At 42.0% G+C, this 144,179-nt stretch overlaps 3 protein-coding genes across 6 annotated transcripts in view; all 3 read right to left on the bottom strand.

The window, feature by feature from the left end:
* LOC114659682 (rho-related GTP-binding protein RhoF-like) overlaps nucleotides 1–16,308 on the bottom strand; it is a 20,390-nt gene extending 4,082 nt beyond the window's left edge. The window contains exons 1-4 of the mRNA XM_028812287.2: nucleotides 15,823–16,308; nucleotides 9,605–9,692; nucleotides 9,214–9,323; nucleotides 5,095–5,229 (exon numbers count right to left, since the gene is read on the bottom strand). Coding sequence (XP_028668120.2) covers nucleotides 5,095–5,229; nucleotides 9,214–9,323; nucleotides 9,605–9,692; nucleotides 15,823–15,945 — 456 coding nt within the window. The 5' untranslated portion in view covers nucleotides 15,946–16,308. The remainder of the gene's footprint in view (nucleotides 1–5,094; nucleotides 5,230–9,213; nucleotides 9,324–9,604; nucleotides 9,693–15,822) is intronic.
* Nucleotides 16,309–26,953: 10,645 nt separating this feature from the next.
* stx3b (syntaxin 3b) lies at nucleotides 26,954–104,286 on the bottom strand. 4 transcript variants are annotated; one of them, XM_051932675.1, is made up of 11 exons: nucleotides 103,879–104,286; nucleotides 79,625–79,702; nucleotides 75,623–75,722; nucleotides 67,935–68,009; nucleotides 66,903–66,970; nucleotides 66,603–66,711; nucleotides 46,285–46,358; nucleotides 45,992–46,126; nucleotides 40,199–40,309; nucleotides 27,439–27,546; nucleotides 26,954–27,191 (listed from the first exon to the last, which is right to left on the bottom strand). In XM_051932675.1, the coding sequence occupies exons 1-10, from the start codon at nucleotides 103,906–103,908 to the stop codon at nucleotides 27,469–27,471; spliced, it is 858 nt and encodes a 285-aa protein (XP_051788635.1). In that variant the 5' UTR covers nucleotides 103,909–104,286; the 3' UTR covers nucleotides 26,954–27,191; nucleotides 27,439–27,468. The 4 variants fall into 4 exon arrangements, with proteins under 4 accessions (XP_051788635.1, XP_028668121.1, XP_051788634.1 ...); XM_028812288.2 differs by lacking the exons at nucleotides 26,954–27,191; nucleotides 27,439–27,546; nucleotides 40,199–40,309 and adding exons at nucleotides 32,080–33,041; nucleotides 39,251–39,365; nucleotides 40,496–40,606 and having other exon boundaries at nucleotides 103,879–104,284; XM_051932674.1 differs by lacking the exons at nucleotides 26,954–27,191; nucleotides 27,439–27,546 and adding an exon at nucleotides 32,080–33,041 and having other exon boundaries at nucleotides 103,879–104,285.
* A 27,891-nt stretch (nucleotides 104,287–132,177) lies between these two features.
* The window catches only part of ran (RAN, member RAS oncogene family), a 17,167-nt gene continuing 5,165 nt past the window's right edge, over nucleotides 132,178–144,179 (bottom strand). The window contains exons 3-7 of the mRNA XM_028812290.2: nucleotides 141,083–141,167; nucleotides 137,684–137,809; nucleotides 135,291–135,478; nucleotides 135,017–135,187; nucleotides 132,178–132,847 (exon numbers count right to left, since the gene is read on the bottom strand). Of these exons, the coding sequence (XP_028668123.1) occupies nucleotides 132,803–132,847; nucleotides 135,017–135,187; nucleotides 135,291–135,478; nucleotides 137,684–137,809; nucleotides 141,083–141,167 (615 nt within the window). The 3' untranslated portion in view covers nucleotides 132,178–132,802. The remainder of the gene's footprint in view (nucleotides 132,848–135,016; nucleotides 135,188–135,290; nucleotides 135,479–137,683; nucleotides 137,810–141,082; nucleotides 141,168–144,179) is intronic.

The raw sequence follows: 144,179 nt of genomic DNA on the forward strand, positions 1-144,179 counted from the left end.
TATGTAGATATGTATATAAACATATATACATATATATGTATATATATATTTATGTGTGTCTGTGTGTATATATATATATATATATATATATATATATATATGACAGCAACACTCATAACAATGACAACACAATTACATTGACAATCATGTTACGTTATTTTTAAAATGTTTCCTTTTCTTTTTCATAACCTCTTTAACACACTACTTCCCTGCTGCGAAGCGCGGGTATTTTGCTAGTATAGTATATCTGTCATCAAAAACTCCATCCATTTTCTACCACTTATGCAGGTCACAGGGAAAGCAGTCTAAGTAAAGATGCCCAGACGTTACTTTTCCCCTCCACCTTCTCCAACTGCTCCAAGGGGATATTGAGTCCACCTGGGAGATATAATCACTCCAACATGTCTTGGGTCTCCTTCCAGTTGGATATGCCCAAAAAAACCTGTGCAGTGAGGCATCCTAATCAGATGCCCAAACCACCTCAACTGATACCTTTCAATACAGAGGAGTAGCAGCTCTATTTTGAGCTCATCAACAAATGTCTGTGCTCCTCACCCAACTTCTAAGTCTGAGCCCAGACACCCTGCAAAGAAAGCTCATGTCCACAGCTTGTATCCACGATATAGCTCTCTCAGTCACCACCCAAAACTTGTGGCCATAGGTTATGTGAAGGAACACAAATCGAGAGCCTTCAGCTCCGCTCTCTCTTCACTATGACTGACCTGTGCAATGTCTGCATAACTTGTGATGCTGCTCCTATCCACCTGTCAATTTCTCAGTCCCCTCTTCCCTCATTTCAGAACAAGACCACATGATAGTTAAACCTCCTCTGTTTGAGCGTGCTTCTCCTCCTCAACCCTAAGTGGCCACTCCATCCTTTTTCCAGCTGAGAATCATAACCTCAGACTTGGAGGTGCTTATCCTCAAAAAAAAAAACCTCGGCCACAATCCATCCCAGTGGAATTAGTTTTGAGTGTTTATTTTGATTGTGTTGGTGACTTCATTCCAGTGTCATCTTGGATTATTAATTATCTATGAACCTCAAGATTTTGTGGAGTTTTTTTCCATAGCCACGGCCATATTGTGTAAAATGACATTACCCTCTGCAACCCACATGATCGGTGTCATCACGACATGTGATGTTGGTCTGTTTAAGATGGTTTTGCATGTATACTGGTTATATGAGTGTTTGGTAAATTAAAAAATAAATAAATAAATCTAAGCCTCATATTCTATAGATTTGGTCAGGGGCAAAAACTCCAAAGACATTGCAACATTTATTTATGATAACAATTTCTGATTAGAGTTTTGGGTTTGGTACGCGGTTTCAATTTTAAATTCAGTTTTGTCTATGATTCTGTCTCCTTAATTGTAAATCCATCTCTTGGTTGTTTTTTGTTAATAATAATAAAATGAACTCCACTAATATATTGCCAGGCTGGATGCTACTTCTGCCCATGGCCAGTGATGACACCAGAGATACTGGGATATTTGTAATCCAAGGATAGAATGTTTTAGTCTCCTTATTAAACTGCCCAGCTTGCCCTTATGATATTCCAGGAGGGGAAGGGCAGCCAGCTGGCATAGGTCATCACTGTGACTTTTTCTGATTTTTGACTATGAATTGACTGTAAAAAACCAACTGTGGGACCCTCCCGAGAGGTTTAATTTTCTCAGGAAATGTTGGTCACTAGCACTATTGCAAAGTGATTTCTACTGCCAATGGAAAGTGACACCCGAAATATTGGGAGCCTTGAAATTCTACAGAATTCAGTCTACTTCTTACTACAGTATGTTCACCCTATACTTAAAATACTGAAGAATGGGGGAGGCTGATTGGTTGGCCTAAGCCACCAGAATTGTGACATTCTATTATAACTTACCATGCATCCCACCAGAAGTATAATTCCATCAGGAACACAGCTCACCCCGGAGTTACCATTTCCTGACCTCTGTCATCAACTGATCATTTCTTAATTACTGTATAATGTTAATGGACTTGTGTTGTGATTTTGTTTTACGTTAATCTTACTGAAATTGTGATCTTTTTCTGTGTGTTCATATGTATAAATTGATTTATTTATAGGGCTCTGCACCTGTACTCCGTGAGGAGCACTATGCAAAATTAAACTAATTGTAATACTTCTGATACTGAAAAGTACTTTATATATAGAAATATAATTTATAGAGCCTAAGTGCTGACATCTCCCTTTATACACAACATTTAGATCAGCACTTTGATCTATAGGCGGATTATGCACGGGCTGTAGGGGTCCTGAAATTATTCAAAATATCCATCCATCCATCCATCCATCCATTGTCTCCCGCTTATCCGAGGACGGGTTGCGGGGGCAGCAGCTTGAGCAGAGATGCCCAGACTTCCCTCTCCCCGGCCACTTCTTCTAGCTCTTCCGGGAGAATCCCAAGGCGTTCCCAGGCCAGTCGAGAGACATAGTCCCTCCAATGTGTCCTGGGTCTTCCCCGGGGCCTCCTCCCGGTTAGACGTGCCCGGAACACCTCACCAGGGAGGCGTCCAGGAGGCATCCTGATCAGATGCCTGAGCCACCTCATCTGACTCCTCTCGATGCGGAGGAGCAGCGGCTCTACTCTGAGCCCCTCTCGGATGACTGAGCTTCTCACCCTATCTTTAAGGGAAAGCCCAGACACCCTGCGGAGGAAACTCATTTCAGCTGCTTGTATTCGCGATCTCGTTCTTTCGGTCACTACCCATAGCTCATGACCATAGGTGAGGGTAGGAACATAGATCGACTGGTAAATTGAGAGCTTCGCCTTGCGGCTCAGCTCCTTTTTCACCACGACAGACCGATGCAACGCCCGCATTACTGCGGATGCCTCACCGATCCGCCTGTCGATCTCACGCTCCATTCTTCCCTCACTCGTGAACAAGACCCCGAGATACTTGAACTCCTCCACTTGGGGCAGGATCTCGCTACCAACCCTGAGAGGGCACTCCACCCTTTTCCGGCTGAGGACCATGGTCTCGGATTTGGAGGTGCAAAACAAACCTCCAATGATGGAAAACAATTTTGGACGCCGTTTTCCCTTGCCCGGACACGGGTCACCGGGGCCCCACTCTGGAGCCAGGCCTGGAGGTGGGGCTCGATGGCGAGCGCCTGGTGGCCAGGCCTGCACCCATGGGGCTTGGCCGGGCACAGCCCGAAGAGGCAACGTGGGTCCCCCTTCCCATGGGCTCACCACCTATGGGAGGGGCCAAGGAGGTCGGGTGCAGTGTGAGTTGGGTGGTGGCTGAAGGCGGGGACCTTGGCGGTCCGATCCTCGGCTACAGAAGCTGGCTATTCAAAATATATAAAAAAAAATTCAGATGTGAGCATCAATAGGCTTTGTGCCCTAGGATCCAAGTTACCCAAACTATTCTATAACATTTCAGTAATTATTTACAGCTCTGATGCCGATTTTCTGATCATAAAATAGGTCATCTTGATAGCAATTGACAAGAAGAATTCATAATTATTTGCAGAATTACGGTATTTGATGGTTCCTCTAGAGTGCCTCTTGCTCTTGCACAATTTGGCTCAAAAACTTATCAGCACATCGCCATCTCATAACAGGTTTAAGTGTTGAGTTTGGTATTATTCCGTCCAGCCGTTTTAGCTCTAGACCGTCCTCAAGAAACTGTGACACACAGACAAGTACACACCCATCATCGTGATATCGATGTTTTCACTATCAGGGACCCTAAAACGTCAAGATCCGGTCATTGAAATTTTTGATGAATCTAAAGCTTTTGCTCCTCACCCATAGATAATAGGTTATGGTGGTGGAGGGCACAAAGCAAAACTACAGTATTTGTTGTTTGTTTTTCAGATAAATATTTCTGCCACTAGACTGGCTGATCAAGTCCCCCTTGACCCCTTGATGGTTATCCCTGTGCTAACTTGTCCACCTCTAGTCCCACCCACGCTGTCATCGACGAGTTTACATGTCTCTGGTGAACTACAGGTAGTGACAGACTGTGTCTGTTTTAACAGCATTTATGGCTGCCAGGAAAGATGGATATGGACTGTCAAGAGCATTAAGTGAACGAAACCCACAGAAATGGCCAAAGACGTCATCATAGCTACTACTGATAGTGAAGCTTACAAAGCTGTGGAAACTGGTCAGGTCAGATCAGGTTGGGGAGCATGTACTGGTACAGCATGTTGCCGCACCCACCACACGACAACATAGCTTGGGATCTTGGTTGGCAACCCTTCCCAGGCAGATACACGGCCCAGTCCCACCTTCCCAGAAATGACCATCTATCTGCTACAGCCAGGTGTTACGTGGGCTCCCCCTTGGCCTTGTCCAGCCACTCGGGTCATCAACATTGAGGATCCTGCGAGCCAGATCACCCTCGGAGAATCACGCAACATGGCTGTAGTGCCGTAACTGACGGTCCCTCTCAATGCAGGTAATGTGCCTCATTCGAAACACCATGAGCAACCACTCATTCAACACAAAGTCAAACCAGCGATACCCAAGAATTCTCCGAAGAGACACAGTACTGAAGGGGTCCAGTCTTCATTTCAGATAGTGTCCATGTTTCACAACCATATGACTAAACAGGGGGTGTGGTGCTCCTGATATCTCTGTGGCACTCCCTGTTATGGAAACAGGTGACAGTAATTCCAGTAGCTAAAAACCAAAACCCGAAAATCCTTAAATCCTAAAATGACTTCAGGCTAGTTGCTCTGACATCACTGTGTACGAAATCATTTGAAAAACTTTTAGAGAAGGAGCTGGCTACATCATCAACACTTTCCCACCCTGCTTCATTCATTGGACTGTAAATGGATCGTGCAACAAGGCAGACTTCAGATGTGATAGCCACCAAATTATATTACATTTGGATTATCTCTGTCAGAAAACAGAAAGGCAAGTGAATGCTGAAGTTCTGTATGACCACATTTTAAATAAGGCTGATGTCCCATACATCTGATGCTCACTGTTCTCTACTGTATCACAACATTTTTCCCTGTTATCCAAACTGGAACACAAATATTTTTTGAGTTTCTCCATCAGTGAGTAAGTATGAGACTCACCAGTCAGCTGGTAATATGCCGATTAGATTACCTGAGAGTAGGTAATGGGCTCAAATCCACTCTCTCGTAACTTGCGCAGGTGGATTTTATCTTTACGTAAGTCTGTCTTGCAGCCGACGAGCAAGAATGGAACCCCTCTGCAGAAATGTTTAACTTCAGGATGCCACTTTAAAAGAGAAGGGAGACGGGATGAGGGTACACAGAGATTATTGAATTCTTTTTTGAAAGAACAGAGCTGTGTCTATAAGAAGACAAATAACATTTGCATGAGAAAGAAGAAGCCAGAATAAACAACACATGGAAACAATATTTCATCTACTATTTCACATTTGTACATTGGATATCCACATTTTCAAATATTATCCCCACTTTTAAAAATGTGATGTGATTATTTAAGGTTTATAAAAATAGCTGTGAGTGGCACGATGGCACAGTGGTAGCTGCTGCCTCGCAGTAAGGAGACCATGGTTTGTGTCCCAGGTCCTCCTTGTGTGGAGTTTCCATGGTCTCCCCATGTCTGTGTGGGTTTCCTCCTGGTGCTCCAGTTTCTTCTTACTGGCCAATGACATACAGTTTAGTTGAACTGGTCACACTAGATTGGCCCTAGTGTGTGTTTGGCATATAGGTGTGTGTGTGTTCACCCTGTGATGGACTGCCGAAATGTCAACGATTTGCTCCTGCCTTGCGCCCTGTGCTAGCTGGGATAGGCTCCAGCACCCACCATGACCCTAGTCTGGATTAAGTGGGTTAGAATATGACTTGACGAGATCAGGCACATTCACACTGGTATGGCTGTACGATAATCACCTTTTTGTTCCCTCTCAAACCTACACAGTATTTAATATTTGGATAACATTCAGGATTAAAACACTTAGAGAGACTTTGCATCTTATGAACAGTTATGCTTCAAATTTAATTTCCCAGCAACACATTTTTCCACTACTTTCAAATCAGAAACTTTTTTAATAGGAACCTACTCAATTTTCCACACCTCCCACCCAATTCTATTCCAGGGACAATACTGATTAGTCTTGAAGACACAAACAGCATCTCAATAATATATAAAAACATATTTAAGTCTCTTCCTTTAAAACAGCTGAGGGTACAGCAGGGAAAGGATGCTTCACTTAGTATCTCAGAAAAGGAGTGGAAGGTAGCCATGCATAGAATATACTCCAGCTCCATACACACAAAGTATTTGATCATTCAACTTAAAATCTTTCATCAATCACTTTTATCTCGTTTAAAATTTTCCAAAATGTATCCAGGGCACAATCCATCCTGCAAACATTGCAATCGAGCTCCAGCCTCACTGGGGCCACATGTTTTGGAAGTGCACCAAATTAACATCATTTTAGATAAAAATCTCTGAATGCTCATCAGACGGCTTTGGTGTCACAATTACTTGTAATCCATTAACAGCAGTGCTTGGTGGACTCCCAGATAGGCTTAAAGTGGAGAAGGACAACTTGATTGTAATTGCCTTTAACACACTACCAGCACATAGACTTACAGTATCTTGCTCAACTGGAAGAATCCCAGCCCACCTGTTATAAGTCAATGGGTAATCGATGTTCTGTAGGATTTGAAATTGGAAAAAAACTAATTCTGGTTTAGAGAATCTATTTAAAACTCTTTTTAAATATACTAGGGGGCTCTGCCCCCGACTCGCTTTGCTCACCAACCCCCCCGGGCGGGTGCTACGCGTTAAGTCACTTCGCGGCTCTGCCGCTCGCGTATGAGGAAGCGGATGTACAATTTAAACAGATTGTTATTTTCATGGGAATTATTACATATGCATAATAGACCTAACTATTTTACATTACAGTGAGTAATTAACCATAGTAAAAAAATAGTAAAACATAATAAATTGAAAGAAAATTATGTTTCATGTTATGTTAGAGGTTTTCATTGCATTATACATTTTCATTCTGTTTGGCTTTGAAATTAACATGCAGATACTTTTTAAACTTAATTTCATTTAAAACAATATTTGGAATTAACTTTTCATCAATATTGCATTGAATTTTGATTCCGTGTTTGGTGTTGCATCATGACAACGTAACGTATAACTGCCCGTGAGTGAATATCGTTTCTTTCTCTCTAATAAATAAACCAACTTTTCGAATGTTTGTCCCTGTGATTTGTTAATTGTCGTAGCAAAAGCTATTCTAACAGGAAACTGTCAACGTTTTGGCATATCACAATCTCCTTTGGTGTCTAATATTATCCGTGGAAGATGTACTACATTAATTTCTTGTCACCTGTTAAAATTTTACATGTCAGAATTGTTCGACCAATTTTGAATACAATTAATCTTGTCCTATTGCATAGCCAATCACTCATACATAAATTACGCAATAACATTACGATACATCCTTCTTTCAACAGTAATTCGGCCGGTGGAAGACTGGACGATGTTAATGGTTGTAGATATTCTTCATGATATTGTAAATTGATATTTTCATCTTCTGCACCATCACCACCAACTGTTTCAGCATAGTCTATTGATATGCATTTAACCAATTTGTCATGTAACCGATCCAACAATTTTTGCGTTAATTTGTTTGACTTCATTGTTTCTCGGTGCTAGGAATGCCCATGTACTCATTTCTTCTGTTGATAATCCTTCGGGATGAAATTCTTCAATAAGATTTGGACATAATAAGTCTTCTTTTATTGGGAACTTAAAGTGAAGAAAACGTAAAAATTTATAAGCACTGAGAGCGCAGGAACTGTGTCTGACAAAAGCATTTGCATGAATGAGAGGTGAGAGGACTGCAGGCATGGACCGTTAACTGTAAATGATTGAGAGGAGGGCGGGACTTGAAAAAATCTCTTGGCAATAGTCTCGTCTCAAGATTTTCTTTTATAATAGAGAGATCTAATTAATACAATTATAGAATAAGCGTTTATATTGGGGAGAAGGACATTCTCCCTTGCTTGTTGTTTTTAAAGATTTGTTCTTGCTGTTGGCTCTCCTCTCTTTCTCTTGGGTGGGAGTTGAATTCTGTTTTGTTAAGTTCGACTTCATGGTATGTAATGTCATCTTCTTTCTTGCAGAAGTTAGACTTGATTGTATGGAAGGTTATTTTCTTCAAATAAAAATTTTTAAAAAAGACGACATAAATAGTTGCATGTTAATATAATGTTCTTAATGATCAACAGATATTGTTTTTAAACTTTATACAGTAAGTTGGTTAGATACTAAAAAGACTACTGTAGCCAAGCATGGAAACCTGAGCCTTTCCTGCTGCAGGTGCCATAAGAGAAGAATTAAATGCGTGTGGGGCGCTGCTCCATCACAGAATCCAGAAGGATGTGGGATGGAAACAGTTCCAGGTTCATAGACTCTCATTATCAAACTGGAGATATGTGGCAAAGAAACTCTCTATAATCAAAAGTAACTTTCTCCAAATCGCTCATTCCAACTTTGTATCTTTACACTCGCATAGGAGTAACATACAAACATCGCATAGATAGCCACCACCTCGCCCTGCCCTCTCACTGTGATGTATATTGAAATCTTAGTAAATGAGGGACAGCAGAAACCTCAGTTTTTCTTTAAAACACCTTGTACTTAACAGTATGGTTCTACTTGTGTGCCGTGGCACAGTAGTGCACCATGAGAGCTATCCAGGTGTGCCATGTAAATAATATTGTAACACAACCTGGGTCTAATTCTGAGAGTGACAAGCTCCTCAGGAGGTTGAGTATTGTCAGAGGAGGACAGAACTACCTGGAGAAGCTGGCTTAAAAGCAGCACCACGATAATGATGCTGCAGACACAGCACTTAGAGCACTTCAGACGCATCTCCTGGGTGCTACAGTCCATCTGCCTGGATGGACTCCGCGAGTCTCACAGGGCTGGTGAATAGTGGAGTGGGCATACGAGTTGCCTTTGAGGCAGAGAGGGGCGGGCAGAGGGATGAAGCAACTGGGGATGCGCCCAAAGTGCTCACTGAGCTCCGTGTCTGCAAACGCTGATGTCAGAGCTGCTTTTTAGCAGCTTTACTGCTAGTCCCGCCACTTCGGAGAATCCAGGAAGTGTATAAGATAGAATGTTTTTTGTGGTTAGTAGAACAGTGGTGTGTCTTGGGATGTTTTGGGTTAGTCCAAATGCAATTTGCCCAGCATGAGGCCGCCTCACCTTCGTCAAGACATTTTCATAGCTGTTGGGGTTGGTGACGTCATAGCAGATGAGTACCACATTGGCGCCCGTATAGGACAGGGGGCGGAGCCTATCATACTCTTCTTGGCCTATTAGAACAGAGTACAAAACATCACACGCATGACCCGACTTAACAGAATAGACAGATAGATATATAGATAGATAGATAGATAGATAGATAGATAGATAGATAGATAGATAGATAGATAGATAGATAGATAGATAGATAGAACTTTACACAAGCTTGAGAAAAAGAAAGAAATATAAATAAATTGGTTAATAATCTTAAAAACAAAAAAAATCCCATAAAAGAAGAGAGAGAGAGAGATAGCTCCTGAATGATAGGAAGTTAAGGATTTCTGAGACATACCTGCTGTGTCCCACAGGTGGACTTCAGCTTTCTGACTTCCTGAAGTGACATTAGCCGTGTACCTCTCAAAAACTGTGGGGATGTAATCCTGAGGAAATAAAAGCAGCAGGCGATTTCAGTTTGTGAGGGTGAGATGAACACGTGGGCAGAATGGGAGTACTGAACTCTTTAGAAGTATTAAGAAACAGGAGACATCTGGTGGGAGCAGTGGGTACAATTAGGCAAAAGAGCTGAATTTGACAGGACAGATTGTTAAGGTAGACTAGTAGACATGGGAGAAAAGACCAGATTTTACCTTTGTAATGGTTAGTATTGTGCCCTGCGGTGGGCTGGTGCCCTGCCCAGGATTTGTTCCTGCCTTGTGCCCTGTGCTGGCTGGAAATGGCTCCTGCAGACCCCTGTGACCCTGTGTTAGAATATAGCGGGTTGGATAATGGAGGGATGGATGGTTAGTATTGAGAGAGCAGCAGACATGGAAGACAGACGTGAACACAGAGTGTTAATAGTAGACAGACAGACAGGAAGCAGTTAATGGAGTTCAATGGAATTGTCAAAAGAGTGAGAGCAGTGAGCTACCATACCCCAGTTTAATATTGAACAGCATATTCCCTGCAAGGTAGGTGGAGATCCTGGTAGAGAAGGAAAAATCTGAGCATAAAAAGATAGATATGAAGGCAGTACACTCACTGGGCTAAACAACATCTTTTAGACTTGGGTAGACAGAATCACGGGTAGGTTGGCATCACACCCAAACAGATTTGGCCATTAAGCGTTGTAACACTCTATGTTGTGGTCATCTGAAGGAATGACAGGGTGATACACGAATACATTTTAGAGTGTTTACTCAAGGTTTTAAACAAAATTAAGGCACGATGGCGTATAAAGGAAGCACAAAATACTGCCACCAAAATAGTGTGGCTAACTCCATTACAACTATTTAGTTTGTTGTTGGGTGAGAGTGGAACTCCTTTGCTCTGGTTGCTTGGGTAAGAAGTGATTCCTCCATCCTGGAGGTCGCACTTTTATGGGCCAGGAACCAGAAGGGGCGGAGTCAGTTGCCCTTATTGGGCGGTGTCTCTGCACTGTGGAGGAAGAAGAAGACGAGACAGTTAGTGGCAGCGCCCCCTCTCAGTCCAGGATGGTATCTCACACCAGGGAGGAACTCGGAGAGTGACCCTTGGACACTCACGCATGACAATGTATATACAGTCATTGAACAAATTCTTTGGTCCACAATACCAATGCTGGGTGAAGCCTTCTTTTGTTCTCAAAACAGCCTCAATTCTTTGAGCCATGGCTTCGACAAAATGTTGGAAGCATTCGCTTGAGAATCTCATCCAGGTTGACATGATTGCATTACTCAGTTTCTGCAGATCTGTCATGCTTTGAATCTCCCGTTCTACCATATCCCCAAGGTTCAGAGTCAGATTCATTGACTGAAGGACACTGAACTCATTGTCATTTTCATGAAACCAGTTTTGAGATGGCTTTTGCTTTGTGACATGCTGCAATATCATGCAGGAAGTACCCATCAGCAGATGGTTAAATTAAGGCCATGAAGGGATGCCAATGGTCAGCAACAATACTCAAACAGGTTGTAGCATTCAAGTTATGGTTGATTGATACTAATGGGCCCAAAATGTGCCCAGATAACATTCCCCACACCATTACACCATCACCACCAGCATGAACTGTTGACACAAGGCAGGTTGAGTATGTGGATTGGATGCATGCTGTTAGTATCTACCATCTGCATGCCTTAGCTGAAATTGAGATTCTTCAGACCAGGCTACGTTTTTCTAATCGTCGGCCATCCAATTCTGGTGAGCCTGTGCCCACTGCAGCCTCAGCTTTATGCTTTTGGCTGACAGGAGTGGAATCCAAAGTGGTCTTCTGCTGTTGTAGCCCATCTGCCTCAAGGTTTGACGTGTTGTGCACTCTGAGGTGCTTGTCTGCTCACCACAGTTATACAAAGTGCTAATCTGAGTTACCGTAGCATTTCTGTCAGCTCAAACCAATCCGGCCATTCCTCTCTAACCTCTCCCATCAAGAAGGTGTTTCTCTCCATAGAACTGCTGATCACTAGGTGGTTTTTTTTTTGTTTTGTTTTGTTTTTCACACCACAAAGACACAATGCAACTCCTTCTGACCTTCTCTATACTTCTCCATCAACACCCTTAGAGCAAACATTGCATCTGTGGTGCTCTTTTTTGGGGTTTGTTATATGGGTTGGAGACGGTGACACTGACCAGAAAACAGGAGACAGAGTTGGAGGTGGCAAAGTTAAAGATGTTAAGATTTGCATTGGGGGTGACGAGGATGGACAGGATTAGAAATGAGGACTTTAGAGGGTCAGCTCAAGTTGGACGGTAGAGAGACAAAGTCAGAGAGGCGAGATTGCGTTGGTTTGAACATGTGCAGAGGAGAGATGCTGGGTATATTGGGAGAAGGGTGCTAAGGATAGAGCTGCCAGGGAAGAGGAAGGCCTAAGAGAAGGTTTATGGATGTGGAGTTAGAGGACATGCAGGTGATGGGTGTGACAGAGCAAGATGGAGAGAACAGATAGATGATCCGCTGTGGCAGTCCCTGATGGGAGTGGCCGAAAGAAGAAGAAGACACCATTCTCAGTAAGCGTTGCAGACTGTTGTTTGTGAAAATAACAGGAGATCAGCAGTTACAGAAATACTCAAACCAGCCTGTCTGGCACCATAGTCAAAATCACATTTTTTCCCCCCATTTTAGTGTTTGATGTGAATATTAACTGAAGTTCCTGACCTGCATCTGCAGGATTTGATGCATTGTGCTGCAGCCACGTGATTGGCTGATTAGAGAGTTGCATGGATAAGCAGGTACAGGTGCACAGGTGTTCTGAATTATTTGCGCTATGAGTTTTCATAATTGATAGATGTTTTTTTTTTTTACTGATCCCAATGGGTCTTTATCACAGCAGTTACAGCACACATCTTGCCTGAAGAAGGGGCCTGAGCTGCCTTGAAAGCTTGCACATTGTAATCTTGTTAGTTACCCAATAAAAGGGGTCATTTTGCTTGACTTCTCATTGAGTCCATAATGGCTAACACGGTGCAACACCCACCCTACTACTACAAGCATACAGCACACAAACTGGAGACTGTTACAGCATTTCAAACCACCTACTGTACATAGACAGACGGGGACCACTAAGTTAATAAATAATTTGAGTAAACTGTCTTGATTTAGGAGTCTGGACAGATCATCTGAATTGAATGGAAGCACTGGGTGATTTGGTATTGGAGAGAATGATATGATGGTTTATGAAGAGAGGAAAATGGAAGCAATGAGCAGGAAAATCAAATTATTTGGGTAGCACTTGGAAATAGTGATTGAAAGCCTTTAACAATGCACTGAATTAAATGAACAAGTAGTGCATGGACTGACTAAATTACTTTAAACTCACAACCTCACGAGGTCCAGGCAACCTTAACAAAGGTACTGATTATTATTGGGCACAAGGATACAGAGATGAAGTTTTCCATTTCTAAGCCCCTTATTCAGGTTCCTAAATCTACCAAACCGCAAAGCTTTTGCTAATTCCAGTCACACTGCAGTGCATTGGTTGTGCCACCTCCTCTCCATTCCAGTCCTGATCGTGAACTTTAACCATTTAGCCACTTCTGCAGAAGTCGAGGCTTTGAATCACAAGTAGTAGGCCGGGAGAACAGCAAAGCCCAGCTAAGTCACCAGCCTCCATAGAACAGGGTGGCTTTGGTCAGATCGCCAGCCACTTACTCACCTGTGCTTTTATTGATAGATAGATAGATAGATAGATAGATAGATAGATAGATAGATAGATAGATAGATAGATAGATAGATAGATAGATAGATAGATAGATACTTTATTAATCCCAATGGGAAATTCACATTCTTCAGCAACAGCATACTGATACAATAAATAATACTAAATTAAAGAATGATAATAATGCAGGTGAAAAACAGACAATAACTTTGTATAATGTTAAATGTTAACGTTTACCCCCCCGGGTGGAATTGAAGAGTCGCATAGTTTTGGGGAGGAACGATCTCCTCAGTCTGTCAGTGGAGCAGGACAGTGACAGCAGTCTGTCGCTGAAGCTGCTCCTCTGTCTGGAGATGATCCTGTTCAGTGGATGCAGTGGATTTTCCATAATTGATAGGAGCCTGCTGAGTGCCCTTCGCTCTGCCACAGATGTCAAACTGTCCAGCTCCATGCCAACAATAGAGCCTGCCTTCCTCACCAGTTTGTCCAGGCGTGAGGCGTCCCTCTTCTTAATGCTGCCTCCCCAGCACACCACCGCGTAGAAGAGGGCGCTCGCCACAACCGTCTGATAGAACATCTGCAGCATCTTATTGCAGATGTTGAAGGACGCCAGCTTTCTAAGGAAGTATAGCTGGCTCTGTCCTTTCTTACACAGAGCATCAGTATTGGCAGTCCAGTCTAATTTATCATCCAGCTGCACTCCCAGATATTTAGTCTTAGTCTTTGTATAACACTCTTCAGACTGTGACAGGTGAGTCTAAGGGGAAATGTTCTCGTTTTATTAAAGCAAAGTCTTTAGGCACTCATTAGAAAATTACATGTAGATAGATAGATAGATAGATAGATAGATAGATAGATAGATAGATAGATAGATAGATAGATAGATAGATAGATAGTGAAGGAGTGAAAGAGAAAGTTAGCTAATTAGAAATGGGACGATTAGGCGGCCAGAATGTTGACTCAATGATAGACAATTTAGCCAGGACATTGGAGTTCCCAAAAATGGTTCCCCTGGTTTTCAGAAGAACACATGTGAAAGTTAACATACTGCCCAGGGCACAGAGTCCATGTCACTCTGAAGTCAATGACTTATTTGGCTGGCAATTTATTCCCAGCTGTGCTAGTCAGTTTCACCCCAGGTGCCCACATTAGGACTCCCATTCATTAGCTATGGGAATGTGCCAATCTTCGCCAGTGACTTTCACCCAGGTACTCATGTTGGACAGGTAAAACTTAACTGTATCCTAACAAAGACATCTGTCTTGTCACAAAACTGTGAAGGTTAGGGCAGCTCATCCCCACTTAATCCTTAACAGTGTCCTTTAAATATCACAGTAAATCTGAGTCTTTAGATATGGGAATGTGCCAAATTTTCCAGTCAGTTTCACCCTGGTACCCATGTTGAGCTGAGCAAAACTCAGCTGCAGCTTAGCAAAGTCTTCTGTATTTTCTCAAATGTTTAAAGATTTGAGTGGCCAAAAGGCACCTGACTATATATGGTGCCATTAAACATCACAGTAAATCCTAATAATTTGATATGGGGATGTGTTAACTTTGCCAGTCAATTTCATCCAGGTATCCACCTTGTACAGGGCAAAAGTCAACTGCAATTTAACAAAGATGTTTATATTTTCTTAAAACTGTAAAAAGTACAGTGGCCCAAAATGAGATAACTCATGTGCATTTTTAAAATGTGGCTTTTTTAACATGAACCTCGCATAAATACAGTCATGGGCCGACTTACGGCTCCACTTTACGTCGATCACGAAGTGTTCGGGTCGTTGCAGTTGAGGCTCTGTAGGTCTGGTGCGGGTCACCATTATTCACAATTGAACTGCCGGTACAGTTTAACACAATCCGATTTGCGAGGGTCAGTGGCCGCCGGCCGGGTCCGTGTAAATTAACCCGCAGCCGGTTGGCCCCCCTAAGCCAATGTTTCTCAACCACTGGGTTGGTTCGTGGGTCGGCTAAGCTATGAGCAGAGCTGCACGATGTTTCCCCGTTTCTAAGATAGTGAGCTCGTTTCAGCAAAGGTGGACTCCCGAGCGCGCGTGCTTCACCAGGGTGGTCTCCTCGATCACGCGTGTTTCACCAATGGTGAGTCGTCAGAGAATTAAAAAAAAAATGCAAAAGTCGGTCGTGTGGAACGGGACCACAAGCATCGTGTCTTTCTATTACCGTTAAATAAGTAACTGGTTTGCACATCGCGCTGCGTGAATAAGTAGATAACTGGAAGCGAGTTAAGCCACTTGTGCATGGCATTATATGAGGAACATAATGGAGCTATTGAGAAGCGGTAGTTTAACCGTGATGTATCCTGGAACTCGTGCACTCGCTCAAACCATCCTCCCCCCTAAAAAACCCTCCATACACACCGCTGATATTTTAACAATGGTCATCAACAGTTCACTTTATGATATTTTGCTCTAATAAGTGAACATACCTCCAAAAACTCCCCGCGGGCGAATGTCACCAGGAGAGACGTCTTGCCGCTACCCCCGTCTCCCACGATGACCGTCTTAATGGAAGGACCTTCGGTGTTTCGTTCTGTTCGCTGCGCATCCATCTGTGTGTAGCTTGGAGTCACCAATAAGTGGAAATTCAGTCCATCCTCATACAGTGGACGGGCTCATTGTTTTACATTTACCTTCTGTAACTGCAGCGGCCGCTTCGGTGGAGGAAGATCTGGACTCACTCGGCTGCAAATACTTGAACAGCTCCGAAGTGTATTTGCGTGGCGCTTTCACCGGTTCATAAAACAGACACGATTCAGTTCTGGACTTCAACGTGAAGCTGTATTTTTGTAGACTTTACAGCAATGGTACGTGGAAAAAAAGTTACCTGCGATCCGTTTCCCTTTCGCCTTTATTGCTGCAAAGCCACCGGAATGAGTGAAGGAATGAAATCCCTTATGGGAGAAGGGGCGGGGATGGGGCGGGGCTAAATGTCACTCTTGCGCATCTGTGAGTTTCGCTACATTTGTAGCAATGTGGCTCACATCGCGTGGCGCTACATTGAATAAGAAGTAATCCACAAGCGAGAAGACGGATTACTGAGCAGTAAAGAATGAGCATACAAAACAACTGAAATGTTTGACAAACAAGAGGAGAACTTTCAATCCATCATGCCCGTTTGGGTAGCCAAAACATTTTAAAAGTTGTCAAGGTAACTTCAGTTTTTGATTTTTAATGCAAGTCTTTTTGAAAACATATTTTCACTTTGTCATTACGGGTTATTGAGTGGGCCAAAATAACTAATTTGTCCATTTAAAATAAAATCAAAGGGTGGTGCAGTGGTAGCACTGAGGAGACCGAGGTTTGGATGCTCTGTGTGGACTGTGCATGTGGATGGGCCAAAATGATAGCCTGACAAGCCAAAACGGCAGATTTACTCATTTAACATTGAATCTACAACAGAATTAGGTGTGAGGAATGTGCAGGGGACTGGGTGATTTTGAATCAACGGAAAATATGCAGGTATTGTAATGAATACAATACAATTTATCTTTGTATAGTCCAAAATCACACAAGAAGCGCCACAATGGGCTTTAACAGGCCCTGCCTCTTGACAGCCCCCCAGGTTTGACTCTCTAAAAAGACAAGGAAAAACTCCCAAAAAAAAACCTTGTAGGGCTAAAAAACCTTAGGAAAGGCAGTTCATAAAGAGACTCTTTTCCAGGTAGGTTGGGCGTGCAGTGGGTGTCAAAAAGAGGGGGGTCAATACAATGCAATACACAGAACAAATCCTCAATACAGAAGCGCTATATAAATGTAATGAATTATTATTATTATTACAGTATAAATATAAAAAATTATACAAGTACGGGCCAGAATTTAACAGTAGATGATAGCACATAATATGATTTTCCAGGAACTGGCATCCCAGCCGAGACTAATCAGGGATACTTACCCAGTCGGGAGACCAGTACAACAGAAGACCACCATTTATTCGGGACATTTTATTCCTCCAGTACACTAGGTGGCAGCCTCCCTGTTTTAGGATTCCCACATACACCAGAGCATACTGGGACCTGTAGTGCCGTGGGGCAGCCCTGTTGGGTTCCATGCTGGCAGCTAGGGAGAGCTAAAGGGATCCACAATCCCTACTTTTTACTTTCTTGTATACGAAGTACAGGGAAAGTATTGGAATGGTCCAATAAATTCAATTTTTGAGATTTTGATACCATTTTTGGAATTATGTCTGTGTGTATGTGAACACGATGACGATTACGCTTTCACAGTCAACCAAATTTTGCATACAAGTACTGTATTAGGTACAGAACGTAGATTTCTATCATCTATTTGAGTTATTTCCACTAACCGGAAGTGGTTCTCTTTTATTCATGCAGCTGCAGAGTCCGATTTGTTCAACTTTACTTTTATAATAACTGTTCAATATATTATTAATTTGATTTGTTGTTCATGGTTCTTTAATGTACATAGTATAAAAATATAATCATTGTATAATCAATCAGTATAATCAATATCCATCCCCATATCTGAGTATACGAGAAAGATTAACGGGAACCACTCCCGATTTTTAGGATTTCTGTTAGTCCTGGAAGTACTCCCATGTCCAAGATAAAAGGAGCTGATCGACCTCATCCAGGCGAGTCAGAGTCGGGAGGAAGCAGACAAAGTTTGCCTGGAGAAGTGGAGGAAAGGAAAAGAATCTGGAGAATTGTATGGTGTGTGCCTTTTGTTGACGGTATTTAAAGATTAAAACCTTTCAATTAAATTGTGTCTTTGCGTTTGCGTGTGGCGTTTGGGGTGCTGCAGCGCCCCCTGGTGGTCAAAATAATATAAAGTTATCAAATGTGCTTCCATGATTTATTGGAAACCTCATAATGTAAACCAGTGCTTCCCAACCTCGGACCTGTGGACCCCCCTGTGGCTGCAGATTTTTTTTCCCCACCAGCTTTTGTTTTTAATTGGGCTAATTAAGTGAAGTGTAATTTCCCAGAGTCGGTGTTTTGGGAAAAATATAGAAATTAGAAAACTAAGTTTGATAAAAAGAATATATATATATATATATATATATACAGTATCTCACAAAAGTGAGTACACCCCTCACATTTTTGTAAATATTTTATTCTATCTTTTCATGGGACAACACTGAAGATATGACACTTTGATCCAATGTCAAGTAGTCCGTGTACAGCTTGTATCACAGTGTGAATTTACTGTCCCCTCAAAATAACTCAACACACAGCCATTAATGTCTAAACCGCTGGCAACAAAAGTGAGTACACCCCTAAGTGAAAAATGTCCAAATTGTGCCCAATTAGCCATTTTCCCTCCCCGGTGCCATGTGACTTGTTAATGTTACAAGGTCTCAGGTGTGATAAATTTGGTGTCATCGCTGTCACACTCTCTCTCTCATACTGGTCACTGGAAGTTCAACATGGTACCTCACAGCAAAGAACAGCAAATTTACAATGTGATACAAGCGGTGCACTGACTACTTGACATTGGATCAAAGTGTCATATCTTCAGTGTTGTCCAAAGAAAAGATAGAATAAAATATTTACAAACATGTGAGGGGTGTACTCACTTTTGTGAGACACTGTATATTAAAATGTACCAAACAGTTATATGGGAATAATGTATTTTTTTCTTTTTAATAATATTTTCATCCTAGTTTTCTAGGTGTTCTAATTGTTTAATTAATCCATTATTTACTAATTAGTTGGTCTGACGCTAAAGTAGATAGATAGATAGATAGATAGATAGATAGATAGATAGATAGATAGATAGATAGATAGATGTGAAAGGCACTATATAATAGATAGATAGATAGATAGATAGATAGATAGATAGATAGATAGATAGACAGATAGATGTGAAAGGCACTATATAAAAGATAGATAGATAGATGTGAAAGGCACTAGATAGATAGATAGATAGATAGATAGATAGATAGATAGATAGATAGATAGATAGATAGATAGATAGATGGATGAAAGGCACTATATGATAGATAGATAGATAGATAGATGGATGAAAGGCACTATATGATAGATAGATAGATAGATGTGAAAGGCACTATATAATAGATAGATGTGAAAGGCACTATATAATAGATAGATAGATAGATAGATAGATAGATAGATAGATAGATAGATAGATGTGAAAGGCACTATATAATAGATAGATAGATAGATAGATAGATAGATAGATAGATAGATAGATAGATAGATAGATGTGAAAGGCACTATATAAAAGATAGATAGATAGATAGATAGATGTGAAAGGCACTAGATAGATAGATAGATAGATAGATAGATAGATAGATAGATAGATAGATAGATAGATAGATAGATAGATAGATGGATGAAAGGCACTATATGATAGATAGATAGATAGATGGATGAAAGGCACTATATGATAGATAGATAGATAGATAGATAGATAGATAGATAGATAGATAGATAGATAGATAGATAGATAGATAGATAGATAGATAGATACTTTATTAATCCCAATGGGAAATTCACAAGTAGTTGCAGCCTTTGATTTTTCCGTGTTGTTTGCCAGCGTGTCTGCTCTGCTTGTTTTTAATTGTCATTAATAAAATACAACAAAGGGGAAAAACTGCACAGAGAAAGGGCAAAATAGAATGAAATCAACAAAAGAGAGGTAAGCATTTAAATCAATAGCAAAACCAGAAATCTTTCTAAATGTCTTATAAATGTAAAAATCATGCTGTGATGCTTTTCTGAATGTAGAATAAAATAATACGAGCTAATGAAATGAGATCAGTGCCGTCAGGTCTTGTCACCGATTAGGAATCTGGTTGGAACAAAAACCTGCAGTCACAGCGGACCCCCCTGGGACTGAGGTTGGGAAACACTGATGTAAACGTTAAAAACACAGTATGGTTTTACTTACTTATTGAGACTGTAACAGTTCGGAAGCTTATTTCCACCAAAAAAAATGCATTGCGTTATTTCACAAAAGTTTTCTATTATTTCATAGTTATGGCTGTGCTCTTTCATACAGATTTTGCCTCCTTGTTGTTCAGTGGCGAGGTGTTCATTTTGTCCGAGTCCATCCTATCATCCATTTTTCTACCCACCTTATCCAGTTTTAGGGTCGCCCCGCAACAATATACAGGTGCTGGTCATAAACTTAGAATATCATGACAAAGTTGATTTATTTCAGTAATTCCATTCAAAAAGTGAAACTTGTATATTAGATTCATTCATTACACACACACAGATGTATTTCAAATGTTTATTTCTTTTAATGTTGATGATTATAACTGACAACTAATGAAAGTCCCAAATTCAGTATCTCGGAAAATTAGAATATCAATTAAGACCAATGCAAAAAAAGGATTTTTAGAAATGTTGGCCAACTGAAAGGTATGAACATGAAAAGTATGAGCATGTACAGCACTCAATATTTAGTTGGGGCTCCTTTGGCCTGGATTACTGCAGCAATGTGGCGTGGCATGGAGTCGATCAGTCTGTGGCACTGCTCAGGTGTTAGGAGAGCCCATGTTGCTCTGATAGTGGCCTTCAGCTCTTCTGAATTGTTGAGTCTGGCGTATTGCATCTTCCTCTTCACAATACCCCATAGATTTTCTATGTAGTTAAGGTCAGGCGAGTTTGCTGGCCAATCAACAACAGGGATACCATGGTCCTTAAACCAGGTACTGGTAGCTTTGGCGCTGTGTGCAGGTGCCAGGTCCTGTTGGAAAATGAAATCTGCATCTCCATAAAGTTCGTCAGCAGCAGGAAGCATGAAGTGCTCTAAAACTTCCTGGTAGACGGCTGCGTTGACCTTGGACCTCAGAAAACACAATGGACCAACACCAGCAGATGACATGGCACCCCAAACCATCACTGACTGTGGACACTTTACACTGGACCTCACGCAACGTGGATTCTGTGCCTCTCCTCTCTTCCTCCAGACTCTGGGACCTTGATTTCCAAAGGAAATGCAAAATTTACTTTCATCAGAAAGCAGCAGTCCAGTCCTTTTTGTCTTTAGCCCAGGCGAGACGCTTGTGACGCCGTCTCTTGTTCAACAGTGGCTTGACACAAGGAATGCGACAGCTGAAACCCATGTCTTGCATACGTCTGTGCCTGGTGGTTCTTGAAGCACTGACTCCAGCTGCAGTCCACTCTTTGTGAATCTCCCCCACATTTTTGAATGGGTTTTGTTTCACAATCCTCTCCAGGGTGCGCTTATCTCTATTGCTTGTACACTTTTTTCTACCACATCTTGTCCTTCCCTTCGCCTCTCTATTAATGTGCTTGGACACAGAGCTCTGTGGACAGCCAGCCTCTTTAGCAATGACCTTTGTGTCTTGCCCTCCTTGTGCAAGGTGTCAATGGTCATCTTTTGGACAACTGTCAAGTCAGCAGTCTTCCTTATGATTGTGTAGCCTACAGAACTCGACTGAGAGACCATTTAAAGGCTTTTGCAGGTGTTTTGAGTTAATTAGCTGATTAGAGTGTGGCACCAGGTGTCTTCAATATTGAACCTTCTCACAATATTCTAATTTTCTGAGATACTGAATTTGGGACTTTCATTAGTTGTCAGTTATAATCATCAACATTAAAAGAAATAAACATTTGAAATCCATCAGTCTGTGTGTAATGAATGAATCTAATATACAAGTTTCACTTTTTGAATGGAATTACTGAAATAAATCAATTTTGTCATGATATTCTAATTTTATGACCAGCACCTGTAGTTCTAATACCAAAAATGCGGGTCATTGACTCCAAATTGATTTTGTGTTCTCATGTGAAGCTCAAATGGAGCGAGTCGACTGTGAAAAAGAGTCAGAAGCTGGATTAGCCTCTGGAGCCAATGGATCTGCCTTTGTCCAAGTCTAACCAGTCACCCATTTTACTAACCACCTTATCCAGTTTTAGCGTCACCCCACCACAATATATTTCTAATATTAAATATGTAGAGTGAATCTCAAATGGAACAAGTAGCTTGCAAAAAAAATGGTCACCCTCGCAGTTAGAAGCCAGATTAGACATTTGAGCCAACAGATTTCTCCATTGACCAGAATAGCTGGGTGGGTTACTTTACTGGAGGTGTGGATACAAGTTCAAATCCCAGGAGTTCATTAGGAACACGTTGTGAAAGGAGCCCACCCGAGCTAAGAGAAGTTGGATACATTTTTTTTGGGTTGCCCCCATTTATGAGGCAGGCAGCGTGGCATAGTGGTTAATGTTTGGACTTCAAACACTGAGGTCGTTGATTGAAATCCCACTACTGACACCACTGTGTGACCATGAGCATCACTTCACCTGCCAATTGGAAAAAATAAAAAATTAAAGAAATGTAACTGATTGTATCTCAAATGCTGTAAGTCAACTCAGGGTCAGCCATGCAATAATAATATCCCAACCTTTCAGAGGCATAAAGGAAGATCGAGTCTTGGTCCACTTGATCCAACCTTTAATCAACATCACTGTTAATATTTTCCAGGAGAAAAACAAAGACATAGAAGAAAGTCACACAAATCAAAAGGTGTACATTCAAAAACAAATATTTGCCCATACATTTTTAAGAATTAAATATAAAACATACAGAAAATAAACCTTATCACCACTCCACTGAAAGTTTGGATTGAGCTAAGTCTCGGTCGGCTCGTCCAGAGGAATTTTAACTGAATTGAGGGGGATAGGAGAGGAGAGGACATGGAATGGGACGAGGGGAGAGGAGGTGGTGAGAAGATGGGACTGAACGCTGACAAGAAATGGCAAGGAAAGTTACTCGCTGATGGACACAAAGTGTGCTGCACTTTCATAAATCGGCCACTAGGGCGCACCAAAAACCAAGCGTTTCTGTTCGCTTCATCAAACGTAAACGCAGCGGGATTGAAGTCATTAGATGAAGGAACGGAGCTCGCACACATTTCTCTTCATCAAATCTCCGAGCTATTAATCTTTTCTCCGTGTTTACATGTTTAGAATTGAGTTTGTAGTTAAATGGCTCTTGCACGAACAACTTCCGAAACACCTAAGCCGTTTAAACCACTGTAAAGCCACTGTTGCAAGCAAATGTCACTGCGATACCTTTGTGACGTTAAACACATCTCGCTGTTTTTAGCATTTAATTATTTAAGTTCAAATCAAAAACCAATTCAAGACATCAGTAAGGCCAATTACCCCTAAGAAGATGTCACCGAGTTTAGTTTTCCGATCTTGTTTTCGTCTCTCCGCCTAGTGCGCGTAATCTTTCATTAATATCCCCGACTTTAAACTAATTAGATTGGGACTTTCAAGCGCTTTTAATAATCCTCCACTACGAACAAAGTCACTGATCACGATCTAAATTGGTTAGGCAAGGAAAGCTGTTGGCATCAGACCCTGTGCATGCGCAATTCCAATGACGGGTTCGGAGAAAAGCGACCATAAAAACTGTAGTGCGTGTTACTGCGCACGCGCACTGGCATGGTGCGCTGCACAGTCTCCCGTAGCTTGGCATTCATTCAACGTCCAAATGTGCGCAGCCGAAAGGTAAAGTGACAAGTAAAAAAGAATGAACCCTTTGGAAATAACTGAATTTATTTACAAATGAGACTGAAAATATGGCCTGATTTTCGTATAAGTTCAATTAATAAACAAGCAATCTGTTTTAACTAATAATGATTGCATCGTTCTTATACATTTTGAATACATCATTCAAATATTCACAGTGTGTGTTTGGAAAAGTCTGTGATTTGAGCGCTTTGAGTAGTGAGAAAAGCGTTATATAAATGCAAAGAATTATTACTGTTATTCTCTAGACTTCAACAAAAGGTAACGAGTCAGGAGGAAGCAAATTTAAGAGTCCAACCAATGAAAAGCGATTAGAGGCGTGGCTTGTCCAATAACAAGACTCCCAAGTAATAACAAGTAGGGCTCAATTGGAATGAAAACCAGCTAGAAAGAAAGCTGTCTTATGGCAAATAGGAAGACAGGCAATACAGTATGTTCAATAATCCTCGAGATAATGTTAAAGAGTAGCGTTTGACGTTTTTGAGAGAGAGATCAGAGCTACGTGTGTTTTAGAGGGTAGCTGCTCACTGGCAGAGATATCACGGCCACATGCTCTTCTCCCCATGCGGGAGACACTCTCCCGTCAGAGCTGAGCACAATCAGGAGGGTACCTACCTGCTGCTTGGTCAGAATTATATATTTTTTTTATTGATTTTTAAAGTTTGTCCTGTTTCACTACTATGTGGGCGGAGCTGTGGGGGACAGCCATTTAATTAATAAATATATTGGTATAATGAGTTGATCAATTAATCAATTCATTAACTGACTGAATAGTTCATTAAACTAATTAACTGAGTCATAAAAATAAGAGAATAATTAATTATAATTTGGCATACTGGTCAGCAGGTGCTTTGTTGGAATTAAAATCAAGTGTGAGGGTAACAGAGTGGAAGTTTTTTTAATTCACAAATCTGGGGTTCGGTTGGAATGAAGAACAGCTTGAAAGAAGTTTTATGGCCAATAGGAAGATTTTCAATATGCTTATTAATTCATTCAAAACACAATCAATTCAATAAGATACTTGGAAAGAAAATGAGACTTAATATAAAAATGACTTTGTATTTCTCTAAATTCAGGGTGCTGGTTAACATGTAAAGAGTCGTTTGGTAAGAATATTAAGTCATTTCAAGTAATAACAAGCAGGGCTCAGTTGGAATGAAAAGCTGCTGGAAAGAAAGATGTCTTATTGCAAATAGGAAGAGAGTCAATATGTTCAATATTTAATTAATAAATAGATCAGTTTAATGAGCAATTACTCCAGCTCATTAACTGATTAGTTAAATTAATTTCAATTAACCGAGTCATTAAAAATAAGTCTGATTGATTAATTACAATTTAGCGTTCTGGTCAGCAGGTGTGTTGTTGGAATTAAAATCAAGTGTGAGGTTAATGAAGTGGAATTTGTTTCAGTCTACAATTTGGGGTTCACTTGGAGTGAATATTAGTTAATCTGAGGTATTAACAAGTAGGGCTCAGTTGGAATGAAAACCTTGTCTTATGGCAAATAGGAATACAGTCAATATGTTCAATACTTAATAAATTGATCAGTTGAATGAGTTGATCAATTCATGAAATGAAGGATTAGTTAATTAAATTAACTTTAAATAACGGAGTCATTAAAAATAAATGAATAATTCATTATAATTTGGCATACTGGTCAGCAGGTGCTTTGTTGGAATTAAAATCAAGTGTGAGGCTAACAGAGTGTTCTAGTGTTTTAGTTCACAAATCTGGGGTTCGGTTGGAATGAAGAGCAGCTTGAAAGAAGTTTTATGGCCAATAGGAAGATATTCAATATGCTTATTAATTCATTCAAAACACGATCAATTCAATAAGATACTTGGAAAGAAAATGAGACTTAATATAAAAATGACTTTGTATTTCTCTAAATTCAGGGTACTGGTTAACATGTAAAGAGTCGTTTGGTAAGAATATTAAGTCATTTCAAGTAATAACAAGTAGGGCTCAGTTGGAATGAAAACCTTGTCTTATGGCAAATAGGACGACAGTCAATATGTTCAATACTTAATAAATCGATCAGTTGAATGAGTTGATCAATTCATGAAATGAAGGATTAGTTACTTAATTAAATGAACTTTAAATAATTGAGTCATTAAAAATAAATGAATAATTAATTATAATTTGGCATACTGGTCAGCCGGTGCTTTGTTGGAATTAAAGTCAAGTGTGAGGCTAACAGAGTGCTCTAGTGTTTTAGTTCACAAATCTGGGGTTCGGTTGGAATGAAGAGCAGCTTGAAAGAAGTTTTATGGCAAATAGGGAATCAGTCAATATGTTCAATAATTCATTCATAAATAGATCAGTTTAATGAGCTGATCAATTAACTGATTGATTAGTGAGTTAATGAAATTATTTCAGTCCTTAAAATAAATCTGATGAATCAATTACAATTTCACATTCTGGTTAGCAGGTGCTCTGTTGGAATTGAGAAAAGCGCTCTATAAATATAAAGAATTATTGTTATTATTAATTTTAGTCAAGTGGGAGGCTGATGGGGTGCAAGTTTTTTCAATTTGAGGCTCACTTGGAATGAAAAGCCGCTAGAAAGATGCTTTATAGCAAATAGGCATATTTATCAAGCTATTAATCGATTCATTCATTTCAGTAATTGAGTGACTACAAAATTGAACAATTACTCAATAGCTGATTCAATATTTTAAATAATCCATCTGTCCTGTTTTAAAAGCGGAAAAAGCGAAAAAGAACAAACCCCAGCGATCCTCCATTGTCTAAACCCACTTACTGTATACTGAGGAGGTGAAGCTGGAGCCTGTCCCAGCAGCATCAGCTACAAGGCAGGAAAAAAAAACCATGACAGGATGAACACACACGTCCATTAGGGGCCAGTTTAGCATCACCGGTCCACCTAACCTGCCGTTACAAAATGAGAAACATTTTATTGGGTGCACTTCCTTTTGCACATGACTGTCCTAATCTGCCAAATGCGGACCCTGACCTTTAACTGCGCACATTCTCCCACAGTGCCACCCCCGTCTCACTCACATGGCGTTCTTCACATCTCGCTCAGCTCGCATCACCAAAGATGGGGTTGACTGGGGACGCGTGGGGTTGGGGTGGTTGGGCCAAGTTAGAATTGGACAGAAAACTGGTGCCAAGGTGGAGACATGGCAACGGTATGGAAACATGAAGATTGTTGAGCTTTTGGATTGGTCTCAATTAACGAAGTGTTCCCACCAGTTTTAAAAAAATAAATAAATAAAGACAATAATCAGTGGCAGAAGGACGATGTTGGGCACGGCCATCTTCCAGAAAGAATCCTGTAAGACAAAGGAATTATTATTAGTGACTAGAGCATAAGACAAAACGAGAGGAGACCACTCAGTCCATCACGCTCGTTTTCTTTTGCTAATAGCTAAAGCATAAAGCATATATCATCCAGATTCAACTCCATGGCTCCACAAGTCTTTGAGTGAAGACGTGCTCTCTGGCCAGCTTCAGTCCAGACTTTAATACTTGGGAGTCACACACACAGAATCACACAGCATGCCGGATCATTACACTGACCTGAAGAAGGGTCTCTGATGCTCCCGGGCCCTAAGAAAAGGCGCTGCCGATGGAGGATGCCAGGATGATGGCCAGAATAATGCAGCAGACCATGATCATGATCTTCTTCTGCATGGTCACAGTTGTTTTAGGGAGGGAAGTTTGCAAATAGGAGAAAAGGGAGAGGAGAGTGAGAATAAAAAGCTTGAGACAGAAGCCAGCAAATAAATGGGGCAGAAAAAAAATAATAAAATTTGACGTGGACAATTCAGTTGAAGGAAAGCAACTGGATACGCGGCTAAAAAAAAAAAGAGCCCATGGTGTGGGGCACCCGTTGGTTAATCTTCCAGATGTGGATTCTGAATGTCCACCCCTGGTTAGGATAGAGAGTCACCAGAAGCCAGAAGTAAATGTCACTCCTATAAGGAGTCAGGGAAGCCCCCCCCCCCCCCCCCCCACCCAAAGACTGATCAGACTGCAGATTGCATTACACCCCAGCAGTGGCGTGGCGTAGCGTAGTGGGGGCGGCAGGGGCGGCCCGCCCCGGGTGGCAAAATTTCACAATAAATAATAATATCTTGTAAAAATTTGAGCCATACCTAAATAAGGGGGCGGCTGACACCCACGCTACGCCACTGCACCCCAGTGGTCATGGCCGGGGTCCAGTGTGATCCTTATTGGTGCACATGCAAATGCCAGCCATGTTTAACTTCTCCATTCATGAGATCAGTGTGCCCCAGTTGGCAAACTTGTCCGTTACTCACCAGTCCAGGAGTCGATGAAGACCCCGACTGATGAAGCCGCAGATTGCATTACACCCTAGTAGTCATGGTCAGGGTTCAGTGTGATCCTTATTGGTGAAGACACAAATGTCAGCCATTATTCAGTTCTACCATACAGTACATGAAATCAGCGTCTGCTACTCACCAGTGCAACAGAAAATCTCATGGCTCTGCCTTCAGTCTGCCCCCTGCTGGTCAAATTGCAGATTACCAAACATTCAAATGTAAAGCTTACCTCTTGGTTCAGCGTACCCCTAACAGGCAAGGATACAAATCCCACTCACTTCATTACTAAATAATAAATCTGTGAGAACTCTGAAATATCTAGCTGGTCAGACTAAAGGGTACAATCCTTATACATTTCACAAGGGACGTGCGGTCAGGGGAGGCAGAAAAAAACTAATAAATGATAACATAAAATAAATGTGTTCACTGGTCTGTGCTATAAATTTGTTTTCTGTATGATTTCAATAATTTTGATCATTTTTATAGTCAAAATCACGGAATTGGCGCATTTCCTGTTCAAATACAGGGGAGAAATGTGAGGTGCGGCAGTGACGAGCCTCACCTCACCTCGGACCGCGAGCTCCTTACACACTGATGGGGTTGATGGCTGCAATTGGCGCGTGCCTGTCGCTGTCTCTCTGTATGTCGCCAATATAATGTTTGCAGACACGTTTATTATACACCCTGACGTTGCACAGTCTGGATAATATCTTTAATGAATGTGTGTGACAGATTTAGTCTTGCTGATCAGAAAACTGCAGCGAGAATGCGCAAGGTGGAGCAGACAGTATCGTGCCGCCCTTAAGGGGGCGCATGTGAGCTCAACAGGTGCTTGTTGCTCCTGTTCTTCTACTCAGAGGCTCTCGGCGCCATGTGTCCAAGCACATTAATAGAGAAAAGCGAAGGGAAGGACAAGATGTGGTAGAAAAAAGTGGACAAGCAATAGGGATAACCGCACCCTGGAGAGGATTGTGAAACAAAACCCATTCAAAAATGTGGGGGAGATTCACAAAGAGTGGACTGCAGCTGGGGTCAGTGCTTCAAGAACCACCACGCACAGACGTATGCAAGACATGGGTTTCAGCTGTCGCATTCCTTGTGTCAAGCCACTCTTGAACAAGAGACAGCGTCAGAAGCGTCTCGCCTTTGGACTGCTGCTGAGTGGTCCAAAGTTATGTTCTCTGATGAAAGTAAATTTTGCATTTCCTTTGGAAATCAAGGTCCCAGAGTCTGGAGGAAGAGAGGAGAGGCACAGAATCCACGTTGCGTGAGGTCCAGTGTAAAGTTTCCACAGTCAGTGATGGTTTGGGGTGCCATGTCATCTGCTGGTGTTGGTCCATTGTGTTTTCTGAGGTCCAAGGTCAACGCAGCCGTCTACCAGGAAGTTTTAGAGCACTTCATGCTTCTTGCTGCTGACAAACTTTATGGAGATGCAGATTTCATTTTCCAACAGGACCTGGCACCTGCACACAGTGCCAAAGCTACCAGTACCTGGTTTAAGGACCATGGTATCCCTGTTCTTGATTGGCCAGAAAACTCACCTGACCTTAACCCCATAGAAAATCTATGGGGTATTGTGAAGAGGAAGATGCAATACGCCAGACCCAACAATTCAGAAGAGCTGAATGCCACTATCAGAGCAACATGGGCTCTCATAACACCTGAGCAGTGCCACAGACTGATCGACTCCATGCCACGCCGCATTGCTGCAGTAATCCAGGCCAAAGGAGCCCCAACTAAATATTGAGTGCTGTACATGCTCATACTTTTCATGTTCATACCTTTCAGTTGGCCAACATTTCTAAAAATCCTTTTTTTGCATTGGTCTTAATTGATATTCTAATTTTCCGAGATACTGAATTTGGGACTTTCATTAGTTGTCAGTTATAATCATCAACATTAAAATAAATAAACATTTGAAATACATCAGTCTGTGTGTAATGAATGAATCTAATATACAAGTTTCACTTTTTGAATGGAATTACTGAAATAAATCAACTTTGTCATGATATTATTATTTTATGACCAGCACCTGTAGTTTTTTCCAAAAAACGCAGTTTTCTGAAAAGCACACAAAGCAATGGTTTCACACATAAATCAACATAAATGTCTGTTGTTATGTGCTGTGGTTGCAGTCAGTGCCTGTTAGTCGGCTTCTAATGGCGGTGGCTCGATGGCCAGCAGGAATACGTGGTGGGCCGGCAGCTTGATTGTCTTTGCATGGCAGTTGGTTTTGTAGCTCTGGTCATCGTAAATGGCGGTCCTACCAGGTGAACATTGCTGCAGGCACATCAGCTGCACGAACGTGTTCAGTACTGCGATCAGTTGGGGGTCGGTCGGCTAATGCTGGTACCTCACTGTTCTTTTCGATCTCCGTCTCCGGATCACTTGCATCAAACTTGGGAGTCCGACAAGTCTGAGTCCGTTTCAGGGAAAATAAACAAAACGTCATCCATGGAGTATTTGGCTTTGTGCATTCGCTTTGGTCTCTCACCAGATTCTGATGCCATTTTAGAGGTTGTTTGCCCTTCGCCACTTATGCATGCGACATAAATCGAGGTCAAATCAACGAAGCTAACTTTCAGTTAGAGCGGATTACCGTTCTCTACCCTTGAATTTCGACAAAGGTTGACATCTGCCCTGAAAGAGTTAACAGAAGTCATGCAATGTGACATCGGTTTAATTAGACCTACGCTATGAATAGCAGTCGTGTAATGTGACATCCGCCAGCAACAAGATCGGTGATGCAGTCATCAAGTTTGACGTACCCTCCTACTAGAAGTCATGTGATGCGACCGGTTTGATTAGACACACACTTTGAATACTAGGCGTGTAATCTGACATCCCCCAGCCACAAAATTAGCAAAAGCAGTTGTCAAGTTTGACATCCCCTCCCTACTAGAAGTTACGTAATGTGACATCGGTTTAATTAGACATGTCTTATTAACCCCAGTCATGTAATGTGACGTCCTCCAGCGACAAGATCAGCAAAGGCAGTTGTGAAGTTCAATATCTCCTCTGACTGGAAGTCATGTAATGTGGCATACTCTGTCATTTCTGGTCATGTAATCTGACATCCTCCGGCGACAAGATCTACAGCTGCAGGTGTCAAGTTTGAGATCACCTCCTACTAAAAGTCACGTAATGTGACATCGGTTTAAGTAGATATACTCTATGAAGACTAGTCATGTAATGTGACATCCTCCAGCAACAAGATTAGCAGCTGCGTTCATCATCTAATTTAACATCCCCTCCTACTAGAGGCTGTGTAATGTGACATCATGTTAATTAGACATACCCTGCGAATTCTAATTGTATAATTTGACATCCTCCAGAAAAAGATCAACAACCGTAGTCATCAAGTTCAAATTCTCCTGCGACCCCTAGTCATGTCATGTGATATCAACTTAATTTGACATACACCTGCAAAATCTAGTCGTGCAATGTGACGTCCTCCAGCGACGAGATCAGCAACTGCATCCCCAACCAGCTACAAGTCGTGAAATGTGACACCGCCTTAGGGGACCACAGAAACACTTACTAGTGTGACCCCAAAATGACCCCACAATCCAAATAGTTTCCAAGCACCACACAACAACTGCTCCTTCAGTGGCATAGTATGCCCCCTGCTGGTCTGAAGGTCCCATTTCTGCTCAGAGTCCATTAGTGGATCTCACCGCTCTGGTTTCAGGGCACTGATTACAGTTAAAATGAACAAAACACAGCCAGCCGGCCTAATAATGACGAACATAACACTGAGACCTACAGCGCCCTCTGCTGGTCTGGGAATGAAGTCCACCTCAAAGCTGGCACTTCAGCTCACACATCAAATGGGGGTCATGGCCTCCAGTCGACTCGGAAAGTACACATTCCGTTTAATTTTTCAGCCATGTTTGTTTATTGCAAAATAAATTAAAATCACAACTCTTCTTAGAATGCATACATTAAAAAGTTCTAATATGAATCAACATTTTGTACTTAACCTATTTTGTTTAAAAAAAAAAAAAAAATACATATTTTCTTCATGGGAGCCAGGTCTCTGGGGCTTTGGTTGTGTAAGGGGTGACAGCGCCATTGCAATTGGCTGGTCACGACCCCCAAAACTATGCCGGGAGTCTTTGTCTTTGGCAAGGCAGCCCCCATACCCCCCACCCCCCCGGATCCTGAGTGTAGTTCCATAGGAAGATAAAATCAAGTACCCCCGTAAAACAAAATTCATGTTAAAAAGGCGCCTTAACTTTCATAGCTCATAAAAAGAAAAAAAAATGGAGGTGGGGCAGAGTCGTCGCCCGTGGCCCCCTGAGCTCGGCTAAGGACCGAATGTGCAAATCTGCTTCTGAGCACCCACAGCACACATGGGGACCACCAACAGCAGCCTTTATGACAACAATCCACGCAAAAAATACAAAAGAACCCCGTGCACACGGCTGTTTGATGTGTGTGTGGCGTGTGTGTGACTGTGTGTAAATATGACACAAGTGGGAGGAAGAGCCACGTTAGCCATCCACGGAGTTCTTAATCCTATAAGGGAGGCATGGAGACAAGAACAAGGAGCAGGAATTCCACCAGACTGTTGGAGGGAGCAGCTTCCAGGCGATTTCTGTGCCAGCCGAGTCCAGGAGAGGGGACCGTGGAAAGCGTCAAGGAGGAGGAGGAAGAGGAGGGTTGAGGTGAACAGGAAGACTGGATGGAATCCATTGGAGATGCTACCACAGTAAGGGAAGACTGGGTAAAGTGTGGGGACGGGGTGGGCGATCACTTGAGGGTTGTGCCCAGGATTATAGCCAGGATGATGAGGAGTACAACTGTCACCACCACAATGATGATGATGAGTTTCTGCAGGAAGAAGAGAGGAGCACAGAGTTAGGGATCCCCAAGGAAAGGCGCCCTCAAGATGCTCTTCAGCACACAACCCCCCCCCCCCTTGACCTCAGACCCCCTAACCCAAACACCAATATGAAGTCATGGAGGCATGCCATGTGCCCAGAAATATCCAGATGTGTTTAACCCTGTCCTGTAACATTTGTTCCCAAACATGAAACCCCAAAAAATCTGATCTTTACTTGATTTTGTTCACCTGTTTTGTAAGTTGCTTTGGATAAAAGTGTCTGCTAAGTCAAATAAATGTAAATGTAAGAGCTCGGCTGGCACATATTAAGTTCAAATCCTTGATGCCTGCCTGCAGAGGGTCAGCACCTATGAATATGGAGATACGTGTGAGGTCCTGAGCTCCTTCTTGACCACTCAAATCTTAACCCAGAGTCGTTTCGTGTGTAGCCCCTAGCTGCCCACCTCCACCCAAACTGCTGACACCCCGTTTGAGAACTCTCCTGTTTGGTACATTTCTGTCTTTATCCGTTTTTGTACCCGGCAAATCATAACTCGCATGGCATTTTGTTCTGAGCTTGTCACTTGTGGTGATCAATTTTGTCACCTTGTCCTGTCACAGCTTCTCCCAATGATGTCTACTTGCTTCTGCTGACCTCTTTTGTACGTCGTCTTAAATAAAAGTGTCTGCTAAGCAAGTAGATGTAAGTGTAGGGGGTCAACCACACAATTCTAGTTACCAACGGCATGTCATGTAGGAATGAAGGGGACACATTTTGACAAAACGCCAATTAGTTTTCAGCCTTTACAGAACTTCAATATTAGCATAAAAATGAACTTGAGGTAAGCCCAAGTTTAATGCAGGGAAACACAAAAGAATATTTGTGCCATCTAGTGGAAAAAACTGTGAACTGAGTCAGAGAAAGTTCTCATTCTTGAAAGGACAAAATGTGCTGCAATGTCACATCGCACTTCCTGAATTTCCTGAATGCTTGCAATACTTGGCGGAGTTTGTACAGGCCACCCATTTTCATCTCTTTGTTGGTATTGTTCTCACAGAGCAGTACGAGGAATACTCCACCCAAAAACGATAATTTAGATTTTACTTAGCCCATATACTTTGTAGTAATGGCAAAGAAAAGAATTGAAATTCTTGTTTTCATGCACAATGGAGAAAAAATAGCTGATGGCATACTAACTAACTAACTAACTAACTAACTAACTAACTAACTAACTAACTAACTAACTAACTAACTAACTAACTAACTAACTAACTAACTAACTAACTAACTAACTAACTAACTAACTAACTAGATAGATAGATAGATAGATAGATAGATAGATAGATAGATAGATAGATAGATAGATAGATAGATAGATAGATAGATAGATAGATAGATAGATAGATAGATAGATACTTTATTAATCCCAATGGGAAATTCACATGGCTAACTCATCTAAGACGGGTTGAAATCTAAGTAATCAACCAAGTCCTCAGTGTTGACGTTTTCCAAGCACCATCTATTGAAGTGTATTTTAGTAATTCATGTAGTACCAAAACGCATTGTGTTTGTCGTTCCAGCAGACATCACAAACATTTGTGGTAATAAAATTCATTACCCCAATTCCTGCTTCTCCGTTAACAGCACAATCTGGATATTTTCTGGCACAGAAGAGAAATGATTGCAAGTCCATAAATATTTGTTGAAATGCAGCAACAAAACCAACATTACCTGTATGGAGGCGTAAAAGGTATATAAAAATAATACAGGGTAAGGGCCACCTAACTCTTAGGAAGCCCACCTTAGCAGCCCCCCCTACACAAGCTTTGAATCTGAACCAAAGTGAGCCAGGGATTGTCTGACCCCTGCAGAAGTGGAGGGGTACAGCCTCATGATCTTCACCACAAATATTTAATGGACATGCATGACACAACACCGAAAGTGGAAGGCACAAGACTGCTGGGACTGATTTTTACTGGTTATTATGGCTGTGTGTCACTGAAGTGGGCACAGAATTCATCACCATCAGTTCTTCGAACTGCATTGACGACTGCATAGTATAGTTGGTGTAATGAAACGTCGGGAACTGCAGGATACGGTAATTGGTGTAGTTTGTTATATTGTTACATATGATGTACGTGAAGGTTTTGAGAAGAGCACTGCATTATTATTGCTGAGGTTAACACTTTCATGAACTTTATAAAAAATAAATTATACCGCATTTCGATGTTACTAGTGGAATATAAAAGTTTTACTTGAGCTTCTGTTGTGGCTTAAGGACTGTCGATATTTTCTTTCTTTAGATACATAAGAACATACAAAATTTAACAAATGAGAGGAGACCATTAAGTCCATCAGACTTGTTTGTTAAGCTAATCGTATTAAATTCTTATTTAATGTACTGTATATAATAATCTTTTACAATTTATATAGCCATAAACGTTTAAACATAAGTATAACTCAAGGGTTAACCAAATGTAACTCAACACTGAAAGCACAAGACTCCTCATCTTAGAGAAGCTACCAATGTAATTTTTCAAGATTTGAATGAGGTAAATGAGTAACAAACACCCCTCCAGAAAGAGGAGTTAAAACGATGGTAAAGCCCATATACCCCCCCCCCCCCCCCACCAACCTTATGAAGCAGTGCTAATATCAATAGGACAATCCACAAAACCCCAATTTTAATGAATAACGGGAGAATCGACATGAGTCAGAAATTATTGGTGGCGTTAGCTGACTGGAGGAGGTAATGAAGTTCTGCATATTAAGAGTCAGATAACGTGATGTATTAGATGAGGTAATGGTTAATTAGAAAAACTATAAAAGCAGACGAATTGTTAAACTGATGGGTCACTCCATGTACAGATGTTTGTGCAGAACTCTGTGCAACTAAAGAAGCGTTCTGCATTCTTATCTGGGCTTCATGACTGCCTTCTTTGAAGATGGAGGACAGTTTTGTTCCACGACGATTACTAAGCCATCCCAATATCTCTGTCTCTATCCAGATACTTCCTAAAGGTTGTTAAGGTTTCTGCTTCAACTACTGGTCTTGGTAGTTTGTTCCAGATTCCCGCAACTCAAAAGTGTTTCATGGCTTCAGCTCTAAATGCACTTCCCGTTAACTTCCTTGAGTACGTGATACATTCTGAAGTTGAAAGAATTCTGCTGGATCTACCTTATCAATGCCTTTGAGAATTTTGAAGACATGCATTTGGCTCCTATGCTGTCGCCTCTGCTCGAGACTAAGCACGTTTAATTCTCTGTCTGTCAGAGTAGATACTGGTAATGGGATCTTAATTATTAATATCAAATATTATGTTCTCTGTCTCTCAACATGATAAATGGGAGCCAGATCATTTCCCCTCAACCTTGGCAGTACGGTCTACAAGGATCAGCAGATATTTTCACTCCATGTTATTAATTGGATACCAGGTTTTTTTGTTATATTTATACAACTAAACAACTGAAAAGTTATATTCATGTCATGTGATCACCGCAATCTAGGGCCACGTCTACACTACTACATTTTTTATTAAAAAACACAGACATTTGTCTCAGTATTCACAATTCTATCCGCACTGCCCCAACATTTTAACCTCGGAAAAACAGAACCATTTGAAAATACTCTCCAGAGGCGTATATTTCTGAAAATACTGGGTCTGTGCTGTAGTGTAGATGAGTGAAAATGAAGAGTTTTGAAAACGTAGACTTAAATCAATTCTTGCTCATTACAACTTTGCATTTCCTTCACTGAGAAAAACATATTCCAAAATATCTGACATGGAGGAATTGCTTTCCATGGTACTTGTTGTATTGCTTACATGTGTTCCTCTAAAATGCATCTGGTACAGTTGGAATGCCAGATACGTGTGCTAAAGGCATATAATTTAGCAGTCACTACAGCTTTGTGATAAATCCCACGACCGGCCGCATTACCAAACCTTCAAGGGTTTTTTTTTTTCTGCCGACACAATTATGCCCAGTGTAGGCGAACGTTTTTCAGTCATTTTCGTGTGCACGGAGATACTTTCATTAATGATGTGAAAATGATAGTGTGGATGGAGATCATAATCATTTAAGAATAACTTTTTTATTCCTAAAAACATTTGAAAATACAAATGCATTAATGTGCGACTCCAAATACAAATAAGTGTGAAGATTGCCTTGGTATTAGTGGTGAATTATAAGATAGTTAATATATATACCGTATATATACTCGCCTTTAAGTTCTCCCGCAGATAAGTCGGGAGTTGATTTTACCATATGTTATAATGTCGGCCGTATAAGTCGAATGCAGAAAACTCGCGCTATTGGTCCAAGAGATATGCTAACGCCCACCTAAGAGAGTAACCACGGAGCACACGACCTTTTTTATTCTATGTATGGTGCCTACGTGACCACACAGTAATACCCGAACTATTCTGAAGCAACATTTGCACTGTTTTGTGTTTTTTGTATCTCACACCCTCATACACCTTTATCGTAAGAGCATCCCTTATCTATGGTGGAGCGTTCGATCAGAAGAAAATATGAAGCTGGTTTTAAATTAAAAGTCGTTGAAGTGGTGAAAGAAATTGGTAACTGCACTACCGCAACAAAATTCGATGTGTCTGAGAAACTGGCGCGAGATTGGAGGAGGCAAGAGGATGTAAAAAAAAAATAAATAAATAAAATAATTGTCGCATTTTTGAATGGGCGTATAAGTTGGGGTCTGATTTTATGATCAGTTTTTCAGGTTTTAAGATCCGACTTATACGTGAGTATATACGGTAAGTTAATATTTTTAAAATATACAAATTTGATTGGTGTCAAAAGTAGGATACAAGCTGTTAATTCATTTATTTTACACTTCTTACTAGTTCATGATATGAAACAGGAGACTGAATTCTTGTTTGGTGTTAGAAGTGGGATAAGTACTATACAGTGGAACCTCGGGTCACGACCGTAATTTGTTCCAAAACTCTGGTCGTAACCCGATTTGGTCGTAACCCGATTTGTAATTTCCCCCATAGGACTGTATGTAAATACAATTAATCCATTCCAGACCGTACGAACTGTATGTAAATATATATATATATATATATTTTTTAAAGATTTTTAAGCACAAAAATAGTTAATAATAGCATAGAATGCACAGCGTAATAGTAAACTAAATGTAAAAACATTGAACACCACTGAGAAAACCTTGAACAGAGAAAAGTAACATTGCAAGAATTCACGCTATCAGCCTTACGAACCGCCCACTGTAAACACTTTTTTTTTTTCTTTAATGAGTTTTAAGTACAGGGAAAAAAATTAACATTTGAAAAATCCGTAATTTAATAAACAACCAAAAAAAGTAACATTGCAACAATGCACGCTACGAACCGATCGCTGTAAACAGAAGTAAAGTGGAGGTTAAAATCCAATAGAAAAAAAGTCTTCATTAAATACAACACGGTTAAAGCAATGCTGGAATCCGTCTCTTCAAAAACAAGCCCAGTGCATTCTTTAACTGCCTTCTCGGCCTTACGTGGCCAGCCCTTTCTCTCGCTCGCTGCACAGGGAGAGACTGAACATGTGCAGAAATCATCGGCGCGTACGAACCGGAAGGGAAACTGACTAGTTCGTATACCGAGTGTGTGGTCGTGAACAGATGCAAAAGTTTGGCGAACTTTTTGGTCGTAACCCGATTTGTACGTGTTCCGAGACGCTCGTGACCCGAGGTTCCACTGTATAATACTTTGAGATATTGTGCAGATTAGATTTGTATGGCATTGACTGTAGGTTACATGTTATAGAGCCGTTTAGGATTGCTTTTTAACAGTGATGGGATTCTTGTTTGGTGTCTGGGGTGGGATACAAGATATTTTTTACTTAAGTGATTACATACTGTCAAATAAATAAGGATTATGAGTTGTTGCACAGTTTTCATTTGCTTGGTGTAAGAAGTAGGATAAAATTATTTCAGAGTGAATATAGACTATAATGTACTGTTGACTCACTACACATATTACATGTTAGTAGGTGGATAATCAGTAACCAATGCTAAATAGCCCAGCAGATAAGCCCCTCATCCCAAACCTTAGGACCAATGATACCATTAAACAGAAAAGAAACACACAAATATTATTCCTTAAACTTATAAACGAAACCCACTGACTAAAATAATGCACTAGTGTCACCATTAGCCCAAATCCCATCAAGGAACATTTTATCCTCTCAACAACTTACGATTTGGAGACCACAAGGCCCGTCATCCACTCTTTTTCAGTCCAACAGAGAGACCAATTATTAATGCAATAATTGCAAGCACCACAAGGACCACAATTATAATGATTATCATTTTCTGAAAAGATGAAAAGTAGGTGGCTCAGCATTGCCATCACCTCGACAAAAAGTTCTCAGACTGCTCAGCTAAAACTTCTCCTTTGCATTATTTCAGAGAGAGAAACAAAGAGAAACAGAAAGACCCTCAGTGGCCCATGGACTCCCTGAACCCTCAAGGAGAGCTGTAAATGATGCAGAAGTGACCCCCGTAGCTAAAATCTTGACTAAAGGGAAGGTGTATTCTAGGTCGTGGGCGTTCAGACTTCTTCTTTCCAGAAGGTGAAAGGTTGCAGGTACCCATTAGCCACTGCTGTGGTTACTGGAAATTAGCAATTTCTTTCTGACATTACTGGAAATGACTGAGGTGAAGGAAGGTTGCTGTTTGATCCCACGAGACTTGGAAGGACGTGTATGTCATGTACCAAGGAAACCATACGCTTGCCGGCTTCCAGTTCTGTGCAGGAAGGAAATGATCAGTTTTAATTTCATCCTCTTCCCTTCAGGTTAGATGTCATTCGCCGCATGTCTCAATTTCAAAATGTTTTTAACTGTGCTGGACAGGAAGCCCAACAACTGTCTTGGTTATTACTTGGATCACTTCTTCTTCTATTCCAAATTCCTCAGTTCATGCCTAGGCACACATCTCACAATATCTCCATTCTGGTTTTCCCCAATCTTAATGTTCTGGTTTTCTGTCTTCTTGTGAAATACCTTTATCTATTTGATGTATATGAGGAGGGACCACAACTTACATACACAGGAGCGAGAAACTTCACAGCTCCTCTTAAAACCCAAACTGAGAGGAATGGGGATAAAAACAAACAACAAAAACACAAGCAAACCAAAACTCACCCTGCGCGCCTCACTCTGGAACTTAACAGCTTTCTTTGTGTCAGCCACCGCTCTTTCTACAAATCCCACCGATTGGTCCATATTGCTTTCGATTCTGTCAATCATGCTCCCCTAGAGGGTTTGGTCAAGAAAACCAAGAAAGAGAGGGGCAGAAAGGAGGAGGAGGAGGAGAGGCAAGGAGGAAGGGAAAATGGAAGCAGAGGTACAGGATGGTGGCAGGAGCGGGGATGGAGAAAGAGAAAGAGAGAAACAGAGGCAGAGAAGCCATTAGCTCCCAGGCAGCTGAAACAGACACACCTTTCTCGCCTTGCTCTGGTACTTGACCGCTTTCTTGGTCTCCTCTTTGGCTGCTGCAACGTGATCGACCGCCTGGGACACGTTCATTTCGATATTATTCAGCATGTCTCCCTGTGAAAAACACAAACACAAGAGAGGTGTTCAGTTGGAGAGAGTCAGGGGAAATGTGGAACAATTTTCTGCTAATAAGATGTAGACAGCAATGGTGTGGCTTGTCACAGGTAGGGGGGCTAGGGGGGCTTTAAGAAGGGGAAAAGCAATGTCACAAGAAGGCAAGGCGGTGCGTGATGGTATGGTTCTTCTGTCAAGCGGGCCAGAGTCAGGCGAGAGTCGGGAACATGACAGTGGGTGAGCCACACTGCACCTTGCTGGTTCAAAAAATTGCTTTATAGGCCACCCAGCATGCCATAGCCTTTCATGACGGTTTCAACATGTAATTAAAAAAAAAAAAACAAAAAGAAATATCTATGTATTACCTGTCTGGATACTCCTCCGCAAGCAAGGCAACAATAGCAAATAAACAGATTATTACAATTGATACTACCAAAAAAATAAAGAGAGTAAAGAAAAATAAACACACATTTAACTAAATAAGCAAAACACAAAGAAAAATGTGTCATGGGGAACTGGAGGACGGCAGCAGAGATGGGTGGGACTGGACAGTGACACAGTGAAGAGTGGACAAGATGGGGGTTATGGATAAGAATAAGGAGAAAGGAGTGAAAGGAATGTAATTGAGGACAAAGGAAAGAGTGAAAGCGGGCAAGGGGTCATCAGACAGATTTGTTCAACAGCCCATCGTCTCACAGAGCAAACACTCGTCACACACGTGTGAGTAGGAGGGAGCTGTATGGACCAAGTGAAGGTAACTCCACGCTTGGCCAGGGGGTGGCGGCGGGGTGCACTAAACCCTCTTCTGTTGTCTCAACAGAACAAAAAAAATAGGAAAACCTGCCCGATTCAACCGTAAAGACATCACTTCCGGTTCTGGCACCCAGAGGAATGTCACTTCCGGTCATGGCCTTTAAAGCCGCCATGTTTTGAAGAGTAGTTCAGTTCAGTTCTCATTCTAAACCCTTTTGCAGTCAGGGACAATGTATGGGCGGCCGTCCCAAACCTTTTCGTGTGTGTTTTCGAGGCTGTTCATTTCACACACTCTTTGGGACTCGCCTTCCACCTACCGTGAACACACACAAACAGCTCAAACAACAGACACATTCCCCTCTGCACTGGTTATAAGGTGGGGGCTGACACAGAGAGAGATCAACTGATATCACTGTGGGGGAGATTCAGAAATAGATAGATAGATTAAAGGCACTATATAACAGACAGGTAGATAGTTAGACAGACAGATCTTTGTCTCCAGAGGGAAATTTGGCAAAACAATGAGTGTACAATGAAGACTAGGTCCTCCAGGACTCGAACACAGTAGGTGGCAGCGACAGCAATGCAGCACCAGGCTGCTATGAAAACAAAGTCTTCCGAAAAGTGAACCTGGGGCTCTTTAACGCCAGGGAGCAGCGCGGACGCTGCACCACCACAGCACAGTACTGGCAATATGAGACAAAATAATAATATCCAGATTTATTTTGTTATCACAAGCATGTAGGAAACACGGAAGGCATGTTGTTTTGTACTGAAACTGTTGCCACTTCATCTGCAAGTTTTTAGGCTTTTATTATCCAGTGGCACCTCATGCCCCATAAGGTTGCATTGTAAAATACAAGGACTGGCTATGTATTTTTTTTTTAATTATTATTTATAGAAAATTCATACTTTACTATTAATTGTTTACAGATGCCTTTATCTAAGGTGAGTTACATTGTAGGTTAAATACATATGAAAATCAAGGTATGAGCATCACAAGCAACAGAGAACAAGTACAAAGCAAACACAAGGGAATTAGAACTACATACTGTAATTATCCCTGAAGTTAGAATACTGCGAAAATCGGCATTCTAATCCGTGTCAGTGCAACAGCAGCCACCTTGTAGGAGAGAAACTAAACAGATCCAAAAATTGTGCTTTAAAAGATGCCTAAAGTAAATTGGGTGTTATTCAAATGGATTAAGAAAGACCATTCCACATCTTCAGAGTAAAGAAATGTCCAGTATTGGCGTGTCTGACAAGTGGAGGAACAGTCAGCAGAGAAGCAATGGCAGATTGGAGACTTCCTGAGGAGACATAAGGAGAGACCCAGGACTGGAGATATCGAAGAGCAGAACTGTTCAGAGAATTGTGGGTGGGTCAAGACAAGAGTTTTGAACTGGATCTTCGCAGCAACAGGAAATCAACGGAGAGACTGAAGCAGAGGAGTATTAGGAGTGAAACGAGGAACCGAGAACTCCAGCTTTAGCTGTAGAGGTCTAATTGCAGCCAGAAGGAAGCCTCGCCAGGAGAGAGTTGCAATAGTCCAGCCAAGAGAGAACCAGTGCCTGAGCAAGGACTTGTGTACCATAATAAGTCTGGAAGAATCAAATCTTTTGAATATTATGAAGAGAAAAAACGAGAGGACTGGGCCATTTGAAAATATATGTTTGATGAATGAAAGTGAGGAGTCCAGAGTCACGCCAAGATTCTTGACCATGACTGATGGGGTATAAGGATGACATCTTCGAGGGTGATGAATCAGAGACAAATCTGAGGGTATAAGTATATCTTGGACTTTGAAAGGTTAAGCTTAAGATGATGATTGTTCATCCATGAGGAGATGGTAGAGAGACAACTGGGGATCTGGGTTGAACCTTTGGACTATAAGAGGGAAATTAGAGAAGGACCTGTGCATCATTAGCACAGAGATGATCGAAGAAACCATGAGAAGAAATAACATTCCCCATGGAACAAATATACAGAGAAAAGAGAAAGGGACCAAGTACTGATCCTTGAGGCCCACCTGTAGAACTTTAAAACACAATTTTGTGTTGTTGGTGAAGGCAAAACTTCCGACTGAAAAATACCAAACTTTTCCTTTAAGGATCTTCTGTGGTTTAAATTTTATTTTGACTTGAATTGAAAGAGTTTATTGTTATTAACACCTTGTTTCCACTGTTTATGGAACACTCTGACCAGCATCACATGACCAATTCTGTCAAGTCATTGATGTTTTCGGTTTACAACACTCTAAATATGGTGGTGTGCACATCTTTAGTTATCCCTCTGTGGGTGACCTTAATCTTTCCAAGTTTTTCAGAAATCCTTTTCGGTTCATGGACATTGATTTTTTTGCTTCAGCTTTTAGTTTTGGCTACTCATGCTTCTTGTCTTAAAGAGTTTTGACCTCTGCCATCTGTTTGATCTTGACTATGGTGTGCGTTTTGCATTTTCCAGTCCATTATCCTTTTCTCACAATAATTCTGAGGTGTCGTCTCATAACAGTAAACAAGGTTCTCTCAGTATCTCATGCATATATATTTAAAAAAGTTAGATAGATAGGTAGATAGATACTTTATTAATCCCAAGGGGAAACTGACAGTTGTCAAGGCTTCCACTTCAACTCCATGATTCTGTAGTTTGTTCCAGATTTCCATGATCCTGTGCGTGAAGAAGTGTCTGCTGGCTTCCATCTTAAGCCCTATTTGGACGTTATTAGCTTTATACCAGGAGGTAAAGTCAAAGCTTGAAGTGAGCTGATAAGAACTGTAAGAGACAGCCGGCAGTCCAACCTCCCTGGGACGCCCAAGAAGTGTAAGGATTGGGATGTAAGGCAGCCTCTTTAGGGCACTGCTTCTTCCAGAACGCTAGATGGCAGCTCCCCTGGATTGCAGCAGTGCCCCAGATTCCCACAGGGCACTATGGGACTTGGAGGTCTTTATCTCAGCCCTGTTGGGTACCGTGGATGTTGCTAGGGGGTGCTGTAAAAATGGAGGAGCCATATGGCATGGGGTTTCCGTGTAACCCAGAAGTGCTTACAGTCCATGTGGACGGAAGAACACAAGGACTTCTGGGTTGGCTACTCTAAGAGGACTTGCCAGCCTCACAGCAACGAGTCAGAGTAAGGAGGTGGAGAACAAAGCTCGTGAGGAGGAGTGGAGGCCAAGAAGAGAGAGAAAGGACTGTGTGTCATATGATTGGGTGCTTTTGTACTGTACTGTGAAGTGGGGAGCAACAAAAAATGCTTCCCCACTGAAAAATAAACCGTGTACTGTGTTGAACTTGTGTCTCAGCCTGTCTGTCTGAGTTTGGGGAGCGGTACGCCCCTGGTGGTCCACAGAACTAGTACTCCATTCTGGCATTGTGCCGTTTTTGTCTTACGAGTACCGTTAGTCACTTCGGATCGTATTATCAACTCTTATTTATAACAGCATCATCATGTCTGGTCACACATTCAACCTTCAGCAGTGCTTTTCATTATAAATTATAAATATCTGTGCACCTTCGGACCTCTGAGGTGATACTCCAACCTGTTATTCACAATTAAGAGTGCTAGAAGTTCTCCCCACCCCCATTTAGACACTGGTTAAAGTAATTATTATTATGGAGTTATTTTATTTTACAGACGTTATGTAGAAGCTAAAAGGCTCTGTGATGTCTACCGAGACGTGAACGTGCGGTCTGTAAAAACTTACTGACACGAGCAACTCGGACAGGGCTAAAATTACAGAGATCCTCGAGTAATAATTACATTACCCCCACCTCCTGGTAGAAAACTAATCCCGTCTGAATAGGGCTTAAAATACACTTCCCTTGATTTTATACACATCCTCCAGTATTTATGGATCATTTGTCCACAGGAAGTTCTCTGGCTCAAGACTAAAGAGGTTGAATTGTCTTAAGCTTCTCAGAGTAGAACATGCCCTGTAGTTCCAAGATGCACTTGCTTGCCTTTTTTCCATCAAAGCTTCATAAGTCTCCCAAGTCTATTTTCGATGCGACATAACTAGAACTATGCAGAATTCACGACATGTGGTTTGACTAGTCTAGTGGTTCTCAACCACTTTAGGTCACAAATTGCTATTGTTTATATCAGTATTGGGTCACGAATGTGTCACGCAGTGGGTCTGTACTCTATCACCCTACCGCTATAAAGACCAAATTCTATTCATGGGGGACCCCATCCATGCTCTGACTATCATGCTTGATCACTCTGATGATCATGCATGTATAATCCCCAAGGTGGGTCAGAAAGACACTTATTATGGAGAAAAAGTGGGTCATGATACCAAAAGGGGTGAGGAACACTACACCAGCTTACAACATTTATAGGCTAGTTTCATAAGCCAGTTTGATCAAACTGGTAGATGCCAAGTTGAACACATGTTCAGTTTATACACAAGGCCCTGGCTTTTATCGATGCACTATACCTCCCAGCATGGCATGCAGTGGCATGGTTTGGTCCCAGTCTTTCCACATATGGCCATATAGAGATCTGTTTTTTTGTTTTCTCCCCAACGTGGGCTTCTCAGATCCTAAGCTTTCCACAAGACCACCTAGTCCACACTACTCTTTCTTCATGTTATTGCGTCCCAGTTGTATTCCTTGCTGCATCCCTTTACTAACCTGGTTTTCCACTAGCATGGCGATGTCCACAAACATGTCGTGAAGTTCCTTAATGCTGCTCTCCAGTCTTAGTATGTCTTTATGCCGAGATTCGATCTCATTGAGTGCTTGCTTGGAGATTTGGGAGTCGATAATCTGGAAAAGTTGACACATTATTAGAACTTTTTCTTGCCCTCTTCAGCCTGATGTGTCTGTTCTTTCCACAACTGCACCCTGTAAGCTCCGGTCCTGTCCTTCCCAGTTTCTCACCCATCTCTTCCCAGACGGATCATTGTGACTCCATTTTCTCTTACCCCTGATGTAAAAATGGCCGGATTCCCGCTCTCCAGCATTTCCTCCAGTTCTTCGTCTGTGGTATTTTTTCCAGCTGAGAGAGAAAAAGGGGGGAGATAACAGCGAGAAGTTTAGCACCAAAGGCAACATTCAACCAGATTTCCATAGTATTTCAGGTGACTGTGACAATTTAAATTTTAGACACAATCTGGAGATCATATATGTGACAATTACATCTTTTAAAATTCCAATAGACTCTAGTTGCAGACCTCCAGAGCTCTACTCTATTGAGGAGATTGTAGAATTATTCTATACGTTAGCGATAACATCTGGTTACACCAAGTGACAAAACCCTGCACTCCAATTGGCTGTCCAGAGGAGCTGTGGAGGTCAGCAGCTGGACCCATCTCATTCACTCATTGGCTGGCCGATTATTTTATTTATTTATTTTTTTACTTTTACCAATTTAGGAGAACAGAATGCAGTGTGATATATCTACTACAGACATGTCCAGAGCTAGAGACAAACATGTATGGCCTTAAAGTCCATTAGAGAGCACATCTACAGTATGTAGGCGGACAGTCATATGAACAAAGGACAAACATTAGAACACTCTAGACGAGAACTAAAGAAAAACGTCCTAATGTTTGTGGGAAATTTACCCTTAACAAGTTTTCAACTGTGTCCCCGTGTTCTTGATGAACTCATTTTAAAATAACAGTCTCGATCCACTGGACTAATTCCCTTCATAACTTTAAACACGTCAATCAGGTCACCTCTTAATATTCTTTTGCTTAAACTGTAAAGGCTCAGCTCTTTAAATCTTTCGTCATAATTCAACCCCTGTAGCCCTGGAATCAGCCTAGTCGCTCTTCTCTGGACCTTTTCTAGTGCTGCTATGTCCTTTTTGTAGCCTGGAGACCAAAACTACACCCAGGACTCCAGATGAGGCCTCACCAGAGTGTTACAAAGGTTGAGCAGAACCTCCTTGGCCTTGTACTCCACACATCAAGGCGCTATATAACCTGTTAGCCTCCTTAATGACTTCTGAACACTGTCGGGAAGTCGATAGCTTAGAGTCCACTATGACTCCTAAATCTTTCTCATGATGTGGACTCTCGATTTTCCGACCACCCATTGTGTATTCAAACCTCACATTTTTACTTCCTATGTGTAATACTTTACATTTACTGACATTAAATTTCATCTGCCACAAATCTGCCCAAGCCTGTATGCTATTCAAGTCCTTCTGTGATGATTTAACGGATTCCAAATTATCTGCTAATCCTCCTATCTTGGTATCATCTGCAAACTTAACCAGCTTGTTACTTATATTCCTATCTAAATCATTTATATATGTTACCGGCAATGTGTAAAAACCGACATTCTATAGAATACCTAGGCAATGTATACAATGCCCGAAATAGGACGTCAAAGTATGAAATACATCGCATTTTATACATTTCCTAGGCATCCTATACAATACCTAAACAGCTAACCGGCAGAGTGTAGAATAAGCTTATTCTCGCCAGAACATTTCGTCAGTGGCGCCTGGATCTTTGTTCGTCTGTATGGAAGCATGTGTGCTTGCTGTGCCGCAGCAGAGACTGTTCCATATATTGTGGTGGGTGAAGTACCGCTACAGAACCTGACCCATATTGTGCTGTGTGAAGATGGGAGTAGAGAATGTAGTGTACGGGCAAGAATCACGACATGCGACAACGGTTCTACAAAGAACTATCCCAAATGTGAGCCAACGCTGCTAAAAATTGTGTTTTTCTAACAGAAGCCACTTACGAGAAGTTAGTGAATGATGTAACAAAGGCTAAAACGACTACTAAGAAGGAACCACGGGACTATCGGCTGCTGAAACGCTACGATGTGATGATGGTAGAGAACAAAAGCAAGTTGATTTATCCTGTTAAAGAAGGCATCAGTGCTATCCAGTTTTATGTCAGAGATTCTGAATTATTTGACGTACTTCACGACGCTCATTTGGCCATTGGCCATGGAGGACGAGACAGAATGTTGAAAGAGCTTGCACCCAAATACAAGAACATTACCCGTCATGACATTGAACTGTATACTCACCTTTGTGAGCCATGCCAGAAGAAACAAAAAGGTGTAAAAAAAAAAAAAGGATTTGTGAGGTGTATGTGTAAGACCAAGTGCCAAAACAACAAATGCCTTTGTGTAAAAAAGAAAATTAAGTGCAATTCAAAATGCCATTCTAGCCTTCCTTGCTGCAACAAATAGTAGGCTAAGTAATGACACTTCTGATTCTTTTGTTCTCCCAGTAAGCATATCCTGTAGTTCATTTTGTGTTTCTTCTTTCATTTTTAGACATTTTGTTATTAAAGATCTTTCCAATCTCGACATTTCACACTTGGCGTAAAATAGTACTTGTCGTTCTTTATAATGCCTAGGCATTTTATGCAATGCCTAGGAAAAGTATGCAACAATGCAGACATTTCATACCTTGCCTAAAAACGGCAGGCATTGTATACATTGCCTGGGTATTCTATACAATACCTGCTTTTCATACATTGCCGGTAACATATATATTAAAAATAGCAGCGGCCCTAGCATTGACCCCTGTGGAACACCACTCTTAACATCGGCCAGTTCTGATGAGGTTCCTCGCACCATCACCCTCTGCTTCCTGCCAACTCAGAAGAGCTGACACCTTAGCCAGGAATCCAACTGGAGGTCAGGCAACATTAAGCAGCATTGTTCTGCATCAGACTGTATTCTGCATACTCTACAGAGAAGATGGAAGACCTCATTTTTATTTACAGAGGGACTGGAAGACGAAACATAAATCGAGAACTAAGCCTAATTTGAAAACCAAAGAAACTTACCATATCTTTCATCAAAACACAAATCATAACTCCAACTGTTATTTTGAGGTTTTATTTAATATTTTTGTATGAAATCCACCACTTTTTGTGAGCTCTTGGACTCATTTTTTGTTTTTTTTTTAATTCCTGAAAATCTGATTTTTACTGTTAGTTTGTGGATTAGAAGCTTGTTTTCATTCTGTAAATTTACAAGGGGGCTCTGCCCCCTGCTCGCTTCGCTCGCCTACCCCCGGCGTTTTGAACCCATGCCCGCTGGGCAGCCGTAGTTTCAGACGCGCGTTGTAGGAGCTTGCGTTGTTTTGAACCCGTGCTTGCCCTGCTTCTGCGGTTTGAGACGCGCGTTGTAGGCGTATATCCTTCAGTCGAGCTCGTTCGGTTTGAACCTGTGCCTGCTTTGCCTCTGCAGTTTCAGACGGTGGGTCGCGTTCGGCGTTTTGTACGATCCCAAGCAGCACATTATTCCTAACTTCACTCCGCAGTAGTGTCACGCACAATATGGCGGCGACGCCTGCGCCTTCCGTATTATGTCGGGTTTTAACATGCTGTGTAGGCGCCTTTGCCTTTCGTACTGTTAGGCGCCTTCCGACGCGCGATGTAGGCGCCTGCACCTTCCGGGTCTGCCTCCGATGTGTAGTGTGGACGTTTAAGTGTCGTTATTTTCTGCTTTACTGCATGTATCTCGTGCCCACATTGTTTTTGATTATCTCTAACCTGCTCTCCATGTGTTTGGCCCCGTATTGTAACCTCCTTATGATGTTTTACTTTGTTTCCTACTCTGTCTTTTATTTCTGACCTCAATTTATCCTGCTTTTGTTTCAATGACACCTGGTCCGTGGTGATTATATTCTCCCTTTTTCGAGTAATAATTTCCATTTGTTTGCGATACTGTGATGTTTACTGTACTGTCAATAATGTATCACTGGAATGTGATCCACCTATACTGTATAGTTTAGATGTGCGAGGATGACGTACGTTTAATACGGAGCGTCTGCCCGTGTCACTCTGGGGCCCCCCACTGTTAATACGGAGCTTCTTCCGTACTATTATGTGGTGCATTGTGGACCACTGCGGACCCCGTAGTGTTTCCCGTTTCACTTTGTAGTTGGGTCAGTCGAGCTGTTTCTTTTTGGAGCCGTGCCTGCCTGGTTTGCGGCATGTCAGACGGTTCGTAGTCTCTCCCGTTTTGCTCTGGGGCAGGGGGGGGGGCTTTGTGTGGTACCTGCGCACTATGTCTCCTGCGTCCATATCCGGTTTATCATTCTCGGTTAGTAATATGGATGTGGGTGGGCCATTTTCACCAGCAGTTGGTTGTTTCACTATCATCGTCAGTTGTGCTCCCGTGTTATTAGAAGTGTGTACTTAAAGTTCGTAAATTTTGTCACCAATTTGGCGGGTTTTAAAAAGTCAATGAATAATTCACTTCTTATCTGAATTTGTCGGATTCCAAAACCCTTTTTGTCAATCACGTTTTTGTTCAAATCAAATCCTCGTCCTGAAAGTTTCTCTTTTTCCTGACTCGCGTTAGTATTTTTGACTTTGGTTTTTGTCTCGCAATTTGGCTTTGGTAATGATGTGCCTGACTTCCTAGTTTTCAACACTTTTTGGCTTTCAAATGTGTTTTTTCTTCCAGTTGTTTTTCAAAAAGCTTTCACTAGTTCTCTAGCAGAGCAGTATTGTCGTTGAAATAATGATTGTAAAGGTTCAAATTAATGTGGAATTTACCAAACACACAGAGCCTTTTGTTTTCAATCCAATCAAGGACAACTCAGAGATCCTAGGGACTGACCTTAACGCGGTCGTGTCAATCTCACGGTCTGTACTAGTTACCATTACAACCAGCACAACAAATGACAGTACCCACAAAGAAAATGAAGGATCAAGAAAGGCATGAAAATACACTGGAAACCAAAAGTGAAAAATATTTACTGAACAGAAATGAACTCTGCACAATTCATATCCCTAATAGTACAGAAGAAGGAACAAAAAAACATGTTGAATTATCACAAGGGGGAAGTATAAGAACATTAGAACAATCTGGACGGGAAGAGACCACTCAGCCCAACAAAGCTTGCCAGTCCTATCCACTTAGTGTTTTCCATAATAACATCAAGACGAGTTTTAAAACTCCCTAAAGTCCTACTGTCCACCACACTGCTTGGTCACTTATTCCACGTGTCTGTGAAATAAAGGTGACTATAACAGACTACCACTCTTATTATGCAGCATCAACTCAGTAATTTAACTGACCATCCTCTCACATTTTGTAGCAATACAGTCACAAGGTCAGAAGATCAATAGTCAGATGCGCTGCAGGCAACTCAAGCACAAGCAGACTGCCAATCCTCATACGGGCCTGGTGCATCAATATATTCATCTGTCCTTTTTACATGTGTTTTATTGATGTGTGTAATGTATGTGTATATGGATATACGTATACAGTAATCCCTTGCTATGTCGCGCTTTGACTTTCGCGGCTTCATTCTATCGCGGATTTTATATGTAAGCATAACTAAATATATAACGCGGATTTTTCGCTGCTTCGCGGGATTCTGCGGACAATGGGTCTTTTTATTTCTGGTACATGCTTCCTCAGTTGGTTTGCCCAGTTGATTTCATACGAGGGACGCTATTGGCGGATGGTTGAGAAGCTACCCAATCAGAGCATGCAGTTAAGTTCCTGTGTGCTGATTGGCTCAGCGACGGAGCACAGAATTCAATTCCGCTGCGTTAACCAGGAAGTCTCGTCTCGCTCGTTCAGCATCAATGTGCTCCTGCTACTGCTTCAGGGGCCGTGCCCAAGCGCTAACGGAAGATGCTAACAATTTCCGAAAAGGTAAACGTTTTGGATATGTTGAAGGAAGGGAACAGCTACACCGCTGTAGGATGCCATTATGGAATGAATGAGTCCACGATCCTTTTTTATTTAAAAAGGAGGAAAAGAATATAAGATCTATGGCCGCAGTGTCCTTTAACCAGGGCGTAAAACGAGTTGTAAGTGGATGTAATAAGGCGGTAGTCCAGACGGAATCTGCTTTAGGGATTTGGATTGAAGACTGCCAGAAGAAGAACAACGGCGGCGCTGCACAGTCGCCTGAAGAGGCTCCTTTAGAAGAGCTGTAACGCTCTCCTTTGTTGTGCAGTAAAATTAAACTCATCGTTATCAGACAAGTCGCCGTGTCATTGTTGGTGAGTAACATAATAAATTTTCTAGATATATAGTACTTATTACATGTACATAGTTTGGTATCACTGTACACACATTTTACTGTATACAATTTTTCTTGCATTGTACGTATTTATTGCTGGTGGCCTGACTGTCGTAATGGCTGTAACATATGTGATATCGGAGACGCTCGATATCTTTAAAATAATATTTAGGTTTTACTGTATATAAGCAGTGTGTTTACATACATAACTTCAATGAATCTTACCTAATATCTAAGAGAATACAAAGGGTTTATGCTGTATAATTGTGCGGGAAATGTTTATAAGAGTGTGGGAGAGTTTATAAGGGCTTAAAATATATAAAAATAACCTTATGAACATATGGTTTTTACTTCGTGGATTTTCACCTTTCACGGGGGGTTCTGGAACGCAACCCCCGTGATCGAGGAGGGATTACTGTACTGTATATATATGCCTGTATATGTATCAATATGCGGACAACGTAGATGATCCGCTGTGGCAATCCCTAACGGGAGCAGCCGAAAGAAGAAGAAGATGTATGTATGTGTATATGGATATATCTATACTAATAAAAGGCAAAGCCCTCACTGACTCACTGACTGACTGACTGACTGACTGACTGACTGACTGACTCACTCATCACTAATTCTCCAACTTCCCGTGTAGGTAGAAGGCTGAAATTTGGCAGGCTCATTCCTTACAGCTTACTTACAAAAGTTAGGCAGGTTTCATTTCGAAATTCTACGCGTAATGATCATAACTGGAACCTGTTTTTTGTCCATATACTCTAATGGAGGAGGCGGAGTCACGTATCGCGTCATCACGTATTACGCCTCCTACGTAATCACGTGAAGTGAAAACAAGGAAGAGATTTACAGCACGAGTCAAACGCGGGAACGAAGGTAAATGACATTAATTGTTGAGTGCCTTTTAATACTGTGTAATTGTTGAGTGTCTTTTAATACTTTGTAAGCAAACATATTAACAGATGTGCAATTAAACGTGTGCATTTACGGGGTGATTTCTCAGGCTTAAAGCTCGAAGTGATCACTCGAGTGAAGGCAGCTTCACAAAAAAAACCAGATCCTTAACAAATTGTTATTGATAGAGATATATGTGTATGTATGTAGATATGTATATATGTTTATATATGTAGATATGTAAATATGTATATGTATATATATATATGTGTCTGTATGTGTATATATGTGTGTGTATGTATGTGTATATATATGTATACATATGTGGATGTGTTTATGTATATGTATATATATATATATATATATATATATATATATGTAGATATGTGTATATGTAGATATGTGTATATGTAGATATGTGTATATAAGTATATATGTTTATGTAAATATATGTTTACATAACCTCTTTAACACACTACTTCTCCGCTGCAAAGCGCGGGTATTTTGCTAGTATATATATATATATATATATATATATATATATATATATATATATATATATATACACACACCATATATATGTCTGTAATTGTATGTATGCATGCATGTATATCTATGCTGTATATATACATGTGTGAAGTTACTCAAACCCCTTCATTCCTTCGTTTTCTGCACACTTTATTGTGTTATATATTTAATGTTGTCACTTCATGTCATTTTTCTAACCTGCTTAATCCAGACCATGACTGCCTGGGGGGCTGAAGCCAATACTAGTTAGCACTGAGCACAAGGCATGAAAAAACCCTGGACAGTCCACTGCTTGGCGAGCGCGCGCACACACACACACATACATACATACATACATACATACATACATACATACATACATACATACATACATACATACATACATACATACATACATAGGATTCAAAAGTTATTCAGACCCCTTCATTTTCTGCAAACTTTATTGTGTTGTAGGTTTAATTATAAACAAATACATTAACTATTTTTACCCATCAGTCTACATTCCGTAACCCATAATTACAAACTAAAAACGTGTTTTCAGAAACGTTTGCAAATTTATTATATATCAAAAGCCGATATCTCTCATTCATAGACGTATACTGGCCTTTAATTCAATACTTTGTAGAACTCCCTTTGGCAGAAATTGCAGCTTCCAGTCTTCTTGGGTAAGTCTCTACAAAGCTTTGTACACTTAGATTTTTGGGCAGTTGATCCCATTCTTCCTGACAGATCCCCTCCAGCTCTGTTAGACTGGCTGCTATTAGGCAGGTGATAAGTGGTGCCTCCAAATCAGGATGTCATACGTTGCTTCCATCTTGCCACCATAAATAAACGGCTGATGGCTAGAATGCTGCTAAGATGGTAAGCCTTCTGGTAGGTTCTCCCATCTCAACAGAAGGCTTCTGAATCTCTCTGAGTGACCACTGGGTTCTCGGTCTCCTCCCAGACCAAAGCCCGGTTACTCATTCAATTCTAAGAAGATTCCTGGTGGTTCCAAATGTCTTCCACTTCACAATTATTGAGTCAAATGTGCTGCTTGGAAAGATTCAGAAATGATTTTTTTCCTCCTTGCTCTCATATATGCCTCACTAAAATTTTATTGCTGAATTCTTTGGACATCATAGTTTGGTTTTTATCCTGTCACGCAGTGAGAATTGTGTGACCTTCTATACACAGGTACACGGCATGCCTTTCTAAATGATGTGCAATCAGTTCAATTTGCCACAGGGTGGACTCCAATCAAGTTCTAGAAACATCTCAAGGAGAATTAAAACAGACAGGAGGCACCGGAGCACAACTGAGGAGTACCACAACAAAGGGACTGAATTCATTTATAAACGACAGATTCCAGTTTTAGATTTTTAACAAATTTGCAAACCTTTCTGTAAACATGTTTTCATTTTGTCATTATGGGCACAGACTGATGAGGGAAAAAAAGGGGAAATGTATCCATTTAAAATGAAATCTACACACTATAGTGTGCAAAAAGTGAAGGGGTCTGAATACTTTCTGACTTCATTGCATAACCAGCAATTAACTAGTTTGTTGGAATGAAAAACAACATTCAATGGCCACGTGTTTTGAACTTGAGATATTCGTCAGAAATTGAGGACGTGGTGGACTGAAAAAAACTTAATTTAAATTGAAGACATTCACAAAAGGTTAAGAACACTGAGTAATAGACAAACGTAAGGAATCCACTGTATATGCAGATATATGTATGCACATACACACACATCAACATTATGACATTAAGACTTTTTTATTGTCAGTATAATTAAAAATAACTTTTTCTTTGCCACGCACACACACACGCACATTTATATGCGAGCGTCACGATGCTGCAGTGGTAGTGCTGCTGCCTCTCAGTAAGGAGACCAGCGTTCATGTCCCAGGTCCTCCTTGCATGTTCCTCTGACTGTCCAAACACATGCAGATTAGGTGAACTGACGACACTAAATTGTCCTCAGTGGGTGTTTGCTCAGTGATGGAGTGGCATCCTGTCAAGGGTCTGTTCCTGCCTTGCGCCCTACGCTAGCTGGGATAGGCTCCGCGGCCCAAGTCTGGATTAAGTGGGTAAGAAAATGACATGACCTGTACGCACACACACATTCAGTGTTATGCAACACATACGGTATATAAAGACACACCTATACAGTACACACATCAGATCTTTTAATATTCACACTGTTCGCTTACTCCGAGTTTTACTTTTCCACCGTACGGTCAGCACTACAGTGAAACGCTTATTTGTATGCGCCCTCATACTATCACAATGAGTTCTCGTCGTAACACTTTATCTTTAAAAACGTCATTTTCCTTCTCATTTTGTTTTACTCCTGTTTTTTTTCTCACTGCTATTTGTTATTCACGAACGTAGCTTGGCAACACGTTGCTTCAAGCCATGTAAACAAATATGAAGGTAAAATGAGACACGTTTGTCATGTTTTTCTTTTCAACTTCTAAGTATTTTTGTTTATTTTAACTTCCTTAAAAGACAATAGAGATTAAAAAAAAGCACTTAAAAAGAAAGTTTCTTCCTGCTACGCCTATGTTCTAATGGCCCAAAGGCATAGAAGTCTATAACTACTTTTTTTAATTTTGTTTCCTTTAAAAGTCTTGCACTTCCTCCTAAAATCAACCTGTAAATCACTTATCTACTCCCCATTTTGTTAAGGTGCCCACTGAACTGCTGAATGCGTTTATAAATAAGGGTACCGATTGGGCGACCTTTGGTTGAGGGGCACAAAAGAGTTCAAAACCAGTGGTTCATTTCAACATTCAAAGAACAATGCTTGGTATTAGGTTTGAATTTGGGGATGGCACGGTAACCTGTGGCATTGCTGTGTGGAGTTTGCATGTTCTCCCCGTGTCTGAGTGGGTTTCCTCCCTCAGTCCAAAGACATGCAGGTTAGGTGGACTGGAGATACTAAATTGGTCCTGGTGTACGGATGGGGTGTTTATTTTCCCTGTGATGGACCCCCCACAACCCTAAGACTAAGCAGGTTAGAAAATGACTGACTGATGTTACCGATTGAATAATTCATACAAGTGAGCAGCGCACTGTAGACAACTTGTCAAACAGGCCCCCTACAAGAACGTGGGGGCAGAGCCTCATTTAGAGAGGAGCACACTCCCATTGCTGATTTATACCATCTACTCAGAGTGCCCGAGTCCATGAGCCACCAGTGGGTGGGGCAGCAGGACAATGCAAGTCATCCTGGCATACTCTACCACTTAAACCATGAAGTAAACTGACCTTGCACATATTTGAGATGTACGACTAAACCAAAGGACATGAAAGTACAACCCCAAATCAGAAAAAGTTGGGACAGTGTGGAAAAATGTGAATAAAAAAAGAAAAAAGCAAGTTATAAATTCTCATCAAATTTTATTTCATTGCAGACAGTATGAACACAAAATAATTCATGTTTTTTTTTGTCAACATCATTTGATTTGTAAATAAATATCCATTCTTGCCATTCAGGCTTGCAACACATTTCAAAAAAAGTTGGGACAGTACAGCATTTACCACTTTGTACAGTTCCCCTGTCTTTTTAACAACACTTAAAAGACGTTTAGGCATTGAAGAAATCAAGTGACTAAGTGTTGCAGGTGTTAGTTTGTCCCATTCTTCCTGCAAACAACGTTTTAGGTGCGCAACAGTACGGGGTCTTCGTTGACGCATTTTTCGTTTCAAAATGCGCCAAACATTCTCTATAGGAGACAAATCAGGGCTGCAGGCAGGCCAGTCAAGCATCCGCACCCTCTTCTTACGCAGCCATGCCTTTGTTATGCGCGCAGTATGTGGTTTGGCATTGTCTTGCTGAAATAAGCATGGGCGTCCCTGGAAAAGACGTCGTCTTGAAGGCAGCATTTGTTCCTCCAAAACTGAGATATACTTCTCAGCATTGATGGTGCCATCGCAGAAGTGCAAGTTACCTTTGCCGAAGTCACTGACACAACCCCATACCATGACAGACCCTGGCTTTTGGACTTGTATCTGGTAACAGTCTGGATGGTCCTTTTCCTCTTTGGTCTGCAGCACACGGCGTCCATTTCTTCCAAAAAAGATGTGAAAAACCGATTCGTCTGACCACAATACACGTTTCCACTGCACAATGGACCATCCCAGATGCCTCCGAGCCCAGAGAAGTCGACGGCGCTTCTGGACACTATTTATGTAGGGCTTCCTTTTTGGCACAGTACAGTTTTAGCTGGCATTTCCTAATGTAACTACGTACTGTAGTGCTTGAGAGTGACATCCTGAAGTAGTCCTGAGCCCATGCAGTTATATCATTTATTGATGAATGACGGTTTTTAATGCAGTGCCGTCTGAGGGCTCGGAGATCACGGCCATTCAGTTTAGGCTTGCGCCCTTGGCCTTTGCGCACGGTAATTTCTCCAGATTCCCTGATTCTTTTCGCTATGTTATGCACTGTAGAGGGAGAAATGCCCAAATCTCTTCCTATCTGTCTTTGAGAAATGTTTTTCTTCATCATTTCAGAGATTTTTGCCCGCACTTGGTGGCAAACTGGTGATCCTCTGCCCATCTTTGCTCCTAAAGGAGTAGGCCTTTCCTCGATGCTGTTTTTGTACCGAATCATGATTGCAATCACCTGTTAACATCACCAGTTTCAAATCACATTATTATTTAGTTATTATACCTCATTACTACCCCTTAATTGCCCCCATCCCAACTTTTTTTGGAATGTGTTGCAAGCCTGAATGGCAAGAATGGATATTTATTTACAAATCAAATGATGTTGACAAAACAAAACATGAATTATTTTGTGTTCATACTGTCTGCAATGAAATACAATTTGAGGAGAATTTATAACTTGCTTTTTTCTTTTTTTATTCACATTTTCCACATTGTCCCAACTTTTTCTGATTTGGGGTTGTAAAAGAAAGAAACACAACTGGACAGCTTAAAAGATCCACAGAATTTGTGATGGAAATTGGAGGCAGCAGGCCAAACCTATGTGCTCTCTCATCTTGCTCAGGCCACTTGGAATCCTCCTTTGATTACATCACCATTAGGTGACTTTTAAGTAACATCAAACTGTCACCATTTCAGATTTCATCAAGAAGTTCCTCTGTTTGTTCTGCTCAGGACAGACACTTGAAAGCTCGCCTTGCATGTATCGTGCTGATAAGAACCACCGTTCGTTTTCCAAGTGTGGTGTCAGTCCTTTCCAAGGCACCTTCACGCCTGGCCAGATACAGAATTAGAACTGTGACTGGAAACCAGGCTATCTGAAGAAAAACTCACTTGCTCAAGCAGGGGGAACAGGCAGTGACCACAGTGGGGTTCTAACCCATTCTAGGGAGCTGTGAGGCAGCAGTGCCAAACCACAGCACCACCCTGCTGCCCAGTGCCAAGACAGGATTTCCTAATTTATAAATGAACCGTCATTAATACCATTAATTACAATTCACAAAATAAGGCAACCTTTCCGGTCTCAGTTGTGTTTCCCAGGAGTTCTCCAAAACCAGCACTGATACCGTGGACAGGATTTTTGAAGCCTAATCTCATATTCAGTCATGAATGGGCAACTCCTGGAATGCCTACATGTAGTTTTAGTACAACAACATGGGATATCCTGTACGTATGGGGTACGGCTGTCCATAGGGTGCAGTTTAGCAAATGGGAACACAGCCCTTTAACATTTATAATAATACTAGGGGGGCTCTGCCTCCTGCTCGCTTCGCTTGCCCACCCCGGGTTTGGTTTACCGAATATACAATTTAAAGAGATTGTTAGTTTCATGGGAATTGTTACATACGCATTATTTTCACTTTTACTTTAAAACTTTTGTAAAAACAGTATTTGGAATTAACTTTTCGTCAATATCGCATTGAATTTTGATTCCGTGTTTGGACTTACATCGTGACAATGCAACGTATAACTGCCTGTGAGTGAATATCGTTTCTTTCTCTCCAATAAATAAAACGACTTTTTCGAACGTTTGTCCATGCTCTTTCTTCTTCGCTTTGTCATTGATGTATCATCTAGAACGTATAAAATTATTGTCCTGATAAAATTTATAAGAGCTGAGAACGCAGGAAGTATGTCTGCCAAAAACTTTCACACGACTGAGAGGTTAGATGACCGTGGTCTTGTTTGAAAATGGCTGTAAGTTGGGCGTGACTTGAAAGAATCTCATGTTAAAAGTCTCCGTCTCACGGGACTTCATACCGCAACAACGTCTTAGGAATCTTTTAATTCTTGGTGGCAACACAAGTTAAACGATCTACAAGTCTCCGATATAAAGTTTAAATCCAAACAATATATTCAATCTCTTCACTGTTTTGTTATTTCACCAAGTAATAATTTCTGTTTGTTTGCGCTAATGCAATCTTTACCATCATTTTTTTGAGACTTTTGTATTTTAGTACTTCCATTATCTGGATTGGCAGACCGGGGTGGTGGTCCCCCTCTTTAAGAAGGGGGACCGGAGGGTGTGTTCCAACTACAGAGAGATCACACTCCTCAGCCTCCCTGGAAAAGTTCTGGAGAGGAGAGTCCGTCGGACAGTCGAACCTCGGATTCAGGAGGAACAGTGTGGTTTTCGTCCTGGTCGCGGAACAGTGGACCAGCTCTACACCCTTAGCAGGGTCCTGGAGGGTGCATGGGAGTTCGCCCAACCAGTCTACATGTGTTTTGTGGACTTGGAAAAGGCGTTCGACCGTGTCCCTCGGGGAATCCTGTGGGGGGTGCTCCGAGAGTATGAGGTACCGGACCCCCTGATAAGAGCTGTTCGGTCCCTGTACGATCGGTGTCAGAGCTTGGTCCGCATTGCCGGCAGTAAGTCGAACCCATTTCCAGTGAGAGTTGGACTCCGCCAGGGCTGCCCTTTGTCACCGATTCTGTTCATAACTTTTATGGACAGAATTTCTAGGCGCAGCCAGGGTGTTGAGGGGGGTCTGGCTTGGTCGGACTCAGGACTGGGTGACTGCTTTTTGCAGATGATGTTGTCCTGTTTGCTTCATCAGGCCGTGATCTTCAGCTCTCTCTGGATCGGTTCGCAGCCGAGTGTGAAGCGGCTGAGATTGGAATCAGCACCTCCAAATCCGAGACCATGGTCCTCAGCCGGAAAAGGGTGGAGTGCCCTCTCAGGGTTGGGAGCGAGATCCTGCCCCAAGTGGAGGAGTTCAAGTATCTCGGGGTCTTGTTCACGAGTGAGGGAAGAATGGAGCGCGAGATCGACAGGTGGATCGGTGCGATGTCCGCAGTGATGCGGGCTCTGCATCGGTCTGTCGTGGTGAAAAAGGAGCTGAGCCATAAGGCAAAACTCTCAATTTACCAGTCGATCTATGTTCCTACCCTCACCTATGGTCATGAGCTATGGGTAGTGACCGAAAGAACGAGATCGCGAATACAAGCGGCTGAAATGAGTTTTCTCCGCAGGGTGTCTGGGATCTCCCTTAAAGATAGGGTGAGAAGTTCAGTCATCCGGGAGGGGCTCAGTGTGGAGCCGCTGCTCCTCCGCATTGAGAAGAGTCAGATGAGGTGGCTCGGGCATCTGATCAGGATGCCTCCTGGACGCCTCCCTGGTGAGGTGTTCCGGGCACGTCCAACCGGGAGGATGCCCCGGGGAAGACCCAGGACACGCTGGAAGGACTATGTCTCCTGGCTGGCCTGGGAACGCCTTGGGATTCCCCCGGAAGAGCTAGAAGAAGTGACTGGGGAGAGGGAAGTCTGGGCATCTCTGCTCAAGCTGCTGCCCCCGCGACCCGACCTCAGATAAGCGGAAGAGGATGGATGGATGGATGGATGGATGAATACTTCCATTATCTCTAACCTGCTCTGCATATGTATTGCACCAACGTTTTCGAATCCTTTACGACGTTCTACTTTGTCATCTACTCTTTGTTCTTTATTTCCGGCCCCGGGCATGGACTTATTTCACGGAACGTATAAGTGTCTCTCCAAGAAAATCACGTCTCGTCTCCTTCCAAGATTTTTTTTTATAATAGAGAGATCTGTGCAGCACTTTTCATGCAATGAATGCACATTCCAGTACTTTAGAGAAAAATCATTTCTTGTTATTGATAGACAAGTGACAGAATCAATCAGGGTCATGCAGCTTTTTATATATGTACATTTATACATACAAACACACACACTCTATAATATACAGTGCATCCGGAAAGTATTCACAGCGCATCACTTTTTCCACATTTTGTTATGTTACAGCCTTATTCCAAAATGGATTAAATTCATTTTTTTCCTCAGAATTCTACACACAACACCCCATAATGACAACGTGAAAAAAGTTTACTTGAGATTTTTGCAAATTTATTAAAAATAACAAAAAATTGAGAAAGCACATGTACATAAGTATTCACAGCCTTTGCCATGAAGCTCAAAATTGAGCTCAGGTGCATCCTGTTTCCCCTGATCATCCTTGAGATGTTTCTGCAGCTTCATTGGAGTCCACCTGTGGTAAATTCAGTTAACTGGACATGATTTGGAAAGGCACACACCTGTCTATATAAGGTCCCACAGTTGACAGTTCATGTCAGAGCACAAACCAAGCATGAAGTCAAAGGAATTGTCTGTAGACCTCCGAGACAGGATTATCTTGAGGCACAAATCTGGGGAAGGTTACAGAAAAATTTCTGCTGCTTTGAAGGTCCCAATGAGCACAGTGGCCTCCATCATCCATAAGTGGAAGAAGTTCGAAACCACCAGGACTCTTCCTAGAGCTGGCCAGCCATCTAAACTGAGCGATCGGGGGAGAAGGGCCTTAGTCAGGGAGGTGACCAAGAACCCGATGGTCACTCTGTCAGAGCTCCAGAGGTCCTCTGTGGAGAGAGGAGAACCTTCCAGAAGGACAACCATCTCTTCAGCAATCCACCAATCAGGCCTGTATGGTACAGTGGCCAGACGGAAGCCAATCCTTAGTAAAAGGCACATGGCAGCCTGCCTGGAGTTTGCCAAAAGGCACCTGAAGGACTCTCAGACCATGAGAAAGAAAATTCTCTGGTCTGATGAGACAAAGATTGAACTCTTTGGTGTGAATGCCATGCATCACGTTTGGAGGAAACCAGGCACCGCTCATCACCAGGCCAATACCATCCCTACAGTGAAGCATGGTGGTGGCAGCATCATGCTGTGGGGATGTTTTTCAGTGGCAGGGACTGGGAGACTAGTCAGGATAAAGGGAAAGATGACTGCAGCAATGTACAGAGACATCCTGGATGAAAACCTGCTCCAGAGCACTCTTGTCCTCAGACTGGGGCGACTTTCAGCAGAACAACGACCCTAAGCACACAGCCAAGATATCAAAGGAGTGGCTTCAGGACAACTCTGTGAATGTCCTTGAGTGGCCCAGCCAGAGCCCAGACTTGAATCCGATTGAACATCTCTGGAGATCTTAAAATGGCTGTGCACCGACGCTTCCCATCCAACCTGATGGAGCTTGAGAGGTGCTGCAAAGAGGAATGGGCGAAACTGGCCAAGGATAGGTGTGCCAAGCTTGTGGCATCATATTCAAAAAGACTTGAGGCTGTAATTGCTGCCAAAGGTGCATCGACAAAGTATTGAGCAAAGGCTGTGAATACTTATGTACATGGGATTTCTCAGTTTTTTTATTTTAAATAAATTTGCAAAATCCTCAAGTAAACTTTTTTCACGTTGTCATTATGGGGTGTTGTGTGTAGAATTCTGAGGAAAAAAATGAATTTAATCCATTTTGGAATAAGGCTGTAACATAACAAAATGTGGAAAAAGTGATGTGCTGTGAAAACTTTCTGGATGCACTGTAGATATATACACACATATACATATATAGTCACACATCCAAATCAGAGGATCTCCTTACGGTCTCTATCAAGGTATGTAATAACCCGCCGAGACAATAGGGAGTGCTATCACTAACATTTTCATCTCCTTTCCCGTAAATTGCTGAGAAACTGGCCAATGAAGGCAACTGACCCTGTCCCTTCTGGTTTTCTATCCATAAAAGCCTTGGCTTCCTGGAAGGTGGCATCATTTTGGCAAGAGTGTGGATGGAGCTCCCAAGCAAGCTGACCCTGACTTGTGGCTAGAAGCCAAACATCTTTTGACAGCCCTTTTTTTTTGTAGCATGAACTCAAGAGAAAAAAGGTGCAGAAGAGCGTAACTTTTCATTAAAATATTAAATTGGCCAACCCAGTTGACTCTCCTAATTTTCTTCTGGTACCCTTGCATACCTTGCACCCAGCCACCACTCTAATATATTATATATTACAGTGATCCCTTGCTATATCGCGCTTCGCCTTTCGCAGCTTCACGCGATTGCGGATTTTATATGTAAGCATATTTAAATATATATCGCGGATTTTTTGCTGGTTCGCGGATTTCTGCGGACAATGGGTCTTTTAATTTCTGGTACATGCTTCCTCAGTTGGTTTGCCCAGTTGATTTCATACAAGGGATGCTATTGGCAGATGGCTGAGAAGCTAGATTGCTTACTCTTCTCTCTCTCTTGCTCTGACTTTCTCTGATCCTGACGTATGGGGATTGAGCAGGGGGGCTGTTCGCACACCTAGACGATACGGACGCTCGTCTAAAAATGCTGAAAGATTATCTTCACGTTGCTATCTTTTGTGCAGCTGCTTCCTGAAACGACATGCTGCACGGTGCTTCGCATACTTAAAACCTCGAAGGGCACGTATTGATTTTTGACTGAAAAACAAACTGTCTTTCTCTCTCTCTCTCTCTCTCTCTCTCCCTGCTCCTGACGGAGGGGGTGTGAGCTGCCGCCTTCAACAGCTTTGTGCCGCGGTGCTTCGCATACTTAAAAGCCAAACAGCCCTATTGATTTGTTTGCTAGAGATTGTTTTCTCTATCTATGTGACATTCTGTGCTCCTGACACGCACTCCTTTGAAGAGGAAGATATGTTTGCATTCTTTTAATTGTGAGACAGAACTGTCATCTCTGTCTTGTCATGGAGCACAGTTTAAACTTTTGAAAAAGAGACAAATGTTTGTTTGCAGTGTTTGAATAACGTTCCTGTCTCTCTACAACCTCCTGTGTTTCTGCGCAAATCTGTGACCCAAGCATGACAATATAAAAATAACCATATAAACATATGGTTTCTACTTCGCGGATTTTCTTATTTCGCGGGTGGCTCTGGAAAGCAACCCCCGTGATGGAGGACGGATTACTGTATGTATATATATATATATATACACACACACACATACATACACACTGTATATATATTGTATATATATAGGCGAGCGGCTGAGGGAGGTACCCAGCCGGGACGCCCGTAAGGACCAGAGGAGGGATTATGCCTCGCCCGAACTACGAGGAGGCTACTGCCCCGGTGGCTTTGGGGACCACGGGAAAGGAGCATGGAAGCTCAACCCTATAGGGGCCCGCGGTCACCGCCAGGGGGTGCCCAGATGTCTGAGGAGCCCTGGCCCTCAGCACCTCCGCCACACACGGAAGTGCTGGGGGGACGAAGACCAGGGACACCCGGAGTGCTTCCGGGTGCACAGCCGGCACTTCTGCCATACCAAGGAGTGCCGGCAGGAGCTCATTGGAAGGCACGTCCATATATATGTATATATACATACATACACACACATATACATATTCACCTGTGGAAAACACTTCCCAGGTTTCCTTCCAACATAGTATAGTACAAAGCCCTAGTAAAACAGCACACAGTGCTTTCCTTCTTTCTTCTCTTTGTCTCTCTTTCCACCTCCACTGCTCCTGGCAAGCTTCATCTCCCTTCCTCCTGACGGCTCCTTTTATAGAGTACCCAGAAGGATTCCAGGTGACCCGTAATCTCCGTCTGGGTGCAACGGCAGCCCTGCAGAGAAGGGCTCAGCCATTCCCCATGTGTTTCCTGTGGCCAGGGTTGAGCGTTCATGCTCCAAATCTGTGGCACCATAGCAAGCAAGGGGGACTGCCCTCTATTGTTCCAGGAGAGGTACTGCCTCCTGTAAGCTCCTTCCTCCAGTCCTTCCCTTAACAAGGTGTCCTGGCCGGATAAGAGCCCTGTTTGTCCATTACAATATATGTATACACACACACACACATACATACATATATATATATATATATATATATATATATATATATAAAAAACATATGGAATCTGTTTTCAGCTCATCTATTACATTGCTATTTGGATCAGCAACTTAATGTGACAAGAACAGGCTACAACGAATAGTCAGGTCTGCCAAAAAGATCACTGGCACCAGTCTTCCAATCTCACAGGAGCTGTACTACTCCAGAGTCATGGAGCAGGCAGAGAAAATCATCAACGACTCCTCACATCCAGATCACAACCTCTTTGAAGTGCTCCCATCTGCCAGATGTTACAGATTAAACAGCAGATATAGGCCATCCAGATCACAAATGGTTAATTTGGCTGTCCTTCCTCAGTCAGGGGTGTCTGGGGTCTCTCTCTTCCCATCCTGCAAAGCTCTTTTACATACAGTGAATGCTTCATTCAGTAATTATTTCAGTTGCATTTTCTATGCATATGTTTACATTCTTTGTCTTGTATTTATCTCAGTTATCAATTGTGTGTCTGTCTGTCATACTTGTAGAATCATCTCAAGTGTCAGATTCCTTGACTCTGATCATACTTGGCCAATAAAAGTTATTCTGAAATAACAAAAGCAGGAGCTCCACCAGTTACTATGTTTAGTCTCCAGAAAACAACTCTGGTAACAAAGAGAGATGTGCAAATGTGGTTCCACAAAATGACAGCATGTGTTTTTTTTTAACCCAATAACCCCACCGAATGTCGCATCATGTTTTCGACTTGACATTTGCCTATTCAAATGAAGCAGCCAAGGGAGGCACACCGGTGACTTGTACTCACTGATCTCCAGCTGCCTCTGTATCCGCCCTTTACTCCGTTCCCGGAAGTCAACTTGGGCCTCGTTGTACTTGGTCATCACTTCCACAAATTTTCTAGACAAGACAGAGTGCTGACAAGACAAAGGAGGACAACATTACTTGAGGGTCTATACCGGCATGCTGCATAGTCCTTGGCAATATTCCCTCTAGCACACCTTGGCACAGGAATTTTCCATAAATCTTTAGGGGTGCTTGCCAAATTGTTCCCTGGGCACCCCAAGTGACACAGCAAGGTCAATGACGTATTTGAAATAAGAGTTACCTGGGATTTCCGTATCCGCAAGTCAGCTGACGACCGTATTTCATCCTGCTCGATGTTGCGTTCAATACCTGAATTGCATTAGATGAGATAAACCTAATTAATCCCAGGGGGAAATTCACATGCATACAGCACCAGAAACATAAAAAACAAGGGTACAGACTCACAGGACAAATACAGCCGATCTATCTATCAATCAATCGATCGATAAGTAACTAAAAATAATTAAATAAATGTATATTGTGCAGATAATAATTCATTGCATGTATATAGCACTTTTCTCGCTACTCAAAGCACTTTAGTGAGCAGGGAGACACTTCAATCACCACTGATGCATGATGAGTGATGATGCTACGGCAGCCATTATTGTGCCAGTATGCTCACCACACATGAGCTATTAGATGGTGAACGGTAAGAGAGATAGCCAATTAGAGACAGGGGATGATTAGGGGGCCAGAAAGACTAGGCCATGGAGGGCAATTTTGCCTGGACACTGGGTTACACTCTACTCTTTATGAAGGATGCCTAAGGGACCTTATGACCACAGAAAGTCAGGACCTTAGTTTTACAGCATAATGCCCTCCATCACTATTTTGGGGGCACTGGGATCCATGCCCTCTGTTTCCCTCCCATACACTTCTTCCAGCAGCAACCCAAGCTTCTACTAGATGATCTCCTATTCAAGTACTAGCCGGGCCAAAACATTCTTAGTTTCAGGTGGATGGCCTGTTCTGAAGTGCATGTGGTATGGCTGCTGGTATTTCAAAATGAACTTAATGACTGATCTGGGAGAAAACACTAAATTGCCTGAAGGCAGTGGGCAGAAAAAGACCCTCTGAGGTGCTTCAAAGCACACCGTGGAGGAATAAGCCTGTTGCTAAAAGTGCTCCGAGAGAGAGCAACTCCTGGAGGGGATTTTCCACAATGCCATCCAATTTTGCCACCGTGCTCTATCCTACCTTGAGAGACGGCATGGCATTAACAAACAAACAAGTGTTAAATGAACTGCGCCCAGTCTGTGCCCCTTATACTTACTCTTGAGTTTGTTCCGTACGCTGTTTGCTAGCTTCTTAATGTCATTTGTTAATGTCTCCAGGTCATCTTTGGTTTCTGAAATAAAAGATCCAACAAAAGAGGATAAGCATGGCGAGTAGAGGTGCTTAAGCAGACAGTGCAACCCAAGAGCCAGAATTACCGGAGGCACCATATGGTCATGAATTGCAACTTAAAGTACCATTTGAGACACCAAACACCTTGGTAATGCCATCTGAAATTAGGGCTACAAGGCAATGCCACCCTGGAGGTGGACTAGAATTTGCTGCCACTGCTGGGGGTGTTTGAAGTGGCAGATTTACAAGCTCTTTGGTGATCTCTTCACACCTCCTTTGCCCTCTGGGGCAGTTTACATGTCAATCTGGCTGCTGCCAGCCCATGTGCCATCCCCCCCCCCCCCCCCCCCCCTTTCTCTCTCTCTCTGGAGCTAGCTGAGCAGATGGCAATGATAGTTCATACTGGTGCTTGGCCCCAAGTCGAGTGTTAATCTCCTGAACCTTTCACATTCTGAACCAATCAAAACCCTCCTGCCATCCCCCCCCCCACCCCCCCCACCCCCTTCACTGAGCCTTCCAGATTTTTTTTTGTTTGACTCCACAGCTTCAGCACACCAGCCTGCATTACACAGAGACTCACTGGCTGGACATACTTGTGCAACGTCATCTCACACAGCAAACAGATTATCTGATAATCTGTAGCTCTTGGGCCTGTTCGGACTGGGGAAATGCCACTTGATGGACAGATGCTTATACCAAGCAGCTCTTTAGAGCAGCGACACCTGTTTTCTTTCTTTCTGCCAGGCTAACATTCTCTCTATAGATTACGACCCCCCCTGGGTTTGTAAACTATCTCTGGAGCTAATGAGCTCGCTGTACACCTGCAGTCACTAACACAGAAGCAACCTGACAAGTGGCCAGAGTCCAGACACTCTGTACAAGAAAGGATGTACAGTTCACGCCAGGGAGCTACTGCACTTTTCAATGGCACTACACTGGATCTTTACTGGGCTGTGTGGCTCCTCTTCCAGCCACTGCTTGACCAAGCACCATTTCATTCTGGGACAGGTTCTTTGTGCTTTGAAAAACTTCCAAATTTGTAGAAAAAACTGAAAATCTTCAATGTTTGGTAGGCTACCTAGCATGGCATTGCCAAATTATGAAGACATGAACAGTGCCTGTGTTACTGTATGAGGGGGGGGGGGGGGGGGGGGGGGGGGACTCAAAAATAACGAGAATTTTTTTTTTTAAATTGTATATTCTTCAGAACATTTCCAAAATGTAATCACCCTCAAAATACTCTCCATGAGACACAATACACTTGTCACCACTGCTTTTTCCATTGTTCAAAACTGTTCTGAAATTCGTGCCTCTGTTGTTTGTTTCTTGACCTCCTCTACATTCTGAAAACGCTTTCCTCTAAGGTCCCTCTTCATTCTTGGAAATAAGAAAAAAATTGCAGGGTGCAAGATCCAGGGAGTGGTGGGGGGGGGGGACTGTTATCATCCCATGTTTTGTGAGAATCTGCCCCACACTCAATGCTGTGTGGGCCGGAGCGTTGTCGTGATGCAGAAGCCACTCGCCTGATCGCCGCAATTCTGGTCGTTTTCTCTGCACTGCGTCACACAATCGCTTGAGTACTTAAAGGTAAAAACCCTGGCCTGGCTGAAAGCTTCTTCTTTGAAAGCCTCTCCTTTGTGACAGCTTCTGCTGCTGTTTTTTCCCCAAAAGGAAACAGAACTTGATGCAAACGTGTTATTCTTTCAAGTCTGCCATCACAAAATGGACAAAGATGGTAACAGAGGCTCAAGAAACAAAAATTACACTGTAGACCTTCTGACCTTTGCCCAAGGATGCCGCTTGGCTAAATGATGCAGAGGGCAGTCTGGTAGTGTGGAAGATGAATGTTCTCTTCGTTCCCTTGTACTAATCCATGTCTGAGAAGTTAAGCAGAAGTAAGCTTTACGAAACCATACATTATGTAAAAGCATGCTTTGATGAGCAAACAGAAAAATATTTGTCCAAGGGACTCGAGGTCTAAGCGTTCCACACATGAGTCTGCCTTATCCCGTTTCCTCTATTTACATCTGAACGCCATAACAAAAGGGCCAAGAAGTAACGTCGCATAAGGGGCGTTGAACTTGTGGTGAAGATAGAAGAAGGAACTCTGGGGCCTGAGATAATACTTGGCTCAAAGATTGTGTAAGATAAAAGTGTCGACTGTTGCATTCCATAATGATATTAAATCACGCGTTCTAGGGGGATAAAACTTTGCCCCCACTGACAGACGGAGTTCAGAAGAGCCCTGACGCTGTCAAGTAATATTGATTGCCTGCTTTCTGAAACTCTGCTCATTGTGACGCTGAAGAATAAAGCTGCTATATGACCACACCTGCTGTCTTGTCTGAGTCTTCGGCCACAGTAGTAACGCCCCTCCAGCAAAAAAATTCTTGTTATTTTTGGGTTTCCCCCTCGTATGCAGCTAAGGTCCTTTCAAAATTACGACTCATTTGTATTTCACAAATCTCTCACCATTTATTCTTGGTTATTTACTGAATGGAACAGGTTACAGATATAAATAAATAAAAGATTCTTTCTGGAACCTCATTTGGGTAGGTCTTTTGGGAAACAGAAATGGTTCCTCTATTGGCATTGCCCTGAGGAAACGCCTTTAGGGATACCAACCCTAATAACTAATTGAGTTCTGATGTCATGTCAATGTGCATAGTAATCCTGAAACTTAATGAAGGCTCCACTAACTGATTCTGGAATTAGCATACAAGAAAAGTACTGTGACCACAATAATCCGAGTCCTCATCCTGCCACCTAAATGAGGCCTGTGTGTACACTAGCCTGTATACTGACCACACAACTAACAGAGGCCTAATGCCACGTTAATCAGCACAGTAATCCTGTCACCTAATAAATGCCTGCAGCTGCACAAATAAACACGGCACATTACTCGGCTTATAGTTGTGGAGTATAGCAGATTATCCGATCGCAGTCAATTTACATGACTGAAAAATCACTGCCCAGGTCACACTTACTAACTGAGCACCGATGTTCCAGAGCAGTCTTGATCACCTCTTTTTGTGAGGGCCAATATAGGATGCTGCCCGACTGAACTGGAACTGTATGAAGGGATAACTGGCACAGCAGGTTCAGTCTCAATCTCGATCCTTTGTTTCTGTTCTGTCGAGACATCAGACAGGCGAGCTTCTCTTCAGTTTATGGTGTCCAAAACACTCATATTTATTATTCCTCAATGCTGCATTCTATACATTGTACTTCTGGATGAGCAGGGCTGTGGAGTCCGTACAGAAAACCTTCAACTCCAACTTCTCAATTTTTAGTACTGCCGACTACAAATCTGACTCCTCAATTTATGGTACCACCGACCCCGACTCCTCAATTTATGGTACCACTGATCCTGACCCCTCAGTTTAGGGCACCACAGACCCCAACTCTTCAATTTATGGTACCTCCGACACAGACCCCTCAATTTAAGGTACCATAGATCCTGACCCCTCAGTTTATGGTACCACCGATCCCAACTCCTTAATTTATAGTACCAATTTATGGTACCACCAATCCAGATGTTTCAATTTGTAATTTAAGCCAATCTACAGTACCAGTCAAAAGTTTGGGGACACCAAGAAATTGTCATGTTTTTGATGGAAATTGATTTTTTTTTTTTAAATCAAGGTTTTATCAGACACAAACTTTATGCTATTAATTGGGAAAAGGTGCATAGTGTGGCATGATGGTCAAGCACACCAGGGAGGCACGCAATTGTGTGGTTCCTAGAAATCTGATTCTGTTCATCTGGACAAAGTTTTTAAGTGGGAGAAATATTTCGAGACTTATCCAAGTCTCTTCCTCAGTCTCAATTGACTGCAGGTTTCCCCAACCTTATAAACAGTACCTTTGCTTAATCACAGAGACTAGCACCATTGACAAAGGGCCAGTTGATCAGTGATATGCAAATTGTCCACTGATTAGTAGACGTGTGAACCATTCATAGAGGGTTGAGGAATGGCTGCAAACACAGCATTGTAAGATGGCGACAGATGTACCCTTAGGCCCCCTCCTCTGTTCAGAGATGGTCGTTCCTTTTTCACGTAAATGGCCTTCTTGATTCCTCTCTCAAACCAGCGCTCCTCCCTGATTGGTCCATCCCAAGGATCGGGTCCCACGGCACAAACAGAGTAACACAGTTTACGCAGTTAAGTGCCAGGAAGAGTGCCGTGAATTGTACATCGGGGAAACCAAGCAGCCACTGGCTAAGCGCATGTCACAACACAGAAGAGCTTCCTCGTCAGGCCAGGACTCCGCAGTCTATTTACATCTACAGGATAGTGGTCACTCCTTTAAAGATGAAGAGGTGCACATCCTGGACAGGGAGGAGCGCTGGTTTGAGAGAGGAATCAAGGAGGCCATTTACGTGAAAAAGGAACGACCATCTCTGAACAGAGGAGGGGGCCTAAGGGTACATCTGTCGCCATCTTACAATGCTGTGATTGCAGCCATTCCTCAACCCTCTATGAATGGTTCACACGTCTACTAATCAGTGGACAATCTGCATATCACTGATCAACTGGCCCTTTGTCAAAGGTGCTAGTCTCTGTGATTAAGCAAAGGTACTGTTTATAAGGTTGGGGAAACCTGCAGTCAATTGAGACTGAGGAAGAGACTTGGATAAGTCTCGAAATATTTCTCCCACTTAAAAAACTTTGTCCAGATGAACAGAATCAAATTTCTAGGATTTCCTTACCTGGATTATCGAGCATGCATCGAGACAAATTGTGTGGTTCACCAGAAGACTGAAGCAAGATGGACTTTGCAGTTAGAGATTTTTTGCTTCAGAATTGTTTTAGTAGCGGTACTGAGGTCTGAATGCTGGTATCGACACCAATGTCAAAACGTTTAGTACAGATCCAGTACTACATGGACTTTTCCTTGAAATCAGTTTCTATCAATCGTTAAGAAATGGTAAGAGAATGGCAGAGCTGTAAATCTGCCTAGAGGAGGCTGTCCACAAAAACTGCGAGATTGTGCAAGACGACAACGACAAGTGAGGGAGGCCACCTAGAGACCTATGAGAACTCTGAAGGACTTACAAGCTTAAAAAGACTGTGCGTACTACAACTGCTGCCAAGGCGCTTCACCAGTCACAGCTTTAAGGGAGATTGGCAAAGAGAAAGAGAGAGAAAAAAAACATATGATATTTTGGCTAATGTTTGTCAGAAGGCACACGGGCAACCACCAGGTAAGAGGAAAAGAGAAAGGCCAAAAAGGAGGTTTATGGATGTGGTGAGTGAGGACATGAAAGCAGACGGTGTTTCTGCTTAATAAAGATGGGGATAAATGGAGACAGATGATCCGCTGTGATGACTCCTGAATGGTAGCAGCCAAACGAAGATGATTTGGAACACAGTAAAGGCAACTTAACTTTAGAAGAATAGCAGCAGGACGGGATGGCTTCACTTACCCAAAGTTGTTTAAAACCTTCATTGGGCGTTGTTTTAATTGGACTGTTTCCTTTTTGATAAACAAAGCATGGTGACCACTGTTTTCCCAAATTTGCTTTTGATAGCCAACAGGTAATGGCTACTGTAGCTGTGTTGCGGACTAAACGTGACTGGGGTTTGGTGCTGCCTGTTTGGCTTTCATGCTCTCCTCCTATTGGAGTCTGTGGTTGAATTTTAAAGGGCTGTATAAATGTTTGCATGCAGTGGTTTAACAGTTTTGCACAGGGTACAGAAAACAAAATATTTCCAATTTACAATTGGTCCGTTTTGTTTTGGTACATCTAAAATGTGTCAAATGATCTGGGCTTAACGTTAACTATGCTTCTCAATTTTCATGGAAGCTGTTTCAAACAGAAAAGAAAAATAACCTTCACTTTTTAAAAGATGTTGGTTATGATCAAACTCCAAAAAATTCCATTAGCATTGCGCGTGTAGTGAGTTGTGTGATGCACGTGCCTCTGATTCGCCAGTGTCCTCGCGCTTAGTGAGTACGTCTGTGCCCGATTACAACACTAACATGCGGTTTACAGCAGTCTGTGACTTGAAAAGCTCAGTCGCTGACAGAGTAAGAGTACTGATTTGTATGCTGTCAACATCACTATCCATGATTAGTGTATCACGGTAGTCGAAATTATAATTGCCAAGGAGGGATCAAGAAAATAACCCCCCCCAACAAAACTCCCAAGTGACTTAGCTAATTAGCAGGGAGTTGATCATACTGTGCAGTGAGACAACACTGTGTCGTTTAATATACGACTCAGGCGCCGCCACGAGTGGCAGCCTTTCCAGCAGCTCCGTGTATTAACTTTATCTTTCTACCTTTTTCTCAGTTTCACTGATCACTCCTACCACTTTTTCTTTTATGTGGACTCGTTTCCTGGACACTTTTTACTACTTGAGAATTTCCCCTTGGGATTAATAAAGTAGGTGGGTTGGCGCCCTGCCCGGGATTGGTTCCTGCCTTGTGCTCTGTGTTGGCTGGGATTGGCTCCAGCAGACCCCCGTGACCCTGTGTTTGGATTCAGCGGGTTGGCTAATGGATGGATGGATGAATAAAGTATCTCTCTCTCTATTGTAGTGCATCATTTCTCTCTTTTAATTTAGGTATGAGACTTGCTGGCTTCATCACCCCCAGGTTCTCCCTTGGCATTTCTTCACACAGAGTTTCAGTGAATGGGGAGAGGAGGCAAGGTGGGGGATCATTTTCTTGCACGAACACTCCCACTGCTTCATCGAGCATTCCCCCAGGAGCATTTTGACTTTATTGTTACTTATGGCATATGGTGGGACACCTTGATCATCTCATCGCACAGATACTTCCTTGTGTCATCGAGCAGAGCGGGTGGGATTGGTGAAAAGACAACTTGTCACGCACTAAGAATGCCTTGATGGCAGATCTGCTCCTGGTAATTGTGATTAATATTATTTGATTGTGAAGCCCTACAGATATAATAAACGTTACCATAGTTGGACACCTAATGGGCTGAATTCTAACTGGACACACCACAAGATGCCTGTACGTACACTTAACACTGCTCTGTATGGGTGCTTACACTAACAACTACCTAAAATCTGTCACCTAATTCAGGCCGGTGGGCATAATAATCACTACACTAACTGGGTAAACAAAGGAAGATGGTGTGCATATTAGCCCTTATCCTGACCTGAAATCAAGTTGAGGCTGGTCACACTAATAGGTATTCTGAACCCTGAATGCTAGAAAAGGTCCACAGTCACACTAATAGACATCCAGAGCCCAACATCTAATAGAGGCCTGTGGGCATAAAAGCAATATCCAAACTATCCCAACAGAAGTGTGCATAGGGTCATTAATACAGCAGCTAAACAACCTGCACCATGCTAAATAAATCTGACTGGAAACCTAAGGACTGTGGGGCATAATGGGCCATGGGCCCTGTGGTCTTTATTTTACATCAGGAATTTGACTCCTAATAGATGTGTGTGTATGAAGTTGAAATGCTAGTGAGACCAGATACCTGGACAGTAAAAGACTTGTGGCCATATATTGAGAAGCCCATTGCCATACCAACTGGTATCTTTGCCCAGGCCCCCGCCAGATCTATGCCATTTTGTTTATCATTATCCAGTCCCAGATGCATAACGGCCACCTATAGCCACTTACTCTGGTCTGTTGTGGGAGCTGAAAGGATGATGCTGTATTGCTTCTTCACCTCAGTAACATTTTCATCAATCTTGTCAATGCTGCTTCGGATTTCCTCGATCTGAAATTAAGGAAAACAGCGAGAGAGTGTAAGACACATTGGCGGTCTAGCTGCCTGGGCACCGTTGCGTTGCCTGTAAAGCACAAGACCGCGGTATTTATCGCATTCCTTCTGCCCTTATACCCCGGGAGTGTCACTTAAATTGTCCTGTGCTCACACTACAGATGCAATGCATAAAATGAATTGGGCATTCATTTCATAACTGTGAGCTGGCAGTGTGGGCACAGGGTTGGGACTACAGCATACAGAAGTCACCGGTGTTATCCCACCTTCTCAGTCAAACCCAGTTAATTCAAATCTCAGGCATCCTGGCAGCACAGGGCTCAAGGCAAGACACAGCCCTGGAGCGGGCACTGAAATACAGTATGTGCAAAATGTTTACACACTGCTGTGTTTTTAAAGCACTTTGGTGTGGTGTTTAATCTTGAAAGGAGGAGGAGGAGGTTAAGAGCACACGCTGATACGGCGCATTGCTGCACCCACCACATGACAAATCTACTTCAGGATTCCAGATTAGGACCCGCAACGGGTGACACCTCAGCACCACACTAGTTCAGATGGAATGGAACAGTGGGAGGTTTTTTTTATGGTGGCTGGAGTGCCAATTCTGCCACCAAACCCCAGGTTTTTCCTTGAAAGGCACTATATAAAATAAAGGCTGTTATATTGCATTCTTCAAACAACCTAATCCAATTCAGGGTCATAGGAAGGCCAGAGCTATCCCATTAACACTATGAACATGGCAGGAAACAGCCCCTGGGCATGATGCCAGTCCACTGTAGGGGGAGTCCCCTGAAAATATTGGGCAAATTTAGAACCATCAATGCATCCAACAAGAAGGTCTTTGGAGTTGTGGGAAAAAACCTGGAGTACTCCAAAGAAAATCCATACAGATGAATGTTGAAAACTCCACGCAGGTAACAGTCATGAGCAGGATTTGATCTTAGGAAGCTGGATCTGATGGTAAATACAGTATGTGGACATTAATTCCACAACATTGCACCTTTTGGCAGGCAGTATGGCTTACTGGTTAAGATGTGGACTTTAAAGGTTTTTTGGATCAATCTCTACTACCAGCTTGTTTTGTGGCTGCTGTAAAGGCAACGTTCTGTATATTTTTCTGTGTAGACAACAGTGTGATCATCACTTCTAGCAGATCCACCTTCTAGTTGATGACGTCAATGTTATATGGGTTGGAGATGGTGGCACTGACCAAAAAACAGGGGACAGAGCTGGAGGTGGCAGAGTTAAAGATGCTAAGGTTTGCACTGGCTGTGGCGAGGATGGATAGGATTACAAAATGAGGACATTAGAGGGTCAGCTCAGGTTGGACGGTTGGGAGACAAAGTCAGAGAGGTGAGATTGGGTGGGTTTGGACATGTGCAGAGGAGAGATGCTGGGGATATTGGGAGAAGGATGCTAAGGATAGAGCTGCTAGGTAAGAGGAAAAGAGGAAGGCCTAAGAGAAGGTTTATGGATGTGGTGAGAGAGGACATGTAGGTGATGGGTATAAAAGAACAAGATGCAGAGGACAGGAAGATATGGAAGAAGATGATCTGCTGTAGATCCCTAACGGGAGCAGCCAAAAGAAGAAGACATTTGCCATTTTTACCCATCAATGAACATTCAGCAACCCATAATGACAAAGTGAAAACATCTGTTCAGAAAAGTGTGGAACTAAAATCTCTCGTTCCTAGAAATATTCAGATCCTTGGCTGTGGCACTGCAAATTGTGCTCAGGTGTGTGCCATTGTCTTTAATTCTCTTTGAGAAGTGTCTAGAACCTGTGGTGGGTTGGCGCCCTGCCCGGGATTGGTTCCCTGCCTTGCGCCCTGTGTTGGCTGGGATTGGCTCCAGCAGACCCCCGTGACCCTGTGTTTGGATTCAGCGGGTTGGAAAATGGATGGATGGAAGTGTCTAGAACCTGAGTGAAGACCACCTGTGATAAACTAAATTGATTGGACATCGTTTACAATGGCACACGTGTACCCGTATAGAGAAGGTCCCACAATTCACGCTGCATGACACGACAAAAACCAAGCCAGGAAGTCCAAGGAACTCTCTGTAGATATCTGTGACCAAATGGTGGCGAGGAGTAGATCAGGACAAATGGATAAAACCAATTCTAATGCTTTTGAGTGTTCCCAGGTAACCTCCATAATTGTGAAATGGAAGATGTAGTTCACAGAATAGGCTGTCCCAATAAACTTAGTAAGCAGGCAAGAAGGGACTTGGTCAGGGAAGAGACAGAGAACCCAAAGGTCACTCTAACCGAGCTTTAGAAGTCATCTGCTGAGATGGGTGAACTTGTTGGAAGGACAATCATCCCAGAAGCACTCCATCAATCAGACATTTGTGATGGACAAGGACTCAAAAGGCATTTAAAGTATTCCGAGAACTGAGGAAAAAGATATTCTGGTCTAATGAGACACAAATTGATCTCTTTGGGCACAGCATCGGGCAAAGACCAGGCACTGCTCATCACCTGCCTAGCACCATCCCTACGGTGAAGCAGTGGTGGCAGCATCGTACTGTGGGATTGCTTCTCAGTGGCAGGCACAAGGAGGTTGGTCAGAATTGAGAGGTGGGTACAATGTAGCCAAAAACAGAGAGGTCCTTGAAGAAAACCTGCTCCAGAGTGGATGTGACCATAGACTGGGGTGAAGATTCACCTTTCAGCACGGCGATGACCCAAAACACACAGCCAAGACAATGCTGGAGTGGCTTTAGGGCAAGTCTCTGAGTGTGCCTGATTGGCCCAGCCAAAGCCCAGACTTGAACCCCATGGAACATCTGAAGATGGCAGTTTACAGACGTGTTCTCATACATTCTAATGGAGCCTGAGAGGATCTGCCAGGAAGAATGGAGTAAACTGCACAAATAAAGGCATGCAAACGTGCAGAGAGCTACCCAAAAAAACAAAGCTAAAATTGCTGCCAGAGGGGCTTCTACAAAGTATTGAATTAAGGGTCTGAATACTTCTAGGGGGTAAGAGTTTTTAGTTTCTGAAAACATGCCTTTCACTTGGTCATTCTGGGTTTGAGAATGCAGATTATTGGGAAAAAATGGCAAATTCACCCATTTAAAATTAAGTCTACAACACAATAAAGTGTGCAGAAAGAGAAGGGGTCTGAATATGTTCTGAACCCACTGTATATATAAGAAGTTCATATTTAATGAGAAGATGTTTTGCCAAAGACTAAATATATCCAGGTGTTGAAGGACCTCTCTCTCAGAATAAATCCCAGGGTATTAACTGGGCTCCTTTGTGTTGATTGGTGCAAACTGTAAATGTTACGCCTATGTTGTGCAAATTATCCCAGGCATCACAAGCTAACGCGCTCCCATATTTCTTCAGGCTTGCCATACTGACATTCACATGCAGGCTTCATTACATCTGATGTAACACGGGTGCATCCATTGGAACCATTACAGGGGAGGCTGCAGATATTGTTTAAAAGAAGTTTCCTAACATGCAAGTCAGTTAATCTGTACAGGCCCACAGAGAGCAAATGGAGCTCTGTAGTAATGAAGGGCCTCACGATAGTTTCACCACAGAAAGGCACTATATACAATTCCAAGGGTGCTCAGTTCAATCCACGCCTCTTTCTTTGACTCATGGTGTCATCTCCAACAGGTTGCTCATCCTACCTGTGTTCCACCTCTTTTGAAAATTTACACTTGTATTTCAGCTGTGCACTTATGAGATACCTTGAGATGCTCTTTGGTACTAAAAGGCACTATATAAAATAAGGGTTGTCTGTCTGCAATAGAAGATAGTTCTCTCCCAAACACCTGACGGAGCATACAGGTAGAAGGCAGGCAAGCCGACCGGCCAATGGCTGGATGCCTCACAATGCAGAAACATCCCATGCTGGCTTTTGTCACTCGGGTTGGCTCACCTGACTGAAGAATTCATCCATAAAGGCAACGTTGTCCACTGCAATCTCCACATCTTCCGTATCGTCCGTGTCACGTGTCTGTGAAAGAATCACAAGGACAGTTAAGGATTAGGTAGAGGCTGGGGAACACAAGACTTGCATTTTGCTGAGGAGCAGATAGTCACATCCACCCTTTGGAACTTCTAGTTGGATATTAAACCTGACAATCTTTGAGCCTGAAAGTCATCTACCTGTGCCACCCCCTCTGCGCTTTCAACTTTGGACCCGTGGCAGCAGCTTGTTACAGAAGGAGCCAAGCAACGTTTTTGTGCCGTGCTGTTGAATGCCAAATTAATTCTGAAAGCGTCAAGTATTTACATGGCTGCCCCGGTGAGAGGTAGAGTTTCAAATTGCTTTATAATTGGTACGTATTACGTCATTCCTCGCAACTTGGCTACCATACGCTACTGTGCTCCGTGACTGGGCACGACCTTTGTCACAAGTCATTGAGATGAGCTGACAATCAATGACCGCTTGGCTTGAGCACACAGCATACAATCAAACATACAAGAGAAAGAAAAACAGAGCAGCACAATGGCAACTTCAAGAAACGACGGGAAACAGACGTTCTGTACTGTGAAACTTTAGAGCCAGAACAAAGCTGTAGTCACCTTCTCATCTTTTGTGTGGAAAAAAGTGAAAAGGCTGCCAAAATGTGTCGACCGCAACAAATTTTTCAAGGCACCACGGGAAATTTGCAACTGCTGGGAAGTCGTGAGGGAGTCACAAAAATCTGTCATCTTCAAGGCAATGAGATCCAGCAAATGCATACCTTAAGTGCGACGTGCTCTCCGACTCGAAGCCTTGTAATGCTGGCTTTACACGTACCACTTACAGGGGGCTTACCGCTTCCCGATTTGCATTCTCTCCTGCTCTCATTTAGGCTACGTCCACACTACTAGGTTATAGCGATTTTAAACAATCTCCGTCCACACAAGCATTTTCACATCATATACAAAAGCATCTCTGCCCACACTAAAATGACTGCAAATGCTCACGATGTAGATAGAGTCCAGTGGTCTTCAATCACAGTCCTGGAGGGCCGCAGTGGCTGCAGGTTTTCATTTCAGCCAGTTTCCCATTAGAACTCAGATCATGAAAGTTGCAATTTAACTCTAGGCCTTGTTAGCGCTTTCATTCATCAAAGACAAAGTTTAGTTACGTTGTTAATCAGAGGTCCTCAATTACAGTTCTGGAGGTCCGCAGTGGCTGCAGGTTTTCACTTCAACCATTTTCTTAATTAGAACCCATTTATTTATTTATTACTAAAGCAATGCAGTTCTTGGGATTTTAGTTATTTGGCCCATTATAATTTAGAAGCCTTAATTGCCAGTTTTAGTTTTTAGCAGCTGCATTTAAGTTTTAATTGTTGCCTGTTTAATTACCGTGTATGTTACGGCCAAAACCTGAAGTTCAGCCGTGAGGTGTGGCCAAAGTCCGAATTACTAGAAATGACCAATGTACTGTATATATGCTACTTTGGCCGGCCATGTTGCGAAGTGGCAAGAACTCCCTGGTCAAAATCCGATGTGCTGATGTAAGACTGTTCGCTCAAGGTGCGAAGATGCTCACAAATTTCAGATGCAGATTCAGAAGTGAGTTTTCCATTCTGCACAAGAAACTGCTCAAGGTGGGTCTTGTTCAGAAAGCAGAGGCCACTTGGGACGGCCTGCCCCTCACCTAAACACTAACCTTAAGGTCCATAAAATAGGTCCCTGATGTTAAGTCACTATTTTAGGGCTAAAATAATAACAGAACTGTAAAGCCTACTTATATACCTACTCTTAATTATTGTGAAACAACCAAGTGGCGTCCGCTTTCTGAACAAGAGCCACCAAGGCTACACTCGATGCAATTGCACTACTAAGTGTGCAACAAATCGCTGCTCATGGATGTGGCCTCACAAAAACACACACACGCTTAGTTAATCTTCCCCTTTGATTCACTCAGTTGGTATAGCCAATAGCAATCTGTAATAGCTGGATTATTTTTAAATCATGGAACATGAAATCATTCACTTTAAATTGAATTACAAGTAGGCCTGAGAATGTTGTGCTATTTTTAAATATTCAGGTAAAATTCATTTTAATATTTATGAATGGCAGCAAATTGTTGGTTGATGCATGAAGAATAATATTTATTTTCATTCAGTTTTAAATTATTTAGACCTGAATATTAGCATATCAACTTTAACATTAAAAATACAGCATTTTATTAGCTGCTGACTAATTTAATAAAGTTTCAGAATTCTACACTTCAGTAACTACACATTGGGAGCACGTACTGAAATGACACGTCACTGCACCCACCATGTACAAAGCAGTCACAAAAAATAAGCCAGATATGTACATTTCATTTACATTCAAATGTAACAACACACTTCTCATTGGCCGACATCCTCCGACCATTAATAACGAAAGAAAGTTGGAGGCCTTTTGTTGGCACACAGGATATGTCATGAATTTCAGGCGCCTCAGTTGGCTGCTTCGTTCGTTTTGAACAGTTTGCTTTTGACTTGTTAGGCTCATTTTCGATCGATCGATAGATAGATAGATAGTACTGGAATGGCTTTCTGGCAGATGCATTTGAACTACAGTAGAGTCCCGCTAATCCGAACTAATTGGGACCGAACCCTGTTCGGATTAGCGAAAATTCGGATTAGGCGGAGTTTTGTCATATAATGCCATATATTGACTTTATGAGGCGTATTAAGCGTCTGATGTGTCAAGAATTAAAGGTAAGAAATTACGTATTCTAGTATACTGCAATTTAAACTGCACTGTAGTGTGACTGTGATCGGAGGTAAAATCGATATGACGGTACGTGAGTAGTAGCGGAAGGGCAGTGACCTAGACCCCCCGCCTAGTCCTACGCATTCCTCTTGATTTCCGTTCCCAAACTATGAGTCACTGAGTCAGTGTGCCACCTGCTACTGCTGAGTGATGTGTTTTGTGCCATGTTATTGTTCGTGTGTGCGCACTTGCCCTGTGTTTTGTGAGTCCTTGTGAGTGGTGTGTAGTGTGGTTTCTTTACATTCTGTGCTTGTCCCTGCTGTTAATCATCATGGCAAGCAAATGTAAACATAAGTCGTGTACATTAAAAGAAAAACTGGAAGTGTTGAAAAGACTTCACAAAGGTGAAAGTGCCACTCAGTTATCGAAGGAATTTGGTGTCGGGAAAGCAACAATTTCCGATTGGAAAAAGAACAGAGGTAAAATTGAGCAGTTTTGCACTACCACAAGTGAAAAAACGATTGAAAAACGTAGCAAGACAACAGTGTCTTCTTATGAAAAATTGGACGAAGCACTTTTCTTATGGTTTACACAAGAAAGACAGAAAGGAATCCCTATCACTGGCCCTCTAATTCAAGAAAAGGCGCTTCAATTGAACAAGCTCATGGACGGTGACGTATCATTTACGGCTAGTTGTGGTTTCTTAAACCGATGGAAGAAAAGACACGGAATCAGGCAGCTTACAATAACTGGGGAGAAATTGTCAGCGGACAACGAAGCAGCTGTTGAATACCTTGAGGAGTTCAAATGCATCATTTCTTCCTACTCGCCCCAGCAAGTTTACAACGCAGATGAGACAGGACTTAACTTTAAAGCATTGCCTACCAAAAGTCTTGCATCACAAGAGGAACGATCTGCACCAGGGTTTAAAATGGATAAACAGCGCCTAACTGTGTTGGCCTGCAGCAATGCTTCTGCCACAAATAAGTTTCCACTGATGGTTATCGGCAAATCGGCAAAACCACGCTGTTTTAAGAACATGAACATGAACTCTCTCCCTGTTTTTTACAGAAATCAAAAGAAAGCTTGGATGGATCGTGCCTTGTTCAAAGAATGGTTTGACAAGCAATTTGTGCCAAAAGTAAAGGCGTTTAACAAAGAAAATGGATTGCCTCCTCGTGCTTTATTACTTATAGACAATGCTCCGTCACATCCAGAAGAAATGCAACTTGTTTGCGATGATATCAAGGCTATTTTTCTCCCACCAAATGTCACATCAATTTTGCAGCCAATGGACCAAGGGGTTTTGCAGGCTTTGAAACAGAATTATAGAAAAATGCTTCTTCGTAGCCTACTTGAAGATAATGAAGAGCTAACAATTTTGGATAAACTCATGAAAATGAACATCAAAGATGTTATTTACTGGGTTGCTGAAGCTTGGGAAAACACATGCAAGGAATCCTTACAGAAGTCTTGGAAAAATCTCTGGCCTGAGCTAGAGTTTGTCCAAACAGTTTTCCCCCCGACAAAAGAAAATTGCGAACTTCTTCAATTGGTGAAAAGAATGCCAGGTTGTGAAAATGCAGAAGAAGAGTGCGTGGAAGAGTGGACGGCCGTTGACGACTGTGGCCATGAAGAATACACAGATGAGGACATTGTGGCAGCTGTGCAGGGAAAGTCAGCTGATCTCGACGCAGACGACAGTGAGGAGGAAGGGGACGCGCCGACTGATGTTGTTCCACACACTGCCGCAGCCAGTGCCCTTGATCTCGCTTTGCGCTACGTTGAGCAACACGCCGATGCAACCCCAACAGATGTTATGTTTATGCGGCGTTGGCGAAACATTGCTTCTTCAAGCCGTTTTAGTTTGTTGCGTCAGAAGGAGATCACTGACTTTATCTCTTAGATAATGGTTTGCTTTTTACGTTTTGTGTAAATGCTGTACAGAACATGGATTCTACATATGTGAGTAAATTCGAACTTGTTTCAATTTTAAGTAAGGCTGTATTTTGGATTTTTAGTTAGACAGCGAAATTGAAAAATTACAAGTTTCTTAAATGTACATTAAACGTACGACATAACTTGAAAAAACTTGTTTTCTTTACTTTTTTTTCCCTAGTCCTGTTCGGATTAGGCGGATTTTCGGATTAGCGGGGTTCGGATTAGCGGGACTCTACTGTATTTGGAAATTTTTGGCAAACGCAGCTACAGAGATGTTTTATCATTCCTTCTGAAACCCAGAGGTAGTCTGTATCCGAGCCACTGTTTATCAGCGTGGGATTTTTCCATAACTTATCCTCCGAGTGAGTGTGGCTATGTGTAGAAGTGTGCCATGGCATCTCCTCCAATACTGGGCTGCGTCTTGTGTACTATACTCCTGGGTTGGGAATGGGCTCCCATTAAACTCGTAGAGGAAGAAAAATAGAAATATAAGCAAACATACACTACCAGTCAAAAGTCTGGACACACCTGGAATTTTTCATGCTTTTGGTGTAGTGAGAAGTGAAGCAAAATAACACCTTTGACTAGCTAACTAAAAATATTACAATATGCAAGCTTTCGAGGGAACTCGGGCTTTTGATAGAAATTGATGTCTTTATTAAAATCAAAATACAACTAAATTAATTTTAAAATACACCCACAGCCTTACTAGTGTTGCTAACTGCTCCTTACTGCTTGAAATGACCGATTTTTAATTTATTAAAATTAAAGCCCCGTTTTCAGCAGCCATTCCTTCAGTGCCCTAACTGTCAACTTCCTTGGCTTAGTCTTAATTAGTCATGTGTTAAAGCTAATTGGTTATTAGAGAAACCTTTGTCATTGCATTACCACCGCTGACACCTGTTATTCTGTTCACTTGCAAGGCACTGGCGTTTCTTAAGTTCAGTTCCGGGTTCAAAAATTAAACAACTTTCTCAAGACACATGTCTGTCTGTTGTTTTTATACAGAATGAAGCAGATTGTGACAGATGGCTAAGAAAGTGAACACTTCATACAGAGGTGCCTATTAATGTCTTGAAAGAACAGGGTGAAGTGGATCTAACAAGGACAGGAAAGGAGAAGGCCCAGATGCACAACTGCGCAAGAGCAGAACGACCTCAGTGTGTGTGCCAAGAGACACATTCTAGAATTTCCTTCAGGATCAATAAAGTATCTGTCTGTCTATCTACGGGACCTCAGTTGGCTTCATCCTTGAATATACACAAAATACCAATGTTATCTGCAACAGAGCAAAGACGGCTCCAGGATTCTGACCATAATATGCTTTTCCAGTCATCTTTGGAATTTGCCGATATGTAACCAAAGCATTGAGATTACATTTCTAAAAAAACTAATCCAGGATTAGCGCACGGTAAAAATCAGATACGACCAAGTATTAGGATGCACTACAAACTATTTTTACACACCATATGCTGTATAAAGGTTCACTGAAAATGGCCTCTATATTTAGAATTCAATTCGAAACACATAATATTGAAGTTTTTATCCTCATCTTTTCAAGGAAATGGCAGCATTGTAGTAATTATATTCTTGTGCCATTCAGCAAAAAACCTTTTCCTGCAATGAGCTCAAAGTTGGATACAAAAGATATAACAATCACACCATGTTTAAAATGCGTATTTTTAGTACCAGTATATTAAAATATATATACATACACACATATACATACACACACACACACACACATATCTATAGGGATGGGAATTGATAAGATTTTCACGATTCCGATTCCATTTTCGATTCTGTTTAACAATTCGATTCTTTATCGATTCTCCTATCGATTCTTATTTTTAAAAAAGGAGAACACACAGGTCGATTAGTTTAGAACTTTGTTTTATATCTTATCTTTGAACAAGATAGAAATTTAGGAGTAGCATGACCTTACAAACCCAACAGTGAGATCTTAAGAGATCCACAGCCTACGGCTCCTCGATGGGGTGCCACGGGGTCCCCAGAAAAAAATGTGTAAATGTAAAATAATAATAAAATAAATATTCTTCTGTAGCAATAACAAAGTATAACATAAATTATTCTGTGGCAATTACACAAGAATGTCCAGTAACATTTACACTCTCCTTTTTAAAAGTATATATGAGCTGAGCACTCAAAAATAAAACTACATCAGCCAGCAACAAATACAATCAACTCAAGTCCAATGGAACTGTGCACAGTGCAATTCTGCAACCATCAACTATTTTGACAGCTACATCCATGTTGGCCGCATTATCAACAGTGGCTGCCACAACCTTGTCTTTGATACCATACTCCTCCAAGATCTCATCAGTCTCCTCTGCTACAGCTGTCCCTGTCTGTGCCTGGTACACTGGTTTGGTTTTGAGGACTTTTTCTTGAGCCTGGCCATTCCTGACATAATGCAGCGTTACTGTGAGGTAATGATCTTGACTAAAACTTGCCCATCCATCTGCAGTGACGGCTGCCTTCAACACATGTTTCAGCTCAGAAATGGAAATGGATGAAACATCTGGTAAGAGGAGAACACGCAAATTTGACATTCCCTGACTTAGCCTACAATTAAACACATTCACTTACTGAAAATCGGGGGCATCTACTGTGGCAAATGAGTGCAAGCCTTTTACCACAAACTTAGTCACTGCTCGGTGACATTCATCTATCCTGGCCTGTGTCATTTTACTTTTCCCCGCCTCTGTGAAAGGAGAAGCTACCGGTAGACTGCAGCGAGAACTGCCAGCATCTGAGACAGCCAGACTCTGTCTGTCTCTCTCGTCATGGTCATCTAAATGCAATGCACAGTAATAGCAGGTTTTGCAATAAGGCAAATCGCGCTAACATAATATGCAATGTTAGTTGATTAGTTACCTGCCGTATTAACGGGAGAGGACCTGCAAACGTTACCGCTGCTGCTGGGTTGAGATTCACTAGTCCGGAGCGGATCAAAAACACAACATTCATTTAAGGTTATCGCATGTTTTGTGTGCAAATGCTTTTGCTTATTCGTAGTGTTTCCTCCCTTTGATGAAATATCTACTTTGCAAGTATTGCAAGTTGCCCTGTTGTCGTCCTTTCTCATAAAGTATAACCAAACTTTTGAGCATTTGTTTCCTGCTGGGTAAATGACGCTACGCAACGCGGTGACGTCATTCGAGGCGACTGGAATCGATAGGGGAATCGTTTGCAAAAATGGCAAACAATTCCAAGGAATTGAAACAGTTTTCGATTCCCATCCCTACACACATATATATATATAATATACAGTGGACCCTTGACTTACAAACTCAATTCGTTTGCGAGGGCTGGTTGTAACTCAAGTTGGTTGTAAGTCAAGACTTAATGCGTTCCGAACCGCCCACAGCAACAATTAACTTTTTTTAATAGAAAAGGGTTGTGTAATGTGCATAATTTACCAAAAACACCAATAATTTTTCTAATGTACTAACCAAAAAGTTATAAAAAGTGCCTAGCCTACCAGAAACAACAATTTCATACTGTAATCACCATTTAAATTGACATCTTTGGCTTGCAGAAAGGAAGGAGGAGGAGAATGAAATGGAAGGTGGCTATTGTTTGGAATGAGTTTCCTTATACAAATCTTTTCTTTGTAAAATTGTCGAGATGGTGGATTTCGACATGCTGTACATATTAGCGAGATTGGTCACACGAACGCCACTCTCATATTTCCACACAATTTCCTTCTTCGTTTCGATTGTGATCGCTTTCTTTACCTTCGTTACCTTCGCTTCCTTCCTTAGCAATTATCGAAATAAATTATATAAATCACTGCACTGACCGAATTTACGTCCACAAACACATGTATCTGGGCTCTGACTGACACTTACAAACGCTCTCGGCTGTTTGTTCACAATCGTACAAGCGGATACACATGACCACATTTGGGTCGTAACGCAAGATGTTGGTCGTAATTCAAAACAAAAATTTTGGTCGTAAAGCAAGTTGTTTGCATGTCAGGCCGGTCGTATATCAAGGGTCGACTGTATATATGTGTATGTATATGTATATGTATATATGTATATACATGTATGTATGTATGTATAGGGTGGTCCAGATCTAACTATGCAACATTTAATGCAATAATTGCATAATTAGATCTGGACCACCCTGTATATTTTATATATATATATATATATATATATATATATATATATATATATATATATATATAGTATACACACACACACACACACACACACACACACACACACACACTGTGTGGACAGTTGATGTATCAAATAAAAAAACACGCACACCACATCAAACAAATTGGAACTGCCTTAGTCTCGGACTCCAGAATATAACATTCAGTACACCCTTGCTCCGACGATTTAACCGACATTTTTCAGGTTCACCTCTGTTGGCTGGTTGGATCCATAAAATGGGGTACTGAACTAGAAATATACACAGCCTGTTGCCAATTCCTGTCACCAACAGCTTTTAGTTGTCATTTACAACATGCAAGAAGGACAATACATTGGGGAAACCAAAAAATGTCTTTGGCAGCACAACAGCTAAAAACCCTCATAGCTCGTTATTCGTATTTCTGGGACTATGGAGGTGCATTAAGCCCTATTCAGACAATACTATTCTTACACCAGGAGGTCAGGTAAAGTCTGTGGATTAAAGATATTATTACTGGAGGACCTCTATAACTTTAGTCCCAAAATTTTCAAACCAAATTGCCTAAATGGTAGAATTTTACTGATGCGTCAACTTTACCAACATTTTATAGAAGACTAGGGGGTCTTCCCCTGCTCGTTTCGCTCGCGTTGTGAAGAGGGGGGCTGAACGCACCCCAAGGAGAGGCGGTCGCTCCTCCGAAACCCCCTCTTAAACGGTGATACAATGGGAAACAAAGTTTTTTTTTTTTTTTTTTTTACCCCCTCTTTCCTCTATCAGTTGCTGGATTGCTGCTGCTGCCACGCAGTGTGATCTACATCTCGTGCGGCGCTTCAAACATTTAAAAGCCTGTACAGCAGCTGTCCTACTCTTTATCTTTTATTTTCGGCCCCGGGCATGGATAAATATGTTGTCACAAAGTCTTGTCTCACAGGACGTGAGTTCTTCATATTTTTTAGTTTATAATTTAAAAACGGAATAAGAATCTGAAAATCTAACAACATCACATTCTGAAAAGAAGTATACCAAACATATATAAGTAGGTTTTAAAATAAGTCCGATTGAAAGTGTGACAAAAAAGTGACATAAAAGCGTCACCATTGGCACTTTTAGAGAGAGAGAGAGATATTAATTTTAGTATTGTTGGCAGGATGAGATAGATAGATAGATAGATAGATAGATAGATAGATAGATAGATAGATAGATAGATAGATAGATAGATAGATAGATAGATAGATAGATAGATAGATAGATAGATAGATAGATAGATAGATAGATAGCTTTATTATTCCCAAGTGTAATTCACATACTCCAGCAGCAGCATACTGATAATAACAATATTAAATTAAAGAGTGATAACAATGCAGGTATACATACAGACAGACAGTAACTTTATATAATGTTAACGTTTACCCCCCGGGTGGAATTGAAAAGTCACATAGTGTGGTGGAGGAATGATCTCCTCAGTCTGTCAGTGGAGCAGGACGGTGTCAGCAGTCTGTCGCTGAAGCTGCTCCTCTGTCTGGAGATGACACTGTTTTTATATATAGAGAGTTGATAAAAGACTCCATAATCTTTACTGAGACATGAACACGCAGTCTGTAAAAAGTTTACTGACATGAGCGATTCGGGCAGGACTAAAATTAGGGAGGTCCTCTGGCAAAAATGACTTAACCCCACCTTTTTGTGTAAAACTAATCCCTTCCAAATTCGACTTTAGTTGTGGCTGAATAGCATAAATACCAGACTGTAATAAGTGAGCCCCCATTGCAAGCCAACTTTTACTTAAATGCAGTTATTTAAGTGCCACTGTTTGGAGGGTACACCAATAAATCTGGCGATAATTTCACATTTATTGAAAGATAACCAACTGTTCCTCTGGATTTAAACAAATGCTACAAGTTGAAATCAGAGCAGTCTTTCTCCAGTACCTCTAATTTTAGACTTGAATCTTGATTTGAAATTATTTTGAATCTGTAGATTTACTTTGTGTTGATCTTCCCGTATTTTAGGGCAAGAGAGTGTTATGCTGAAGAAACAATCAACACGGGAGAAAGGGAAAATGGACTGGAAAAAATGGACGTAACTGTTAATCAAAGCAAAGATCACAGACGAGAATTCAAAAGAACTTTCACATAGCCCCAAACTTTTAACCAGGATAATGTAGCCAAGAGTCTGTAGCTCTTTTAGGGCAGATGCCGACTTTTGTCGACAGGAGGGGTTGAGGGCGAATGTCGTCAAAAGTCGACATCCAGGGATAGAGGGTGACAATCAGCTGTTAATAGCGACAAAACTCACTGTCACGTCGCAGGTATTCCCTCTGTGCTTGGAGGAATGCTAGACTCGTTGACTTGGCAACTAATCCTTGTGTGTGCATGAGTTGTGAAATGTAAACAATGGCAAGATGGCATTGACATGTCACAAGGGAGCGAAGCGAATGCAGAAAAGAAAACACTCGGCAGACAATGTTTTGCGCATTATCGCAGAGTCGAACTCTGATTTTTCAGAATCGGATTTTATTGACAGTGATCAGGAGATCGAACAAGAGAGTGAGAAGCAGGCATCAGCTGATCAGACACCAGCCGATGCCGCGCCAGCTGAACGCATTAGTGCAGCCGATGCATATATTCGCGTGGGAGGAATATACAGACATTGATCCGTGGGCTACCGGACTTCACAAGACAGCATGGCTTGCTGTTGGACACGACAGATCACCAGCTGCTGAACTACTTCAGGCTGCTCTTTCCTGATGCTGCTTTTCTGCTACTGTCAGACGAGACAAACAGGTAGGCAGAGAAATTTAATGAATCGCGGGCTGCGCTTGCATTACATTCTCGTTTTTCAAAGTGGAAACCCACAACAAAAGACGAGATGAAGCGCGCTGTGGCATTACAAATAGAGATTGGGACGGAACTGGTGATATAACTTCAGAGAGCATTGGTCCAAACGTGCTTTGTCCCCTGGTGGCTTTGGACAGGTTATGCAGCATGATGATAGGTACGTGATGCTGCAAAGTTTTATTCAGAAAACTTGGTGGCAGTGGCATGGCACGATGGCAAACGGGTGACTTGTCTCTCTACAGTACACACTAACAATATACGTGAGAAAGTGCAGCAACAGACAATTGAGAAGTAGGCACCAAAGCAACACGTATTGTAAGGAGTGCAATGTGGCAATGACTGAAATTGGCAGCTTTAAGCAAGATCAGGCTTTGCAGGACTTTGCTGTGTAAAATGTATGTGATATGTATGTGAAATCATAGAGTATGCAGGCTCAAACAACATGCAAGACAGTAACATTTGTCAAAAGTAAATATTTTTTGTTGATTTCAATTGCTTTGTGTTCTTTTTTTAAATAAAGTTAGTTTTTGGAAAAATATTCAGCCCTGGGAGAAAAGAAACAAAAAAAAATTAGCCCTAAAAGAGTTAAGCAGAGAACTGAATATAAAAAGAAACAAAAACACAACACCAGCAATGTCTTAAGTTATCCACAATCTTGGATAGCGATGAGACGGAATGGTGACCTTTCATGCATGGCTGCCACCAAGTCGTAACCAAGACAACATAACAACGAAGTTGAAAAATAACATAGCTAAGAGTCTTTAACCCTTTGCGGTCGTTAGGCCAGAAAACTGGCCTTAGTAAAAAGTGCGCTATAGGTCGTCAGGCCACCGCTGGTGGCCCTGCAAGTTTCTGACCGATTTGCACAGTCGCCTGGTCGAGAAAAGTGGCCTGTGTTATTCCTACGTGCTTGAAAAAATAACTGCTGTAATTATTGGCGTTTTTTCAATAATTAATTACGACTAATGTAGCGTGACGTTGAAAATTAAATACGACTGCAAAGGGTTAAAAAAAGAATCGAATATAGAAAGACAAACACCAGTAAACTCTTCAGTCATCCGGAATCTTGGACAAAAGGGTGATCTTTTATATTATCGCTTAATTGATTTCAGGCACGAGCGCTGCAGGGTTGTAACCGAGGAATACTGAACGTTCAGAAATGTTTTTTTAACTTGGTGCCTCTTAGCCACCTTACCTGTCATGTGTACCCACAGAAAAACAAGTCAAAACCATTACTTTTTTTCAGCAGCAAAAAATGTTCTAAAAGAAAGAAGTAAATCCTGGAGGGCCACAGTGGCCAGAGGTTTTTATTCCAACCCAGCTACTTCATTAGAAAACAATCCTTGCCAATAATTTAATGGCCTGTTAATGCTCCAATTCCTCCATGTCAGGTCATTCTCATATCCTAGGGATTTCTGCCTTTCTAAGGATATCATCCAAATGATTTGATGCCTAAAACAGAGGAGTAATTCTCAGTCGTTCACTTATTCTCTTCACTTTCCTTCCAAGTATTTAATTAAATCAAACAGTGCGATAAATACACACAGGTTGTGACGGTATAGCCTCACCGGGACGCTAACACAGTATAGTGCAGACAGATACGGGACATCAAGATTCTCAATAAGCATTATATGCATGAACCACAACAGGCATATGTCAGCGAGTTTACAACGAGAAAACGAATTGTTGAACAAGGTTTTTGGACTTACTGGAAGGTTGCTGTTTTTTTTTTTTTTCCAGCTGTTCCGCCATTTGTTTCAGGTACAAGCCTCGCACGTAATATTCCACATTTACCGGCCGTTGTTTTAAAGGTGGCGCTGAAGTTAAGTGCACTCGCGGGTGCCTGGGAAAGTTGAAAGACAGCTATAGGGGGAGTCCATTTTGGATTAATAGTGTAGGTGTACTGTAACGTTTCCTTTACATGTCGTAGTAACCTCGAGGTTAGGTAGAAATGTTTATTTGTATTGTTAGTGTTTAATCATGTGTATTTTGCTGTTGGATATTTTGATTTTTGCTAGAGGTTATGCGATTCCCCTGGTAGACCTGAAACGGTATCTCCCTATGTTTAGGCAAGCTGACCAGGGGAACTGAGAAGCCTTTGTAAGTACAGGTGTGGCCGCAAGAGGTGGGGATCATTTGGAGAGAATTGAGAAGAAGGGTGAGGTTGAGCGAGGTACGCCAGGGTAAGAGGCGCCTGGTGGCTGAGCTGTTGGTTGATATTAAGAAGCAGTTTAGGCCCCTGAGATATTTTTTGAGGAGTTGTATGCCATGGGCTGAAACAGAGTCCAGTTTTGTTTTATTTTAAGGCTGCTGATACCCTCACATGAACTAAAAGTGACTGTGTATATATCAGGGTGTTTTACATATTTTTTCTACATGCATTTTTATAATTAGATTTGTTTTGTCACAGGATAATATTTTTTTTGGTGTAACCAATTACATCAGAAACTTTTTTTTTTTAATTTATTTTTTCCTACTCTATCATGTAATAAAAAAAAAAATCCCTTTTTTTGTTTATTGAACATCTGCCTCTCTTATTACCTGTCAGTCCTGGCTGGTCCCGAACTACTAGGAGGCCATCCACTTTAGTAGATGGTATAAATGGAAACAAGCTAAATGGAGAAGAGCTGCTTTCTTTAACCATTTGCATCTTATTACAAATAAGGGCCATTAAAACTGAGAATAGAGCAGTTTAAGACTAAATAAGCAATAAGGGTTCAAAATCTTAACAAGCAAGACAACTAAAGTGAAGCAGAAAAGTGTTACATGAGCAATAAGTGCATCTTATTAAGCAACTGGATTGGAACCACTGAGGCCCACCACGACTGCCTTTGCCCTGCGATAAAGGGTATCACTACATGCCACTTGGAGTCGGACTCAAGTTTAACCCTAACTGCATTGAATTTCACGACTGAGTCCTGCTCAAGGTTAATGCCAAGGAGGTTAACTAACTCCTAGAGATCCTGATTCACTACAGTTGGAAGCATCTCCGATACGGATGCCTCCCTGTGGAGGTTTCACGGGCACAACCAGCTGGGAGGAGACCCCGGGGAAGACCTAGACCTAGGCCTGGGAATGCCTTGGGATCCCACAGTGCGAGTTAGCAAATGTGTCTGGGGAAAATGACGTACGAGTCTCACTGCTAAGACTGTTGTCTCTGCAACCTGCCTTTGGAAAGTGAATGAATGAATGAATGAGTGTCATTTTTATATTTAACTGATTTTTGTATTTAAAAATTAAAGTTGACACCACTGATCAATTATCAGTAATTGTGACTCATACTTAACAGGTTCACCAGTTTTAATGACAATACTGCTGGTTGATTATCAATCATTCAAGCCCACCCTTAGCAGGTTACTGTAATTTTAAAGACAAATAACAATTTGCTAACCAGTATGCCTTGTGCCTGACATTACAAACATGAAAGCAGGTCATACTGAATAGAAAAAAATTACCGTAGAAATTGTGAAAGAAATAACCTGCTTATTATTAGTAAAACCACAAAACAGAGTAAGCAGAAACCTAACCTGAAAATAATTCAATGAAAGCAAAAGAACCAATTTATCAAAGTATATAAATCCTCTCTATGTATATTATTTATAATAAAGGAAAAACAATCTTTACATAGGAAAAAAAATTATAATTAAGGCAAAGAAACACATCTCAAAACCCAAACCGACAGCTCAACAGAATTACAATGAAAAGCAAAGATGTTACATCGTGTTAGCCGTTATGGACGTAGTGAGAAGTCAAGCAAAATGACCCTTTTATTGGCTAACTAAAAAGATTATAACATGCAAGCTTATGAGGCAACTCAGACCCCTTATTCAGGCAAGAAAACAAAATCAATTCACAATCTATATATCTATAGAGAGAGAGAGAGAGAGAGAGAGAGATGTGTGTGTTTTATATATATATATATATATATATATATATATATATATACAGTCATACAAAAATTTTGGGAACCCATCTTAATTCTTTGGATTTTTGTTTATCATTGGCTGAGCTTTCAAAGTACCAACTTCCTTTTAATATCTGACATGCCTTATGGACACAGTAGTATTTCAGCAGTGATATTAAGTTTATTGGATTAACAGAAAATATGCAATATGCATCATAACAAAATTAGACAGGTGCATAAATTTGGGCACCCCAACAGAGATATGACAATACTTAGATTTATAAAAGGAGGCTCAGCTAACAGCCTCTAGACGATGTCCTCCTATAACCTTTAATGAGTGTCTGGATTTTGGATGGAGGTATTTTTAACCATTCTTCCATATAAATTCTCTCCAGTTCAGTTAAATTTGATGGCTGCCGAGCATGGACAGCCTGCTTCAAATCATCCCATAGATTTTCGATGATATTCAAGTCAGGGGACTGTGACGGCCATTCCAGAACATTATACTTCTCTGCATGAATGCCTTTGTAGATTTCAAACTGTGTTTTGGGTCATTGTCTTGTTGGAATATCCAACCCCTGTGTAACTTCAACTTTGTGACTGATGCTTGCACATTATCCTGAAGAATTTAATATTGGTTTGAATTCATCCGAGCCTTGACTTTAACAAGGGCCCCAGTCCCTGAACTAGCCACACAGCCCCACAGCATGATGGAACCTCCACCAAATTTGACAGTAGGTAGCAGGTGTTTTTCTTGGAATGTGGTGTTCTTCTTCTAAATGAGTATTTGCATACAACAAGCAACTCTGTGGCGTGAGTGCAGAAAGGGCTTCTTTCTCATCACCCTGCCATACAGATGTTCTTTGTGCAAATTGCACTGAATTGTAGAACGATGTACAGATACACCATCTACAGCAAGATGTTCTTGCAGGTCTTTGGAGGTGATCTATGGTTGTCTGTAACCATTCTCACAATCCTGCCCATATGCCACTCCTGTATTTTTCTTGGCTTGCCAGACCTGCTGGGTTTAACAGCAACTGTGCCTGTGGCCTTCCATTTCCTGATTCCATTCCTTACAGTTGAAACTGACAGTTTAAACCTCTGAGATGGCTTTTTGTAGCCTTCCCCAAAACCAGGAGACTCAACAATCTTTGTTTTCAGATCTTTTGAGAGTTGCTTTGAGGATCCCATGCTGTCACTCTTCAGAGGAGAGTCAAAGGGAAGCACAACTTGCAATTGACCACCTTAAATCCCTTTATATCTCATGATTGGACACATCTGTCTATGAAGTTCAAGGCTTAATGAGCTCATCCAACCAATTTGGTGTTGCAAGTAATCAGTATTGAGCAGTGACAGGCATTCAAATCAGAAAAATTAGAAGGGGACCCACATTTTTGCACAGCCAGTTTTTCACATTTGATTTCATTTCATACAACTAAATACTGTGTCACTAAAAACCTTTGTTCGGAAAACACCGCAGTACTCAGATGTTCCTAGGAAATGAAAGACATACCACTGTTATCTTCTTTGTTGAAAGGAGAGTCAATTATTATGCAGGCCGAGAGGGGTTCCCAAACTTTTTCATATGACTGTGTATCTATCTATATATCTGTATATATCTATATTATACACACACACACATATTATATATATTATATATAAACACATATATATTTATATATGTATATATCTCTATATTTCTGTATATATCTCTATATATCTGCATATCTCTGTATATAACTATATCTATGTTATACACACACACACATATATTATTAATATATATATATATATTATTAATATATATATATATATATATATATATATATATATATATATTATTAATATATATATATATATTATTAATATATATATATATATTATTATATATATATATATATATATATATATATATATATATATATATATATATATATATATATATATATATAAATATATAAATAGAGATAGATATTTGTATGTGTATATATATATATATATATATATATACACACACTTACAGTACATACAGTATACATATACATACAGTATATATAATTTTGTTGAGGTTTCTGCTCGCACTATTTTATGGTACAGTACGTAACGTGCGCGAGGCCGGTCAGGACATGAAGGAAAGTGACTTTTTTCAAACCTGTCGTGCCAACACTGCCTCCATTACCTCCCAGCAGCTTGTCATTTGACAAAACTTGCTGCAGCTCGTTTCTTTATTTGCATTCCAGGTAATCATGAAATCAATAACAGCCCAAGTGTTGACCCCCCACCGGCCCCTCACAAACTGAACACGATTCACAAATTCTGATTTCAAAACATCATAAAAATATAATTGAAACCTACGAAAAGTGAACGACTGTGTTTGTTGCTGTTATGGTGGTGGGCTTAAGTGTTCTGGAGATGAGAAGTCTTTCGTTTTGTTTTGTTTTTTTATCTGAAATTGCCCAACAAACTGGATCTTGCACCTTGACAATGCATTACTTCCCTCAAGTATTGTCTCTTATGGAGTTTCTGGCCTCCAAGCACATTCCAACGCTTCCATCATTGCTGTATTTGCCAGATATGTCATTGTGCAACTTTTTATTTTTTTTTTTTCTCTTTAAGTTGTAGAATTGCCAAAAAGAAAAACATTCCAAATAGCTGAAAACACCCAAACCTCCATAACTGATGTAAACAGATAGATCTCACAGAAGAAAATTTCTAAGATCCTTTGAGGGCTGGCAGGGTTAAAAGGTAATTGTTTTTAAAATGAAATTCTCTTTAACACCAGTCTCATTAATTTTGAATACCAGGGAGTCTTTGCGTGCGTGTAAATGTGTTTCTATTGTACATAATCTTTTTAGTTTGCCAATAAAAGGTGTCATTTTGCTTGACTTCTCACTACTACTGTACAGACACATACAGAAACAACAGGAAATATTCAGATTCATTTAAATTGCCAATCTGCCCACCACTGCACATTTACTGTATTTTTTGTTCCAAAATTTTTAATAGAGATCATCGAAACACACGCTGTAAAATAATGATTTGTTATTAAATGTACATAAAAAGTCAATCTAAAACAGAACTCTAGAAGATTCTGCTATAAGCACAATTTGTATTTCTGTGGGTGGCACGGTTGTCGTGCTGCTGCCTCGCAGTAAGGACACCAGGGTTTGCACTCGGGGTCCCTCCCTGTGTGGAGTTTGTATGTTCTCCCTGTGTTTGCGTTGTCGTGTTCCTCCCATAGTCTACACCCATGCAGGTTGTGTGGATTGGTGACACTAAACTGGCCCTAGAGTGCCTGTGTGTGTACGGGTTCCCCCTGCGATGGTATGGCACCTATGCTTGCTGGGTTCAGCTGCAGCCCCCCACGACCCTGCTCAGGATTAAGTGGGCTTTGACAATGATATGGCATGGCGTGTATTTCTGTATCAAGTGGTGTACAGCCACCTTTACTTGGGGAGCATCAGTTAGTGATATCGACCTCTGATGTGTCAATTACACCAGGACAGTAATCACTGTGATGTGGTGGAGGACAAAAAAATGGAAAAACGATAACCAGAAGACAAGCGCCAGAAAACAGGCAAAAGAGCAAAAACTGAAAGTCCATCTTCTTTTTCAGAAGTATTAAAACGGTAATCAAGAAACAAAGTCTAAAGCCAATGTCTTGACGGCTTCAGTTGCAGATCTCGTCGCCGGGCCGTGTCAATTTAAAAGACTGAAAATTGCCAGCCATGTCATGTTTACCAGTAGAGTCCTGACCTTCCAGTGCAGTTCAGTGTTTGACCCTTTTTATGATAGCCAATAATGTGATGCCATACAAAGGTTAACAGGTATGGAGAGTTTTTTTCCCTTTTTTCCATTCTGTTGTGCTACGTAAAAAAGGAGACATTAAACAGACAGGCTTCTCTTCTGTTTGCGAGGTCCAGAACGCTTGTGTTCCTTGTTCCTCTTGGCTATATTATAAGCACCGAACTTCTAAATGAGCAATCATTGGCTGTCGGCTCTCGTGCACACAGGGGCCTACCCCACGACTGAAGGCAAATTCTAAAAAACCCGTCGGAACGAGTCATGGACTGGCTGGGCAAGTCACGTTACGCGTCCAACTTCACTAGCGTGCGTCGCCGACCACCTCAGACTGGCTAAGACTATCTAAATGACGGCTGAAAATCACTAGAAAAGTCGTCCAGTGTGACATGGCGTTAAATTCGGTTCAATGTTGGCTCAAGAATAAAAATTCATTTTTGAGTCTAGAAGTGTGGGTTTTATGGCCCTGTAACATCAACCTAAAGGCAACAGGGTAAAAAAAAAAAAGACGATGGCAAAGGTGAATTGGGTCTTGCTGAGCGAGTCGGAGGCAGCTGGCGGCATACCTCACAGGTAGCGCAGTGGTAGTGCTGCTGCTGCTTTGCAGTAAGGAGATTGTGGGTTCGTTTCCCGGGTCCTCCCTGTGTGGAGAGCGCTTTGAGTAGTGAGAAAAGCGCTACATAAATGTAAAGAATTATTATTATTATTAATACCCCAATCAGGGCCGGTTCTGTAATGTGACATACCCAGTTGCCGACTCCAACTAGTCTGCGACTCTTTCTGATAAAAATCAGTTTGATTGTGTCTTCAGTCGTAGGGGTGGGCTGTGTGTGCACAAGAGCTGACAAGCAATGAACGCTCATCTGAAAATACAGTTCATATAAAGCAGCGACAAGGAAAAAGGAAGGCAGGCATTTTAGAATTCACAAACACGAGACGCTCGTCTGTCTAATGTCTCGTGTTTTACATACCATGACAGAATGGAAAAAAGACAATAGATGGATAGACAGACACATAGACAGATTAGCGTAGTTGGCAGGATTAGATAGATAGATGGAGATAGATATGAATGGCACTATACGATAGATAGATAGATAGATAGATAGATAGATAGATAGATAGATAGATAGATAGATAGATAGATAGATAGATAGATAGATAGATAGATAGATAGATAGATGTGAAAGGCAGGGTGGAAAGTCGGTACACAGTCACTCAATTTCACATGCCCAGTGATTTTTAACTTGTGTAAATTGACAGAGTCTGTTCACAGCATCAGCAACTGCAGTTGGGAAGTGTGACACACCCCACAACTACAAGTCACATAATGTGACATCGGCTTTAGTAGAAAAATGACCAAAGGCCTGGTTTTTCAGTTACCTTACATGTAATTTTGTTTATCATGTGAAATGCCGTTGACTGTATAAAGTAACACAAGTGCAATACTTGTACTTTTCTCATATGTATATGTCGTTAAATTTTATTTGTGTTCTTAACTAGTTTTTTTTTTTTTAGCAGTAACAATCATTCCAGAGGATGCACAGTAATTTTGTCCTTTTTAAATGCAATAACAGCATCTGCTTATCTTTATCAATTATTCATAATACTGAAGAAGCTTCACAATGAACCACAGATTTTCTGCCTTGGGCCCTTAAAGGAACGTTCCACCCCAAATGAAATAAAAAGATATTTTTTAATATGTTACTCAATGTAGTTAGCAATGATGGCCAAGAAAATATTCAATGTATTGTATGAATGCATATATTTGTAATATATTTGTGGAGGGGTCTGTGACTGTGGCAGCCAAATCAGAACCTTTTTCTTTTTAATTTTCTTGCTTTATAGTCATTCTGGTGTAAGTGTGTGTGTGTATATTTATTAATTAACTTTCTTATCTACCTATTTATGTATTTGTTTATTTAAAGAGCTTCTGTGAAAAGCCAAATTGACCCTTGAGGACAAATAATTCTATCTAAAGTTTCTGATAGAATGAGACCCAAAGGTGACCAATGCTGGACAATACCAAACAATTATCAAAAACATAAACGTTACTCATGCTGTATAATCCACTCGTCATGTCAAAGAGTCGTATGCTCATAATATGTAAAATGCACACATTTTTTGCTAAAATATCTACTATGTAGTGCTAAAGATTGTGTGCCCGGTCCCTTAGAGCAATCTGATTGGTCAGTTTGACTTTGGTGTGATTGGTCAGTTTGGCTTTGGTGTGATTGGTCAGTTTGGCTTTGGTGCGATTGGTCAGTTTGGCTTTGGCAACACAACGAAGGAGGGAAGTGAGAGTGTGAGACACACGAGGAGGAGTGCAGGCGTATGAGCCACGCAGAGAGAGTCGCCTTCAAAGACGGCAGGTATAAAACCAGACAGAAGGCGAGAAAGGCGGCTTGCAAATAATGACAGAGTCTGATACGCACGTGCTCGAGAGATCAAGGGCTGGTTAAGAGATGTTCACACACACACGAATATGAATGGAAAGACAAAGGTAAACGTAAGGTAAGAGACGGCAAATATTTTTTTAATTAAGAATTAAGGCGAAGGTTAAAGGTGAGGATTTTAAGACAATGGTGAGACCATCAATGATGTATGGCGCAGAGACATGGCCAGTAAAGTGAGCACAGGAGTAAAAGTTAGATGTGATAGAAAAGAGAATGTTGAGATGGACGTGTGGAGATACAAAGAAGAACAGATTAAGAAATGAGACAATCAGAGGTGCAACAAAAGTGGAAGAGAAATCTAAGAAAGTAACGGAAAGATGGTTGAAGTGATATGGACATGTGAAGAGGAGAGACCATGAAGGTGTGGGCAAAAGAGTGATGGGAATGGAAAGTGAGGGAGGCCAAAGTGGAGGTGGATGGATAAAGTCAAAGATGATCTGAAAGGAAAAGGGCCTGAGTATCGAGGAGCTGTATGCAGAAGTTTGACCAAGCAAAGGAGTGGGAAAAGACAAAGAGGAAGAAGAAGACCACCTGTCTGTGACAGGTGCCGTTGCTAGCTGTTAAATAAATTCCTCTGGAAAATTTAAGCAGTCCACAAACAGGAGGTCCTTTCACACAACAGGGGTCAAGCTTTTTAATTGAACACTCGCCTCTCCCCCTCTTTCACTGGCTAAGAATCCTGTCTTCAATTCAAATGTGTGATCCCATATGAAGGGGGCTTCTTCTTCTTCAGTTTGCAAACTGCCTTCATTTTCTGGACTTGTTTATTTAACGATATTTGTCTTGATAGGTGGGATATATGACAAGACTAACAGTGACTTTTTAATATTCATTGAATATGGTTTGCTATTGTCCAGCGATAGTCATAATTGGATCCTGTTCTATCACAAACTTTGTTCCGTTCATTCTCCGCAAAAGCGTCACATTCTTTTTTTTTTTCCACCCACTACAGATTAAATGGTGTAAGGAAAATAAAAAAAAAAAGATCATGTTTGTGTGGAATATTCATTCAACAGCACTGCATTTTGAGCTGTGGAGCACACATGGGAACATCTGGGCAGTTCACAGTCCAATTACAGGCCACAATTAAACAGGCACTGGAATATAAACTTGTATTCAGTAGAAGCCCTGCAGGAGGATTACTACAAATGAAAAGGCCGTGACAGGCCTACAGTGTTATGGGCCAACAGAGACAATGGAAGCATGCAAAGTAGCAAAGGTGTGGTACTGCATGTGGTGTCCACGTTTATTATGTTGGAATAGGGTGCTATATGAAGAATGTTACACCATCTTAAATTTCTAAATGGCACCCCAGAGTAAAATACATTAGTGAACTTAAAAAGCTACGTAACCTTATAGACATCGCAGGTCTGTGAGCTTATGTTTTTCTTGTATTTAAGACTGTCTCTGTGGTTCAGACACCTAAAATATTTTCTTTCTGTCTTTCTTTAATTTTTTTAAACATCACAGACCTTGTTGAAACACCAAGGGTGATCCAAACTTCCACCCCACCCCCCAATTTTTCGACATATGTACTGCCTATAGGCACCCAAAGGGGACATTAACATTAGGGAGGTATAGGTAACTATGCTGCACCCCAAGTAACTTTTAAGGTTAGTATTTGTGGTTGGGGTAGGCCAGTCTAATAATTTAAAACCCAAAAATTTAAGTAACCGGGGCGCCGGCCCCTCCGATTTCCGTCACGATAATAGAAAAGTACCGGATATAAAGATAAAGCTTTGGAGGTCTCCAAATTCCGTTTCATCCGAGGCTGCAAAAATGCTACAGCCCGCTCGGCTTGCACTCTTCTTTTTTCTCCCTTTGCTCATTCTTGGGTCATGGAAGCTGGACCTGACAGCGGGTGAACTGGGATTCTGGTCCCAGCGCCCAATTGACACCAACTCCCGTGTGTCGTGTCCGATTAAAAATGACACCCTAGATGCTCTTGAGGAGGGGCGAGAGAGTGTAACCCGATCGAAGGCTTTAGCTGTATAGCGCCGCTCAAGATAAAATTGATCGCACAGCCCTCAGTAGGATTTGTTTAATGGAACCGTGCAGATCATTTAGGAAATTAAGCGTCTTTTGAGGCGGAGGCGCGACTGGGGTTTGCACTCATAGTGCTCGCCAGCTCCACGACCTGTTACTGCCACCTCGTCGTCGGCGTTGTTGTCCTTCTTCTTCTTCTTCTTCTTCTTCCCACCAGGGCTGAGCAGCTCACCTGAGGAGGTCAGCTGACACAGGTGTGCAGCCCGGCAAACAGGAAGGGCCGGACGGCCGGGTAACCTATGCGGCTTTACGTGCGTCTTAACTCAACAAGTACAAAAAAATAAGAGAGACAATAGAGAAGAAGCCCCCGAGGCAGAAGGAAACTCACCGCTTTGAGCTGCTCCAGCCGGTCCTTCATTATTGAAATAAGAGGATTGTCCACTTAAAAGCTTTCACGCAGCGAGTTGGAAGCCCCAGCGTCTGTCACGACATACAAAGCAGCTCGTCAGCCGCGTCGCTCTCCCTAAAGTCCCGCAGCAGGAAGACTTTTTTTTTGTTTCTTCCTTCCTTCCCGTCAGTTGCGCTCCTGCCGCGCTTCCCTCAATGACATTTCCCTTTGGTTTCAATATGGTGGATTCAGAGCCTCCCAGGCCGGACTCGAGCTTAACTTTGCTCAGCTGTCCTGTCCTCTTCTATCCTGGCGGCACTCAGAGCGGATTACTCGGCGCTGCCCCGTCTCTCCGCTAATCCCCTCCGCTCGCACTCGCGTGCGCGCGCCCTCGGTGCTCTCCTCTATCGCTCGCTCGCTCGCTCACGCGCTCTCTGGTGCGCAGGCTCCGCCCGGGGAGGGGCGCACGTCGGCGACGCAAAGAAGAACAAGAACAAGAAAATAAACTTTGTGCCCAAGTCGGACTTCTTGACTTCGCCCTCATCTTTACCTCAGCTCGTTTTTTTTTAAATTTTTATTTAGAAAGGCCGGGGTAGCGAGAGCGGATAAGGGAAGGTTAGGGAAAAGAAAGTGAGATTTTGTAAAGAAACTCTCTTTTAATTTTTAATCGTGGCTAAGTGTGGTATGAGTGATCTGCGTGTTGGAATCCTGACTAGTCGGCGTGGATGTTTAGCATGGGTGGAGTTTGACATTTAATATTGACAGAGGCAGACGAATCATAGAGAAAAAAAAATTAAGTCACAACTGTCATGTCATTTTATAACTTGCTTAATCTGACCAGCATCGTAGGCCCCTGGGCAAAGTTGATCGCAAAACAGAAACATACATAGGCATCAGAAACATCGTGGGCCCCCATGCTCCTTGTTCCCCAGGCCAGTGCTCGTACGTTAAGACTATCGCAGCCAGCATAGGGTGCAAGGGAGGAACAAACCCTGAAAAGGGTTACCCATACACCCTACTTTTGCGACTCAAACCACCTACACCTGAACACCAGCAAAACCAAGGAGCTGGTGGTGGATTTTAGGAGGCCCAGACCCCTCATGAACCCCGTGATCATCAGAGGTGACTGTGTGCAGAGGGTGCAGACCTATAAATACCTGGGAGTGCAGCTGGATGATAAATTAGACTGGACTGCCAATACTGATGCTCTGTGTAAGAAAGGACAGAGCCGACTATACTTCCTTAGAAGGCTGGTGTCCTTCAACATCTGCAATAAGATGCTGCAGATGTTCTATCAGACGGTTGTGGTGAGCGTCCTCTTCTACGCGGTGGTGTGCTGGGGAGGCAGCATTAAGAAGAGGGACGCCTCACGCCTGGACAAACTGGTGAGGAAGGCAGGCTCTATTATAGGCATGGAGCTGGACAGTTTGACATCTGTGGCAGAGCGACGGGCGCTGAGCAGACTCCTATCAATTATGGAGAATCCACTGCACCCACTAAATAGTATCATCTCTAGACAGAAGAGCAGCTTCAGCGACAGACTGCTGTCACCGTCCTGCTCCACTGACAGACTGAGGAGATCGTTCCTCCCCCAAACTATGCAACTCTTCAATTCCACCCAGGGGGGTAAACGTTAACATTATATAAAGTTATTGTCTGTTTTTACCTGCATTATTATCAATCTTTAATATTGTTTTTTGTATCAGTAAGGTGCTGCTGGAGTAAGTGAATTTCCCCTTGGGATTAATAAAGTATCTATCTATCTATCTATCTATCTATCTATCTATCTATCTATCTACCAAGCCGATTTATCAGTTGCCAGTTCACCTAACCTGCATGTTTTTGACTAGTGGGACGAAGCCAAGTTTGGCGCAAAGTTGTGTGCTGGGGGCCCTGTTTTGATAGCAAAACAGAAACCTACGTAGGCATTGGAAACATTGGGCCCCTATGCTCCTTGTTTCCCCCGATGTGTCCATACGTTAAGATGGCCCTTGGGCTTCTGGTGCCTATTGCAGCCAGCATAGGGTGCAAGGCAGGAACAAACCCTGGTGGCTCTGAGGCTAAGGATCTGTGCTGGTATCCCGAAGGTTGCCGGTTCGAATCCCCGTCACTGCCAAAAGAGATCCTACTCTGCTGGGCCCTTCAGCAGGACCCTTAACCTGTAATTGCTCCAGGGGCGCTGTACAATGGCTGACCCTGCGCTCTGACCCCAAGGAGTATGCAAAAACTAATTCTTAATACAAGAAATTGTATAAGGTGAAATAAAAAACAAAAAGTGTGCCCATACTCCACATCAAGCACACAATCGGGCCGATTTATCAGTTGCCAGTTCACCTAACCTGCATGTGTGGTCAGTTGGAGGAAACCCAGGTTGGTGGCACTATGTGTTGTGACACATTACTCCCATGACCTTCGTTAAAATTATCCATGATTTCTGCCTCTGTAGCCCATACTAGGTGGGATTGGCTTCCCGGACCTCTCATGAGTCATGGTCGCCCAACACCTTATCTGCAGTTTGTTTTTTTTCTTTCCATTGGTAGGCACTCACCATGACTGACTATGACTATCTCATATGCTCTACTGGCCCAGATATCTGGCCATCACAATTTTGGACCTTTTCAGAGTCACTTGGGTCTTTGCAGATCTTCTACATTTATCATGTCAACTACGAGTACCTAATGTCAGGTTACCCATCTAATGTATCTCGGACCTTGACATGTGTCACTGTCACAAGATAGTTGACTTTATTTAGGAGTGCGCAGAATGACAATAGTAACTGACTAAGGACAACAATATGGCGAGAAGTGATCTGCTGGAGAGGAAGTTCACGGGTGTGAAGGTGAATCTGAACATTGAAAAGTTTGCAGAAAAGCTTTCCTGAACGGTGGCCATAGTTCCTGTCAGCCCTTTTTATTACAGAAGTACTTCTGTGGGCTGCAGAGTTAGAGGTCCTCATTACGAGGGGCTTTAACAAATGTTTTGGATTAGGACCTGGATCTGGATTAGCTAAATTACATTTACGGTGGGCATTTAAATTGCGTCTCCAGTGTCCTCTTTGTGTCCGTATAAAGATCCGAGGTCAACCTCACAGCACAACACTTAAATCAGTGGTCGTTGTCTGCTGAACGAAAACACGAATGCATTCACACTTGAGTTAAATGTGGTCACTTTCTGACCTCCTCCGAATGTGGTCTGAGTGGTCTGATCACAAACCATCTCAAGTGTTTTTACTTACGGCACTCGGTGTGGTCAAGAGCCATCTGGACCACCCCAAACACATGCTAACACCAGAACGGACCATCAACTCCACTGAGGTTTCTCCAAAATCACAAGGGGGTCAGTCCTGTGATATTTAAGGAGGTTCCTACCCCCTTTTAAGAATAATCAGGAGAGGGGCCGAGGGTACAATTGCTTCAGGAGCTGCCGGAGGGGACTCCGACCAGCCAAGAACACAGATTGTGAAGGATATGCCTGACCCTGAAAGGCATGAAGGTGATTATGGGGCAGGCTTAAGGGTCACACTGTACCAGACCACCTGTTGAACAGGTTAATAGAAGTGGTGGGCACTCTGGGCTCATGTGTCCATTACCTTACAGACAGTGGACTCAGTGCATATTGCGACTCCTTCACTTTCTGCACACTGTACCACGTCGTTTAAGTTTCATTTTAAATGGACACGTCAGCCATTGTTACCCGTCAAGCTACGCTCAGTAGACCGTAATGGCAAAGTAAAAACATGTTTTTCAGGAAGGTTTGCAAATTTATTAAAAATCAAAAGCTGAAATTTCTCATTCATAGAAGTTTACAGACACTTTGCTGTGGCACTCCATATTCTGCTCAGGTGCCTCCCGCTTGCTGTAATTCTCCTTGAGATCCTTCTAGAACTTGAACGGAGCCCACCTGTGGCAAACTGAATTGATTTTTACTTCATGTAGTTTAGTTCCAGCAATTCACACTGCATGTCAGGACAAAAACCAGGCCATGAAGTTCATGGAAATCTCTGTAGATCTCCACGATAAAATTCCGATAAGGCATAGATGAGGGCAACCATTTGTAAAGCTTTGATAGTTCCAAGGAGCACGGCGGCCTCAATAATGCTGAAATGGATGAAGTTTAGAAGCATCGGGACTCTTCCTGGAGTTTTTCACCTGGCTAACCTGAGTAGGATGGTGACCCAAGCCTAATGGTCACTCTAACCGTGCTTCAGAAGTCCTCTACTGAGATGGGAGAACCTGTCGGTAGGAGAACCATCTCAGCAGGACTCCATCAATCAGGCATTTATGGTGGAGTGGATAGGATGGCATATGACAGTTTTAAAGGACTATGAGAGCAGGAGGAAGAAGATACTCTGGTCTGAAACTCTTTGAGCAGAACTCCAAACACTGGGTCTGGTGGAGACCAGGCAGTGCTCATCGTCTGCCTAACACCATCCCTCTGGTGAAGTGTGGTGGTGGCAGCATCACGACATGGAAGTTCTACACAGCTGCAGGGACAAGGGGACTGGTCAGGATCGAGGAAAAGATGAATGCAGCCAAATACAGGGGGTCCATGAAGAAAACCTGCTCCAGAGCGCATGTGATCTCGAACTGGGACAACAGTTCATCCTTCAGTATGACGATGACCCGAAGCATAGAGCCAAGACAACACTGGAGTGGCTTCAGGACACGACTCTAACTGTAGTTGAGTGTCTCAGCCAAAGCCCACACACGTAAAACCCAAAGAACTTGTGTGGAGAGACCTGACGATGGAGCTTTACGGACACTTCCTATCCAATCTCACAGAGCTTAAGAAGATCTGCCAGGAAGAATGAGATAAACTGCAAAGCTTGTAGGCATTCACCAAGAAAAATGAAAGCTGGAATTGTGGCCAAAGGGGCTTCGGCAAAGAACTGAATTAAGGGTCTGAATACTTTTAAGAATGAAAGATTTCAGTCTTTGCTTTTTAAAAAAAAAAATTGCAACACCTTTCTGAAGAGATGTTCTCACTTTGTCATTATGGCTTATTACAGTAAGTGAAGATTGATATGGCAAAAATAGCAAAAGTGTCCATTTAATATTAAATCTGTAACACGATAAAGTGTGCAGAACATTAAGAGTTTGGAATGCTTTCTGAAGCACTGATGGATTAAAGGCCAGAAGTCCACGTGACCGTCATCATCAAGTTCTTCCATGTGAACTCTGAACACCATGAGGACTGATTGAGGTCATTGATGTTAGGTAGAATGCCTAGAGGGGGTCTGGGTGGTCTCGTGGCCTTGGACCCCCTGCAGATTTTATTTTTTTTCTCCAGCCGTCTGGAGTTTTTTTTTTTTGCTTTTTCTGTCCTCCCTGGCCATCGGACCTGACTTTTATTCTATGTTAATTAGCGTTCCTTTATTTTAATTCTTATTTATTTTGTCTTTTTTCTCTTTCTTCATCATGTGAAGCACTTTGAGCTCCATCATTTGCATGAAAATGTGCTATAGAAATAAATGTTGTTGTTGGATACTTTACATATACAAATATATATACATATCTTTATTATATAAAAAAATCCTGGTACAAGATGAGACTTTTTTTAAGTCCCGCCCTCCTCTCAACCACACCCACAGTCCTCTCACCTCTCATTCGTGTGAATGCTTTTGTCAGACACAGTTCTTGCGCTCTCAGCTCTTACAAATTTTAACGTTTTCCTCATGTTAAGTTCCCAATAAAAGAAGATGTATTATGTCCAAATCTTGTTGCAGAATTTCATCCTGAAGGGTTATCAACAGAAGAAATGAGTACACGGGCAATCCTAGCACCGAGAAATGATGACGTCAAACAAATTAACGCGAAAATTGTCAATCGGTTACACAGCAAATTGGTTAAATGCGTATCAATAGACTCTGCTGAAACAGTTGGAGGTGGTGGTGCGGAAGATGAAAACATCAACATACAATATTTCGAAGAATATCTACAACCGTTAACACCGTCTGGTCTCCCACTGGCTGAATTGCTGTTGAAAGAAGGATGTGTTGTAATGGTATTGTGTAATTTATGTCTGAGTGATGGGCTATGCAATAGGACAAGATTGGTTGTATTGGTTGAACAATTCTAAAATGTAAAATTTTAACAGGTGACAAGAAAGGTAATGTAGTACATCTTCAGGGGATAACATTAGACACCAAAGGAGATCTTGATATGCCATTCGTATTAAAACATTTACAGTTTCCCGTTAGAATAGCGTTTGCTATGACAATTAACAAATCACAGGGACAAACATTCGAAAAAGTCAGTTTATTTATTAGAGAGAAAGAAACGATATTCACTCACGGGCAGTTATAGGTTGCGTTGTCATGATGTAAGTCCAAACACGGAATCAAAATTCAATGCGATCTTGAAGAAAAGTTAATTCCAAATATTGTTTTTACTGAAGTATTACAGTAAAAGTGTAAGTTTAAAAAGTATTTGCGTGTTAATTTCAATGCCAAACAGAATGAAAATGTATAACTCAACAAATAACTCTAACGCAACATGAAATATCATTTTCTTTCAATTTATTACGTTTTACTTTTTTTTACTGTGGTTAATTACTCGATGTAATGTAAAATAGTTAGTTCTATTATGCATATGTAATAATTCCCATGAAAATAACAATGTTTAAATTGTACATCCGCTTCCTCATACGCGAGCGGCAGAGCCACACAGAGGCTTGCACGTAGTGCAGGCCAGGGGTTTGGTGAGCAAAGTGAGCGGGGGGCAAAGCCCCCTAGTATATGTACAGGACGGACATCTTTGAAATGGCTAGAACTCACCACTAGGTGGAGTGACAGATGTGCGGTAGGTGGCGTTAGGTTCGCAAAGTCTTAGCATTTTTTTAATTTTCTTTTTAGTTGAAGCCATGGAGCCGTGGACGATAGAACGCCGCGTTTTTGCGTCCGACTGTTTTGTCAAGAACAACCAATTTGTTACCGCAGTTCAGCGTGAGTTTCGTTGCCATTTCAATATCCACAGAAATAAAGCTGTTCCCGCTCGTAACTCTATCCTACGTTGGGTTAAAGCACTTCGTACACGAGGTACACTAATGAAGAAAAGACACGAACGGCACGTACCCCTGAAAATGTGGAAAGCGTACGACCAGCCCTGCTGCGCAGTCCAAGTCGATCTGCTTGGAAGCATTCTTCTGAACTTGGCCTCAGTAATCGTTCGGAGCGCTATATCGAGATGAAAAACAACTTCTTTTTACCTGAATTACGATGAAAACATATTCCCATCCGGCGTGTGTGGTTTCAACAGGATGGGGCTACAGCCCACACAGCTAGAGCATCAATGGATGTTATTCGACCTCTCTTCCCTGGTCACCTCATTTCCAGGTTTGGTGACATTCATTGGCCTCCTCGGTCCCCTGACTTATCCATGTGCGATTATTTCTTGTAGGGTCACCTCAAGGCACATGTATACGAGCATAAGCCCCATACATTGGAGGAACTGAAGGAAGACATTCGCATGGAAGTCGCCTAAATCGACAGAGCGATGTTGAAAAGAGTGGAGGCCAACTTCCATGAACGCCTTCAGAAATGCATCAGTGATAATGGACACCACATGGGAGATGTTGTTTTCCACACTTGATTTTGTCAAATGCTATTTCAATATGAACTCAAATCTTTCAATACATTTCTTTGTAAGAAAAAATTAACAGTTTTGTGATTTTGTGATACTAGGGTGTTGTACCGTGTTAGCCATTATGAATGTAGAGAAAAGCCAAGCAAAATGACACCTTTTATTGGCTAACTAAAAAGATTACAATATGCAAGCTTTCGAGGCAACTCAGGCCCCTTCTTCAGGCAAGATGTAATAAATCTTTATTAATTATTATTTATTAATTATTATTATTTAATAATCTTTATTAATTATTACATCTTGCCTGAAGAAGGGGCCTGAGTTACCTCGAAAGCTTGCATATTGTAATCTTTTTATTTAGCCAATAAAAGGTGTCATTTTGCGTGATTTTGTGAAAAACGTTTGTCTTTTCTGCCTCACCCTGTATATAGAAGCCCACCAGACCTATCACTTAATTCTTCTAAAATAACATCAAGTCGAGTTTTATAATTCCCTAAAGTCCTACTGTCCATCACACTACTTGATCACTTACTCCATGTGTCTGTGGTTCTCTGTGAAAAGAAAAACCTTTGTGTGAAATTTCCCTTCACAAGTTTCCAACTGTGTCCCCCGTGTTCTTGATGAGCTCATTTTAAAGTCACTTGTCTCGGTCCACTATACGAACTCCCCTCACAATTGGAAACACTTCACTCAGGTCTCCTCTTCATCTCCATTGTGCTTTGCCGTTTGGTTTCCTTGTTGATGTTCCGGTTTAGGCACATTCAAAACAGTCCAGCTGAGGAGGGCGCCTTACTGATCATGGGACCCCAATTTATCACTTAACTTAGCAGGGGTAAAGCTACAGGAGGGCCCAGACCCCCCTCCAACTTTCAGAAGACAAGTCCTTCAAACACTTCCATTTGATTTGTGGTAATCATCGTAATAATTTAAGGGACCCCTCTCTCCCATAAACCTCAGATCAAGCGATGATGAATAAAAGCTGCTCAACCCCCCCACCACCACCACCCCCTGAAACTCACCCCCCCAATCCACAAAAAATTTCAAAAAAGGCTTATTGCTTGCCCAGTCAGTCGTTTCCAGGTTCCATCACTGGGGAAAGTAAAAGGAACTGCAGAGTGGGCTTCTGGGGCTTGATTAGTGCATTGCAGGGACTTGTGTGTAACCCCCCTTAGGAATAGAGAACAGGAAATTCTATTTTTAAAATAGACCCCCTGCCTTTAGACCCCAACTACATTAATACAAGAGAAAAAAACAAAGCCAGCAGTTGAGCAGCTCACACTGACCTCCACTGTCCACCATTCTTTAAGAAGAGCCCACTATTAGAAGAGCATTAAAGAAATCGCATGTAGAGCTGAAAGTTCTTAACAATGGAGTAAACCTCATGTCAAGGTTTTCGTTAAAATCTTAAAATAATTTGTAGCTTAGCAACTCCAGTCTTATCTTTCAAAACCACACACTGGGTGAGTCATTGAAAAAGAGCGTTAGCTGTTCTTGTATGCTACAGATTACGTTAATGTGTTTTCACAGTTGAGCAAATTACCAGCAATGATGGATGACATGACGGACAACGACATTCGACTACTCAGGCTTGATTTCTTATTAGTTGGCTGACGCCCTTATACTGGGTGATTTACAACATTAGAGACACAATTGGTTTGCATTTGTTTTGGTTTTTCACGACTTGTTCAGGGTAATACTGGTGTCAGGAGTGGGATCTGAATCCACAACCTTAGGGTTTGAAGGCCAAAGCCTTAACTGATACCCCACAGTGCCTGTCCAATGCTAAGAGTTTAGGACTGTGAGGCACCCTGGCTTATTTACTTCATGCTTATCAAATCGTTCCTAGTAGACTCGTCCATTTCTCTTCGGAGTCAGAGAGACGGCCTTCTTCAGGATCCAGTGTTTACAGCAGCTCTGTTTTCTTTATATACTTAATGGCAGAAAAGGCTTGTGGATTGCCTGACCACCACACCTGCTGTGGATTCAGTGCATATTCAGACAACTTCACCTTCTGCACACTTTGTGTTGTTGATTTAATTGTAAACAAGGGTGAAACTGCGGACCACCATATGTTATGACCTTCACCATACCAGGAAATCCACCAAGGAATTGCTAAAATGAAAGAAATGAAGGGTTCTGGAAAGGCTGAGTCAAAGCTTGGATTTGAAGTGCACTGAGATACCACGGGGGGATTTGAAGTGGGCTGTTCATGCAAGACCCCTGCCCCTCCTCAAATTTTATACAGCTGAAAGAATTCATGCTTGGAGGAGTAGGGACAAAATTTCTCACAGTCACTGACAGGGACTGCTAGACAGTTAAAAGAAGCAGCGACTTGAGGGGGCATCACCAGACATTAGAGCCAAAAGTGGACGGGAGTGGCACACTTGTTAATATTTGTGTTGAATTAATGACTTCAAAGTTACATTTTGTAATATTGGGTCACTGCTTTTTGCAGATGATGTTGTCCTGTTTGCTTCATCAAGTCGTGATCTTCAGCTCTCTCTGGATCGGTTCGCAGCTGAGTGTGAAGCGGCTGGGATGGGAATCAGCACTTCCAAATCCGAGACCATGGTCCTCAGCCGGAAAAGGGTGGAGTGCCCTCTCAGGGTTGGGAGCGAGATCCTGCCTCAAGTGGAGGAGTTCAAGTATCTCGGGATCTTGTTCACGAGTGAGGGAAGAATGGAGCGTGAGATCGACAGGCGGATCGGTGCGGCGTCCGCAGTGATGAGGGCTCTGCATTGGTCTGTTGTGGTGAAAAAGGAGCTGAGCTGTAAGGCAAAGCTCTCAATTTACCAGTCGATCTATGTTCCTACCCTCACCTATGGTCATGAGCTATGGGTAGTGACCGAAAGAACGAGATCGTGAATACAAGCGGCCGAAATGAGTTTCCTCCGCAGGGTGTCTGGGCTTTCCCTTAAAGATAGGGTGAGAAGCTCAGTCATCCGGGAGGGGCTCAGAGTAGAGCCACTGCTCCTCCGCATCGAGAGGAGTCAGATGAGGTGGCTCGGGCATCTGATCAGGATGCCTCCTGGACGCCTTCCTGGTGAGGTGTTCCGGGCACATCCAACCGGGAGGAGGCCCCGGGGAAGACCCAGGACACGCTGGAGGGACTAATTCTCCTTGCTGGCCTGGGAACGCCTCGGGATTCTCCCAGAAGAGCTAGAAGAAGTGGCCGGAGAGAGGGAAGTCTGGGCATCTCTGCTCAAGCTGCTGCACCCGCGACCCGACCTCAGAGAAGTGGAAGAGGATGGATGGATGGGTTAAGTTACATTTTCATGTTTTTCTCATTCAATTAATTCACCTTTACCCAAAGATACTGTTTAAATGTTGATCATTTCTGTGATGATTGCAGCAGCACACAAATGGGAAAAAAAGGCCCACAAAATACAGGCCAGAATCCTAATTGACCCTCCCCAAAATAGATCACAGCCCAGGGGAGCCTGACCCTAGGAAAGTGGGAGGCTTCAGGCCTGTCTAGGCCTCAAAAAGGAAAACAGGATTTTAATGTTCAAATACAAAAGACAAGACTCAAATATCTCAAAATGTGTGTATCACAAGGGGCAACTCTGACATGTACAGAGACGAGACCCACCAGAATCTTAATAGTGGAGGATTTATGAAGAAAATGTAAAATGAACAAAATATTTAAAAAAAAAAAAAAAAAAATCAAAAAAGTGTCAAAAAAAAATTTGCTTAAAAAGCAATCAAGCGACAGCAAACGAGTCCCAAACAGCAATCATAATTCAACAAAGTAAACCAAAATAACCAGCAATATCTAATAAAGTGACAGTGCGAAGAAGCGCATCCAAAGAACAGCGAAGGACTGCATATCCCATGAGCCTCTATGGCACAGGTTGCACAGGTTCGTTACTCACCCTTATACTCAATGGGAAAGGGCTGCGTACGGCTTGAGAAGTATCATGCTCCAAAGGAGCCCACCCCTAGACTGTCAGCTGATTCTACAAAGGGGACCCCCAAGGAGTTGAGCTCCTTCATTTTCATGTTTATCTAGTCAAGTATCAGCATTTGTGCTCACAAGAGCTAGATCTCACAGGCAGGCGCTTCATTCCTTCATCTGTACGGTTGCACCCGAGCTCACCTTTAGGCTGCAGACAAGGTTCTTGTTTGTTCGTAGCAGAAAGAAGGACCTGTTAGGGTGTGACGCCAGTACCTCTTGATTGTGTGGCTTCTGTCACCTACCTGAAAGCGATCCTGCCACCCCATTGTGTGGCACACTACGGTGTCAGGGAGTGACTACTGCTGAGCAAGTCACCTAAAACACTGTACTACAGCTAGCATTTCCAGTGACGCCTCAGGCACAAGGATGTGATTCAGTTTGACGTTTTGCTTGAACAGTCACTAAAGAGACGCAAGGCGTAGTGCGTGATTAATTCTTTTTACTCACAATGGCTGTTTTTTTTCCAATGACCTAACAGAACAAAAAAAAAAAAACAACAACAACAGCTCCACCTGCTTTAGAAATCAACACAAGAGGATCTAGCAGAAAATCTTTTTACCTTTCTCATCTTCTGACTCTCCTAACAATTCCTTTGTCCTGAAAACTGGCGTCTCAACGGAAAGATTAAGGAAAGACACTTACCCAGGAGGTGGAAAGTGAAAAACAGACTGGATGATCTGATGATCTGAGCCGGAAATTGTTCCACCAGGCAGGGTCTGAGATCCAAACCGATGCTATTAAAGGATTCCTCCGCCACGCCAACACCTGCTGCCACAGCCCAAAGGGAGGCAGATATTTCCGGTGTTACGTTTGATGCCACCTTGAAGGAGAGACGAGACTATGATGACTGGACGGTTTCCAGTCCCAGAGGAGCAGTGGCTGGGGTGATAAAAAAAAGTCCCTCCCCGTAGTGATGTTGTGGAGTTTTTTCAGACATATTGGAAAATGGTAACTTGACTTTCAGAATGTGTCTTTTTTCCATCCATCCATCCATTTTCCAACCCGCTGAATCCTAACACAGGGTCACGGGGGTCTGCTGGAGCCAACCCACCGCAGATCTTTCTTTTTTTATTTTCTGTATTGCGTTTCAGTTTACCGATGCTGCTTTGTGCTGCGGTGAACTGATGATGGGCGACCTCGAATCTGCTACATCTGGCTCAGAAGTGATCTCCTTTAGTCAGCCGCACTCTTGTGACATCGACTGAGCTTTCTACCCGTCAGTCTTAAACCTTAGCTGTGCAGAGTCACCGCTACACTCCACCCGTGTGCAGTGCAAAACCTCACTCTTACCACCAAGTGTATTGCTGTGGAGTCGCACATCACATAGCATCTCAGTTTGCAGATCCGAGCTGTGATGCTCTGCTGGTGGAAAACCTCGAACCCACAGCCGCTGGCTCAGAAGTGATCTTGCAATGTGAGCTAAATCTTAGCACTCCTTTCGTCAGCTGCACTGAGACCATTGCTGAACCCTCTGAGTGGAGAGCGTCCTGGAGACATCAGCTGGGCTCTCTTTCTCTGCCATTTTCCATCCTGAGCAGAAGACATCTCTGCTGCCCCATGTCAGACCACGTTGGATCAGAGACTAATCAAGACATTAAGAGAGTGAGAGAGCACCACCTGGTAGACGATTATCACTTTGTATTATTGTAACCAACACATTTGCACTCTGAGCTCATTGTCCCGTTGGAAGTTGAACTCTCAACCCAGTCTGAGGTCCTGAACGTTCTGGAGAAGGTTTTCATTAAGGATATCTCCCTACTCTGCTCTGTTTGGCTTTTCCTCAACCCTGGCTAGTTCTCCCCATACCCTCCATCATCGATGGTATTGCACAGCTGATGACCAGTGGTTCCTGGTTTCCTCCAGACATGATGCTAATCTCAATTTCACCAGATAACATAATCTTGCTCCTGCAAGTGTTAGAATTCTTATGGTGCCTTTTTGTAGACTGCAAGCAAGCTAGCATGAGTCTTTTACTTAGGAAAGGCTTACGTCTGACCACTTGGTCACAAAGCCAAGATTAGTGGAGAGTCGCAGTGGTGGTTGTCCTTCTGCACGTTTCTCCCATCTCCACACAGATTTTCAGAAGTTCAGTCATAGTGACTATCGAGCCACTTCTCTTACCAGGGCCCTTCTCCCACGATTTCTCAGTTTGGCTTGGTGGTCAGCTCTAGGAAGAGTCCCAAGGTTCTAAAATTCTGCCATTCAAGAGAACGCTGCTTTTGAGAACATTTAATGCTACGGGAATGTTTTTGTAGCCTTGCCCAGATCTGTGTCTTGACCCCGTCCTGTCTTTCTTAAGCTCTTCAGGCAATTCCTTGAAACCTCATGGCTTGGTCTTTCCTCAACTGTGGAACCTTCTAAGGACAGAGGTGCGCCTTTCCTAATCAAGTCCAAACAATCAAATTAATCACAGGTGGACTCCAAACAAGGTGAAGAAACATCTCATCGATATCTAATAGAAGGGGATGCACTGGACCAAAATTTGAAACATCATAGCAAAGGGTGTGAATATTCAATGGGATATTTCTTTATTTTTGTCTTTAATAAATTAGCAAAAGTGTGTCGCTTAATGAGGAAAAAATGAATGTCAACGATTTTAGCCCACAGCAGCCACAGCAAAATGTGAAAAAATGAAGGGGTCTGGACACTGTCGGAAAGCACCGAATTCCCTGCCCTTTGCCATCTTAATGATGCCCATGCCCAGGCACTGCCCATCAGTGCACTTCTTTCCTCTTTGTGCAGTGTTGTCGTGTCACGTCAGATGTTTAGTATGGCATGGTGGTATGGGGAGAGCTCCCAAATTCGTCGGCAGGCAAAACAGAGACCAACGTTCCACCGAGCTGCCAATCGGTCCATTTCCTTCCATAGTTTGTTCCGTGTACAGCACTCGTTAGGTCTGCTCGAGTCTTCAAAAGAGTCGTGAGGCAGAGGAAACCAGAAACTACATTGTGGAGTGCAGCTTCCTGACCGAAGATGGGTTCTGTGTTAGGGCTTTCTGATGAACCACTGATAGCATCAACCACTAATTTCCTCTTGTTCTTCTACTACTACTACTTCTTCTTCTGTGTGCTATGAAGTCTTTTTTGTAATTATGCCAGATGCACAGTATGGACAACGTCATTACCTGGAGTAAAGGACATAGTGGCGTGTGTGGTGGGCGGCCAGGTACCATGCCTGGCCGGGACGCCCCTTCTACACATGTTCTGGGGGAGCAACCATGGACTACTCAATACCTCCTCCGGGACACTTGATGAGATGGAGTCCTCCACAGCCCTGTTGGGATCTGGGGTTGCCGCCGGGGGCAGCTGCATGGGTCCCGGAGCCCTGCTGGACAAATCTTCAGCCCCACCCGGAAGTGCAATTGGAACCAGGTGGTCAAGCTCCTGGAACACTTCCGGGTGGGCTATAAAAGGGGCCATCCACCACCACTCAAGAGCCAAAGTTGGGAGGAGTGGTGGTGGCAGAAGGTTGTGTTTTATTAAGGTTGTGTTTAGTGCTTTGTTTGGGATGGTGTTGTGGCTGGGGGGTTCACAGGGAAGACGTACCCTCCAGCTGAAGAAAAATAAACCTTTTATTTGATTTTTACACGTACCTCCATGTGAGTCTGTGCCGGGTTGGGAGCAAGAAGGCGCTATTGTTACACCTGCTTAATACTGGAGTAAAGCAGAAGGGTGAGGGCTCATTAAATACATCAGGGGGTAACCTGCACCACGAGCTTTGGAAAGAAAGAAAGAAAGAAAGAAAGAAAGAAAGAAAGAAAGAAAGAAAGAAAGAAAGAAAGAAAGAAAGATCAGCATTGGGTTATGGTTGTCCCTTGACCCAGAGTCTGTTAGGTGCTCAATGGCTGGGGGGGTCCTCTACTTAGGGGTTCAGGTCATCTTCAGGTTGAGCCTCACAGCCCTGGCAAAAGGACAGGTGGTATCCTGGTCTGGCATTTATTTTTAATTAGAAAATTACAAAACGGAGACTTTGTTTTAGAAGTCAAGGGATCTCGTCATCCCATTTCTTTTTTATTCAGATTCATTTTCAGAAGAGACGCTCGGGTGTCTGATGTCTCATATTTTACGCACCACAAGAAAATGGAAGAAGGAAGAACAAGGGCAGACTCGCTGTAACTGGTAACAATTGTGCAGCACGGTAATGGCCGTCACAAAAAGAGGCAAGCAGGACCGTGCTGGACAGCTGGCACAGAGACATGTCATCGTCAGCGATTTAAACTGAAAGGGTCCAGCAGCGAGGTTAGCGACTGTAGTTGGCAAGTCTCACATTCCCAACGACTAGAAGTCATGTTGTAGCCGGGCTACGTAAAATGTCAATCGTGTTTGTTTAACGTTTGTAAGCGTTGTGTTCATCTGAACTTTTTTGCGTATCGTGTTTAACGTTTGTAAGCGTTGTGTTCGTCTGAAGTTTTTTGCGTATCGTGTTTAACATTTGTAAGCGTTGTGTTCGTCTGAAGTTTTTTGCGTATCGTGTTTAACGTTTGTAAGCGTTGTGTTCGTCTGAAGTTTTTTGCGTATCGTGTTTAACATTTGTAAGCGTTGTGTTCGTCTGAACTTTTTTGCGTATAAAACGTGTATACGACTGAAAAAGAGTTTCCTCGCTGCATCAGCAAGGACATCACAAACACTGCAGTTGACCCTTTAGGAGGCGGGGTTTCCTGTTTACTTCCGGGGTTGTGTCCATTATAAGCTAAGAATGCGCATTTTCAAAGAAAGAAGAAGGAGTAAGAAGGAAGGAAGTGTACGACGAGCGTGATCCACCATGTCAAGCACTGCTGTTGTTTCGTCCACACTTCATCGCTGCTTATCCGGTTATTAAGGCAGACTTTTTCATCGTTTATTTCCCAGGGCTGTCAGACTGCTAAACGGGAGTCATCGGTGAGACTGTGTCGATTCATACTTCGAAATATCGCAATTTGAATTCGAGTTTTCTATCGTTTTTGTAATTTGGGACTTAGCCGGCTTTCATCCATTTCTCATCTCCAGTTTTTATTGCTTTTATTGGACTATTTTGTGTATATGAATGTTTGTCATTTTGTAAATTATACGTATTTTCGGGTTAAGACAAGGGGAGGACAAGGGAGGTCAGGGCCGTGTCGGTTTTCTTTTCTCTTCTCTAACACTGTATATATCTGCACCTGCATCAGGTTCGAGGAATACTAAAACTTCTCTGTGTTATATTTCATTCTTTTCCGATATACCCTTTTTTTTTTTTTTTTTTTTTTTAAGTACTGACCCTTTCATCTGTACCCAACTTGATTGTTTTTACCATCGACTGGGGCGCTTGAGTGGAGAGCGAGTAAGGGATGGAGGTTACGTTCGGTTTGACGTGGCCCAGTCTGGACTTTGCTCCAGCGCAGCCAGAGTTGTGTAGCTTGCTACCTCCGAGTGTGAGCACGGTTCTTACAGTGAGATGTGACATCTGCAGTAACTCTAACCCTGGAAGGCTGGTCAGGGTAAAATGAACGCAGCAAAATACGGGGAAACTCTGATGCAGTCTACAAGAAACCTGCTCCTTGGGAGATAGTTTGCTTTCAGCACCAACAGTGACCCCAAGCATAATGCCAAAGCTACATGGCTCAAAAACATCAATAATAATGCCCTGGAGTGGCCGAATCCGAGTCCATGTTCTTCATTTGATATACTTTCTAAACTCTTTCAGGGCGGATATCGACTTTTGTTGATGTTCGGGGGTAGAGGACGGTAATCAGCTGTAAACAGCGACAAAACTCGCCGTTACATTTCAATTCAACTCTCTCTGCTAGTAGGAAAGTTAGCTTCGTTGATTTGACCTTGATTTCCTGTGCGTGCATGAGTAGTGAAGAGCAAACAACCTCTAACATGGCTTCGACATCTAGCGAGAGACCAAAGTGAATGCGCAAAGCAACATGCTCCACAAACGACGTTTTGTGAGTTATCACCAAATCGGACTCTTGACTTGTCGGGACTCCTCTGATTTTGAAGCAAATGATCTGGAGATGGAGACCGACAACGAAAGTGAGCCACCAGCGTCGGCTGATCGGGGCGCTGAACACGTTCATGCTGCTCCTACAGCAACGTTCGCCTTTGGAGGACCATCACTTACGATGACGAGAGGTACAAACCAGAGTGCACCGCACTGCGACTGCCACCACCTCCCACGTGCAGACAGCCAGGCAAGCCAGCTCGCCACGCGTTCCTGCAGGCCGCCGAGCTGCACCCACAAAGCCGACTGAGATGGCGAAAAGGCGCCAACAGCAGCCACGGCACGCAGCAAACGGGCATTTTATGTTGATTTATGTGTGGAAACCATTGCGTTGTGTGCTTTTCAGAAAACTTGAATTTTTTGGAAAATATATTCAGCCCTCAAAGAGTTAATCCCTCCGAGGTGAAATTTGTCTTTTCGCATGACCTTTGAGGGGGTCTGAGCGAGGGCTCTCAATACAATGGACAAATTGTGGCCGGAACGTGAAAGAGGCTGCACACTCACAATCAGCAATGCAGCCTGACAAAGCTTGAGACGAATTGGCAAAGATGGCAGCGTGGAGAAGCGTAGAGCCAATAGAGAAAGACCTGTGCGCACAAACTCCGGGCTGTCTCTGTCATGGTGCGGGTTCAAGAGGCTCCCACATTCCGATCGCAGAGGGTGCATGGAGCCAACCCGCACCATCACAAATGGTGGCAGAGGTGGGATGAGCCGTGGCAGTGAAAAAACGAAGACCGGAATGAGAATCAGAAAGTGGGTTAGGTGCCAGTCTCATTTAAGCTCTTTTAGGGTGAATGTTGACTTTTGTCGACAACAGGGTTGAGGGCAGATGATGACTAAAGTGGACATCCATGGGTAGAGGGTGATAATCATCTGTAAACGGTGACAAAACCGTCCTTGTTAGGTGGAATGTTGAATCCCTTGCATGTGCGTGAGTAGTGTAAACAGCGCCTAGAATGGCATCAACATCTGGCGAGACAGCAAATACGCAAAGAAAATACTCAGTGGATGACGTTTGAAGTATATTTTATTATTTTGAATTGGACTCGAGTAACTTGTCGGATTCCAGTTTTGGTGCAGGTGATCTGGAGATCGAGAACTAAAACGAAAGTGAGGTACCAGCATCAGCTCTGCTAATCAGTCCAGAGCTGATCTGCCGATGCCACCCTCATGCAGCTGAGATGGCTAACCTGCTGAAATAAGGCATTGCATGCAGCAACAGACGTTTTACTTTGATATATGTGAAAAACTATTGCTTTGTATGCTTACAGAAAATTGAGTTTTGTGGAAAAATATTCAACCCTGGGAGACAAGGAAAAAAAAAAATAATAAGCAGCCCTAAAAGAGTTAAGGACCCACGAGACTCAAGCAAGCAGAGGACAATTTAAGATTTGGACTGTTTAACGGACTATTTCTTTATTACTTCTTTTAGTGTCTTTTCAAGGATCTTACGCTTTTTATTGTCCTGCTTTACAAAGGGACCACTTTGGGTTTGGTTGTAAGAACGGAGTTTGGTTTTAGTGCAGCGTACGCCACGGACCTGGACCGCCAGTAGCACTGCGCGGGAGGGAGAGTGGAGCCCACCCACGCCATCACAATCACGGCTTCCAAAGTTGCATCTACTAAACACCGACTTGCTATCGTTTACTTTGTGTTGTATATTTGTAACTTATTTAGCCCACTTTGCTGGGATATCTGCTTCCATTTTGGCATTAAAAAGAGTCTTTTTCTCTTTTAGCCAAATTAAATCTATAAAATGTGAAAACCTCCCATACTTTTCATTGTCACTTGTTCAGACCCCTCATTTTCTGAATACTTTAAAACAAACCCTTGCTTGCTCTAAGTGAGGCCTGCTGCGTTAATTGAGATCAGGACAAACAGGGCAGCAAGAAACAATTCTTAAAAGTGAGCGTTCGTGTCGTCTTTCATGTTCTGAGATATCAGGCTTATTTTGTGTGCTGCGGTTTGCACTCATGTTTGGTCGACTCGACATCGATTGGGCTCCCGACATCGAAACGCGACATCAGGGCACAACCTGAAGATTTCCTAATTAAGTTCAGAAGAAAAAAAAAGAAATAGAAAAATACAATTTGCCAGCACAGAACTGCAGTTTTAATCAGTCTCACTTTTATTTTGCAGTTCTGTGGTTAAAAAAAAAAAAATAAAAAAATGAGCCAAGTCTGCTAACCACAAGTTCTCAAAATGGACAAGGGCTGCGCATTTTGACTGCGACATCAGAACACTTTCACAAGTCTCTTTTTATGTTGCACTATTGGTTTTTTTTTTTTTTAACTCTGAAAATGAAAGCCAAAAATAAACCCAGCAGGGTCTTCTGGCAGCGCACAATAGGTTGTCCACGCTGATCAGGCCTTTTTAGACGTTTGTGGTTTTTAACTTCCTCAGAACAAGCAGGTAAAAGTTCCCTTTTCTGCTCTGCTCGGTTTGCTCCACGCTGCAATACTTAACACAATGGTGGGCACTTTAAAAAAATAACTTTTAGTTGGGTTGGCTTGTTAAAATGGAAAACCTACACTTGCTGGCCACTTTATTAGGTACACCTGCTCAACTGCTTGTTAACACCAATAACTAATCAGCCAAATATAAAGTTTACGTGAGAAAAACTGGAAAAAAAGGAAATTTCAGGATATTACAAATGAGCCTCCTCCTGGGAACAACTACAGGGTTACAATGTACAGATATTCTGAGATAGATAGATAGATAGATAGATAGATAGATAGATAGATATGAAAGGCACTATATGACAGATAGAGATAGATAGATAGATAGATAGATAGATAGATATGAAAGGCACTATATGACAGATAGAGATAGATAGATAGATAGATAGATAGATAGATAGATATGAAAGGCACTATATGACAGATAGAGATAGATAGATAGATAGATAGATAGATAGATAGATAGATAGATATGAAAGGCACTATATGACAGAGATAGATAGATAGATAGATATGAAAGGCACTATATGACAGAGATAGATAGATAGATAGATAGATAGATAGATAGATAGATAGATAGATAGATAGATAGATAGATATGAAAGGCACTATATGACAGAGATAGATAGATAGATAGATATGAAAGGCACTATATGACAGAGATAGATAGATAGATAGATAGATAGATAGATAGATAGATAGATAGATAGATATACTTTATTAATCCCAAGGGAAAATTCACATACTCCAGCAGCAGCATACTGATAAAGAACAATATTAAATTAAAGAGTGATAACAATGCAGGTATACAGACAGACAATAACTTTATATAATGTTAACGTTTACCCCCCCGGGTGGAATTGAAGAGTCCCATAGTGTGGGGGAGGATCGATCTCCTCAGTCTGTCAGTGGAGCAGGACGGTGACAGCAGTCTGTCGCTGAAGCTGCTCCTCTGTCTGGAGATGATCCTGTTCAGTGGATGCAGTGGATTCTCCATAATTGACAGGAGTCTGCTCAGCGCCCGTCGCTCTGCCACAGATGTCAAACTGTCCAGCTCCATGCCTACAATAGAGCCTGCCTTCCTCACCAGTTTGTCCAGGCGTGAGGAGTCCCTCTTCTTTATGTTGCCTCCCCAGCACACCACCGCGTAGAAGAGGACGCTCACCACAACCGTCTGATAGAACATCTGCAGCATCTTATTGCAGATGTTGAAGGACGCCAGCCTTCTAAGACAGTATAGTCGGCTCTGTCCTCTCTTGCACAGAACATCAGTATTGGCAGTCCAGTCCAATTTATCATCCAGCTGCACTCCCAGGTATTTATAGGTCTGCACCCTCTGCACACAGTCACCTCTGATGATCACGGGGTCCATGAGGGGCCTGGGCCTCCTAAAATCCACCACCAGCTCCTTGGTTTTGCTGGTGTTCAGTTAATGTAAATGAATCCTTACAAGGTGAAACAAGCAATTTGCACAGGTGTCCCAACCTCTGTTGATTACTTAAAAACCTTCTGTCTGCCCTAAAACAGAGTTGGAACAGACCGTGTTACTTACTCCACCCTCTGAAGTCCTGCTTGGATCATAATCCAGTGACAATGGCATCAATTAACACATGAAGTGAGACCGAGCGTTATTACCTTGAGAAGCGTAGGCCTTTCATTTATAAAAACTGCAAAAACAAAAATAAATAAATCTATTTATAAATAAAAAATATTGGGTCGAGATGTGATCTTCTCGGAAGACACTTTGACGTCCCACGAGAGAAAAGGACAGCTGCTGTAGAGACTTTTAAATGATTGGCGCACAGTGCGACAAGCAGAACATGCAGCAGCAAACCAGCAGCTGATCCGTCCACATCTTCTTAGCATGCATTTCCTCCCCCCTTCACAACGCGAGCAGCGTTATACGCCCTGCAAAAAAGACATTTAACCACGCCAGGGTCCGGAAATAAAGGACACAGAGTAGAAGACAAAGTAGAACGTCGTAAAGAATTAAAAAATGTTGCTGCAGTACACATTCACAGCTGGTCTTCTCGGAAGACACTTTGAAGTCCTGCATGACTACTTGCATGTCACGCCCTATTTACAATTTCACAGTGACACTTTAACGTCCCGCGAGACAAAAGGACAGCTGCTGTAGAGGCTTTTAAATGACCGACGCGCAGCACGACAAGCAGAACGTGGAGCTCGGCAGCAGCAAGCCATCAGCTGATCTGACTGCATCTCCTTAGCGAGTGGCAGTGACGCAAAGTGGCATAGTGCAACCTGACGGGGGTGAGCAAGCAAAGCCCCTAGTAAATAAATAAATAAAATCGAAAGTGTTGGGCAGTACAGTGGTGTCCTACACAATCCAATGGCAATTGGAGACTAGAAGAAAGTCTGATAGGTTGAGATTTGGCAGGGCCAAAGTCACAAGCCAATCAGAACACAAGTTTCTGAGGGTCACACGCTTGTGTGAGAGGCGCCTCACAGCACAGCTTAAATGTGGTGGGAAAAAAAATAAAAACAAGTGTCACTTTCTACTGTGAAGAGGGGACTTCGTTCTGCGGGTTTGACAAGGCGAGTGGCAGGAAGAAAGCCCCAAGATGGGGCCTTGACATACGGGGTGTGGACCACTGCAGACTGGAAGAAAGTCATATGGGCCAATGAATCAAAAGTTGAAATCTTCACTTCATCACGCAGGGTGTGTTATGGCACCAATTTGGCGAGAGAATGGTTCCTCAGTGTGTGACGCCAACTGTCAAAATGGAGGAGGATGTGCGATGGTCTGGGGTTCTTTTGCTGGAGGCTGAGCTGGTGACTTGCACTCTCAATCATAAGGTACTCACAGCATTTTGCAGCATCACACAATACACACCACCCTCTGTTCTGCATCTGATAGTCAGATGTTCATCCTACAGCAAGACAATGACTCGAAACACCCCCAGGCTTTTAGAACATCAAACTGTGGGCACTTCCATCAAAACTGAAAAAACTGAGGTGCTCTAAAACTTTTGCCTGATAGTGTATGTCTATATATACACTGCTCAAAAAAATTAAAGGAACACCTTAAAAATGTATCAGATCTCAACGGGGAAAAAATCCTGCTGGCTATCTCTACTGATATGGACTGGTACTGTGTGAGGAACGAAAGGATGGCAGCCACATTGTTGGATGAAAATGAAGATGATCAACCTACAGAGAGAGGGCTGAATTCAAAGACACCCCGAAAATCAAAGGGAAAAAATGATGTGGCAGGCAGGGGAGTCAATTGGGCCGAAATTTCATTGCAGCAAGTAGTTTGTATGCCCCCCACACACCAATGCCTGACAATGTCCTAATGAGACGACGGATGGGGTGTCCTGGGGGATCTCCTCCCAGATCTGGACCAGGGCATCACTGAGCTCCTGGACAGTCGGAGGCATCAGATGGAGCGAAACATAATGTCCCACCGAGAGATGTTCTATTAATGGCAGTCAAGGTGTCGTTGTCTAGCCTGTAGAGGTCTGTGCGTCCATCCATGGATATGCCTCCCCAGACCATCACTGACCCACCACCAAACCACTCATGCTGAACAATGTTAAAGGCAGCATAACGTTCTCCACGGCTTCTTCAGACCTTTTGTGTCACATGTGCTGTCATCTGTGAAAAGCACAGGATGCCAGTGGTGGACCTGCCAATTCTGGTATTCTATGGCAAATGCTAATCAAGCTCCACGGTGCCCACTAGAGCACACTGGGCCCTCAAGCCACCCTCATGAAGTCTGTTTCTGATTGTTTGGCCAGAGACTTTCACACCAGTGGCCTGCCTGCCTGCTGGAGGTTATTTTGTAGGCTCTGCCAGTGCTCATCCTGTTCCTCGTTGCCCAAAGGAGCAGATACTGATGGGTCCTGATGATGGGTAAAGGACCTTCTACGAGGGACACTGTCCAGCTCTCCTAGAGGAACTGCCTGTCTGTCTCCTGGAATCTCCTCCATGAAATTGAGACTGTGCTGGGACACAACAAACCTTCTGGCAATTGATTGATATGTCTGCCATCCTGGAGAAGTTGGACTACCTGTGCCAGCTCTGTAGGATCCAGGAATGGCCTCGTGCTACCAGTAGTGACACTGACCGTAGCCAAATGTGAAACAAGTGAAAAAACAGATGAGGGAAAAATGTCAACAGCCTCCCTCCACCTGTGAAACCATTCATTCCTGTTTTGGGGGTCGTCTCATTATTGCCCCTCTAGTGCACCAAAGCAGCCGAAACTGATGAACAACTGAGCAGATCAATAGACCACAAGTGTCACTGACTTGATGCGATACTTGGATTAAAAAGTGGACCTTTCATTTTTTTGAGCAGTTCATTATTTCTAGACAGGTAAACAGCACAAGGAATGACAACCAAGATCAGAAATTGTATGTCAGTTCTGCGCCGATCCCCCTACCACCTCCCCGATTTTAGATCCCTCGTGCTGCTCATGGAGTGAAGCATTCAGCCAACTGCAGTTTCCTTTAATGAACCACAAATTCAGACCAAAAAAAAAAAAAAAAAGTCTCCACCCTCTCCCTGCCTATAATAACTACTAACTTGATCAACCTGTTTATACAGTCAATTTATTTTTATTTATTTATATTTTTAAACCAGTGCTTAACTGCTCAGGTGCTCTGTACCAGACTTGGTCAGCTCTTTCCAGCTCACGGAGGACCAAGTAGGTCTCCGATTCACTAGGATTACTTTGTATCAGGCTCATGAGCAGTGTACGTTTTTCCCCCACAGCATAGCTGAACAAGATCTGTTATTCAAAAACTGGCATCTAGACAACAGCACTAATGCCAAGGTGCCCGATCTCAAGTCTACAGTGGCTCGACAGTCTGAATTTCTTATCATATCAGAGTTTGAATCTTTTCTTTATTCCTTCAAGCCTCTTGACTACACACTTCACCAGTAATCAAATGGACTTTACCTACATGTGAACCAGCTGGCTCCCAACTCCATCCACCCATCCATTTTCTAAACCTGATAATCCAGAGAAACGCTGAGAGAAAGTTGGAGCCTATCACGGAAAGCATCAAGCACAAGTGAGGAACAATTCTTGGACAGGACACCAGCCCACAGGAGAGCAAACACACACCAGGGGGCCAATTTATCATTCCCGATCCATCTGAAGATAATGTCACGTTACACAACTTCTAGTCAGAGCTGATGTCAAAATTGAGGACTGTGGTTCCCAGAGTAGGTCAATTTACACGACTTGATATCTCTGTAGATGTCATCTTATCAGACTGTGCAACGACTTTCCAGTATAGTTTCACACTACTAAAGAACTACAAGCTTGCTCCTTTTCCCAACAGCCATTTACATGCTGCCTGAAAGAGCCATTGCTGTATGAAGGGTTTACAGGTACAGCAAGTCCAGTCCCAAATATCACACCCTCAAATCCATAAAACACAACACTTTAGACAGCCGAGCCTCTCTTCTGTTTGACGTGTCCAAAACACCCACACAGTTTCTTCATTATATATACTGAACTTCCTAGAGGGCACTCATTTGTTGTCCGCTTTCACCTGCACACAAGTCTACCCCTAGAACTGAAGACGACGTCAAATGTGTTTTGATTTTGTTGTGGCAGGTCACTGGCTATGTCATACGACACGACTCACCCCAGGGCTCGCTAGGACTACACTACCGGTCAAAGAATTTGAAAACACCTCAGTATTTCCAGTTTTTCTTCATGTTTAATCAGTCAAAATGGAATGAATGACCTAAAATGGTGGAAAGGTGAGCGGTAAACTATCAGAAGTTTAAATTTAAAGTTTAGGTTAGCAAAAACTGAAAAAAAAAAAAAAAAAGAAAATTGGATTTCTTCAGGGAACAACTAACAGGTTACAACCTACAGATGTTCCACAGCAATTAAAGTAAATGAAGCCTTGCGAGTTGAAGCAAACAATTTACACAGGTGTCCCGACTTCTGTTATTACTTTTACCGTCTGTTTGTCTTAACCCCTTCAGGGCAGATGTTGACTTTTGTAATCAGCTGTAAACTGTGACAAAACTCGCTGTTACGTTTTATTTCGACTCTCTTTGCTGGAAAGAAAGTTTGCTTTGTTGATCTAACCTCGATTTACTGTGCATGCATTGAGTAGCGAAGAGCAAACCATCTCTAAAATGGCATCGCCATCTGCCGAGAGACCAAAGCAAAATGCTTCGTGGATGATGCTTTGCGCATTATCACTGAATCGGACTCTGACTTGTCAAGACTCTGATTTTGATGCGAATGAACTGGAGATGGAGGTGGAAAACGAAAGTGAGGTACCGGCGTCAAGTGATTGGTGCCCAGCTGGTAACCCGTTTGTATAGCTGATGCACATGCCGCAATGTTCACCTTGGAGCCATAGCACACATCAATGGAAGTTTTATGGTGATTTCCGTGTGAAACTCCTGCTTTGTGTGCTTTTCAGAAAACTGAGGTTTTTTGGAAAAATATTCAGCCTTCAAAGAGTTAAGGAAGATAAAATATGAAGAAAAACTGAGGGGTTCTAAAACTAATGACCAGTAGTGCACATAAATTAAATTTGTGACTAAACAAATCTCTGGAAAAGTCGACGTGGCATGGCCTTAACCTGCAACATCTTTGGACTGTGGGAGGAAACACAACCAGAAACAAAGAGAACATGCAAACTCCATGCAATGAGCACCTGGGACTTGACCCTCAGTTCCTTTACGCTGCCACCATGCCAGCCCAGTGTGTACTACTAAAAAGAAAACCCATTGTTAAACAGCTGAATGGGACACACTCTGGGCCCCCCCCCCCCCCCCCCCCCTTAGAGCAGGGGGTCCTCAATCACAGTCCTGGAGGGCCACAGTGGCTGCAGGTTTTTATTCTCACCCGGTTGCTTAATTAGAAAGCAATTCTTGCCAATAATTTAATTTCATGGCTTGTTGGTGCTTTAACTCTGCCATGTCAGGTCGTTCTCATATCCTAGATTTTCTTCCCCTTTCTAAGGATATCATCCAAATGATTTGAAGGCTAAAATGGACGAGTACTTCTCAGTCCTTCACTTTTTTCTCTTCACTTTCCTTCCAAGTATTTAATTAGACCCAGTAGTGCACGATAAATACACACAGAGGTGTAAATGGTAACAAGCTAAATGGAGAAATGCTGCTCTCTTTTGTCATTTGCATGTTATTGCTAATTAAGAGAACTTAAAAACCGAGAATGCAGCTGTTTAAGACTAAAATAAGCAATAAGGGGGTTCAAAATCTTAATGAGCGAGACCACTAAAGTGAAGCAGAAGTGTCACTTGAGCAATAAGTGCTTCTTATTAAGCAACTGGGTTGGAGCAAAAACCTGCAGACACTGCGGCCCTCCAGGACCGGGATTGAGGACCCCCCGCCGTAGAGGTAGAGAAGGCACTGTCGCCAACAGTCCCATCTCCTTTTTCCCCCCTCAAAACACCAAATAACCGCTCCTTGAGGGCAACAGAGCTGGAGAAGCCCAGACGAGACAAAGACATACGTTACCAGAAGTTGGAGTCAGTCGCCTTTGCACGTAACAGTAAGTGCCCGACTATCCAGAACTCCTCCAAAGCCAGACCCTAAGAGAAAGCCAGCTAAGAGGACGACTAGAGGCAATTACAAATTTTCTGTTTAAGACGACTCATCATGCACCTAAAGCTTTTTCTTTTTGTTTAATTAATTTTTTGATTGCAAATTAAATCAGGTTTTCCCAGTTAGGATCCCAACTATTTTGGGACTCGCTGTGCCCGCTCACTTGCCCCTTCAGAATGCATATTTATTTAAAGGGCACCTGTAAAAAGTCATATATTCCTTTGGGAACAAATAAAGTTCTATCAACTTAATGAAATTAGTACCAGACATAGCCACCAATGTCAAGAAGTAAAAACCTCAAGACCTCCTGGGTATTTCCAAGCTGACACAACAATACGCAAAAACTGTCAAAACAATGCAACAGAAATGCATGACCAGAACGGTGACACAACGCACAAGGTTAGGATATTAAAAATGTTTGAAGGCTCGTCATTTTATTATAAACTCAATGACTCTTTTTTGCTTAGCGTTTCAGCCTAAACCCCAAAATTTCAATTCAAATATACAACTGTAAAATGCAAGACACATTCAAATTACCATTACACACAAATAATGTGGAAACAATTGCTTTATTAATTTATCTTTCGACTAGATAAAAATAAAATTTTAAAACACTAGAGCAAAGAACAAATATTAATAAACCTAGATGTGTAGGGTGAAGGTTTTGGGAAAAAAAAAAAATCATGAAAAGCAAATGTTATAAATTTCAAGCGTACACTCACTGCCTGCAGTAACTGCTGATGAAGAGCTGGACTTCTACTGGTTTGGATTTTTATTATTATTTTACACACCAAAACACTATACATTTCATTTTCAGCAATAATTACAAAAAAAAAAAACCAGAGCAGCTTGGCTATGAATTTTTGCCAAAAGTGTGAAAGTCCAAATGACAGAAATCAAAAATACATTTCACACTGTAACAGTTGAAGTGCTTCGCGACAGCGACAGATTGTATTCGACACGACTTTAGTCTTTGGCAACACGTTTGCATCATAACTTGCACTACAGAGTCCAGCCTCAGAATGTAAAAGATGGCGTCAGACAGGCTTTTGGAGCTCATCCTACTTCTATGAACACCTAAAGAACGAGTGTTAGGATACTTAAATGCCGGGGGACCTGGGATACAGCTCGGCTTAAAACACACAGGAACTAATAACCGTGGGACACCTTGGAAACGCAAGTTGAAAACAAATGGATTTAAAAAGGTGTCCAAAATTGTTATCTTTTCATTTGCACAACCTTTCCATCCGCTTATCCCAAAAAAGGTACGTTTAAAGCAGTTTACCCTGCGAGTGCACTTTTGGCTTTCTTGGGCTTTTTTTTTTTTTTCCCCCTTTACAAAACAAAACAAGAACGCCACCGAGGGAAACCTTATCTAGATACACGTGGACTTGTTAGAGGTCATCATCTTCATCTGGTAGAGCAGTTTCGGAAGCAACCTGTGTAAAAAAAAAAAAAAAAAAAAACTTAAATTAGCAAATCAAAATTTCGGTCTTTAGAACAATTATGACGAGAACAGGCCATTCAACCCCACAGGCTTGTCCATTCTAGTTACCGAGATTGTCCAGAGCGGTTTCTAAAGTCAGCTGTGCAGAAAAAGGAATTAAACTGTCAAGATTGCAGTCAGCATAAACATTACACCCACTATTTAAATTGTACACACCACATGCAGACCACTGTTGGCTTCCTGTTCACAAAGTTTATTTGTTTCATGTTTTTTTGGCTGCCCAAATGACAGCTGTAAGCTGGTGGGGCAGATGATGTTTCTTCCTTAAATTATTTATTGATTACATCTTGCCTGAAGAAGGGGCCTGAGTTGCCTCGAAAGCTTGCATATTGTAATCTTTTTAGTTAGCCAATAAAAGGTGTCATTTTGCTTGGCTTTTCTCTACTTCCTTAAATTATAAATGCAACTGTATGTAAAGAGATACTCTACCAAAAAGTGACATTTTTAATCTGTTACTTACGACATATGTTTGCTGTGAAGGCCGAAAGAAAAATGTTTAATTTCAGGTATTCATCGAGAGCAAACATTCAATGGTGACCAACGCTAGACAGCAGTAAACAATACTAAAAATATCCATTAAAATAAATCTCACGTTTCCTCGTGCTGAATAATCCTCAGTATCACCTTATCCAGTTGTATGCTTACAGCATTCAAGACACATGTAGGTTTACTAAAATATTGATAATACTTCCAGAAAAGAACAGTAGTTGACAAATTGGAAGCCCATTGACACTTTTGAATTATAGACAGCACTCTTAACCAATGAATGAAGGGGAACAAGCAGGTCTTCAATTCAAAAGCTCAACCCCCTGTGAATGGGCTTCCTGTTTGTGGACTATTTTTTAGAGTGACTGATTTAGCAATATGTTAGTAAAAAATGTTTTTTTTGGGACGTTGTCAGCATGTGACTGGATGACTTAATGTGTGGATTATGCCAGACTTTAAGCCAAACATTTTTAATTTTGTTTGCTCTTGTGCAGCATCGGTCACCATAGGCTTCCATTCTATCAGAAATGTTAAGAACAAAGAGCTGAGTCCAGTTTAAGAGGAAACCAACATGGAGAATACACAGAATCGGACATTCAGCAACCAATCAACTGGCTAGACCAGAGGTGGGCAAAGTCATTCCTGGAGGGCCGCAGTGGCTGCAGGTTTTTGTTCCAACCCAATTTCTTAATAAGAAGCACTTATTGCTCTAGAAACATCTTCTGCTTCATTTTAGTTAACTCCCTCATTAAGATTTTGAACCCTTATTGCTCATTTAAGTCTTAAACAGCTACATTCTCGGTTTTTAATTGCTCCTTATTAGTAATCAGATACAAATGACAAAAGAAACCAGCAGTTATCCATTTTGCTTGTTACCCTTTACACCTGTGTGTATTTATTGTGCACTATTTGGCTTAATTAAATAATTGGAAGGAAAGAGAAGAGAAAAAAGTGAAGGATTGAGAACTACCCATCTGTTTTACACTTCAAAGTATTTGGATGATATCCTTAGAATAGAAAAAAAAATCTAGAATATGAGAATGACTTGACATAGCAGAGATGTTCCAACAATGATGGATGGATTAAAAGCCAGAAGTCTGTATAACCATCAGCATCAAGTGACTCCGTGAGAACCCTAACTACAAAGAGGACTATTTCATTTATGTTAGGTAGAATGCCCAAAGGGGACTGGGCGGTCTCGTGGCCTGGAACCCCTACAGATTTTATTTTTTTCTCCAGCCTTCTGGAGTTTTTTTTTGTTTTTTCTGTCCACCCTGGCCATCGGACCTTACTCCTTTTTATGTTAACCAAGGTTGTCTTATTTTAATTTCTTATTTGTCTTTTATTCTTCTTTTCTTCATTATGTAAAGCACTTTGAGCTACTTTTTGTATGAAAATGTGCTATATAAATAAATGTTGTTGTTGTTGTTGTTAAAGCACTAACAAGCCATGAAATGTAATTATTGGCAAGGATTGTTTTCTAATTAAGCAACTGGGTTGGAACAAAAACCCGCGGCCACTGCGGCCCTCCAGGAATGACTTTGCCCACCCCTGGGCTAGACTTAACTGCTCTTTGTGTTTCTCAGATACAACACACTGAAGTCACCCCACTCACCTTAAGGTCGTGTTCATATTGTGCTGCCAGGGTTGGGTCCATGGAAACCTCTGGTGGAGCCAATGCAGGCATAGCAACAAACTCTAAATTGGGATCACCAATCAGTTTGCGGGCTAACCAAAGAAATGGTTTTTCAAAATTGTAGTTGCTCTTTGCAGAAATATCATAGTACTGTGGATAGAGAGACAGACGAATAGTGAATCTTAATTATGTATTTGATGGACAAAGTCGAAAAGAACTCGTAACAGAAAAGAACACCCCACAAAGTAGTTACCTGAAGATTTTTCTTCCTATGGAATACTATGGACTTGGCTTTGACTTTACGGTCCTTGATGTCTACTTTGTTGCCACATAGTACGATTGGGATGTTCTCACAGACGCGGACGAGGTCTCTGTGCCAGTTGGGGACATTTTTGTAAGTGACACGCGATGTCACATCAAACATGATGATGGCACACTGAGCTGAAAGGGAAAACAACAACAGGTATGGCAAAGAAAAAAAATCCATTTTGGTTTCCAGTAAATCAAAACAAGCATTAATGGAGGAAATTTAGTTAGTTCTCTCAAGCCCATGAAGTATTACCAGGCCTACAGTTAACTGCCTGTGCTGCTATCACTTCTAGAAACTGAATAAAGCCCAATATTAAAAAAAAACAGCTTGTTCATTTTCATAACGCTACATCAGAGAAAGGGTGCAAATATTGTTATACAAGTAATTAACTGAACACTTATTCACTAGAGCGTGGCACTGTGATGTGGTATATCCTTCACCGTCTGCTTCTTTCCAATAAATACAAAAATGAACCAAACACAACCGCAGGCCCAGGTGCTGCATGCGGGAAGTTTGCATGTTCTCTCCATGCCTGCGTTCATTTTCCTCCAGAGACTTTGTACAAACATCAATATAAATCAAACTCCCTTTGGCCTAGCAAATAAATGTGTGTGTTCACCCTGTGATGAATTGTTGTTCTGTGCCCTACGCTCGCTGGGTACGCTCCAACTTCACCCCAACCCTATCCTGGATAAGCGAGTTAAAAATAATGGATGGGTGGATGTGAAGGTCACTTCACGCGGAGTATCTGAAGCAGTGGATTATTTTATTTTCAGCCCACTTGTATTTTACTTCCGTACTATAATTTGATAAGCGTAACGCTAAATCACAATTTTAACCATCTTGTTTTTGCTTTTGTTATGCTTGCTTTGTCCATAAATGTTTTGAAACTGGCACTGAAGCAAAATTAAACTATAGACTACCAGTCAAAAGTTTTAGAACACCTCAGTTTTTCCATTTTTTCTTCAAATTTAAATCAGTTAAAATACAATAAATGGCCTAAAATGTTGAAAAGGTAAGCAGTCAACGGGTTTAAATTTAAAGTTAGCAAAACCTGAAAAAAAAAGGAAATATCACAATATTACAAAAGGGCCTTCTGCAGGGAACAACTAAGAGGTTACGACCTACAGATGTTCTGCAACAATTCAAGTAAATTAAGCCTTGCAAGCTGAAGCAAGTCACATTTTTGAGGAGATGCCTGTCAGGCTCTGCTGTAGATGATGCAGGCTTGACAGAGAAGTGAACATCAGCCTAGAGCGTATAAATTCTAAATGTGGTAAAAAAAAAAAATAAATAAAAAATTTTCCTTAATTAATTGGTCACGAACGTTTCTGAACACGTACAAATCGAGTTACGATCAAAAAGTTTGCCAAAATTTTGCATCAGTTCACGACCGCACGCTCTGGTGGCGAACAAAAACACTGGCGGCCAGTTTCCCTACACGCCAATGATTTCCCATTCTCCGTTTCCCATTTTCTTTTGTTTGCGTATACAGGGCCTAACACAGCAGCTGATGTTGTAAAAGTAGTTACAATGTTAACCAAGCAGACGCCTCAAGTGCTGGAAGAGGTGGAAAAACTGTTGCTAGTGTAGTAGAACGAGAAGCAACTTGCAGGGGATAATAGCGTAAGCGAGCTGATCATATGCGAGAAAACCAGGAAGATTCATGACGATTTGCTGAAAAAAAATCCTTTTTCGAGTGGCGAAGGTGAGGAATTTAAAGTCAGTAGAGGATGGTGTGAAAAGTTTCGCAAGAGAAGTGGCTTTTAATTTTTTTCCCCTGTGCTTAAAACTCATAAAAAAAAGTGTTTACAACGAGCGGTTCGTAAGGGTCTAGTGCAAACTCTTACAATGTTAGTTTTCTCTGTTGTTCAAGGTTTTCTCAGTGTTAGTAAACTAAATGTAAAAACATTGAATATTACACTGTGCATTCTATGGTATAATTAACTTTTTTTGTGCTTAAAAAATATATATATTTACATACAGTTCATACGGTCTGGAACGGATTAATTGTATTTCCATACAATCTTATGGGGAAATTACGTTCAGGTCGCGACCAAATCGGATCACGTTCAGAGTTTTGGAATGAATTACGGTTGTGACCAGAGGTACCACTGTACATTTAAGTGAATTCCAAAAACATTTACACTCTGAGAATTTTAACAGCTTACAGGCAATACAAGACCGTATGGCTTCTTTAGTTGCAGTTTGATTTTTGCTAAACAAATATTTACAAAGTGTTTAATAAGAAAAGGAAGAGGCTGAGTGAACTGCTTTAGTCATCAGCTGGAGAGCACAGAAGAGGTCCATTCCACACATCTGGCACTTCTACTCACCTTGAATGTAATAGCCATCGCGCAAACCTCCAAACTTCTCCTGGCCTGCCGTGTCCCAAACGTTAAATTTGATTGCACCACGATTAGTGTGGAATACCAAAGGATGAACTTCTACGCCCAATGTAGCTAAGGATGACAGGGAAGAAGAAAAACAAACATAAGCACACAGATTCCGGAGATGGGCAACAACTAATCTATTAAATTACATTCACTTCTTTTTTTTTTTTTGTAAAATTTTGCAAAAAGAAAATTGTGTATTATGATGGATAATCTAAGATACAAACACACTGTAAAACCTACGAGTAGGCCGAGCAATGGCTGGCTGCGTGTATAGCAAGTACCAGTCAAACATTTGTGCATACTAATTTAAATGTCTAGGCAAACAAACACCTGAAATTCTAAAGCAAATATAAATAATGTACTCGATGCCGGTGTATGAATTTATTGATTTTAATTTTACTGATTTTATTAAGGGTGGCGCAGTGGTAGCACTGCTGCCTCGCAGTAAGGAGACCTGGGTTCACTTCCTGAGTCCTCCCTGCGTAGAGTTTGCATGTTCTCCCCGTGTCTGCGTGGGTTTCCTCCCACAGTCCAAAGACATGCAGGTTAGGTGCACTGGCGATCCTAAATTGTCCCTGCGGTGGACTGGCACCCTGCCCGGGATTAGTTCCGACCTTGCGCCCTGTGCTGGCTGGGATTGGCTCCAGCAGACCCCGTGTTTGGATTCAGCGGGTTGGAAAATGAATGGATGGAGGATTTTATTAAAATCAAATAACATTCCATACACATAACTCAACTTTTCCGAAAAAACAAAACAAAAAAGGTTTGAAACAAATCCCATCCAGATAAAAAGTCTTTTTAAATGCCCATAAAACAAGTGTTTTTCATTTGGTCAACTGCAGCTTTCTACTCACTATGTGTGTCTCTTTAAAGGCTTTTGGCATTTCTTTTAATGTGTTTAAGCCAATTAGTTGTGCTGTGGTGTTGTGTCAAGTTAAGTCTATTGATGCCCAGGCTATGTGGCAGAATGACATTAGTTCTGGTTTTATAGTCTTCCATAACATGCAAGAAAAGCAAAACTTTAAGAAATGAAGGCCATTAAATTCAGAAATTTCAAGAACCTTGAAAGATTTTTCAAGCGCACATGCAAAAACCATTCAAGCTCTATGGTGAAAGCAGCTCTCACAAGGCCCAGACCAAGAGTTACCTCTGCTGCAGAGTGAAGATAAGTTGATTAGAATCAGTAGTCTCACAAATCGCTAATTAACTGTACATCTATCTATCTATCTATCTATCTATCTATCTATCTATCTATCTATCTATCTATCTATCTATCTATCTATCTATCTATCTATCTATCTATCTAACTATCTCTCTCAAACTACAGCTCAAATAAAGGCTTCACAGAGTTCAAGCAGCCGTCACTGTACGAGTGGTGAATGGAGGCTTATCTGTATTTGTGGTTCCCAAGCCTGGGGGAGGAAGTGTGATGGTGTTGGGGACTTTTCTCTGTATCAGTGTCGACAATTTATGCAGAATTTAAACAAGCAAGGCAACCACAGCATTCTGCAGTCACAGGTTATCCCATCTGGTTGGAAAATAAGGGCATGTCACATGATGCGACTTTTCCAAAGATTTTTTTAATTGTAGCCAAGATGGACATGGTCGGTACAATCTCGTGACTTCCAGTCACCTACTTTGACATACCCTACAACACACTTTTTTTTTTTTTTTTTTTTATATAAACTATTTTACAACTCGCTCTGACACAATCAAACAGGTTAAATTGTGTCTTTAGTTGCAGGAATATGCTGCTATGCGTACATGAGAGTTGACAACCAATGAACGCTTATTTGGAAGTTAAATACATATACAGTAATGCAGCAACAAGAAATAAGGCACATGGGTGTTTTGGACCTTGTAATCGGAAGAGAAGCTTGTCTGTCTGATGTCTCTTGTTTTACGTACCAGAACAGAAGGGGTGTGTGTGTGTGTGTTTGGGGGGGGGGGGGGGGGGGGGGCACGGGGGGTGAGAACAAAGGACCGTGCTATTGGCTGTCAGAAAAAGGGACAAGCATAACTGTGCTGGAAAGTCAGCAGGCAGTTGGTAAGTCCGAGATATTCAGTTGTATTAGCTGGTGTGGCCTGGTGACAAGATCAGCAAATGAGATTGTCACATCTGACATACTCAAACACTAGAAGTCATTGCTGAGCCATTGTTTGTTTCTCAATAAGACTCGCCAACCCCCGGGCCTGCACTACACGCCAGCCACTTCGCGTCTCTGCCATTCAAGTATGTGGATTTCACTTTCACCAAACGACAAATCTTTGAATTCTTGCGGATGCGCCTCTTCATTGGAAAGAAACACTACTTTTCCCTGATGGTAACACGAATTAGACGATCTACAAGTCTCCGACTTGAAGTTTAAATCCGAACAATAGATATTCGATCTCTTTTCACGGTTCCGTTATTTCACAGAGTAATAATTTCCATTTGTGGGCACCGATGCGATCTCTGCCATCATTTTTTTTGAGACTTTCAAATTAGTACTTTCATTGTCTCTAATCTGCTCTGCATGTGCATCACGCCAACGTTTTTGAACCTCTTACTGACGTCTTAAATTAAGAAAGAAAAAAAAATAAGGTGTGGATTACATTTAAAAGTTCTTATCTTTCATGTCAAGTAAGTAATACCATATAAACCTGACAAGTAATAAAGTAACTAAATAGCACAAATAATTGTGAAAACTGGTTGGAGAGTTTTCGCCCTGTGGTGGGCTGGCACCCTGCCCAGGGTTTGTTTCCTGCCTTGCGCCCTGTGTTGGCTGGGATTGGCTCCAGCAGACCCCCGTGACCCTGTAGTTAGGATATAGCAGGTTGGGTAATGGATGGATGGATGGTTGGAGAGTTTAATACTTGGCCAATTAAAGAAAAGAGGCAAGTACCGGGTAACAACCAAATATCTTAAAATCAGGTACAGCCCACAGTATTGAGAAGATCAAGACAGACATTACAAGTATATTACAGATTTTAGGAAAGGTGCTTTATAAAATAACTAACACCTAACAAATACAAATAAAAAAGAAGATTTGGTACATTCTGCTGCTTTTTTATATCTGAAATGTTGCGATATTCTCTAAAACAATGTCCTATGCTGTGTATTCTTTCAAATACATTTCATAATGTACTGGTTTTATATAAACTTAGCAGCAAGCCAATAGCAAGTTTACTGTCATATGCCATCTGTCTCTAAAACTTGTATGGCACTTATAAACACAAATGATGGTCTGTGCCATCCAAGAGTGACATTTTAAAACAAACACAGATAACGACTGAGAAGAGTAAACACAAACAGCTAGCATTTATGTAAGCACTCAAAGTTCCTAGGTGAGAACTTACCCACATACTTCTTTTCAAATTCGCCTGTCAAATGCCTCTTAACAAATGTTGTCTTCCCAGTACCACCATCACCGACTAGTACCAACTTAAAATTAAGAGAGGGAAAAATAAAATTCAGTTAGGACACATTTTAATCTTTAAGAAAGCTGAGGCAAACCACACACAAGCATCTGAAATGTACCTGTGGAAGGATCATCAAGGGAGCCAAATGACAAGAACATAAGGTGAATGAATGGACACTGGAAACAGAAAGCTTCTAAACAGCGTGTACAACCAGAATGGAAGAGAAAATGGCCTGGGCAAAACGTAAAAGGGTTCATGAGGAGGGCAACATGAACAACATGAAAGTTAAAGGAGTACTTCACCCAAAAATAAAGTCCATTTACCCCATGTAGTTTGTAGTGATGATGACAATGAGAAATTCTCAATCTCATATTTTTATGCAGAATGTGGATAAAAAACTTTGACAGAATAGGCATCTGTCTATATAGACAAATGTTGGAAAACAATATCTAAACCGTCCATGAAAAAATCTTGTATTCATAATTCATATGTGAAGTCATTCATTCAGTTATATATATGCTCACAATGTCCCAAACACATGTATTTTTACTAAAATATTGGTAATTAAACCACTTCTAGAAAACATTCACGAGAATAAAATTGACACGAGCTCAGACACAAACAAGCATGTGAACTGCCGACCCGCCACTCGTCGTCACATTTGCATTGATATCCATAGCTGGAGTATCTCAGGATTATTTATTGGTGGTTTATGGAACTGCACGGGTGAATTCACATTCTGCTTGTTAAAGCGTCATCTTGGTACGCACGTGTCCACAGCACGTTCTCTCCTTGATAATCTTTTCACTCACTTTTCATCTTAAGTTGTTCACATCTCTCAGTGAACTTGCAACGTTGCTATCACATCAAGCGCAATGTTAGCCAATAAATAAACTTAATGGACTGGACTAGTGATCAGTGAATGAAATGGGATGGGAAGCAGGTCTTCATTCCAAATGCTCAGACACGTTTGATCGTGCTCTTGTTTTAGTTCATGAAAGAGTTTTCTGGTGGTCTGTTTAACAATATATTAGGGAAGATACACGTTTGGGACGTTGTAAGCATGACATCGGATTACCTGACATATAGATTATGACATGAGTAATGTGAGATTTTTTTCATGGAATTTTTTTTTTAAACTAGGGGCTTTGCTCGCCAACCCCACCGGCCTGAGCTACACACCAGCCACTTCACGTCTCTGTCGCTTGTGTATGTGGATTTCACTTTCACCAAACAACAAATCTTTTAATTCTCGTGGATACGCTTCTTCATTGGGAAGAAACACTGCTTTTCCCTGATGGCAACACGAATTAGACGATCTACAAGTCTCTGACTTGAAGTTTAAATCCAAACAATATATTTGATCTCTTTTTGATGTTCCGTTATTTCACCAAGTAATAATTTCCGTTTGTTTGCGCTAATGCGACCTTTACTATCTATTACTATTATTGTAGTCCGCTTTACTCATTACTGTACAGGCTTGTAAAGTTAGTTGATGAATTTTCCAGGCCTATAGTATAATATTGAATGATGAATGTTCCAGTACAATATGGAATAGTAATAAGTATAAGCACCACAAACCTGATATAGGTGTATTGAATGAATGAGTAATTGAATCAGAATGCGTAATTAGGCCTCGAGCTGTAGTCGAAATCGCCTTTCAGGCCTCTAGAGCTTTAATCGAAGTCGCCTTTCTCTTTGAATTTTTGCGGCCGTAAATCCGCCGCCTGCCGCGATGTTGGGGTTGGATGTCGGTTTCGTAAGGTTTTTCGGGCAGCTGCGCAGAAGGCGACTGCACATTCGGCTTCGGACGGACGTGAGTGAGTGAGGAGGCAGGCGAATTATGTATTAAGATTATCTGGCTGGCCCCTTTATCCAAGGTGACTTACCACACTTAAGAGCTACAGTTGTTTCCATTCCTTTTGTTTTTTCAAATTGGAGCGCAAGCAGGTGAAGTGACTTACTCATTGTCATACAGCATCAGTGGTGGGATTTGAACCCATAACCTCCAAAGCCTTAACCACTATGTTACACTGCCTGCTAGTTACGACTAGTAGCACTAAGATGAACTATATAATAGCATAGTATTTTGTAAAGCCGGTAAGATCTCACATACAAGAGGCCACATCAAGGCCGGATTCAGACATGGTGAAGCCCCCCTAATATATAGGAAGGCATAAAAGTCCCAATTAGTACATTTTAACAGAGACTATGGCTATGTGTAACAACTGAACTTGGCAAGAATGAGTGAAGAAAGGGTTACTCCTTTAGAACTTTGAAAATATACATATAAAACTGTAACTAAGGCTTCTAAGCTGTTGGTTGTTTAGCTTCTGCCTAAATCCGGCTCTAGGCCACATGATGACAAATAATTGGCCAGATGGTCAGAATGCAGTTAAACAGAATAATGAATCAACTTGGCCTACAAAACTGTCCTTTAGTACTTAAATATTCAGTTTATTTTAGGGAAAAGAATCACATCTGATCAAACTGGGTGCCGTTATGTACAATGCTGCTCATCGTCTCTAGGACATACCAAGTACTTTTAGCCAGAAATGTCACGATACCAGACTTTTTGCATATGATACCAACACCAGTGAAATTACATGATACTTGATACCACAGCAAAAACAAAAATCCCCTTTATCTGCTTTTTAATTAAAAGTACCTCCAAATTCTGTAAACAGGAAAGAAGGATGTGCATTCGAACGGAAGACAGGATTCTTGACCACTGAATAAGGGAGAGAGGCAGATCTTCAACTCAAATGCACATTACTGCAGGAAAGATGTCTTTCCCATTTATTGCTTGCACTTAGTTTTCCAGAAGCAAGTATTAATAGCATTTCAGCAAAAAATGAACATATTTTGCACATTCTTAGTATAGGAATTAATAATGAACACGTGAACAAGCAGCACGGCACGTGTTCTGTAAAAAAAAATTTTCTTTTTTGTTTTACATGGATGTTTTTCACATCATTTGCGATTTTCCAGAGTTAGTCACAGTTAGGTCCCGTTCAATTTGAATCTTTGATAT

Source organism: Erpetoichthys calabaricus, chromosome 10 (genome assembly GCF_900747795.2).
Source record: "Erpetoichthys calabaricus chromosome 10, fErpCal1.3, whole genome shotgun sequence".
In the NCBI taxonomy this organism is placed as follows: domain Eukaryota; kingdom Metazoa; phylum Chordata; class Cladistia; order Polypteriformes; family Polypteridae; genus Erpetoichthys; species Erpetoichthys calabaricus.

What these genes read in the sequence shown, in the direction of transcription:
- stx3b (XM_028812288.2), bottom strand. Translation starts at nt 103,908, where the DNA reads ATGAAGGACCGGCTGGAGCAGCTCAAAGCG. An exon ending in TGGATGAATTCTTCAGTCAG is followed by an intron (nt 75,723 to 79,624) that starts GTGAGCCAACCC and finishes CCTTAATTTCAG; the next exon opens with ATCGAGGAAATCCGAAGCAG. An exon ending in TGCGGATACGGAAATCCCAG is followed by an intron (nt 66,712 to 66,902) that starts GTAACTCTTATT and finishes TTGTCTTGTCAG; the next exon opens with CACTCTGTCTTGTCTAGAAA.